Genomic DNA, 144,179 nt, shown 5'->3' with positions numbered 1-144,179 from the left:
TTTTACTCCCGCTTGATCTAAACGCTTGCGTCTCTCCGTCTATAGCAGAAAAATCTATCACCAGTGTTACTGAATGAGAGTGAGTACAGCTATGCAGCCTCGACTCTTTCTCTGCTGCTTCCAGCCACTTCTATTCTCGGTGTGAGTGGCAGGTAGGAACAAAAGAGTACAAAATTTTGCTCAACTTCGATGTCTATTTTTGCACAGATTTGTTGATATTTCGAACGTTTAGTACCGTTATTACTGAATGCTACATTCTCGTTGACAATAAACATTGTACCGGCACTGTCACCCGGTATATCTCGTAGGCATAATTACCCCGCGGTGTCGCTTATTTCCGGCTCGCCGTGCGGGGTACCACATCCGGCGATATGCACGTGAGGTGATTATATGGACGCTGTACACGGCGTCCGCTCGCGCAGCTGATACCGCCCTGTATCAGCCCCGTACTGTTCCCGTCTGTCGCAGAGGTGCAGGAGGTAGTGCCCGAATATAGCGCGAGGTACACCTGAGGCGACAAGTCACATGTCGTACGTCTTACTGCCCGGCGCAGTGCGGCATCTCGACGTGGCGTGAAGTCAACAAGTCGTTGAAAATTCCCTGTAGAAATACTGAGCCGTGCTGCCTCTACAGGCGCCGATAACTGCCGAAGTGTTGGCTGGTGCAGGATTTTGTGCATAAACTGAGCTCTCGATTATGTCCCATAAATGTTCGATGGGATTCACGTCGGTCGAATCGTTCGCTCGAATTTTCCAGAATGTTCTTCAAACCAATCGCGAACAGTTGTGGGCCGGTGACATGCCGTATTGCCATCCACAAAAAATTCCATCTTTGTTTGGGAAAATGACAACCATGAATGGCTGCACATGGTCTCCAAGTACCGAAACATAATCGCTTGCAGTCAATGGTCGATTAAATTGGACCATAGGACCCAGTCCATTCCACGTAAACACGGCCCACACCATTATTAAGTCACCACCAGCTTGCACAGAGCCTTGTCGACAACTTGGATCCATGCCTTCGTTTGATCTGCGCCACACTAGAACCCTACCATCAGCTCTTACCAACTGAAATCGAAATTCATCTGGCCAGGCCATCGTTTTCTAGTCGTCTGGGGTCCAACCGATATGGTCACGATCGCAGGAGAGGCTCTGCAGGCAATGTCGTGCTGTTAAGCCGGCCGGGGTGGCCGAGCGGTTCTAGGCACTACAGTCTGGAACCGCGCGACCGCTACGGTCGCAGGTTCGAATCCTGCCTCGGGCATGGATGTGTGTGATGTCCTTAGGTTAGTTCGCTTTAAGTAGTTCTAAGTTCTAGGGGACTGATGACCTCAGAAGTTAAGTCCCATAGTACTCAGAGCCATATGAACCATTTCGTACTGTTAGCACAGACATTCGCGTCGCTCATCTTCTGCCGTAGCCCATTAACGCCAAATTTCGCCGCAATGTCCTAAGGGATACGTTCGTAGTACGTCCCACTTTGATTTCTGCAGTTATCTCGCATAGTGTTGCTTGTCTGTTAGCAATGACAACTCTACGCAAGCTTCGCTGCTCTCGGTCGTTAAGTGAAGGCCGTCAGCCACTACGTTATCCGTGGTGAGAAGTAATGCCTGAAAATTGGAATTCTCGACACACTCTTGACTCTGTAAATCTCGTAAAATTGAACTCTCTTAACTATTTTCAAAATGGAATGACCCATGCGTCTAGCTCCAAGCACCATTTCGCGTTCAGAATCTTTAATTCCTGTTGTTCGTCCATAATCACGTCAGAAACCTTTACACACAAGTCACTTGAGTATAAACGACCTCGCCGCCTGGGCACTGCCCTTTTATACCTTATGTACACGATACTACCGCCATCTGTATACGTGCATATCGCTATCTCGTGACTTTTCTCACCACAGCGTAAGGCGTCTGAAGCAGGCGACCACAACCCTATAGCCTTCCGCACACGGAGCGGCTCAAAAGCACCTCGTTGCCGACGTGAGTTGGTAACAGGTCGGCAACGAATCGCTTCCTGTGTAGTTAAATAGGGCTGCGCACACTGCGCGACTACACAGCGACTCCCATGTCAATCGCTTGCAACGCGTTGCCAACCGGTTTAATCGGAAGATGAATCACCAGCTTGCGATCATTATCTTTGTGCAGCAAGTCGACATACATCCCATTTTATACAGCTACAAGCTCCCAGGTTACTTCAGGAGAGATTTGTCGGAGAAAGCAGGGCGTGAAGTGAGAAAAGAATTACATATTACATGTGTAGCGTACTGTACACCTACTGTTTAAAATGAAATCACCGGTACGTCAATGGAAGCAAATGTACAAAAAATTGTAAATCATATCGACAGCATTCTTTTGGCGTGACCAGCAGCTTCGTCATTCCGTAAAATTACGCTGTAAAGTCTTCGATAGGTGTAAACACAACGGTGTTCACATATAAATGATTTAACGAGCAAATACGACCATCACCATATTTCCGTGTATGTAAATCTCAGGATATCTCGGTCTCCAAAATAAAAGTAACGCTATGTTGTGGCGCAAGAAACTAAATGTGCCAGATCGCTGTAGCTCTGTTAAGAAGTTCCATAAAAAGCTATAAATTTCGAATGTCGTCTGTTATGGCTCCTTAGTTGCTACACACAGCCTGCAGTTTATATTTCGTTGGATGTGCAGATGAATACAGAATATTCTTCGTTTCCTTATTCGTGTGTAATAATAATAATAATATCAACAACAATAGGAAACCACGTCTTCCGCTGACCTCGAATCTGTCCTCGACGTGCAGAGCGCACACCATACGATGCTCGGGACGACAAACAATAATCCCCATGCTCGTTCACGCTCGCACAGGGAGGCAACTACAGTTTCTCACTCCAGAGTTGCCCCGCGTGCGGAACAGCATCGTTTGCAAGTCGGCAATCAGTTGCCGGTGTAGGTCGCCTGCCCGTTGCGTTTCTTTCCAGTCGCTCCGCTTGCGGACAGCCTACATTGCTGTAGGGATAGGCAAAAACCGACCAGTTAACACTCTGCCGTCCGGCGACACCACAGTTGTGTCGTGCGCGAAATAGCGATTAAAGGCCGGCGACACCACAGTGGTGTCGTGTGCATCGTATCGCGCAGTGGCCGGCGACAGCATTTAAGTATCTTTCGCGTTCTGCTGGTGTTTTCTTTAGGTGACAATAAGTTACACACGTCAACAAGTTTTTTTGTTTTTGTAAGTGCTTCTGCCCTTTCATCATGACACACGAAAGAGACGATACGATTATTTACGACGAATGCGCAGAGCAAAACTTGGAGGTTGCCACTACATCGCGTACATCTCATCATGATCCGGATGACAGACTTTCCGGTCACATAAAGCAACACCAACTCATAGGCCTACGTATTTCCGAAACGATAAACGAAAACGATGGAACTGCCATGTATGTTCCAAAAATAAAAAAAACAACAAAGTTAATGTGCAAGTATTGTGGAGTTGCATTACATCTTGGAGATTGTTTTGCTGCATATCCTACGAAAGAGAAATACTAAGTACGAAAGACAATGCAAATACACAAATATATGAAACAAATTTTGTATTTATTTACGTATGTATATCTTCCAAATTTCATGAAAGTAAGGGAACAGGGTTGAGAACTTATGAAAACTAAGGTTGAGATTAGTAAAACGTAACAGTTTATAATCTCTTGATAATGTCAAGAACGGCCGGCGACAAGCCAAGGAATCCGAATTAGCGCTGCCAGCGCCAAGCGGCAAAGTGTTAAAAGCGATACCGGATTTTAGTTCTCAATAACCGGTATTTTTCGGTATTTGTGTGGTCTCGGTTATAGCACGAGTTTTTTATATTTCACTGATAACCGACTAAATAAATACCGAAATAACAATTAGCCGTTGGAACCGTGTTAAAATTTTTCGTTTTACATTAACTTTTTTTAAAAAAGGGTCAAATTTGATTCTTAAATTTGCATTGGTTTAAAATACTGCATTATTATGGAAAACTGGAAAAGCGATCAGTGCTATTTTAATAACAATGTCGACAGAAACGAGTAACGAACACATGGCATTAGAATTGGCACAGCATTGTTGAGACAGTAATGTCCCTACTGCCGCGTGTCGTGGCTTAAGGTACGCGGCGTACGTGAAGTGTGCACAGGACTTGGTCCCCATCTGGTCTAAACAGTACTTCCTCGCTCTCGTCGCCGGACATCCGTTGTATTGTAGAATAGCATCAACCCTATTCTTGAAATATTTTTACTAAGTGACTTAGCGATGACGTACATTGCTGGGTGCACGAATCGCAAAACGTCATTTTTTCGGATGAATTCAGGTTCTGTTTACAGCATCATGATGGTCGCATCCGTGTTTGGCGACATCGCGGTGAACGCACATTGGAAGCGTGTATTCGTCATCGCCATACTGGCTATCACCCGGCGTGATGGTATGGGGTGCCATTGGTTACACGTCTCGGTCACCTCTTGTTCACATTGACGGCACTTTGAACAGTGGACGTTACATTTCAGATGTGTTACGACCCGTGGCTCTACCCTTCATTCGATCCCTGCGAAACCCTACATTTCAGCAGGATAATGCACGACCGCATGTTGCAGGTTCTCTACGGGCCTTTCTGTATACAGAAAATATTCGACTGCTGCCCTGGCCAGCACATTCTCCAGATCTCTCACCATCTCTATGAAGTAATAAAAGAGGAAGGAAATTACGGCAACAATAATAAATTAACAACTTAACAACAGTTTATTCGTAGTATATAATAAGAATATAAAAGAGCTGACTTGCTGCCTCAGTCTAATACGCCTTTATCTGCTTGTAGCCCTTGCGAACGTACAAATCTACAAGCAAAACAGAATTCTTCAATCTCAGTGACCACCCTTCAGTTGTGTCTATTAGTAATGCCCGAACAGTGGCATTACAAGCCGATTTTTGAGCAGACTTTTCAAAAATTAGAATCAGTTGAAAAATACTGGTGATTTTTGTGGTGTTCAACCGCTCATGACCTTTCGAGAAAAGCAGCGAACAGTGGACGGGTTAATTTTTCTTTTGTTTGCCTATTTAATTTAACATTTTGAAAAGAGTGTCTTGAAACTGAGAGTCGAAATTTTTCAATCTTTGTTCGATTTCTACATTTAATACAGATAATAATACACTACCGGCCATTAAAATTGCTACACCACGAAGATGACGTGCTACAGACGCGAAATTTAACCGACAGGAAGAAGATAGGCAAATGATTAGCTTTGCAGAGCATTCACACAAGGTTGGCACCGGTGGCGACACCTACAACGTGCTGACTTGAGGAAAGTTTCCAACCGACTTCTCATACACAAACAGCAGTTGACCGGCGTTGCCTGGTGAAACGCTGTTGTGATGCCTCGCGTAAAGAGGAGAAATGCGTACCATGACGTTTCCGACTTTGATAAAGGTCGGATTGTAGCCTGTCGCGATTGCGGTTTATCGTATCGCGACTTTGCTGCTCACGTTGGTGGAGATCCAATGACTGTTAGCAGAATATGAAATCGGTGGGTTCAGGAGGGTAATACGGAACGCCGTGCTAGATCCCAACGGCCTCGTATCACTAGCAGTCGAAATGACAGGCATTTCATCCGCATGGCCGTATCGGATCGTGCAGCCATGTATCGATCCCTGAGTCAACAGGTGGGGATGTTTGTAAGACAACAAACATCTGCACGAACAGTTCGACTATCAGCTCGGAGACCATGGCTGCGGTTACCCTTGACGCTGCACCACAGACAGGAGCGCATGCAATGGTGTACTCAACAACGAACCTGGGTGCACGAATCGCAAAACGTCATTTTTTCGGATGAATTCAGGTTCTGTTTACAGCATCATGATGGTCGCATCCGTGTTTGACGACATCGCGGTGAACGCACATTGGAAGCGTGTATTCGTCATCGCCATACTGGCATATCACCTGGCGTGATGGTATGGAGTGCAATTGGTTACACGTCTCGGTCACCTCTTGTTCGCATTGACGGCACTTTGAACAGTGGACGTTACATTTCAGATGTGTTACGACCCGTGGCTCCACCCTTCATCGATCCCTGCGAAACCCTACATTTCAGCAGGATAATGCACGACCGCATGTTGCAGGTTCTCTACGGGCCTTTCTGTATACAGAAAATATTCGACTGCTGCCCTGGCCAGCACATTCTCCAGATCTCTGACCAATTGAAAACATCTGGTCAATGGTGGACGAGCAAATGGCTCGTCACAATACACCAGTCACCACTCTTGATGAACTGTGATATCGTGTTGAAGCTGTATGGGCAGCTGTACCCGTACACGCCATCCAAGCTCTGTTTGACTCAATGCCCAGGCGTATCAAGGGCGTTATTACGGCCAGAGGTGGTTGTTCTGGGTACTGATTTCTCAGGATCTATGCACCCAAATTGCGTGAAAATGTAATCACATGTCAGTTCTAGTATAATATATTTGTTCAATGAATACCCGTTTATCAACTGCATTTCTTCTTGGTGTAGCAGTTTTAATGGCCAGTAGTGTAGGAGTAAACACCAGAAAACCGGTTATTTCAACTACAATCGCCATCCCATCGTTACTTCCTATGTAATGGCTTCCGAGATCTGAAAAAATTAGATTTTCAATATTTCGTCTAATTATCGACTAAATTTAAAAATTTTAAATGCTGTCATAATCTACTCATTAAGAGGTATAATGTTACGTTAAAAGTTTGATGCAGTAAGACAAGTACTAAAGTTAGAAATTACGTGTTTGTCTTGCGGAAGCGTCATTTACGGTTCGCAAATTACCAGAAATGTACTCGTCCAATATTTGAGAATGAGAGCACTTAACGACTTTCAACAAATTTTACACACAATTTCAAATCTTTACGAAACTTTATCTCGCCGACATTAACCACAAAATGATGAAAGAAATTCGTTTATCGCTTACCACATTTTTCGCTGTTCGTACAGTAAAATTTCAGCATCGAGCATGACGTCTTAATTTCTTACTTCTTTACTGCCGACTCTATCGGCAACGTAGTTTGCAGAAAATGTCCACATATACGCCACTGAATGTACCTGCCAAATTAATCATTGTACGACACACAGTGCATGATATATGACGTCATGAACATTGAGATGCGTGAATAACTTGCTTTTGCTAAAATGTAGCGCAAATTACCCAGCATATAATCGTCCACTGTTTGAGCACTTAACGACTTCCAGTAAACTTTAAGCATTTTCCTGGTTACATGCTTAACGCCAACTATTCAACACATTTACTCATTTGTGAAGTAATCATACGTTTGAAGCTGTTTTAGATGTGGGAGTTCGATACTTTAAAGAATCGAGGGATTACTGCTATACCCGTGACGACTAAATACATATGGATACTGTTATCGCTAAATTGTAGCGGTAAATGTAGTTAAAAAATGGCTCTGAGCACCGTGGGACTTAACATCTGACGTCATCAGTCCCCTAGAACTTAGAACTATTTAAACCTAACTAACCTAAGGACACCACACACATCCATGCCCGAGGCAGGATTCGAACCTGCAACCGTAGCGGTCGCACGGTTCCAGACAAGCGCCTAGAACCGCTCGGCCACACAGGCCGGCAAATGTAGTTGATTCCTGAGGGCTATAGCCGCCGATTTATGACACCCACGCCGTTTTTTCTATGAAACTACATATGTTTCCCATGTCCTTGGAAACAGCTTTCGATGAAGACTTCCAGGACATAACGTACGTGTAACTTGCGGAGATGTAAACGGGATAACGTGTAACTCGTGTGCGGTTCGTATGTTCGGTGTTGTGACTGCCACATCGACTGCACAGAACGTTGACCTCTAGTACTGATAAATGCTGTTAGGCGATTCCGGACAGATACCACCCCATGGCTGAGTTTCATCCGCGTTTTATCTCAGCACATGCCCGTGTGGTACCTGTTTTATTTATGTTTGCGGTGTTTCCTTGTAGGCTTCTTGTGTCAACTTTCCTAACGGATAACGGTCCAGAGGCGCTCAGTCTGGTACAAAATATTGCACAGAAACGCTGCATCACTTTCCAGTTTTGATAGACACCATTCGGAGAACAGCAAGTGATTTTGAATATGGTTACCAAGAAGCTGTTGACTGAGCGTAATGTGGAAAGGATGAAATGCGCTGGAATTTAATATCCGCAGGAGCGTCCTATGGCTGATCCCTCTTGCACATTCAACTTGTGTCGTAATGACGTGCGGATTGTATGTTACCGCTGCTAAAATGTTAGTTGCGTTTCCCTCATCGTTTACTGTTCTTTTCCGTTGTCGTATTTTATGGTTCACATTTATAGTTTATTGATTATTTTTTCCCCCACGCTGAACGTCTATTCTCTCGTCGGTAGAACTTTCTTGCGTGACAAAATACGTGAAATTGAAACTGCTAATAACTACGCAACTAACGATGCGTAAACTATGATTGACACCACAACGGATAGATAATACATGTACGTGTTTGTCGGATAGTACCTGATCTGCCTGTGCCGTCATTCTAAATGCGTAGGCGCATGAGCGTCATTGTTACCAACTAGCTTAGTTAAAATCTACAGATTGGTGAAGCGTGGGTCATTGATTTGGACGTCGCTGTGAAGAGCCTGCGGGGCACTGCTAGGACCCCAAGAGGGAAAGTAGAAATATTCGTCAGAATACAACTGCAAATCGGCACTAAACGGAAAACTGTAAAGTAATGGAAGATGTCGTTTCATACGACTCGTAAACATGCTCGGAATTATAGGAAATGCAAGTCAGAGGACAGCTCGCTTCGAAAGGAACCCAGAAACCCTCAAAAGTCCAGTGCTGCGCGATTGTGGGAGCTACGGCAGCCTTGAAATGGGAATGAAAATACTTGTGATTTATCTATTCTGTAACCATTATACTACTCACGTCATTGTAAACATTGTCTTAAAGAGATTGACGATGAAATTAGATCTTAATACCAAACACTTGTAGTGATTTTATGCCGACGTTTTGAAGAAACATGTACTGTACGGCCTCGAATTGCGCACACTGACATTTTTGTAATGTTTGTAACGACGGATCTGGAGGTCTTGGCACGATCAAAATACATCCGTACCGCTAGTCTTAACATTTGGGCGACATTCGGCATAAAAGAAAACCTCACGCGCTTCTTCGACTGTCGTACACAGTGTCAAAGTGTGACTAGCCGAACGGGCAAAAATATTTGGTATATGTGAGTGTGAAACGTTAATCCCTCTTATCTCGGACTCGAGATCGACCAGGTAAACTCGGAGACCATACCTGAGTCACGGGTTTTCTACATTTGGCTCAACGGGACAGACCTCTGTGGTAGTGCCGACGGCGGGACAGTGATTTGTTATCTCGTTACTCTTTCGTCGAATTATACACATGTTATGTCTTGGAATCCTTCTTAGAGTGCCACAGAAAACTCCATTTGAAAAAGAAATCAAAAAATTCGGAGCCGTATTTCATAGCAGTAAACGTTCAGATATTACACTACTGGCCATTAAAATTGCTACACCAAGAAGAAATGCAGATGATAACCGGGTATCCATTGGACAAATATATTATACTAGAACTGAAATGTGATTACATTTTCACGAAATTTGGGTGCATAGATCCTGAGAAATCAATACCCAGAACAACCACCTCTGGCCGTAATAACGGCCTTGATGCGCCTGGGCATTGAGTCAAACAGAGCTTGGATGACGTGTACAGGTAAAGCTGCCCATGCAGCTTCAACACGATACCACAGTTCATCAAGAGTAATGACTGGCGTATTGTGACGAGCCAGCTGCTCGGCCACCATTGACCAGACGTTTTCAATTGGTGAGAGATCTGGAGAATGTGCTGGCCACGGCAGCAGTCGAACATTTTCCGTATACAGAAAGGCCCGTACAGGACATGCAACATGCGGTCGTGTATTATCCTGCTGAAATGTTGGGTTTCGCAGGGATCGAATGAAGGGTAGAGCCACGGGTTGTAACACATCTGAAATGTAACGTCCAGTGTTCAAAGTGCCGTCAGTGCGAACAAGAGGTGACCGAGACGTGTAACCAATGGCACCCCATACCATCACGCCGGGTGATACGCCAGTATGGCGATGACGAATACACGCTTCCAATGTGCGTTCACCGCGATGTCGTCAAACACGGATGCGACCATCATGATGCTGTAAACAGAACCTGAATTCATCCGAAAAAATGACGTTTTGCCATTCGTGCACCTAGGTTCGTCGTTGAGTACACCATCACAGGCGCTCCTGTCTGTGATGCAGCGTCAAGGGTAACCGCAGCCATGGTCTCCGAGCTGATAGTCCATGCTGCTGCAAACGTCTCCATCTGTTGACTCAGCAATCGAGACGTGGCTGCACGATCCGTTACAGCCATGCGGATAAGATGCCTGTCATCTCGACTGGTAGTGATCCGAGGCCATTGGGATCCAGCACGACGTTCCGTATTACCCTCCTGAACCCACCGATATCATATTCTGGTAACAGTCATTGGATCTCGACCAACGCGAGCAGCAATGTCGCGATACGATTAACCGCAATCGCGATAGGCTATAATCCGACCTTTATCAAACTCGGAAACGTGATGGTACGCATTTCTCCTCCTTACACGAGGCATCGTAACAACGTTTTACCAGGCAACGCCGGTCAACTGCTGTTTGTGTATGAGAAATTCGGTTGGAAACTTTCCTCATGTCAGCGCGTTGTAGGTGTCGCCACCGGTGCCAACCTTGTGTGAATGCTCTGAAAAGCTTATCATTTGCATATCACAGCATTTTCTTCCTGTCGGTTAAATTTCACATCTGTAGCAGGCCATCTTCGTGGTGTAGCAATTTTAATGGCCGGTAGTGTACTTAAACCTAACTAACCTAAGGACATGACACACATCCATGCCCGAGGCAGGATTCGAACCTGCGACTGTAGCAGCAGCGTGCTTCCGGACTGAAGGGCCTACAGCCGCTCGGCCACATAGGCCGGCTACTGCCTGTCCCATTCCATACGAGAACAGAGTGAGGGCAAAAATATTTGGTGTATGTGTGTGTGAAACGTTAATCCCTCTTATCTCGGGCTCGAGATCCCTACGACGGAGGTAAGAAAAATATTGCACGGCGTTCGTGGAATACCGGCTCTCTGAATGTACGCAGTAAGATCAAGCGAGGACAGCGCCGCCTCTTTTCCGAACATTCCCGTTTAAGGTCCTTTGACGTTCGCGGTAATTACCTGTGGCGATCCCACCGCCGTCTCTGAATTCCTTTGACGTCATCCGTATGGTCCATCTAAAAAGTGTCCGAACATTACACGGAAGGAAGCAAGGTAGACTAGGGTTTAGTGTTCCAAATGTCACACTAGTACTCCAGTATAACTCTTGACGCGAAGGAAAGTGAGCTTCGCCAAAAATAAAGTACAGTAGCCCCTGCGTACTGGATCAACGACTCGCAGCTACAATCCGTAATGTACAATATTTGGAAGCGAGTGTATGTAGACGTATGATGTGCAAGGACGAAATAGAACGAACTGTACGTGAAGGAACTGGCAGGCTGTGGTTCGCTGGTAAAATACTGCGAAGCTGCAGTTTGTCCGTAAAGGAGACTGCATATGGCACATACCTGAATACTGTTCGAGTTTATGGGACTCATATCACGTCTGACTGAAGTCGGAGACGAGCACTTACAGAGAAAGGCAGTGCGAATGATCACAGGATTCTCCGATTAGACAGAGAGAGCGTGACAGAAATGTTGAAAAATCTCTGCACCAGCGGGCATTCGGAGACAGTTGTCGTATATTGCGAGAGGACCCGCTTAGAAAGTCACAGGAGCTGTCATTCGGAGCATAAAACACTAACTTTCTTCATTCCTCTAAGTAGCTGGCCTGGAAAGGTCATGCAGATAAAATCAGGCACGTAACGCGTCTCGCATGGGCAGTGGTTCATTCCACGCTCCAACCGTAACTGGGGCAGGGAGAACCCTTTATACACGGCTCAATGAAAAGTACCCTCTGCCACGCTGCTTCCACTGATTCACAGAGTAGAGACGTAGAAAACATCGCACTAAAGACTTTATGCGATTCCCTTCACTGATGCACTTTTTTCTATTGCGCCTTCCTATAATCCTCCTGTCAAATATTTGTCTTAGATTCTCCTTTCATTAAGCGAATTTCACGTGATAGTTCTTTTTAATTTCGTTCCATAAAGTCACTCCCAAGGAATTTATGTTGTGTGTCGGGCCCATGACATCTGCCGCAAATTCATAGGGAGCAAGGACGAGACGCCGTCGGGTTCTCCCTTTAGTCTGTGGGCATCATCTTGCTTCGATTCACACTTGAAAACAACTTCACTATGTGAAAATACTGTCTGAAATAAGTTTTCCCTTCCCTTTCAATCGTCCGGCGACGGCACGTTCCTTTTAGAAACAGCGATCACTCCTGGAATGTTGCTGGGGCCATTTGAGTAATCGTTTGTTGATATTCTAAATGCAGTTCTACATCTACATCGATACTCTGCAATCCACCTTACTGTGCGTGGCGGAGTGTACCTCGTACCACAACTAGTCATTTCCTTTCCCGTCCCGTTCGCAAATAGAACGAGGAACAAACGACCCTTTTTATGCCTCCGTATGAGCCCTAATTTCTCGTATCTTACCTTCGACGTCCTTACGCGCGATGTATGTTGGAGGCAAGTGCAGTCGGCTTCAAATGCCGGTCTTCTAAATTTTCTCAATAATGTTTCTCGAAAAGACTGTCGCCTTCCCTCCAGTGATTTGCATTTGAGCTCCCAAAGCATCTCCGTAACGCCTGCGTGTTGTTCCAACCTACGACTAACAAATCTAGTAGCTCGCCTCTGAATTTCTTCGATGTCGTTCAACAATCCGACCTGTTACGGATCCCAAACACTCGAGCAGTACTGAACAATGGGTCGCAATAGTGTCCTATATACGGCCTCTTTTACAGATGAACAACACTTTCTCCCAAAAAAACCTAGGTTCACCATTCACCTTTCCTACCACACTCCTCACATGCTCGTTCCATTTCACGTCGCTTTGCAACGTTGCGCCCAGATATTAAAACGACGTGACTGTGCCAAGCTCCGTCACTACTAATGCTGTATCCAAACGTTGTGTGTTTGTTTCTCCTACTCATCCTCATTAACTTACATTTTTCTGCATTTAATGCTAGCTACCATTCATCACACCAAATACGAATTTTGTTTAAGTCGTTTTGTATCCTCCAACGGTCACTCAAGGGCGCCACCTTACTGTACACCACAGTATCATCAGCAAACGACTGCAGACTGCTGCCCACCCAGTCCGCAAATCATTTATGTATATACACTCCTGGAAATGGAAAAAAGAACACATTGACACCGGTGTGTCAGACCCACCATACTTGCTCCGAACACTGCGAGAGGGCTGTACAAGCAATGATCACACGCACGGCACAGCGGACACACCAGGAACCGCGGAGTTGGCCGTCAAATGGCGCTAGCTGCGCAGCATTTGTGCACCGCCGCCGTCAGTGTCAGCCAGTTTGCCGTGGCATACGGAGCTCCATCGCAGTCTTTAACACTGGTAGCATGTCGCGACAGCGTGGACGTGAACCGTATGTGCAGCTGACGGACTTTGAGCGAGGGCGTATAGTGGGCATGCGGGAGGCCGGGTGGACGTACCGCCGAATTGCTCAACACGTGGGGCGTGAGGTCTCCACAGTACATCGATGTTGTCGCCAGTGGTCGGCAGGAGGTGCACGTGCCCGTCGACCTGGGACCGGACCGCAGCGACGCACGGATGCACGCCAAGACCGTAGGATCCTACGCAGTGCCGTAGGGGACCGCACCGCCACTTCCCAGCAAATTAGGGACACTGTTGCTCCTGGGGTATCGGCGAGGACCATTCGCAACCGTCTCCATGAAGCTGGGCTACGGTCCCGCACACCGTTAGGCCGTCTTCCGCTCACGCCCCAACATCGTGCAGCCCGCCTCCAGTGGTGTCGCGACAGGCGTGAATGGAGGGACGAATGGAGACGTGTCGTCTTCAGTGATGAGAGTCGCTTCTGCCTTGGTGCCAATGATGGTCGTATGCGTGTTTGGCGCCGTGCAGGTGAGCGCCACAATCAGGACTGCATACGACCGAGGCACACAGGGCCAACACCCGGCATCATGGTGTGGGGAGCGATCTCCTACACTGGCCGTACACCACTGGTGATCGTCGAGGGGACACTGAATAGTGCACGGTACATCCAAACCGTCATCGAACCCATCGTTCTACCATTCCTAGACCGGCAAGGGAACTTGCTGTTCCAACAGGACAATGCACGTCCGCATGTATCCCGTGCCACCCAATGTGCTCTAGAAGGTGTAAGTCAACTACCCTGGCTAGCAAGATCTCCGGATCTGTCCCCCATTGAGCATGTTTGGGACTGGATGAAGCGTCGTCTCACGCGGTCTGCACGTCCAGCACGAACGCTGGTCCAACTGAGGCGCCAGGTGGAAATGGCATGGCAAGCCGTTCCACAGGACTACATCCAGCATCTCTACGATCGTCTCCATGGGAGAATAGCAGCCTGCATTGCTGCGAAAGGTGGATATACACTGTACTAGTGCCGACATTGTGCATGCTCTGTTGCCTGTGTCTATGTGCCTGTGGTTCTGTCAGTGTGATCATGTGATGTATCTGACCCCAGGAATGTGTCAATAAAGTTTCCCCTTCCTGGGACAATGAATTCACGGTGTTCTTATTTCAATTTCCAGGAGTGTAGAAAACAACAGTGGTCCTATCACAATAACCTGGGGCGCTCTTGATGAACACTCGTCGTCTAGGACAACGTACTGGGTTCTTGTATAACTTATGAGGCACTCACATACCTGTGAACCTATTTTATATGATCGTACCTTCGTTAGCAGCCTGCAATGGGGTACCATGTCAAATGCTTCCCGGAAATCTAGAAACATGGAATCTACCTGTTGTCCTTCTTCCATAGTTCTCAGTATATCATGTAAGAAAAGGGCAAGCTGAGTTTCAGGTGAGCGATGCTTTCTAAAACCACGCTGATTCGTGGACATAAGCTTCTCGGTGTCAAGAAAATTTATTACATTCGAGCTCAGCATATGTTCGAGGATTCTGCAGCAAACCAACGTTAAGGATATTGGTCTGCAATTTTGCAGGTCCGTTCTTTTTCGCTTCTTACACACAGGAGACATTTGCGCTTTTTTCCAGTCGCTTGGGACTTTGCACTGGGCGAGAGATTCACGATAAATGCAAGCTAAGTAATGTCCCAATGCCATAGAGTACTCTATGAAAAACCGAACTGGGATTCCATCCATCCCTGTCGATTTATTTGTTTACAAACTCATTCAGTTGTTCCTCTATGCTAGGGACGCTTATTACTATGTCGTCCACACGGGAAGGCTGACTGTTAACATTCCTGGAATCTCTAAATACCTTCTCCCAATTAAATTTCACATGGTCCTGTTCCGAATCCAATGCCACTTTCCTTGATGTTGATCTCGTCCTCACAGAAGGCCATCAAAGCGTTTCCATACACACTAAAGCCTACCAACAACCAACAGTACTTACATTTTGACAGTTGCCATCCTTTCGATGTCAAACGTTCCCTCCCACACAGCCTTGGCATCCGAGGTAAAAGTATTTGTTCGGAGGCAGAGTCTTTACAGCAGTACGCCACCATTCTCACCTCTGCCTTCACTGCAAGTAACTACCCTACCAGCTTAGCTAAAAAGCAGATTTCCTGAGCCATCATATCCAATCCTGGTACTGCTGATCCCTCCACAAAGCAGCTTCAGAGCACACCATTGGTGACTCAGAATTATCCTAGTCTGGAATGTGTTAGTCAGCTACTTTGACAGGGCCACGAGTTCCTAAAATCATGCCCTGAAATGAGATCCATTCTGTCTGAAATTTTACACACCACACCTAGAATAGTTTTCCATCACTCTCCCAATCTCCACAACATTCTTCTCAGACCTTATGATCCTTCTGCACCCATCTCCCAACGCTATAGCTCCTACCCCTGTGAACGTCCTAGCTGCAAGACTTGCCCTGTGCACCCTCCTACCACCAGCTATAACAGCCCTATAAACAGCAAAACATATACTATCAGAGGGAGAACCACCTGCAAAACTACACATCATACACCAGCTATTATGCAAACATTGTTCGGCTTTCTACATTGCCATTACTACCACCAAATTATCAATTAGGATGAATGGTCATAGGCAGAGAGTGTATACTGGCAACTCGCAATATCCTATTGCAAAGCATGCTCTACAACACGACATTCGTGACCTTGGCGCCTGTTTCACCACACGTGCCACTTGGATTCTTCCCCCAGACACCCGTTTCTCAGAACTCCGCAGCTGGGAACTAGTGCTACAACATGTCCTCAGTTCTCGCCACCCACCTGGGGTTAATTTACGTTAATTTCTTCTGTCTCAGATTTTCAGCACTGTAAATACTCTTTGCTTCACTCCGCTTTAGTGTTCTACATCATTCACTGTCTTTCCCATTTATTTTTCACCTCCCCTCCCACCCCTACTACGCACTTAGCTTTTCACTCTTGATTAACTCATGCATGATGTTTAAGCAGTAATCTCTGTCTGCATATTATCCTGTCTTCCACCTTTAAGCTCTCAGGTTTTCAAGTCTCATCCAGTGCAGTCACCAACAATCAATCTTTCCTCCTCATACTGTTTGGTAAGTCTCCCCTGACCCGGGGTTCTGGGTGATTCTCCCAAAATCTACCCTTTTTCCTAGACCTCCCTAGTCCTTTCCCTTCACCCCTGTTCCTTCCCCTTCAATTCTTCTGCCAGGAGGAGGAGCCACTGATTCCAAAAGCTTGTAAAAGTTAAACCCTTTTGTGTGTGTGTTCTATGAGCCAAGTATTCCAGGATTCTTTAGTACAGGATCATTATCCTATACTTATGAAGATCAGGTGTGAATATAGTCACTACCAGTATACAAACCCCACTGCCACTAGGAATGTTAAGAAAGTACACTGGGAACATTATCAAGGAATTATAATGTGACAAATAAAAGATAATTACAATATTCCAAAGGAAATTTAAGGATATGGAAAGTTCATCTCATTGATCAAATGAGCAGTATCCCTCCCCTAAGAAGCAGCAATAAAGACAAATGACTGGCAGTTGTATGGTAGAATGTAGACTGCTCCAGGGCCCTAGCAAGGAGAATGTTAGCTCTTTCATTATACATATACTTGATTCAATTTGCATCGCACTAAAACAAATTATTGTCTCAGAAGCACATATATCTATTAGAAATTAAATTAAAATGAAGCCTTTATACTCGTTTAAGTTTGGAGACTGGTTATGTCAAACTCTCTATTAAGACCTGAACAAATCAGTACTACAGTGACAAAAAACATTGATTATTCAAAACTGCTCACCGAGCTGATATGCAGCACCTTAGGTGACCTGACCACTCATGATATTTGTGTTCCTCGTGCATTTTTACTGAACTATTTAAACCCAAAGTGTCTCCATCTTCGGAGCACATACTTGGATACAAGTATCAAAGATATAATCACTGCAAACTCATTCACATTCCACCCACTGGATGGGATCACTGAGGAGGATTCAGGAGGGTGTAGTGTCTGATGTAGTGGAGGTTGCAAAGGCTGCCAGGGGGGATTTCGTTCTTCACTCTGTGCTTTCACTGATCGATGGTGCAGTGACGTGAATCTGGTCTTCCTCCAGGTTTGTCTGTGCTTCGCTACTGGGTTCAACTTAAATCTCTGTTCCTTATGTTACCTACCTCGTAGATGCAGCAAATACTGAGCAGGTCATGCTGGTGCCCGCAACCGCACTTGGTGTCGAATGCTCTCGACAGCCTCACACCACTGGGACTGTACCAACTTCTGAGTTTCAGTTCACTTCCCTCTGGCCCCTATAATGATCCAAGGTATGCAGGAAACAAAATTTACGATACCACCTTCTTTTCAGTAACACTTTAAATAAACTTCAGCTACAAATTATGTGATTCATACTTTTCAAAACTTCACATTACACATTGATACACCTGATAAAATTTCCCATCTCTTGAAATTGATACACAACATAACAATAATTTTGCACATTTCTGTGAATTAATCTTGCAATGAAATGACTACCCCTAGCAGCATACAGGTGTTGATATAAATCAACGGGGACAGTTGAAAATGTGTGCCCCGAATGGGACTCGAACCCGGGATCTCCTGCTTACATGGCAGATGCTCTATCCATATGAACCACTGAGGACACGGAGAACAGTGCGACTGCAGGGACTTATCTCTGGCACGCCTCCCATGAGTCCCAGATTTCCACCTTATTGTCCCGAACTATATTCATAGTGCCCCTGCCCATTATACTCATTACTGGTGGCTTTTTGCCGATTCCTGTAAGAATTCGGGCACTGTTTGTGCATCCGCACAGAAGAAGAAGATGGTCAAATGGCCGGTGAGACTTAACTCACTCTCTCTCTCTCTCTCTCTCTCTCTCTCTCTCTCTCTCTCTCTCTCTATCATGTATTAAGAATATTAGTTATCCTATTGATTCTACTTTATTTGATTACCAAAAAGGCCTCATATTTCATATATTTAACAACAGAATAGTTCTTGTATACAAGGAACCGGAAACAGATATAATTTCTCAAAAATAGAAAAGCAAATATTGATTGTCTTAAGCATGCGGTGTAGCTACAATTCTTAAAATTTATATAAAGTGAACTGAGTTACTAAATTTATCCTTGAATTTTTCTAAAATTCAAAAAATGTAGCTTTGCTTAAATTTATCACTACTGAAACATAGGAAACGGAAATATAGTGTAATTTGAATCATCACATTTTCTGTAACATTCTAGAAAAAATTGTTCTAAGGCATCAAGTGCATTTTTTTTCCCCATCGCTATAGAGTCAACCATCACAGTTACACAGTGTCTTTCTTAATGGTTGATTTTTACATTACAAGTTAATAGAAGCAACAACAAAAAAAGTTTTAAAGGTGTGCAAGAGGAAAAGTTGGATTCAATACTGTGAATCAATATAAAAAGATACCAGTATGAGATGTTTTAGAAATGGGAAATCAAATATAAAATTCTTTGAGAAACAACCTTCTTGGACAGAATTGCACCAGCTTCAGCCTGTATCAAAGATGTTTACTTTCATGACGGTGAAGCACATCATGAATTATGTACCCCTTTCAAAGAACCAGAATTGATTAATGCTGTATAAAATTCACCCAATGCAGAACAAGGTATTGACAGAATACATGATCCTAAACTTGCTTTCTGAGGCACTTGCTGTGTTATAAAGGTTGCAGAATGAAATATGGATGTGTAGTCCACAACCTCAGGAATGGACGATGCAAATTTTAATACCTTTTCTTATAGCAAACAAAGATACTCTAAATCTACCGTCTTACAGACCAATAGCAACATCTTCATGTTTATCAAAGATGCTCAAAAGAACGGTTAAAAACATATTAAAATCCTGGATGGAGACAAATAATGTTTTTCCAAAGACTCAAATTGCATTTCAAAAAGGAAAGTTTGTTCTTGACAACATAGGAATTTTTGCATCTGGCATCGGCAGCCACAGACAGAGGTCATGTGTGTGTGTATGAGCTGCATCTGCATGAATGTATATGTGTATGTTGTTTATGTCAGAAGAAGGCCTTCTGACTGAAATCTTACATGTTTGGTAGTCTTTTGTTGTGCCTGTCTGTGACTCAAGATCTCCACTATGTGGTGAGTAGCAATCTATCCTTTTCATAATACTGAATTTTGACAAGTGTTATCAGTGGACATTAGTGAACAAATTTTTCCTGTTTTTGGTATTCTCTGATGTAGATGGGGCTTATGACAGTTGGAAAATTGCAATACTGGTAAGAGAACTTGTTTCAGCTGGTTTACTTCTGTAACTAATCTGTGGAATTAAATCTTTGCTCTCAGGGACAAGAATCCATGTTAAGTACAACTGTAAAGTCTCAGGCCTCAGATAACCAAGAACTATCTCCCTCAGAGAGCCATACTGAGCTGTCTCCTGTACATTGTGTGCTCACGAGACATTGAAAACGCTTCTTGCCAAGAGTATCTACCCTACAATCCACTGATGATCTTTTCCTGTATTCAATCACTTATTCTGCAGAAACAGCAAAAGAAATTATGGGTTATGACATATTAAACCTTAGAATTTGGTTGAAAGAGAATGCCCTGGAGATAACACCAGGAAAATCATCAACAGTTATTTTTACGTGAAGAAGAGTTCCAGATTGTCCAAATAGTATGAGGGTTGATGGAATAAATATCCCATTCAGGAGTCAATATAAGTTTCTAGGCATGAAAATTGACACAGGATTAAAATGGAGGCCTCACATAAATGATATTTCTTCTAAGACAGAGCTGTGTGGCTGGCAGATCTTGGGGTCCGACCCAAAAATACTCCTGGACTTGTATAGGATCCTTGTGAGCTAAGTCTTGGTTTATGGATGTATATTTTATCACAATGGGGCAGGAATTTCGATACAGGATCCATACGATACACACCTACAAATGCTCTCCTTGCTGAGGCAGGTGAGCCACCACTGAGTATCAGAAGGGAAAAATTTTTAACTAAATTCATTTTGGAGTGAGTCACACAGACAGAACATCCTGTTTGCCTACATTCAAAGATGATGTATACACATGGATCCAAGACCACTGACAGCGATAAATAGATGTGCAATACAGAACCCTGCAGAAAATTATTGAGGCCTGTATTTTCTACCTAAGAAGGCAAGCATCTATTGTACGGAAGTCACTGCAGTTAGGAAAACAGTAAAATAAGTCAGATCTTGCACACAAAGCAGTATAGTGATATTAACTGAGTCCCTAAGTGTACCGAAGAGCATTAAAAAACCAACATGGAACAAAAGTGTACCGCCTATAACTACAGACATTATTAAAGAAGTCATCAGAAATAAGCAAGCAGGAATAGTAACAAAATTCTTATGGCTACCTGGACATGGTGGCATCTTTCCTAATGAAATAGTAGAGATCTTAGTGAAGTGAGCAATAAACGTTGGTAAAATCCTAAATGATAAAGAGTCCTTATCAAGAAATTCTGGGCTTAATTCATGAAAAAGTGAGAAACAGCTGACAGATGCAATGCAATTTGACCAAGATATCGAAAGTATTACAATATGTGGTCAGCTGCAACCTAAAACAGCATTATCCTGTTGGTTTACTGATTCGAGTAGGAGCAGATGACTCATAACACTGATTACATGCTTGCTCTTAAATCATGGCAATCTCCCAACCCATCTTGTCCAAATAGAATTGAAGGACTCTCCAGTATGCAATTTATACAATATATTATGTGAATCATTTAGTGTTATCATGTACCAGATACAAGACACAACAAGAATCCTTTATCAGTGCATTGGTTAATTCAGAGGTTCCTCTTCCAGTGTTGGATACAGTGTTGTTGTCAACCCAAAACAGTGTATTACCAATAGTATTACATGTGATGTCCAACTACTTAAATATGTGTGATCTAGCTATCTAGAGACACTGTGAACACAATGTGCAGATTTTTGTATGTTATGTTTTCTTTTTTTTTGTTATTATTATGGTATAACCACTCTAGGAGTAGTTTATAGTGGTGACATGCATCAATCATTTATTCATACCTTTTTTATATATAAACATCAACAATCACCTTGGAAACAGGCAATAGACTAAGATGTTTGCCACACAGATGAAAGGGTACACACTTCCAAACATTTTCTGAACTTTCAACACACAGAGAACAACCTTACTGATTCATGACAACGAACTTCCAAAATATGCCTCCACAACATCTCCACCCCAGAGGGCTAAAACTCACTTTCTGCACCATACAAGAGGCAATGACTGATCCTCAATTTTGCAAGCTGCTCACAGCTTCATGAGACTATTTTCCCACACAGATGCTTCGGCCAGTCAGTCCCCACAGCAGAAAATAGACACTGTGAATGGCTACTTTCTGCTAACACTCATAGTACTACTATGAAGTGCTGCTGTCAGCTGACACTTTAAAGTTTGCTTCCCAAAGGTTACTGGGAAACACCAGTCACTCTGCATGAGACACACTCATTTTGGCAGACCATCCAATCAGGCGTGCTGCCGAGAAGCCAGCCCTTTATCTCCAGACTGGAGAACAGGCATAGCCCCACGGACACTTGGAAGCCAAAATTGTCACTCACAATAATGACAGCTGCAGCCCAGAAATGATCCATTACCTAACCACCCCCCCCCCCCCCCCCCCCACCACCCAGTTTGTAGTGAGAAATGACATTACTTCTAACTTGATTAATGAAATTCTAGGAGCTGAAAAATTCACATAACATGAAGGAACAATGGCTAGTGGGTGTTGCTTACAGAGGCCACACACATACCTCTCAGTTACTGTTTGAGAATTGAACTTGACATAACAGTTCTACAGGGTGGTCCATTGATAGTGACCGGGCCAAATACCACAAGAAATAAGCATCAAACGAAAAAACTACAAAGAACGAAACTTGTCTAGCTTGCAGGGGGAAACCAGATGGCGCTATGGTTGGCCCGCTAGATGGCGCTGCCATAGGTCAAATAGATATCAACTGGGTTTTTTTGAAATAGGAAGCCCCATTTTTTATTACATATTTGTATAGTACGTGAAGAAATATGAATGTTTTAGTTGGACCACTTTTTTCACTTTGTGATAGATGGCGCTGTAATAGCCACAAATGTATAAGTATGTGGTATCACGTAACATTCTGCCAGTGCGGACGGTATTTGCTTCATGATACATGATACATGAAATGGATTGTTTACCAATTGCGGAAAAGGTCGATATTGTGTTGATGTATGGCTATTGTGATCAAAATGCCAAACGGGCATCTGCTATGTATGCTGCTCGGTATCCTGGACGACATCATCCAAGTGTCCGGACCGTACACAGGATAGTTACATTATTTAAGGAAACAGGAAGTGTTCAGCCACATGTGAAACATCAACCATGACCTGCAACAAATGATGATGCCCAAGTAGGTGTCTTAGCTGCTGTCGCAGCTAATCCGCACATTAGTAGCAGACAAATTGCACGAGAATCAGGAATCTCAAAAACTTCGGTGTTGAGAATGCTACATCAACATCGATTGCACCTGTACCATATTTCTACGCACCAGGAATTGCATGGCGACGACTTTAAACGTCGTGTACAATTCTGCCACTGGGCACAAGAGAAATTGCGGGACGATGACAGATTTTTTGCACGCGTTCTATTTAGCAACGAAGTGTCATTCACCAACAGTGGTAACGTAAACCGGCATAATATGCCCTATTGGGCAACGGAAAATGCACGATGGCTACAACAAGTGGAACATCAGTGACCTTGGCGGGTTAATGTATGGTGCAGCATTATTGGAGGAAGGATAATTGGCCCCCATTTTATAGCTGGCAATCTAAATGGTGCAATGTATGCTGATTTCCTACGTAATGTTCTACCGATGTTACTACAACATGTTTCACTGCATGATAGAATGGCGATGTACTTCCAACATGATGGGTGTCCGGCACATAGCTCGCGTGCGGTTGAAGCGATATTGAATATCATATTTCATGAGAGGTGGACTGATCGTCGAAGCACGTTCACCAGATGTGACGTCCCCGGATTTCTTTCTGTGGGGAAAGTTGAAGGATATTTGCTATCGTGATCCACCAGCAATGCCTGACAACATGTGTCAGCGCACTGTCAATGCATGTGCGAACATTACGGAAGGCGAACCACTCAACTATTGAATGAATGTGATATTTACAGGTAATCAGGCTGTAACAGCATGCATTCTCAGAAATGATAAGTTCACAAAAGTATATGTATCACATTGGAACAACCGAAATAAAATGTTCAAACATACCTACGTTCTGTATTTTAATTTAAAAAACCTACCTGTTACCAACTGTTTGTCTAAAATTGTGAGCCATATGTTTGTGACTATTATAACGCCATCTATTACGAAGTGAAAAAAGTGGTCCAACTAAAACATTCATATTTCTTTATGTACTGCACGAATATGTAATAAAAAAATGGGGGGGTTCCTATTTTAAAAAAACACAATTGATATCCGTTTGACCTATGGCAGCGCCATCTAGCGGGCCAACCATAGTGCCATCAAGTTTCGTTCTTTGTAGTTTTTTCGTTCGACGCTTATTTCGTGAGATATTTGGCCCGGTCATGATCAATGGACCACCCTGTATATAACACAAAACAGTGTTTCCAATACCTGATCATATTCAAAAATTAAATAACGACAAGATACTTGAAAAAGTAACAATTGAAGTATTCTTTTGTTGTACATTTCCTCCAGTGCTCCACTCTGATAGGAAAAACGATCTGGAAACCTTTCTGGATCATACAATCTGATCTCAATAATTAACTTTCCCAAATGGGTGGACAAAGACAGTAGGACAATAGCTGATAATGTTTTCTTTAATGAAGCTCAAAACAAGAAAATAACTCCGTACCCACTAAAAAATGCCAACTCTGATCATGATGCTCAGTTAGAATAAATAAGATAGTGCCCTGCTGTATTGATACTCCTTACAGATATCACTTAGAATAAGTAATTACTACAGAACAAATGGTTTTAAGAGTAGTTTACATGAGATGACCTGGGATGAAATTTACAATGAACCAAATGCCAGCATACAATTTATTATTTTGCAACAGCTTTCTACATAAGCTCATCAGAAAGGACATTAAACAGCCATATAAAAGAAAAACCTGGATTGCTAGATGGATTAAAGTATCACATGAAAGGAAAGGGAAAATGTATCTGTTTGCAAGAACAACTAAAGATCCTGCACTAATTGCACATTACAAAAATTACTCAAAATTACGAAGAAAAGTTATTAAAAAATCAAAGCACATGCACATTATGTCAGAAATCAGTCAGCAATTCCACCAACAAACTTAAGGCTATATGGAATGTAGTAAGACAAAAGACAGGACAACTGGTTACAGAACAGGATAACAAGACTTCTGAATTAAATGGAAGGGCTACAAATCAATATTCACAAGTAGTTAACAGGTTAATAATCATTTCTTAAACACAGTAGAAAATATAGGTACAAACAGTTCAAGAGAAAAGTCACAGCAGTATGTAAAAAGAACACCTCTCACAAAATTCAACCATATCAATGTGTAACTTTCTTCTCCTTCTGAAATTAAGAAAATTATAAATTCTCTGCAAAATAAACGCTCATCTAGATTTGATGGTGTTTCCAACAGATTACCAAAGATTCATTCCCATATATGCCCTGATGTATCTGAAGTATGTAATGCATCAACAATCCTAGGTATTTTCCCAGAGAGACTGAAATGTACCACTGTTAACCGTCTATAAGAAAGGTAATCGGAGAGTTGGCAATAACAATTAACCTGTTTCACTACTGACATCACTTTCCAAAATTTTTGAGAAGTTAATATATTATTGGACAGTACTTCACCTGTGTCTGGTACCAGACACTGATCAGGAAGAAGCTGCCAAAGGAAGATCAGAGAACAGTGGAAGAAGAATGGGGAGATTTTAAGAGGGCTCTAGTTGAGGCAGCTGAGACTGTGTGCGGAAGAACTAGCACAAAGAGGAGAAGTAAGGAAACCCCATGGTGGAACAACATATGTAAAGAGGCAGTACTTTGAAAGAACAAAGCCTTCAGAGAATGGTTCCAGACCCGAACAGAGGAAGCTAGGGTAAAATATAAGGAAAGCAAGAAAGCGGCACAGACCATAGTAAGGGCGGAGAAGAAGAAGTGGATGGAAAAATGGACAAGAATGTTAGAAGAGGACAGTGAAGGGAACAAAAAAGTACTTTACACCATGGTAAAAAATAAGAGGAACGACAGAAGCGAGTGCCTGAGGATCATGGATAATAATGGAAGAGTTGTGGAGGAAATGCATGAGCTCAAAAAGATTTGGAAGGAGTACTTTGAAGATCTGTTGAATGCCGCCAAGCGGGTAACTAACAGCGATGGAGAGCCTAAGGCAGCAGACGATTATAATAGTGGGGAAATTGATGATCTAACTTGGAATGAAGTGGAAGAAGCCATAAAGAGGATGAAAGGGGGCAAGGCACCAGGTTGGGACGAAGTAACAGTGGATATGATATGAGCAGCAGGAGAAGTAGGAACCCAGTGGCTATACAGAGTGCTGAGGGTGGTGTGGAAGGAGAACAGAATTCCTGAGGATTGGAAGAAAGGAATTATAGTCCCGATCTTCAAGAAAGGGGATAAAAGGAGATGTGAGAACTACAGAGGAATCACCCTGCTATGCCACCGTGGAAAAATCTATGAAAAGATCCTGGAGAAGAGAATAAGAAGCAGTATTGAAAGTAGACTGCAAGAGGAGCAGTATGGTTTCAGACCGGGAAGATCAACAACGGACCTCATATTTGCGGTAAGGCAACTGCAGGAAAGGCACTATGAGTACGGGAAGGACTTAATCATGGCCTTTTTAGATATTGAGAAAGCGTATGACAGTGTCTGTAGGGACAAGCTCTGGGATGTGCTGAACGCAAAAGGGATAGATCAAGAGATAACACGAAAAGTCAGAAAAATGTATGAGGGAAGTGAGAGTTGTGTGAAAGTGGGGAGGGAACGTACTGCATGGTTCAAGCTGGAAAATGGGCTGCAACAGGGAAGTGCACTTTCGCCTTTATTGTTTATTATTGTTATGGATGAAATCCTACAGCAAGTATCAGATGCAATTGGAGATCATAAAATGAAAGCAGTGCTTTTTGCCGATGACCTGATGGTATGGGGAAATTGCGAAAAGGAGGTGCAAGAGCAGTTAGATGTATGGGAGGCAACGGCAGCACAATATGGAATGCATTTCTCTGCAAAGAAAAGTGAAATAATTGTCACAACAAGGAAGAAGAATAGGCCAAATGTGGATATAACTTGTGGAGGGGAAAAACTACAAATGGTAGAGAACTTCAAGTACCTGGGAAGCATGATTGAAAGTAAGGGGGGAAACGCAATGGAAATAAATGAAAGGTGCAGAAAAGCAGGGCAGTTCTACAAATGCATTAGGGGGCTTATTTGGAGCAAGGAGGTGCCACAGAAATCCAAGGGAATTATATACTGAACCTACTTTGTCCCCATATTGGCATACGGAAGTGAGACATGGGTAATGCACAAAAGCGACAAAAGTAGAATACAGGCTAGTGAAATGAAGTTCCAGAGGAGCAGGTTGAGTGTAACAAGATGAGACAAATTGTGAAATGTGTATGTGAGGGAAAGACTAAAGGAGGAACCAGTACAGGACAGGATAGAAAAATCAAGACTGCAGTGGTATGGACACATGAAGAGAATGGATGAGGGAAGAATTCCAAAGAGGATGTTTGATCTGCAACTGGAGGGGAAGAGGCCCAGAGGAAGACCAAGAGATAGATGGGTGAAGGGAGTGAAGGAATGTGTGACAAGAAGAGGAGAGAACTGGACAAAGGTGGAAGAGGGGGAATGGTGGAAAGACAGAACACGATGGAGAGGCTTGTGTTCCCGACAGACCCAGCCAGTGGCTGGAAACTGTCCAAGATGATGATGATGATGACTTCACCTGTGCAGTAATAATATCCTCAGTAAATCACAGTTTGCATTTCAGAAGAGTTGCTCTACAGAGAATGCCATTTACATGTTCATTTACATGTTCATTTTAGAAGTATTAAACTACAAAATAGCACTGGTTGGTATTTGGCATTTGATTACAGCAATCAAAATAAACTGATGTTTTATGTGACTGATGGTAAAATCAAGCAATGGATAATGTCATGTCTATTTAAAAGAATGCATAAAGTTGTACCTCAAAATTCAACCAATGTAGTCATGTACATTATTCTTACTGGGGAGAAATCAAATGTGGGATTCCCCAAGGCTTGATCTTAAGTTTGTTGTTGTTCCTCATATATGTAAGCAATCTTCCCTGTAATATACAACAAGCAGAATTAGTTTTTTTTCAGATGACCCTAGTATTGCAATCAATCCAGGCATACATACATCACTAGAAGAAATGGTAAACAACATTCTTAAAAGTATCATTGACTGATTATCTGTAAATGGTCTCTCTGTCAATTTAAGAAGGCGCAACATATTCAGAAGCACATCAGGAGGCACTGCACCAATGATAAATGAAACATGATGAGGAAACAATAAACAGGATGGCAACTTCAAAATTTGTAAGTGTCCATACAGATGTGAATTTAAACTGGAAAACACAAATTTTGCAACTCCTAAAACAAATTAGTCCAGCCATATTTGCACTTCAAATTGTTGTAAATCGTGGGGAGGGACAAACTACTAAGCTGACATATTTTCATTCAACAATGTCATGTGCCATTATGTTCTGGAGTAACTTTTCTTTAACAAAGAATGTCTTTATTCCTCAAAAACATGTTGAATGAACAATATTTGGTGCTCACCCATGATCATCTTGTAGACATATGTTTAAGGAGTTCCGTATTTTGACTACTGCTTCACAGTACATTTATTCCTATAAGAAATTTGTAGGAAATAATCCACTGCAGTTCAAAAGGAACAACAATTTACATAATTACAGAACCAGAAGAAAAAAATAACATTCATTACTTCACACCATGCGAAAAGTGGGTGCCCAGTGCTGCAACCAAAGTTTTTGAACACTTATCCAATGATATAAAATGTCTCTCAGGCAGCAATGTAAAATTTGGAAACAAACTCAAAAAGTTTTCCTTAATAACTCCTCCTATTCCACAGAAGAATTTATATTTCTGTAATGTGTAAAAAGTGGTGGGTAGGAATTACTAACTCATGTCAGTATACAATAGACTGATCTCCGTACTATGCAGCCTATTTAATTAATATCATAATAATACTTCTTCATGATAAAATGAGGATTAGTTTATTGTATATACTGTAATTTTTCAAACCTTTAGGGAGTGGGTCTCATCTACAATGCTCTGTGTCCTTTCAAAATATTTTATGCATCTTTTGCACTTCTAGCACATCAGGGGCCATAATTATAACGTACGTACTGTATTGTCGATATTGAATAAATTACCGGAATCACTCTTCAACAAACAATATTTAGAAGCCTTCTTCCAGCACTCACAAACAACAATCAACACACATAGAGAGCATCTCACACATAGAGAGCATCTCTGTTGGCAACCCTGTTCTTTGCTTCTCCAGTTGCACATCAGATGTCCAGAGTGTAGGCATTGTTAAATTGTTGTTTTGTGTGGTCCTTTGTGTTTTGAGTCCAAAATGAGTGATGTAAGAAAAAATATTTTAGTGACTATAGTTCAGAAACTATGTGCCATAATGTGACTGGATTCTGGGATAGCAGCCAAAACTATTGCTTTGGAGTTAGGGATAGTACAGAAGTACTTTTGAAGATGGGGGGAAAAAAAAAATTAATCGAGCAGAAATTGAAAGGTGATGCACTTTGCAAGCCAGTCGAAGTAGAATAAAAATACGGAAGACAATGTTGAAAGGTAAGCATAAAGCAGTTGAGGAAGCTTTATTTTAGTGGCATGAACACTTAAGAGGAAAAGGTTCACCTGTTACTGGGCTGATATTGCAGGAAAAAGCTTGTAACTTCAGTGGTAAATACAAGGGTAAGGTTCAAAATTCACTGCCAGTGATGGATGGTTGGACAGGTGGAAAAAAACAATTCAGTATTCCTCAGACTACCATTAGCGGAGAGGCTTTATCCAGTGAGAAAGAGACTGTGTCATTGTTTAAAGATGATCTTTAGAAGCTACTGAAAAGGAGGAAATTTCTGGCAACAATTGCACAGTTGTGATGAGAGCTCCCTACAAAACTTCTTGCTACAAAAAGGGAAGCTGCGGCACTCAGATACAAGAAAAGTAATGAACTAGTTAAAACATTGGCTTGCATTAATGCAACTGACAACCACAAGCTTAGGTGCACATTAATAGGTAATTCGCAGAAGCCTAGAGCTTTCACATGGCTCAAAAATCAGAAAGCAATGCCCTTACATTACCCTCATCGAAAGCAAGCATGGATGAATTCAGAAATGAATTTGTACCAGCTGTAGAGAAATATTTGAAAGACAACAATTTACTGAGGAAAGCGCTGCCATTTCTCGATAACATGTCTTCGCATCCTGCCAGTGACGAATTCATAGATGGAGATGCCAAAGCATTATTTTTAACACCTAATGTGACTGTTCTTTGCCTGCCAATGGACTAAGACATTCTTGAAATGCTAAAGAAAAAGTATCACCGCTATCTTCTCAGTTCGTTGAGATCACCCATTGATAACTGTTGTGGACTGACAAGACAGCCAGTCCACAGTGACGGGTAACCGAAAGGCACGCTATAAGCTCATGCAGGCTGGCGTGAGAGGTCTGAAACAGGATACGTAATGAATGCTATAAAGAAAAGTACGTAGCTGCTGGAATACTTACCTTTAATCCACAATTGGTGAACATTGGTCTTGTTACTGTACATGCTTCATTAGATACATAGCAAGGATAAATGGCGCCTTGCTAGGTCGTAGCAATTGACTTAGCTGAAGGCTATGCTAACTATCGTCTCGGCAAATGAGAGCGTAATTCTCAGTGAACCATGACTAGCAATGTCGGCTGTACAACTGGGGCGAGTGCCAGGATGTCTCTCTAGACCTGCTGTGTGGCGGCGCTCGGTCTGCAATTACTGACAGTGGCGACACGCGGGTCCGTTGTATACTAGCGGACCGCGGCCGATTTAAAAGGCTACCACCTAGCAAGTGTGGTGTCTGGCGGTGACACCACAATAACAATGAAGACAACCATTCTGAAGAGGACTGACTTGGTATATGTCATACGGTGGTTGGTCAAAGTGTGGGAAGAGATTCTGAACATGTCATTTGTAAGGTATTGGGGAATTCTTGTAGGTCATGAACGTGAACATTTTGACTTTGAAACCAAAGTCAATGATGGAAACAACAATATTGTTTCGTTGCTCAAAAATGTATGGATGTTGATCAGATGACACAACAGAATGGATGGAAAATAATGAAGTTGATGAATTAACTGACAACAATATTGAGGACATAGTGATACAGAGGGAAGTAACGTAAGAGTAGGAGGCAAACTTAGATGCCAGGAGAAATTTCATCCCACATTCATAAGGGTTCAAGACAATTTAGGCAGTGCTGCAGTACATTAGCCAATGGTCTTGCTGCAGTGGTAGCACTGGTTCCTGTCAGATAACCAAAATTTAGCACTGTCAGGTTTGGCTAGCACTTGGATGGATGACCGTCTGGGATTGCCAAGCAATATTGGCAAGTGGGATGCACTCAGCCCTTGTGAGGCTAATTGATGAGCTTCTTGAATGAGAAGTGGCAGCTCTGGTCACGAAAACTGACAACAGCTGAGAGAAGCATGTGCTGACCACGTGCTCCTCCGCATGCGCATACAGTGACGCCTATTGGGTGAGGGTGACATTGTGGTCGGTCAGTAACCTTGGGCCTTCCGAGGACTGTTTGTATTGCAATACATTAGTGAGCAGGAGGAAGCAATGCCTGCTGGTCTCATCTGTTTGCGTGGAGAGATATTGTAGCACAAAAGAGGGCTTAAGGTGTGAAAGAGTCATCTACCAAAGTCTTTTTTAAAACCTTAAAACCTGTAAGTTTCAACTTTTTTGTTAGGCCTAGTTTTTCACATTTATGTAAACATATGTTCATACTTTAAAATGCAGTGTTTTATGTTTCTTCTACTAATTTTTAACAGATGCTGTAAGAACCTAATAAATACTTATAACTAGCATGTATTATAATGTTTGAAAATGTTAATAAAATTGGGTTTTGCTGTAGAAAGAAGTGTTTTGAATGGTACAGTTTGGGTCGTGAAAAAGAATTTACAGAACTCTGGCCTATCTGGCTTTTTTTTCTATCCAGCTTGATCTTCCATCACATTAGGCCAACTAGCCAAAAGTCTACTGCATTATTATTATTATTTTATTTTTTTAATGCAACACGCTGATAAATTGTCAACATGTAGCCATACTTACAAATTAATTTGTGGTCTGTATGTAAAATGATTCATTTCACATCATTACAATTTATTGTGCAAATTATCCAAGTAACATGGAACTAACTAACTAATTGTAGTTCTTCAAAATTGTTTGCTAATAGCCCAATGTCACCGGCAAGTCTCAAGTTGCTAAGGCTCTTCCCATTGATTACAGTTACTTGTTCTTCCCAGTTCCATTTTGACATTGCCATTTTCAGGACAGCAGAGAATAGCTTGAGAGAGATGGGGCCACCTCATTTCACTCCTCTCTGAATAGTAACCACTTGAGTTGTTCCCTGACACTAACAAAAGCTGTAAAAGTTTCATATACATGGTACAGGATTTTAAACTAGGCCACTTCTGACCTTTGCTCAGCTAAGGCTTGCATGACAGCAGGATTGCTAACTGAATCAAAAGCCTTTTCAAAAGCAAGCAGGGTTAAATTAATTAAAATTTTTATTAAGAAAGTGACCAATGCAACCACAAATCCTACGATGTAGGGATGAGCCAAAGACGTCACTAAGGTATTGAATTAGAATAATGAACAATTTGTTGCTGTATCATTTCAATATGGGAAATTAAAGAGAAAAATTGTGGCAGAACTTATTACACTGAGCAAGCGGTGTTTACAGACGCTAAAAGTAGAACCACAGTAAATGGTTCATGTTTTATTAAATGTGCTGCTTGTAGATCTCTTAATAGGGAGAAATTGTCACGTGTTGTAGCGGTTCTGCCTGCTTTATTTGTTTCTTTGTTCGTTGTCCTCAGTGTCTAAGTACTGCGTTGCTACACTGCCCAAAAAATGGGTCGTGGATTCCGACACTGACTTCTGTAAATAATGTAGCTGACAGGTACACAGCTGGGATTCACATTACTTTAATTTCACTTTTCACAACCACCTAATAATACAAAGTTATATGGCCAGTGCACTATTGTTTAACTTTTGATAAGCCTCGTTATTAGTTTGCAGGCCAACCTTCAAATACTGCTACAATAGTTTCCTGCTGAACATCTACAAGCAGTAAAACCTAACCACAAAGTTCACAGTTCTTGAAGAATAATCAGGTACATATGGAGCAGACAGTATCATTGTTTTTACACACGGCCTAATTGTTTAATACTTATTCCACGGTTAAGTTGAGCATTGTTGTTGTTCTAATCTCGTCTGAAACATGGCCATAGACAGATTGTTTCGTGACCAAAAATTGGTCCCTTATACATCCTCACAATAATAGATACTGGAACTACACACTGTTCGAACTAAAATTTACAGAAATTACAATTAAAACTTAACTCATTTGATTAACTGAATATCTCAAAAAATTGGTCCTTTTTAACAGTTTCTTCTACTGCAAGAGTTAACCCGAATTATTTGTTTAAATTATGAAATTAATGAATATAAGTACGCAAACAATACTTTTGACAAAACTGATAATTACTTTGGAATTAATTAAGGGCTGGCTTTGCCAACATGTTTTCAAATAGAGCTAAATAGACGCTTTAAGAATACAATTAGATGTTCCTCCAAATGTTTATAGTTAGTACGGAATTTATATTTGTTTATATTTCAACAACAGAATTTAAATTAAATAACAGTTACTGATTTCACCCTATAACATAAGATACTAACTAGTATTAGTCAAAATAAATTAGAACATCAATTACATACATAAAACTAAGCACAAAAGTAGATCTGGTATTATATTGTTTAAAACTGAGGGCCACCCTTTCTCTTATATGAAAATGCAGATTATACTCACATATGCTAATGGTAATTAGTTAAAAGTGAAAAAACGAATTTAAGTAGGTAGATGGCAAAACAAGAGGGGAAGAAAAAATATCCCAGTTTGCTTTGTTACAATGCCAAAGAAACTTTAGGTGTACCTTGAGGGAGTATTATATGGCAGTTACTGTTCATGATATACATTACATAAGTGGCCAGGTGCATAGCTCACAAGCTCTGTTAGGCTGTTCCTGGTTGGCATTGTGGCACACAGGGAAGTTGCAACACCAGAAAATTGTAATGAAATACGCTAAGACTTGCAGAGAATTGATATACGCTGCAGGTGTCTGCCAGTTGACCCTCAACATACGAAATTTTAATGTACTGCACATAAGTATGCAGAAATACCTATTACTGTTCGATAATAAAATCAGTGATCAATTACTGGAGACAGACAGAATCATAAAATATCTAGAGGTACAAGCCTGGAGTGATTTACAGTGGGATATCACACAAAAGTAGATGTAAGACTGCCAGATGCCAAAATGTGATTCATTGAACGAATTCAAACAAAATTTATTTCAGCCACAAAGGCAGTAGATTATAAAAACCCTATTATATAAGTACTAGAGTACTCTTCACAGTTCTGGAACCATTGCCATGTAAAATCAATTCAGAAGAGCCAAAGAAGAGCAGTAAATTTTCTCACAACTTCATTTAATAAGTGGTAGTTTCACATAGATATTCATCAAAGTCTAATGGCAGACACTACAAGAGAGACATTGTGCATCATGGAGAGGTTTACTGCTAAAACTACAAGAAGGAGTGTTTTGAAAAATATGAAGCAACATACTACCACCTCCCACATACATCTCCTGAAATGACCAGTCACAGAAATGAGGCCTCATATGGACAGTTACCATGTCATTCTTTCTCAACTCTTTTGTAAAATATAACAGAAAAAAGGGGGAAAATGATAGTGACACACGACATACCCTGCACAACACACCATAATGTAACTTTTGGTAGGGAGAAGGGGGTGAGGGGTGAAGATATACATTCAGATGTATATCTAAGTACCATGCTATCAGATTAGCCACTTGCCAATGACAAGAAGACAACTAAATAGATACCTGGGCTTACACACTGACAATATGCTGAACTTTCAAGTACAAACAGAAGTTGTCTCTAAAAGGGAACATATACTCATAATCCAGAAGTGACAATTGCACACTGAAACTTTCAATTGACTTTTTATGTCATGTAAACATATCATACACCATCTGAAATGTTACCATGAACTATGGACAGAGTACAGAGAGAGAACTGTGAAGACTGCGCAAGCTCTCCAACAAGCACAAAGAGCAATCTTATTCCACCAATAAAGTTACTCAAGTGGAGGTGTTGTATGTATTAGTTGTGCTTCTGGATATACTTTACAGTCTTGGGAAAATGGATCAGTATTCACATTAAAAGGATGATAGTGTGGCAGGAAAAGAAATACTGAATTCCAGAGCTAAATCTAAGTACGAAATAGAGGGCGGCACTAATCAGGAAAAGGCAGGAAATTTGGGACAGGCCAGGGCAGAAGCCAGGAGGAAAACCTATCAGTCAGAATAAAGAAACCTTGAAAATTAGTCAATTTAGTGTAATAATCTACAACCTACCAGGGCCAAATATTGAGGGAGGCTGCATCAAGAGGACACAAATATTTGCAGTTTCAGTGTACTTGGTACCCCCAAATCACATTGTTTAAGAATGTGCCAACAGGGAAGACATAACACAACAAGGAGATACCTACTGAGAAATAAAACAGTTTATGAGAAATAATCGGGCTGTGAATGTTGGCAGAACAACATTACTACTGTATTCCACAGAGTTGCATTGTCTGTTATACATTAAAGCTTGATCAGGTGCACTGTTTTCTACAACATGAGTGGGAGCATGATGGACTTTGTGCACATGTTAAGTTGTCTTTATGTTACAAAGGTAAACATGTATGAGCAAAATCACAGTTTAATCTTAATTTAATTCAATACCAATAAAATAAACTTACTTCATATGAGTTACAGCACCGTTTAATAACACTAATAAAACAAACTTTCAATACATCTCTCTGCTACTGTGTACAAGTGTTACCCCCCGAATAATGACCTGCTCCAAGCATTAAACAGTGCAGTTGCATCAGATCCCAGTCAAATGCTTACTTGTTTACTGATTATCTTGTAGACACCTGCCTCATTGTGAAATTGTGCCACTAGCTCAGGATCTGGATCATTTCTTGCATGGAAAAGAAATTTTTTCTAGCGTTGCTTGCTGTTTATTTTATATTACTGCTGTTCTCTTGGATGTATGACAATACAATTGCTGAAGCAATAATGAAGGAATAGGTAAATGATCACAACTGTAACCGATAAATAGGACAGTACAAGACAATGTTATTTGTGGTTGGCGCACTTCATACATGGGCACACCAGCTTGATGGTTAAACAAAGGGTACTCACAGGCCTATATGTCATTGTTACATAGTGTCATTACGTACCTTAGAAACAACTATCCCTGAAACACATTAATTCTGAAGACACTCATTAAGGACACAATTTTTCATGGAATTACCAGTCCAAAACATCAGTGGCAACAAATGATCATGCAATTGGAGCTGCTATGTGTAGATGACAGATAATATTGCCGTAATATGTATGTGCAGACACAAACACTGTGACATTAGGGTACAAGGATTATTCAATAAGTTTCTGTGTTAGAAGGCAGATTTTGTAACAAATGGAAGTTGATGTTACCAATGTGTGCAACCATGTGTTAGATGACACTAAAATAAAAATGACACTGACTCATAGGTTACTTCCAATTGTGTTACATTGTTTTCTCTGAAATGGAAACAGTGTAGTATTGTTTAATTATTTGCTCTTTGTTTTGGGATGTGAAAATGTATGATGAGATAAAAGCTAAAAGAGATCCTATTTATGGTGACCCTTCACCATCAATGACAGCAGTTAGATACTGGTTCAACAAATTTAAAAACAGTCAAAAATCCAACTTAGATGAGGGTCACCTAAAACTGCTCAGCATATGTGGGAACCAGAGAAGTCGTGGTCAAAATCCATGACATGACCCACTCTGATCATCAAACAACAGTGGGCAAAGCAGCAGATGCCATACGTGAGTTGATGGAACGGTAATCAATATTTCACATAAGTTGACAATACAAAAATTGTCAGTCCGATGGGAGCCATGAATGCTGATGGCAAACAACAAATGCATGAGGCTTGTAACTTTGAATCTGTTTTTACAGTGACTTATGTGAGCTCTGAAGGACTTTCTGAATCATGTTGGCTATGTTGATGACATCTAGGTTCACAATTACACCTCAGAAACGGAGCAACAATCAAAACAATGGAGAGCTTCTGTTCCAAAGTAGGCAAAGATAATTCCATCAGCCCGTACTGTTGTAGTGTAGAATTTTTTGAATGCAAATAGCATCATCCTAAAAAATTAATTTTTGGATAGGTTCCACCTTGAGCAAACACAATTATTTTTTTATCCCTTTTACCAAGACATGTTTCACTGAAGTTACAGCATCATCAATGAGCTTTCATTTACTTTCTATTAAATAACAGGAAACATTGCTTTTTTTTATACCCGTAGATACAGATTTCAGTTTTTAAGTAAAGTATTCACAAACTTGAAATCAGAATTTTTTTATATGTTGTTAATGCCTACTATGGTTTCTGTAGCTGGTTTTCTTTTGGAGTTTGTCATCGGCAACCACAGAGAATTTAAGATAGAAAACTTATTTACACTGAAAATTACATTTGGGTATTTAATACAAAAAAATTATTTACATAAAATATTACATTTGGGAATGAGTACCTGTGTTATGTTGTGGTTATTATTTTACTTTATGTAAAAGAAAGACTCTCTCTCTCTCTCTGTGTGTGTGTGTGTGTTTTTTTTTTTTTTTTTTTTTTTTGGGGGGGGGGGGGGGAGGGGCTGGGAGCAGGGAAGTGCATGCTCTTGCAATACGTTTACACTTACTTTCACAGGTTTCCACATTCGTCTTCATACTTGTAAACTTCTTAGAGAAAGAAAATATGATTACACCCAGATTTTGGACTCTTTAGATGAAGGAACTGAAGAAAAAACAGTCCTACTTGCAGACAAAGAAACTGCTTTACACACTGCTGCAGCATACCTTTATTTTCCCAACCTCGCTTCCTGGGCCCAAAAATAAAGAAATGGCTTGAAGGTAAAACGTTTTACTCACACGATGTGGTCATCTTTGAGATACAGGTATATTAAGAAGGCTCGAAAATTAAAAGCTTTATCCCTAAAAGGAGACTATGCTGAAAAACAAAATGATTGGTCAATTGAAAAAACTATTATTTTATAACTAAAGGACGTACTTAGCATATGGCCACTGCACTATACCTACCTGGCTCCAAGATTCAGCAAATGGCTTTTCATCAACAGAAGTGTAGGTTATGTGATCCATACAGCCCCCACTACCACCTACTCCAGCCCTGTCACAGGCACCTCCTACCCCATCAAAGGCAGGGCAACTTGTGAATGCAGCCACATGGTCTACAGACTAAGCTTCTATCTTTTGCCTCTTTACATGGGCACGGCAATGACAAGTTGTCTGTTCACATGAATGACCCCTGCCATACTATGGTCAAGAGACAGCTGGACCACCCAGCTGCTGAACATGCTGCTGAGCGTGATGTACTTCACTTCAATTACTACTTCACATACTGCACCATCTTGATTCTTCCAACCAACACCACCTTTTCTGAATTGCATCAGGTGGGAGCTCTCCCTAAAACATTTCCTCCATTCCTGTAACCCCTGGCTTCAGCCTCCACTAGCCCCCGTGCTCCACCTACCTACCCCCACTAATTCACCTACTAGTCTTTTCCACTTCTCTACTTCTCTCCTCCTCCTTCTATCCCCCCCCCCCCCCCCCCCCTTCCCCAGAACCCAGAACAGCCTCCAGATCCCACACCCAGCTGCCCATTCTGTCCCCATCACATCCTATAGACACCACAGCTTCCTCCCCCACCCCTATCCTGGTTTCCCTCCCACTGATTTTACTAGCACCACCCATACCAGCATACAGTGTGTGTGTGTGTGTGTGTGTTACTGTGTGCATGTTTTCTGTTTCAGACAATGGATTTTTTTTGCCCAAAAGCTTAAATCTTTAGCAGTCTTTTTCATTGTGTCTATCTGCAACTCAACACCTTCTCTATGTGGAAAGTAGCACCCTATCCTTTACACACTGCTGTTATTCCGTACTGAGCTTTCCATTGCTTTATGTATATAGGAATAATTTTTTACCAAAGGTAACTAATTTCAGGAAACAAATTCCAGCTACATGATTAAGCTATTATTCAGTTTTGTGTTGTGGTTAGTTCACCTGTAAGTATTTCAAAGTCTGCCAGTTCACTCAAACTACCAAATCAACAGAGCTCTATTCCTGCATAGCAAAGTAATTGTTATTCCTGATATTGATACTTGCAAACAGGAAAGGTACACATGAATTTTAATCAATTAAATTAAAATTTTCCAAATCCACTAGCATGCTGCAAACAGTATGTTCTAGTGACATTCTGTTTACAAAGACACTTCATTCCACTCATTATCTCAAATTTATTCCACTTCATGGTGTCAAACATTGCTATTAATGAAAAGGAAAAGATATAAAAATAAAACAACAAACTCCAATTTTAGTAAACCAACATTGTAATTGGGTATAAAACTTAAAAATTGCACAATTTATTAACTGGCCTTTGAATGAACTGAACACATATTAACACAAATTCTTTTTCTCGGCTGGTTTTCGAGTAATAGTGGTCTGTAACTTATTAATGCTCAAACTAAATAAACAATGACTGTAAAAAAAGAGAAATTGCACTACTGACAATCACATTATAGGCACTTAATATACACAACCATGTCACAACCAGCAGCTACAATGCCAACATGATGCACAATTCAGTAATAATGATAATAAGAAAACAACAACAATAGAAATGTATGGATATGAATAAAAACTTGTTACGCAAGCAGCAAGTTATTGTCATTGTTTACAGGTGGGAAACACTTTGCAATAATTAGTGCAGAAACATATCTCAACTGACAGCATCTAACAGAAAACAACTGCCTCGTGGTAGGAGGAGGATTACGCAGTCATCTGCCAGGCATTTCCCAACAACAACAAAACAATCAGTCATTCTCTGAAAGCGTACACAGTGCTATTCAGTAGTGCTGTACAATTAGCACATTATGCTATTAAAGCTCAGATACAGAAGTTACTGCATATTATGCATGTCTGTGAGTATCAATACGTGAACATAGCAAACAAAATAAAATCTAAAAATCTTGTGATAATAAAATCTAAAAATCTTGTGATATCTAACACCACAAAAAATTAACTCAGAAAGCTGCCATTAATTTCCATTTACAGCTATGATTAGAATATTGTAGGAGATTAGTCCACAATTTTTAACACTCAAACAAAGCAGTCCCGTATTACAACTACTGAAACCATCTCACATGTGAAGTGAAAATCTGTACTTTTGGTACCAATATCTCTTACATGAGGTAGTTCACAATTCAGCTAACCGCTGGCAAGTTAAGCATTTAAGCAAACAGTACTAATGCCTTAATTCTTGTAAAATACAATGTTTTTGCACAATATTCGGAACTTGAGTACTTATATGGCACCTGTAAACACAAATAAATAAATAAACTAGTAAAAAATAAAAAACAGTAAACACATGCAGTACTTTCATTTACCTATGGAAATTTTACACATTTCAATGCTTCCATTAACCCTGAGTTCATTCTGCAGACAGAATGGTTTGTGATTATTAACACCAAAACTCAGACAATAATGTTTTATCCCATCCTTTTTTTGTTTACAACAGATGCGCACAAAAAATATTTATTTATCCCTTCCATACAGACACTGTTACAACTTTTACAGTTAAAAATGTTAATAAATTTCAAGGGACAAATGAAAACGACAATTTTCATGTAATAGTGCCACAGTTTTGGACTCGTGCAAACAACATTTTTTCCCTTTTGCTATGAAGGTAATTTAATACATTTAACAGTAAGGAATATTTTTTTCCAGGAAGGCCTCTGTAACTATTGTCCACAACTGTTGAAGTTCATTTTGAGATTAATGGGCAAGCAGCAGTTGACTAAAATGTAACATTTTCATAAATAATGAGACAGTTAGAATTTTTCCTATCCATGTACTCTTCATTCATTCTTGTATAATGTAAAATGTCTTCCTGATATTTGACAAGTGTTTATCTGCAATTATTCATATGGTAACAGAGACAAACTTTCAGGAGCCCTTCTCAAGTGAATGTGTTTTCATGAAGCACTCACACTCACGTCATTTGCAATTGTTAGTAACATCTATTGTGGCAATGCATTTCAAGGTCACTTAGTGTGTAAAATGCTGCTCATCATTTTCTCTCTGACACACACACACACACACACATTACAATGCAAGGTGTTAATCAAAAGAGGTCTCTGATTTGCTATTCCAACTCAGAGAAGTTTACAGGTATATACATTCATACCACTCTGAGTAATAAAACAGGCTATGTACATTATTCAACTACAATAAACAGGGTATTATAAAGTTTACTTCCAAAATTTTGTTTCACCATGAGGCTGAAGAACCTCTCCTGTCAAATATATCACAACATGAAGACATGCCACATCCCCCAACTGTGATTTTGTACGGACAGCAGAACACTGAATGAAACACAATATTACAATCTGTTTCAAAGATAAATAGCTGCACAACAGTGTTTCCTGGAGGTACATATGACTTTCTGTTTTTAATTATACAAACTATTCTCAGCAACAGAGCTGTTAGATACAAAGAATAGCCACAAATCCTAATGTTCTCTTATATGTAATGTACATGGAAATAATGCATGTGGCAAAGTTCTGTACTGGCCTCACAAAACATAAAAAAGAAAGCTTTGGAGAGATGCTTTTCATCTGAATTTTGCTAATGCATGCCAAGAATTGGTATGAATATTTTTAATAAAAACATGGTCCAATATGAACCATTAAAATCCAAACCAGCTCTTTTCCTTCAAACAAATACCAGCTATTACGTAATAATAATAATAATAATAATAATGACAACAAAAACAAAAATGTATGATCTTTCCAAGCAGGAGATTATGTTTAAATATTATCGGAGAAAACATAAGTTCTCTTTGCATTGATATTTGGTACTGTGATATGGATTTACATTAAACCTGCTGCATCATGCTGGCAGCTGAATCAGTCATCAGTAATTACAACACTAGAAAAACTGAAAAGCAGGAATTCTAAGAAATCATAATCACTGCAAAGTTGGTTAGTAGAACTAAATCTTTTTAAAAAAAAAAAAAAAAAAAAAAAAAAACCAACATTTATAATAAAGAAAATAATGCCCTTAACTGACAGGAGGAAATTCATAGCCAAGAGGCTATCTAGATCACACCATGTTATTCCAAAGGCAGGAAAAAAAAGGGGGAAGAAATATGTAAAAAGGACTGACAGTTGACAGATGGAGACTACAGCAAATGGTTGAAGTCAGGATAACAGTTCTGAAGATTATGTGCTGAGAACATACTCAAATTGTGGCAAAAGGAAAATATGAATAGCAGTTTGCGCCAGTACGGTACAGTGTGTGTTTGCAAACCAAAAATTACTCTTGCCTAATATGAATTCTGCTTGTCGCTACATATTCTGACAGACCAGTTGTGCTTATAACCCTGTCAAAGAATGGGCATATCCAACACTGTAGTTATACTGTAGATTGCATATTCGATGCCTCACACACATTTGGTTTTGAGGTTGTAGCCAAGGACAATCACTGAACTTGCAGGATACGATTTGCACACAAAGCATTTACTGAGAAAGGAGGCGTAGCAAATAAAAATACTGAAGGTCTACTGATACAGTATGGCAAGAATATTATTACATCGAGAGGCTCACTGGAAGTTGCTTTGTGGATTATTACATCTCCTCAAGTGGACAGTCATTCTAAGCTGTGCCAATGTCTGTAGGAGCGAGTGAATATGCTGCCTCACTTTTTACCAAAATTGCCCATTACAATTACATTTAAATATTTTTAATTACATTTAAACATTGTTGTTAATCTATCAGTCCTCAGTTGCTACTAATAATATATTAATGATTTTTAGGTTTTATGTCTGTGTGTAACAGAATAAATGCAGCTATATATTTCCAGATGAGTTTCACCCTAATTTATTGCAACGTCTTCTGTAACAGTATATGTTGTTAGAGCTTTACATGTGTCTTCACTGTTTTGTAAATGAAGTTGTTCATCTGCTTATGTGCATACACGTGCACATGCATGCACGTGTGTGTACACAATCCCCCCCTCCCCTCCTCCTTCCTTCTCTCTCTCTCTCTCTCTCTCTCTCTCTCATGTTCTTTTTTTCTACAGATCCCACTTGCCTTCCTTATACAATAATTCCCTAAACAAGGTGGAAACGTGTGTGGGCAAAGTTGTGTGGCGCACTGACAAGAGTTCATTCATAGTGTTGCAAGCTGAAAAACAGCTTACCAGCAGAACAGCAAGGACACATGCAGAACAACACTACATAACACATACTGCCATTGAAGATGTGTCACTAAATTAGTGTGAAACTCATTTGGCAAAATGAACACTGCCCAGTTCCATCCCGAATCCTTTAGCAAACAGGCCACTCTCTATCTCTCCCCCATCTACACTGATCTTTTCCTGAAAATGTGAAGACAGTCCAAAACTATATTTACTGCAATCTTTCTGTGAGTCTTATCATTCCCTCTTTCACGAGTTTTCCCATTCACCTTTATAGTAATGTTATATTGTAACAGTTCCACTGTGTTGCATTATTACTATAAATTTACATATATGTGCTTTCAAAATAGAAACTATTTATAATTAAAAAAAGAAAATTATTTTTACTACAATACTGTAATTTGGGAACACTTAAATATGTTAAGAGTTAATTTAATTTGTTATCTTTGCAGTGACAAAATGGCAACTTTATGATGTGATCAATCACTGCATTTAGTAAGATTCAGAGAGATCGGAGAAAACCACAGAGAGGGTTTCTAGTGGTAAAACGTACTGGCATTTGCCACAATTATCTTAAGTAGTACACCTCTATTATCAACTGCATGACAAAATCATGGTGGAACCATACAGTTTATTAAAAGTTAAATTCTGTGTCAGAGTATTCCTTGACACACAAGCAACAAAAGTATCAATTATCTCCATGCACATTTCACTGGACAATACATGAGATTCCTGTTGGAAGGGATATTATGAATGTCACTTTCCAGTGCTTGATTTGTGACGGTATGTGCCGGTACACTATACAAGTATCTCTGATGGATGGAAGAAGTCATTAAAATAAGGTTTTAAGGCATTTAAATAAAAATAAAAAAAGACCCCCCTCCCCAGAATCTCACAGTATCGGAACCTCTTTTCTTACAAATCAAACACTGTCATTTTTTATGTTTGTCAAGGAGCTGCAACAGTTGACCTATCCTTAAGAGCATTCTTGCACCTTTTCTTAAAATTTAGCATTCTTATTATGGACACATCCCCCTTCCAAAGCGAAAACATTCATATTATGGTGTCACAAAACTCCATAAAACTGTGCAAATGTTCATACGTATTTGCCTACCTACCGGTAAGTCTCTTAACCATTCCATCTCTCAAGGAAAAAATTTCAAATCAACGAATGCCACTGACTACTTTTGTTTACCAACAACTGATACCTTATTCTACATAAACTGTCAATAAATAAGTAGGGCTTTCATCCTCAATTATTGCAACAGAACAATTTCAATATAAAATGTAACAGGAACCTTAAATATTTGTGTTGTAACTACAAGATAACAAATTATGTCTCACAAAACTGTGAAACAATATTAAAAAACTTTACATATGTGTACTGAACACACTATTAAAATCACAATTGTGTGTTTCAAATTAGTTAGGAAAGACCAAATTTAACATGCCTTTTATTTGATTTAACAGATCTGAAGAAATTCAAACAGGTTGTCATTGCAAAGACTATTGCAACAATAGACTGTAATAAAAAAAATGTTAGGATTTTAAAACAGATAGTCAAACTCAATTACTTACACATCATCACTACTATTAATTAATAGAGGGGGAGGGGCAGGTAAAATAAGAGTGACATATCAACTATGCCTCTCACTTAGAATTAAAATATTTTCTCCAATTTATAAATTTTATCCACCTGCACCACAGAAGGAAATAATGATATTACTTAATACACTTCATATTATTAAGGTAAAAAGTTATAAACTGAAGAAAGGGATGAACTACTACACCATATTGCCATCGTCAACACTACAAGCCAGAAGTACGCACTGATTCGGTGCCTAGTACTGCATGCGGTTTTTCCTGAGTATGGGGATGGTGTCTGCGAGGGTAGTTAGTTGAATGGTAATTTAGTTTACCATGTTAAATGTTTGCACTACAGCTTACTGTACTGGCCTAAAAAGTCATAACTCTACAATGACAAAAACTCATGTGTTTACTTGGTTTAAGTAGACCAGGATGGGGCAGCAGAAGTAGAATTTATTTTGCTTTATACTAAAATATAGGAATGAGTACTGTGCATGCCAGAAAAAATTAAAGCAGTCCTCAACCTGGGAGTTAGTTTCAGTACTGCAGTGCCTTCCTGGACAAGGTTCTATTGGAGGTGGTATGTCCTTGCCATCTTCCTATTGGAAAAACAATCCATCTTGCCATTTATAAGGGAGTTAAATTTAAAGTGGAGTTCAAATGACAGTACTCTCACCATTTTCATAAAAAAAACAATTAAAGAGAAAAGTTCTCTCTCAAATTCACATCAAGAACTACTAGCTAAATGCCAACCTCATAATCCCATGCATAATTTGGCACAGCTGTCAGATGTTACCACAACTGACAAGTGACATAAGAGGACTGGGGTTAAATGGCACCAACTGCTACATACAGTGCTTGTCACCAGCAATAAAATGAAGTCAGAACATAAAACAAGAGCATATCAGTTTCAAAATATACCAATGTCACTAATAAGGGATAAAGTCCCTCTCACCAGAGTTGAATTTAAAATTTCAGGTAGAGAAGTAAACTGTCTGTTTACTTGTACAACAAGATGATACTTGCAAATTGCATGAAAGAGACAAGTTACTTCCCATAGCACATCTACAATAGGCTGAAGAGAGGCAAAACCAAAAAGTCACCATACAGATCCACCTAAATATGATGTTGCTGTTCGAAAGTAGAAAGTAGTAAGCAAAAAGCAGATTTAACACCTCCTGAAGTTTGATAGGGCAATCTTCCAGAAAAACAGAAATTCTGAAGCAGCAGTAAACGCTTAAAACAATACATTTACATTTTGTGAACAATCAACCTCAACTTGAATGATACTTGGTACAAACATATAAAATACTTAACACATTTCACTAGTTGTAAACCTCACAAAGAGCTGAAATTAGAAGTTTTAGCTGTTGCAAATATTGAAGTTTTTGTAACAGTATACCCGCCATCACTAGTGCTCATTACACAAGCAGCAAAAAAAGAACATACAATAACATTCTAGGCAGTCTTCAGTACATTTCAATTAAAAACTACATTGCACTTATTGTAATGGGTGGCAAGATACAAGCAAAGTCACAAATTAATATCACAGTTATGGTTTGTAAATGTTCATGACATTCAGTTGCATTAATAGTGAATCTTAAATGTGTAATAATCTATTTAGCACTATTCCCTCATCTGGAAGTTAGCTATTCAGTTATTCCCTCCTTACGAACTTAGTGATTGGTTCCGCCATACTGCAATGAACCACTAAGCGGCAAGGGCAGATTTTCTGTTGTTTAAAGTTAGCAGGGTGGAGACCAGATGATGTAAGTACTTCAAAAATCCTCAAAATATCCAAAATACTAGAGGGGAGATTTAAATGTCTTCAATATCAACATCTAATACATATTCCAAATTCAACTGCAAACTTTGCACACAAATATATAAAAGCACAGATTTTGCTTCATAATGCAATCAAAAATCTGTGGGCCACTAATAGCTAAACAGAAAGAACACAGGCAAATTTTAACAAGTACAAGAATTATATACAAAACATAAAAAAATTGTATGAGGACAGGCACATAAGTAGCAGAGATGTTTGTATATTTTTGTGGGAGTGCACATGTGAAAAAGAGAGGAGTACGGGAGAGGTGGTACACATTGTTATAAGCACATTAGTTACACTTTCTGCAACAGAAACTGAAATTTGAAAGCTGAATAACAATTTTTGTGTCTATTTATGAGCTTGTCATCCACCCGACACATCTTTTGAACGTACAATAGTGGTTGTCCTCATACCATTTTTTCCCTGTCATCCACATTGTTCATTATCTTATCAACATAAAATACAGTTACGCACAAGACAGTAATAAAATGTGGATAAAATATTAATCTTATGCATATCATCTGGTATCAATCTTAATTATAAATATTAATGGCTATTGTTGGTACTCTATTGTAGTACCCTTTCACTGAGTTTACTGAAACATTCTTAAAGGTTAAAAAAGGAAAGAGATCATAGTGTTCTCACATAATATGAGTGACTATTAAATTATTGGTTTGATCAGACATACATGAATTCTGAGATTCTTCCTCTCTATTTTCTGTCCACCAATGTATGCATGCAGAAGACTTAAAATACTGAAAGGTAAGTACTCCTTCCATCTCCTCCCACAAGTGATTTAATGTATGAAAAATGACTGTACACAGTAATTACAAGCACAGATCTAACTATAAACAAATTAGACTGCAGCTACAAGCAATTATTCCCGTGAAAAACATAAATGACTTCTGTTTTCAATTTAAATTCCTTTTTCTTTACTAGCAGGCATTTGGTAATTGTTATATGTGTGGGAATGAAGTGCAGATGCATAAACAATGAACTTATGAAAATACACACGCATTTAGTGTTGTAGATTTCATAGAACAACAAAAAGACAGCAATTCAGTTTTTACACTTGACTTCTGTTTGTTTAATTAATTTGCCCATACAGCTGCATTCTTTGAAAATTTTCAGACTCACATGCAGTCAATTCAGTACACGTAAACCCCATCCTCGGGCACCGCTCTGTTAGTTGGTTGTCGACTGTGACATTTAAGTACCTCAAGACTGGTACCTCTGAGTCAAAAAAATTCTTCAAGGAACACGGGTGGTCAGGCGAATTGAAAGAACGAAGGAAAGAAGGAAGGTGTGGGTTTAACATCCCATCAGTCACAAGGTCTTTAAAAAGAGCCCAGATTGAGAAAAGATCAGGAAGGAAATTGGTTGTGCCCCATCAAAGCAACCATACCAGCATTCACTTTAAGCAGGTTAGGGAACCACAGGAAACCTAAACTGGATGGCCAGGCAGGTATTCAAACTGCTGCACTTCCGAATACGAGTCCAGCCTTTTAGCACTGGCCTGGGCGCCTTGCCTGATGCAAGCAAACTGAGTAAACAGGAGACATACTAATTTAGTTAGAAGTATGATTTTCATAAACTGCATATCAAAACTGTTGCTAGGTTAGCACTTTTTCAATTTTCTTTGTCCTTTGTGGATGCCCACCACATTCTGCAATGTACACAGCAGATCAGTCTGTCACTAAAGCAAATACACAGCAAATTTTGCAGCAGCACAAAATGTGAATTTAAATAGTAGCTGGTATTTCACAAATTACTACTGCAACTAATGAAGTGATGTATTACTATCAGTTATCAATGCAACTGCTAATCTCTCTTATATGGGGCAAAATGATCTCTTGTGCATCTGTACACATTCAAGTAATGACACGTTATAAAACGTATAATAAATTACTTCATATGGTCACTTTTCATTTTAAACAAATGTGTGTGAAGATGAAGGAGTAGATAGGTGATTAGTCACAGTAGGTGTATGTGTTGGGCTTTGTGTGGTGGTAGGGTTATGGAGGAGAAGGAAGGGAGGCAGAGGGCGAGAAGAAAGAAAGAGAAAGAGAAAGAGAGAGAGAGAGAGAGAGAGAGAGAGAGAGAGAGTGAGAGAAAAAGAGAGAGAGAGAGAGAGAGAGAGAGAGAGAGAGAGAGAGAGAGAGAGAGAGAGAGAGTGAGAGAGTGAGAGAGTGAGAGAGAGAGAGAGAGAGATTTTGAAGTCTAACCTATACTTGTGTAGCTCATCTAGTTTTTTACAACCACAATATCCTCTACATTCATGTATGCAAATAAATCCATCAAATTGACTTTATGCAGAATCTTCTGATGCATTAGATAAGCACTTTTCATTGAAAAATAAAGAAATTAAAAATAGCTGTACAGTTCCTTGACACATGTCTTTGTTTCTCAAAGTACTCCTACAGCTGTAATGTCTATAATGGCACACAACACTGGAGCAGATCGCCTAGGCAGTTATTGTTACAGCAGTAATATACTGAGCAACCATAAAATTTCTTAGAGTTTATTATTCTGTATTTGTTTATTTTTATAAAAAATGTGTACTGCGACAAAGGAAGAACAAGATATGCTCCCCAGTTCCAGAAAACAAAGAAATACCAAGGCATAAAGCTGAAACATACCAAATATTGTACTGATGATAATAATCAGGCATATAATTATTTTTCTCTCATAACAGTTCTAACAATCACAGAGGCACATAAGAGGAAATGAACTGTGGTCAGAGTGCCACAGAACAATATAAGAGAGGAGAAAAATGGCACAAATTATGAGGGGTTTTACATAATTATTTTTGCTCGCACACTGAGACCACAGTCTCGACTGACTATACAGTTACGGAGAGGCTCCACAGAGCCCCACCAAAGATACCAGTCTCCTCCTCCCCGCGAGCTGATAACTGTTAGCCCCCGCTACAGCAAACGGTCCCAATCAAAAGTGTCCGCCACATCTGAGTCCGAGTCCTGCTGCTGTGAATACTGGCACCTGAACATGAGCTGATCTGCCTCTGCACCCTGCTGATGATCCAGATGCTGTTGTTGATTCTCTTGTTGCTGCTGTTGATGGTGTTGGTGGTCCTGCTGCTGCTGCTGCTGGTGCTGCTGCTGTTGTTGTTGCTGTTGCACGTAATCATAGTCGAGGCCTGCAGTTACCTGGGTACCAGTATAGCAGCCACTGGCCTCAAGCGTAGTGGGAGTCGCACCATAACGCACATACAAGTCATTGGAGGCAGAGGGTGGTGCCGATGGTGCTGCAGGATAAGAGCAGGACTCGTCCAGGTACTGGTACTCCGAGAGCAGCCCTGTCAGCACGGCCGACAACTCCGCTGCATCTGCCAGCTCCAGGGCACTCTCACCCTCTGCAAATGCCGAGTTGCTGCTGCCTGTGGGCAAAGAGTCCAGCATCGAGGAACCATTTGCTACTCGTGATTACTTCTGAGAAGTCAGCTTTCACTAATGAAGTCTTCTAAAGTTACTAGCCATGGAAAGAATTCTCTTGAAGTAATGAGCAGGGAGCCAATTGATAAGTCACTCTAAGATGGTGCTACCACTTGGCTAATTAATTAATTAATCAATTTTTTATTTACATGTCAAGTTCTGTAGGACCAAATTGAGAAGCATATCTCCAAGGTCATGGAACGTGTCAATACATAAAATTACAACATAAAAGTAATAACAGATAAAAATAATATGTTTATGAACCCAAAAAAAGTGAAGCCATAAGTTTAAGTAAACGCAAACAACAATGAAACAAGAATCAGCTTAATTTTCCAAGGAACTCCACGAGGAAACTCTTCAGTTTTGATTTGAAAGTGTGTGGATTACTGCTGAGATTTTTTAATTCTAGTGGTAGCTTACTGAAAATGGATGCAGCAGTATACTGCACAGCTTTCTGCACAAGAGTTAAGGAAGTCTGATCCAAATGCATGTCTGATTTCTGATGAGTATTAACTGAGTGAAAGCTGCTTATTCTTGGGAATAAGCTAATATTGTTAATGAGAAATGACAGTAAGGAATATATATATTGAGAGGCCAATGTAAAAATATGCAGATTCCTAAACAGTGATTGACAAGAGGTTCGTGAACTTACACCACAAAAATATCCTTTTAGAATGGGAAGAGTTACCCCAAAATATAATATCATATGACAGAAGTGAATGAAAATAAGCAAAGTAGACTAATTTTTGTGTCGAACGATCACTCACTTCAGATACTGTTTGAATAGTAAAAATGGCAGCATCTAGTCTTTGAACAAGATCCTGAACGAGGGCTTTCCACGACAGTTTACTATCTATCTGAATGCCTACAAATTTGAACTGTTCAGTTTCACTAATCATATGCCCATTCTGTGAAATTAAAAAGTCAGGTTTTGTTGAATTGTGTGTTAGAAATGGTAAAAACTGAGTCCTATGTGATTTAGCATTAGTTTATTTTCTACAAGCCTGAACAGTATTTTATCAGATGTGACAATCATTTTTACAACATTCTTCCAGAGACAAAGAGGAGAAATCTAAAAAAGGTATACAGAATATATCAGGACACTGAATATGTTGTGACTAATGAAAATTCCCCCCCATGAACCATGGACCTTGCTGTTGGTGGGGAGGCTTGCGTGCCTCAGCGATACAGATAGCCATACCGTAGGTGCAACCACAACGGAGGGGTATCTGTTGAGAGGCCAGACAAACGTGTGGTTCCTGAAGAGGGGCAGCAGCCTTTTCAGTAGTTGCAAGGGCAACAGTCTGGATGATTGACTGATCTGGCCTTGTAACAATAACCAAAACGGCCTTGCTGTGCTGGTACTGCGAACGGCTGAAAGCAAGGGGAAACTACAGCCGTAATTTTTCCCGAGGGCATGCAGCTTTACTGTATGATTACATGATGATGGCGTCCTCTTGGGTAAAATATTCCGGAGGTAAAATAGTCCCCCATTCGGATCTCCGGGCGGGGACTACTCAAGAGGATGTCGTTATCAGGAGAAAGAAAACTGGCATTCTACGGATCGGAGCGTGGAATGTCAGATCCCTTAATCGGGCAGGTAGGTTAGAAAATTTAAAAAGGGAAATGGATAGGTTGAAGTTAGATATAGTGGGAATTAGTGAAGTTCGGTGGCAGGAGGAACAAGACTTCTGGTCAGGTGACTACAGGGTTATAAACACAAAATCAAATAGGGGTAATGCAGGAGTAGGTTTAATAATGAATAGGAAAATAGGAATGCGGGTAAGCTACTACAAACAGCATAGTGAACGCATTATTGTGGCCAAGATAGATACGAAGCCCACACCTACTACAGTAGTACAAGTTTACATGCCAACTAGCTCTGCAGATGACGAAGAAATTGAAGAAATGTATGATGAAATAAAAGAAATTATTCAGATTGTGAAGGGAGACGAAAATTTAATAGTCATGGGTGACTGGAATTCGAGTGTAGGAAAAGGGAGAGAAGGAAACGTAGTAGGTGAATATGGATTGGGGGACAGAAATGAAAGAGGAAGCTGCCTGGTAGAATTTTGCACAGAGCACAACATAATCATAACTAACACTTGGTTTAAGAATCATGAAAGAAGGTTGTATACATGGAAGAACCCTGGAGATACTAAATGGTATCAGATAGATTATATAATGGTAAGACAGAGATTTAGGAACCAGGTTTTAAATTGTAAGACATTTCCAGGGGCAGATGTGGACTCTGACCACAATCTATTGGTTATGACCTGTAGATTAAAACTGAAGAAACTGCAAAAAGGTGGGAATTTAAGGAGATGGGAATTGGATAAACTAAAAGAACCAGAGGTTGTACAGAGATTCAGGGAGAGCATAAGGGAGCAATTGACAGGAATTGGGGAAATAAATAAAGTAGAAGAAGAATGGGTAGCTTTGAGGGATGAAGTAGTGAAGGCAGCAGAGGATCAAGTAGGTAAAAAGACGAGGGCTAGTAGAAATCCTTGGGTAACAGAAGAAATACTGAATTTAATTGATGAAAGGAGAAAATATAAAAATGCAGTAAGTGAAACAGGCAAAAAGGAATACAAACGTCTCAAAAATGATATCGACAGGAAGTGCAAAATGGCTAAGCAGGGATGGCTAGAGGACAAATGTAAGGATGTAGAGGCCTATCTCACTAGGGGTAAGATAGATACCGCCTACAGGAAAATTAAAGAGACCTTTGGAGATAAGAGAACGACTTGTGTGAATATCAAGAGCTCAGATGGAAAACCAGTTCTAAGCAAAGAAGGGAAAGCAGAAAGGTGGAAGGAGTATATAGAGGGTCTATACAAGGGCGATGTACTTGAGGACAATATTATGGAAATGGAAGAGGATGTAGATGAAGTTGAAATGGGAGATACGATACTGCGTGAAGAGTTTGACAGAGCACTGAAAGACCTGAGTCGAAACAAGGCCCCCGGAGTAGACAATATTCCATTGGAACTACTGACGGCCGTGGGAGAGCCAGTCCTGACAAAACTCTACCATCTGGTGAGCAAGATGTATGAAACAGGCGAAATACCCTCAGACTTCAAGAAGAATATAATAATTCCAATCCCAAAGAAAGCAGGTGTTGACAGATGTGAAAATTACCGAACTATCAGCTTAATAAGTCACAGCTGCAAAATACTAACACGAATTCTTTACAGACGAATGGAAAAAGTAGTAGAAGCCAACCTCGGAGAAGATCAGTTTGGATTCCGTAGAAACACTGGAACACGTGAGGCAATACTGACCTTACGACTTATCTTAGAAGAAAGATTAAGGAAAGGCAAACCTACGTTTCTAGCATTTGTAGACTTAGAGAAAGCTTTTGACAATGTTGACTGGAATACTCTCTTTCAAATTCTGAAGGTGGCAGGGGTAAAATACAGGGAGCGAAAGGCTATTTACAATTTGTACAGAAACCAGATGGCAGTTATAAGAGTGGAGGGGCATGGAAGGGAAGCAGTGGTTGGGAAGGGAGTAAGACAGGGTTGTAGCCTGTCCCCGATGTTGTTCAATCTGTATATTGAGCAAGCAGTAAAGGAAACAAAAGAAAAATTCGGAGTGGGTATTAAAATTCATGGAGAAGAAATAAAAACTTTGAGGTTCACCGATGACATTGTAATTCTGTCAGAGACAGCAAAGGACTTGGAAGAGCAGTTGAATGGAATGGACAGTGTCTTGAAAGGAGGGTATAAGATGAACATCAACAAAAGCAAAACAAGGATAATGGAATGTAGTCTAATTAAGTCGGGTGATGCTGAGGGAATTAGATTAGGAAATGAGGCACTTAAAGTAGTAAAGGAGTTTTGCTATTTGGGGAGCAAAATAACTGATGATGGTCGAAGTAGAGAGGATATAAAATGTAGGCTGGCAATGGCGAGGAAAGCGTTTCTGAAGAAGAGAAATTTGTTAACATCCAGTATTGATTTAAGTGTCAGGAAGTCATTTCTGAAAGTATTCGTATGGAGTGTAGCCATGTATGGAAGTGAAACATGGACGATAAATAGTTTGGACAAGAAGAGAATAGAAGCTTTCGAAATGTGGTGCTACAGAAGAATGCTGAAGATTAGATGGGTAGATCACATAACTAATGAGGAAGTATTGAATAGGATTGGGGAGAAGAGAAGTTTGTGGCACAACTTGACCAGAAGAAGGGATCGGTTGGTAGGACATGTTCTGAGGCATCAAGGGATCACCAATTTAGTATTGGAGGGCAGCGTGGAGGGTAAAAATCGTAGGGGGAGACCAAGAGATGAATACACTAAGCAGATTCAGAAGGATGTAGGTTGCAGTAAGTACTGGGAGATGAAAAAGCTTGCACAGGATAGAGTAGCATGGAGAGCTGCATCAAACCAGTCTCAGGACTGAAGACCACAACAACAACAACAACAATGAAAATTCGTGTTAAACTGGGACTCAAGTGCAGGTTTCCGGCTTTTCAAGAACAGTCACCCTTACAATTAGGCTATACGAGCACACATTTGAGGCTGACTGATGTTTCCAAAGGTTTTCTCCCAGAGCATATGTGGGGTGTACGATGCATAACTTTTGCCAAAAGAGTGTAATAGTTTCTTCTCTAAGACTTTTCTACTAATTATTTTTGTGAACTGGTGTCTTCTGATCCTTCTGCCTGAGCCAGAGCAGAATGGGAAGCAGGAATCCAAGTCTGTACTGCCAGTGGTGCTGTTATGCTCTCCACTTAACATCTCAAATGATTCAATCACAAGAGCTTTCCCTGTAGTGTCCCTGGGAGATTACTCATTATCTCTGATCCTGATCACCAACTGTGACATATGTCTTCTGCTCGAGTCGCCTTCAGTGAGATTGGACTCATCCTAAATCCTGACACCTTCAATTCTTATGTATTCACTGACCATCCACAATTTACTTCAAATTGACTTAAGTTCTTAACACTTCCTCCTGCTATGTAGGGCCCTTGTATACCAATAACAATAAACAATTTTTGAGCCAAATTTGGATCCTTATACACCTATCATGACATCTCTTTCCTCATTCGGTCATTCTGTACTTATTGTTAGAAGTACGATCCTGTAACCTTTTAGCCTATTTGTGACTGCTAAAAGTCTTGACCAACAGTATATTCATGTGGAATGAGCAAAATGTAGCTTTGTCAGTAAAATTCTTCAAAGTATGTGATCACATTGTCAGATCACATTGTCAATGTGTAAAATTCTTCAACATTTTGGCCACTGTTGCAAATGGCCTTCCTGAGGGTGTTTTTGCAAATTGCTGAATGAGAAAAACTTAAGTTCTTATGAAAATGTTTCACTGTACAAAATTAAACTAAATGAAATTTTCTACAAAAAAGGTTACATTCATTTATTTCTATAGGACTAATAATTTCCGCATTATCAGGATTCAAAAATCGCAGATTGTTAAAAGCGTATTGTTCTGAAAAATTATAAAATTAACACTTCTTTAATTAAGTGGGTTAAAAGCAAATTTTAAATCTGTCAACCACATCTATGAGCAGTAGAGCCATATTCAGGGATAAATTGTGTTGCAGGAGTGCAACAAGGTGCAGGGGGTCAGTGTGGGTTTGAAGTGCAAGGGAATGTAGGTCATTGGATTGTGTTCATGCACTTCCCTCCTTCGTAGGTCTGCAGACTGTAGGTCAAGCAGGACATTCCCCACTCTATCAACTCCACTACATCACAATAAGCAACTACAGAGTGTTTCACAAAATTATACCGACCCTCCAGAGCACACCTCAGCAATCACTGGCGATGTAGTGCACAGGCGTGCCGAGGACTATTTATTTTGCACAAAATGCGTTAACACTACACTGACTGCAGGTACAAGTTACTGATAACACTGACACAGAATCTATGTACAAGGTGTGAGAGAAAAGTAATGGGACGGACAACACTGCAAGCGATCTGGCAACGCTGTGTTGTTCTGCTTGCATAGACCACTGCATTCATCCCTGCCAGGCGCTCGGACCGAGTTTCAGCTCTGTACAGCAATCATTTGATTTTTGAAAGCACCGTCACAGAAGTTGTGTGTTATCAAATTGGAACAGCGGAATTTAGAACAAAGTTATGCCATCAAGTTTTGTGTTAAACTTGAGGAGTCTGCAAGTGTGGCATCTGAAAAGTTGAAACAGGCCTATGGGGAACATTTCCTATCAAAGGTAGAAATTTTTCACTGTCACAAATCTTTTTGGAAGGCCAAGAACATGCTGAAGATGAACCTCACTCAGAGAGACCTTCGACCTCAAAAACTGACAAAAACATCGAACGTGTGCTTGATCTTGCAAGGTCATAACCGACGTTTAACAATAAGGACCGTGGATGACCTGTTATACTTAAATATTTTCATAGTACTCTCAAATTTTGTCTGAAGTTTAGCACACAAAAAAGGTTTGTGCCATAATGGTGCTGAAAAACCTCACAACTGAACAGAAGGGCAATCAAAGAAATGTGTGCGTTGATCTTCTTGAGAGGATTGCCGATGACCACAAATACGATCACAGGTGATGAATACAAGATCTTTTAGTACAATCCTGAGACAAAGCAGCGAAGTGAGGAGTGGCACACTGAGACACATCCTCAACCGAAAAAAGGTAGAATGAGCAAATTGAAGATCGAAATGGTGCCAATTTGCTTTCTCGGCAGTAGGAGTATCATGCACATAGAATTTGTTCCTGCAGGGCAAACTATCAACCAAGGGTCTTACAAAGATGTGCTCAAAAGGTTCAGGCAAAGGGTGAATCGAGAGAGACGAGAACATTCAAAATAATGTGACCGACATGTTAAAGGACTCACCAGTTTAAGCCTTTCCAGCACTGCTGCAAGACTGGGAACAACAACTCCACCAGTTTATAGATGTTAAAGGGGACAATATTGTAGTTTGAAAAAAATAAAAACTTTGGTACACAAAAAAATCACATACCTCATCTGTATTTGCCTACTGTTCTACCCCCCACCCCCCACCATGAGCACTGCTTGCTTTTCCATTTTACAGATACGTTATACCTCCCCAACATTTCCTGTTCAGTTCTCTTATTGTGAGTACACAAAATAACTCCACAGAGATCATTTTTATATAGTGGAGTTATTTTCAGTTTATTAAGTGATAACTTATTTGCAGTTGTTAAGTGAGCTACTGTGTTAAAATGCTTAACAGCTGTAAGTGTTAACTGTCAACCACACTATCTTTCTCCAAATGTAACATACTATCAATATGTCTTAGACAATGTCAATTTCACTGGTTTTGCACTCACTGTCTGGAATACCTTTCACAGCATGCGGGGTATCAATTGCATCACCCCTGCCTAATGCCTCCCAATAGCTGAAGAGGGCCAGAGCATTACACTGTTGCCCTCTACAACAGCAATAGGTCACCTAAGTGTTATAGGACTTTAGATATTTTAACATAAGTCAAGTAATGCATTACAGCAGGCTACTGTTCTACACTCGAAATTGATCAGTCCCATTCCATCAGACACATTCACGCTGAAACCTCATCACTGAGTGCCATTACACCCCCCACCTCAACTGCCTCAGACATGTTCACACCTACCTCGGAAGATATACTATGGATCTGCCAGGAATTTTTATACTATGGATGTTTGGGAACTGTCTCCACTTGGTGCAGTGCCAGCAATTCCTGAATGGAAGAGATTTATGAAGTCTAACAGAAAAACAATTAATGGCAAAAGAAGTGCAGTAACTTTTTGGTCATTCATTATTCACCACCACAATTACACAGTTTTACAATGTGCTGTCAACATGAAACAGCAACAGAGTGCCACATTTACCAATCCAATGCCTTTCCCACCAACACTACATAAATTATTGACATCACATGTACAAATTACAGACAAAGGAATGTATTTTGCTTAATAACTCCTAACAAATGCAAATAAATATTCACTTAATAAACTGAAAATAGCTCCACTATGCAAATATGAGCTCAGTGAAGTTATTTTGTCTAAAAAAAAAAAAAAGGACATGAAATGCTGAGGAGGTACAGTCTGTAAACTGGAAAGTACTCATGGTGGGAGAAGTTGTCTTTCCCAGAAGGTATTGTTCTTCTGGGAAAGACAACTTATCCCATGATGAGTACTTTCCAGTACAGGATGACTAAAAATCAATTTCTCATCTAGCAGTCAGAAGAGAATGCAGAGATTTACATGGAGTCCACCCATATGCATTACTTGCATTAGTGTTATTACTAACTCATATCTGCATTCCACGTAGTGCTAATATATTCTGCATAAAATAAACGTTAAATAGGTATGCATATGCAATGCATCCCTAGTAATTCATAACGCATGCCATGGAGGGCCCGTATGACTTTGTGAAACACCCCATAGTTGCTTCTTGTGACACAGTGGGGTAGGCAGAGTGGAGAACTGCCTGCTCCATCTTCACCTTGCAGACCTACGAATGAGGGAAGCACACGGGCACAATCCAGCGAACAACCTTCCATTGTGCTTCTGTCCCACACCATCTTCCCCCTCCACCCTGTTACACCCCTGGAACACAATTTGTCTTAATATGGCTCTACTGCACTTAGATGTGCTACACACATCTAATATTAGTTCTTAAACCGCTTCCTTTAAAGATAAACATTAATTTTATAATGTTAGAACAACATTTTTAATAATCTGTGATTTTTCCATCCCCTGAAAGTAGAAACTATTAGTCCTAGAGAAAAAATGAATACGTCATTTTCTGTAGAAAATTTCATTAATTTAATTATGTAATGCAAAACTTTTCATTTAGTTTAATTTTGTACTGGGAAAAGCTTTTGTTAGAAGCCGCGGCTTTCGAGTTAGCTGAGAATAATATAACAAAGTGACCTATAAACCCACCCCCACCCAAACACACACAGTCCAAGTCAGGATTTTTTAGTTGTGTTGTTCATGACACTCCTTCCCAGCACTGTCCAATGATTTGCGACCATGTGATTTTTCCTCCCTAATCGACTTTTTTTGGTCTTTGCTGACTGGGTTAGCAGGTTGAGACCAAAAAGGGTTAAGGTTAGACCCAGGGGAAAGGCACATTTAACAAAAGTACTTTAAATGTTCAAGGAAGTATTGATAGTAAGTGTGTTGTGAATTAGGTAAGTATGGAAGCATTAGAGCAACTATGGGGGCAAACTGCAGCTCTTCTGTTGGAGAAGCAACCTCTGAGGAAAAATTTGAATCAGGCAGCTGCAGAAATATCAGTGTTTCATGGGAATAAAAGATGCAAATACAGCTACTATTTCAACTTCACAATATCAAGTTGTTTCACCACCTGTGGTAATGTCAGTTAAGTTGGAGGTAGAGTTTCATTGAGCAAGTTTATTCAGTCTTTTCCAGAATGGTTGAATAAAATGTGCACAAATCCCTAAAGAATATCAGATGTGTGCAGCATTTCATATGTGCACACAGTTGAGCAAGTTCAAATTGTATTGATGAAGAGACTTCCAAACAAAAAAAGGTTCAGTTTCAATCATGATAAGTAATCTACTTTGAGGAAAGACCATGCCACGGATTTTGACGTATTTATAGATAGAATCCAAATTCAAGAAAGAAGAATAGCAATCAGTCACAAAAAATTTGAATTTTATTGCAGATCGATTTCAACTACAGAACAGTCATCATCGGTGCATAAAATACCTAGTATGATCACAGTGACATAAAGTTCAAGCACATGTAGACCATAATTTACAGAAATACATGCAGCACCCATTACAGTGAAACCGAAGTGGCCGAAGTCTAATACAAAGTTGAATCTGTTTCTGTTGCAATTTTGTATTAGGCCTCAACCACTTTGGTTCCACTAGCTGTATATTTGAGGGAAACATTCCATGTGGGAAAAATACATCTAAAAACAAAGATGATGTTACTTACCAAACGAAAGCGCTGGCAGGTCGATAGACACACAAACAAACACAAACATACACACAAAATTCAAGCTTTCGCAACCAACGGTTGCTTCATCAGGAAAGAGGAAAGGAGAGGGAAAGACGAAAGGATGTGGGTTTTAAGGGAGAGGGTAAGGAGTCACTCCAATCCCGGGAGCAGAAAGACTTACCTTAGGGGAAAAAAGGACAGGTATACACTCGCACACACACCCATATCCATACACAGACACAAGCAGACATTTGTAAAGGCAAAGAGTTTGGGCAGAGATGTCAGTCGAGGTGGAAGTACAGAGGCAAAGATGTTGAAAGACAGGTGAGGTATGAGCGGCGGCAACTTGAAATTAGCGGAGGTTGAGGCCTGGCGGATAACGAGAAGAGAGGATATACTGAAGGGCAAGTTCCCATCTCCGGAGTTCTGACAGATTGGTGTTAGTGGGAAGTATCCAGATAACCCGGACGGTGTAACACTGTGCCAAGATGTGCTGGCCGTGCACCAAGGCATGTTTAGCCACAGGGTAATCCTCATTACCAACAAACACTGTCTGCCTGTGTCCATTCATGCGAATGGACAGTTTGTTGCTGGTCATTCCCACACAGAAAGCTTCACAGTGTAGGCAGGTCAGTTGGTAAATCACGTGGGTGCTTTCACACGTGGCTCTGCCTTTGATTGTGTACACCTTCCGGGTTACAGGACTGGAGTAGGTGGTGGTGGGAGGGTGCATGGGACAGGTTTTACACCGGGGGCGGTTACAAGGGTAGGAGCCAGAGGGTAGGGAAGATGGTTTGGGGATTTCATAGGGATGAACTAAGAGGTTACGAAGGTTAGGTGGACGGCGGAAAGACACTCTTGGTGGAGTGGGGAGGATTTCATGAAGGATGGATCTCATTTCAGGGCAGGATTTGAGGAAGTCGTATCTCTGCTGGAGAGCCACATTCAGAGTCTGATCCAGTCCCGGAAAGTATCCTGTCACAAGTGGGGCACTTTTGTGGTTCTTCTGTGGGAGGTTCTGGGTTTGAGGGGATGAGGAAGTGGCTCTGGTTATTGCAACAAACTGTCCATTCGCATGAATGGACACAGGCAGACAGTGTTTGCTGGTAATGAGGATCACCCTGTGGCTAAAAATGCCTTGGTGCACGGCCAGCACATCTTGGCACAGTGTTACACCGTCCGGGTTATCTGGATACTTCCCACTAACACCAATCTGTCAGAACTCCAGAGATGGGAACTTGCCCTTCAGTATATCCTCTCTTCTCGTTATCCGCCAGGCCTCAACCTCCGCTAATTTCAAGTTGCCGCCGCTCATACCTCACCTGTCTTTCAACATCTTTGCCTCTGTACTTCCACCTCGACTGACATCTCTGCCCAAACTCTTTGCCTTTACAAATGTCTGCTTGTGTCTGTGTATGGATATGGGTGTGTGTGCGAGTGTATACCTGTCCTTTTTTCCCCCTAAGGTAAGTCTTTCCGCTCCCGGGATTGGAATGACTCCTTACCCTCTCCCTTAAAACCCACATCCTTTCGTCTTTCCCTCTCCTTCCCTCTTTCCTGATGAAGCAATTGTTGGCTGCGAAAGCTTGAATTCTGTGTGTATGTTTGTGTTTGTTTGTGAGTCTATCGACCCGCCAGTGCTTTCGTTTGGTAAGTCACATCATCTTTGTTTTTAGATATATTTTTCCCACGTGGAATGTTTCCCTCTATTATATGAGGGTTGGAACTTTAATAGTGGCAACTATTTATTTACAGCTTGTACAAAATAGCTATGTGTTTCTAAGTTTTACTGACCTTCAAAGCAGTCTCCAGCATTGTGTATAACCTGTTGCCAGCAATATGGAAGTTGTAGTATACTCATAGCAGTGCCAGTTGTGTTCACAATTCAAGTGGCGCAGTCTATTGTGTGACGAATTTGTAGCAGTTCTGAAGTGAATGACGTGAAGTGTTTCCTTCAGTTTAGAAATCAAGTTGAACTCATGAGGACTTAAGTCAGGGGAGTGCAGTAAGTAGTGTAGCACTTAGCAGCCCCATCAGTCAAACAAATCAGTAACAGTTTGGACTGTACGTGCTTGAGCAGTCCTGCAAAATGATGGTCAGGTCCTGCAGAAAGTGTCATCACTTCTGTCTCTATGCTGTTCATTTTTGGAACACAACCTACGACCAGCTTAGAGACAGAAGTGATGACACTTTCTGCAGAAGCTGACCATCATTTTGCACAGGACAATGCTGAAGCACGTACAGTCCAAGCTGTTACTGATTTTTTTTGACTGATGGGGCTGCGAAGTGCTATACGACTTACTGCACTCCCCTGACTTAAGCCCTCTTGAGTTCAATTCGATTTCTAAACTGTAGGAAATGCTTCACAGCATTCACTTCAGAACTGCTACAAATTCGTCAGGTAATAGACCGCACCGCTCGAACTGTCAATACAGCTGGCATTGTTAAGAGTATCCTACGACTTCCACATTGCTGGCAACGGGGTATACACAATGCTGGTGACTACTTTCATGGTCAGTAAAACTTTGAAACACGTATCTATTTTGTACAAGCTGTAAATAAATAGCTGCCACTATTAAATTCCAACCCTCGTATTTCTGTATTTAAATTGTGGTCCACATGTGCCTGAACTTTATGTCAATGTGACCACACTAGATATTTTATCCCTTGACGATGACTATTCTACAGCTGAAACTGATCTGCAATAAAATTCAGTTAGGTCACGACTGATCGCTGTTCTTCCTCCCTGAAACTTTGACGGTCACTGCGCAAAGGGATCTCATGTACTCTGACATAAATAAAATCTAAGTTGTTTCTTGCCACAGCTTTTGACAGAATACTGAGAACAGAACAATACACATTCTACTTCACCAGGAGGTGGCTAACAATATTGACATTTAGGGAATTGGTCCTAGAACAAGTGGTGAGATCAGTTCATGGTGCTAAGTGCCTTACATCAAACATTAGACTGAGGGAAGAGGGAAACTAGGTAGTGACAACTGTGAGCCACACATCTGACAAGTGCCATGTAACTGAAGCCGGGTGTGGCCATTGCTATAGACCAGTACACCACGCATACTAGTGCTAGGAACCATATTACATGCACTGCAGGAAATGAGCCATACAAAACAGCCATGCCCTAAGCCTCAATAAGAGCAGACAGAAATTCAGCAAGGGGTAGAAGCAGAAATTGGGGAAATGCAACATAGCTGCCTCGCAGAGCTCCCATTAAACACCATTACACCAGTGAGAAGCATGGGATTAGAAACAACTGTTTAGGATGTGAGACAATATACAATTTATGCTCGTGGGAGCTTAATCTGAAAACTGGGAAAGCAGTATTTGCGGCTGCAGCCCGACTAGTGGCTCAGGAAACCTGTTTCTTTTTTTTTTTTTTTTTACTCCTGGGGAGTGATTTCCTGGAACGCATTCACATCTTGGTCTAGTTTCAATAGTTTACAGTTATTTGGCAGCAACAGTACTGACAGGCATGTGAGAAGGCTGAAAAAGGATTGGTCCAATCACTCTCAAAAGACTGACCCACTTTAAGGTATAAGTCAAGTGTTCCCAAGCTATATGCAGTGGAATGAGATGAGTTTTGTGGGTGCAGGTCAAATCTAGCGTCAATAATTTTGGCAGACCAGATGTCACCATACCTGAGGAGAACAGATTTAGCAAGTGTACAAGAGTGCCAATAAAATAAGTTGTGAAATAGGGAGCAAAGAAAAAGGATGAATGGGAAAAAATTATGAGATAGAAAAATATACGCAAATATCAGAAGTTAAAAGAAAAGTTTATGCAGCTGCCTGCATAGGATGGAAATAACTGTATCTAATACTTGAAGGATTTAGTTCAGTTTTTGAGGGACAGCAAGATTTTATGCTTCTAATTTAATGAATCATATCTCCACGGGCTACAAAGGGCTGATAAGCTGAAAACTGAACAGATTCCCTATCATTTTCAAACTTGTTGTTGAACAAAGCACTCAGAAGCATTTGGATGCCGGTAAATTTAGTCCTCAGTTTTGCCTACTGTCATACTCCTGTAACAGACGCAAGATGGAGAAAATCTGTATCAAATATGTTTTAACACAAGATGTTTGAACAAAGGCCCGTCATGAATAGATGAGACATTGGATCATTTAAACAACTCCCAGTATTTCAGAAGTTTAGACGTCAACCGATTTATCAGCAGCTACTCATCTCCTATGATGACCATGAAAAGATGGAATACCTAATTATGAGAATTTGAGGATGTCCTCAGGGTTATATAAGGCACCAGCAACAATCCAACAATCTACAAATTTATTTATTATAAGATTTAGACTTTCTATGAAATCTTCAACCTAGTCCACTGTTAACTGAGAATTTCCTTCCTCTTGTTATGTGAAAGAATTACTATCTTTTTTGGATTTGACAACTGTTGCCATCACTTTGTACCAGAATATATCACTACTGTCAAACATCTCATGAAATTACTAAGGAAGAGAGTGTTATTTAGGCTACAAGGACTCTGAGTGTGTAACACTCTTGTTACAGTTGAAAGATGTTTAAAGTTAATCAGCTGTTTTGGTACACACTGAGGAATGATTTGTACTCTTCTGTGATGCCAGTCATTACGCAACCGGGTAAGTTGACGGTCAAGTTCATGGAGAATTTAAGCCCCCTATTCAGTACACATAGGCAGTTAAACAAAGCTGAACTCTCTTACAACACAACAGAGAAAGTACTTTTAGCTTTGTATATAGAGCAAATTATTTCAAACGTTATTTGTATAGAAAAAGTTTACCGCTCCAACAGATCATTATGCATTAATGCTATTTCAAGCCTCAAGGACCTTAGTAGTAGGTCACTACATGGGAATTTAAGTAAATAAGACTACTCAGTAAGACATGAGCTAAGAAACCCCTACCACAATACTGATGCCTCGAGTTGGAAAGTTTGGTATATAGACGTATATGATGTCCTGATTTTTGAACTTCAGATAGCTCAGCAAGGGGATTAACAATGCAAGCAAATTCTAAGCACCATTTGGATTTGTTGTCATTAATAAAGTCCTCTGTCACAAAAAGGTCCATAGCAATAGTGTGTTCATCCCTACATTAGTGTAACTGAGCTACGACAGGTCAGGAATGATAAGGAATGCACTGAGACTGGACAAACTGGCCAATGGTCGTCAACAGTGGATCACCACATGTGGATAGAAAGACATGCAACAAGAGAAGGATGGTCAATGGAGATGGCTGAGTAGAATAAGTCCCATCAAGTACCCATAGAACAAAACCTAAGAAGTAGCCAAAATGTGAGACCAAACCAATGATGATTAAAAAGAACAATGCAAGAGAGCAGTGAATACACAACTGAGGCAGAGCCGCAATGCACCAAGCTTTATAGGGCTGTGGTGAGCTTCAATTGACTGGTGAGATGGGTGTGCATCTAAACCTCGGCCTCTATGGCTGAGTCCACAAAAATCACTGCTGGTGGTCTGGAGCACAAGTTATATCCTCGCAGTTGGGGGACTGGCAAAGTCGGGCTTTCCTACTCCGACTGAGTCACAGACGGCAGCGCAATGAGGAGGCACGGGCAGAGCTGACTGCTATGATGGTACTGAAAACCCTTGGAGTGTTAGCTGTAGCAAGGTACCACCCGTGGTGGGTAGCCACCACCAACAAGTCTTTCGCTCCGTATGTGCTTTCCCACACAGTTGTGCCCAGAGAATAATGCCCCGCATGGTGGGTCCACTGTTCCTGGGACTAGGAGACGGAGGAGAGTACGCGGCTGTTGCCCACAGTCGTGGATGGGAGTGGTCCTGTATGTGCTTACTCAGGGACATTGTGAGCATAGCCATTGTGGTGATACTTCCCATGGCTTTTAACATTTGCTTTTTAAACACCTGCAACATATGCTCTGCTCCGCCAGTCGAGGACACGTACAATGGCAGACTAAATAGGTGTCTGATGCCATCTGAAACACAGAATTGTTCGATAGTCGTTGCTGTAAGTTGAGGCACACTGTCCGACACAATGGTTCGGGGAAGCCCTTCGACGGAGAGAATTTGGACGAGTGGATTAACTGTGACGTCTGTGGTCTGTGTGGTGGAAACCACCTTGCCACATATGGGTATTTAGAGTAAGCATCCACGAAAATTAGTGACAGAGCCCAGAAAGGGGTCCACAAAGTCCAAATGAATGTATTCCCAGGGGTCAAGGGGTGAAAGAATGAGCTGGAGCGATTCGATGCCGGGAGTGAGTGGAACATCTGTGCACCACGGCTTCCACAACTTCATTCAGCTTCAGCCAGCAGGTGTGTATCTGTGACATTCCCAAGTGCCTGTAACGGAGGATTTCTAAAACTTGAGGTTTCTGGCAGTCAGGATAATGACACAGTGAGCACCTGCCAGTGTGCGGCAGGAGAACATTAATGACGACTGACTGACAGTGGGAAATGCGAGCCCAGGCTCACAGCTCAGGATTGGAGTTCTTCAAAAAATATGTGGGCCACTCACTGAACACACCATAAGATAAGAGTTGCAGCACATGTCTGCAGTGATTCGAGCAGTTTTAATGGGAAACCCGTCCAAAGTGTGGTGTCATTTCACATCTATGCGGAGACAGGAAATTTCCTGCCGGCCAAAGCCCCATGCAGACTTTTGTATTGGGATCCAGATGGACCATCTCATCTCGAATTAAAAAGTGAAGTCTCATCAGCAAATCATTCCTTGTAAACTGGTCACCTACAAGTGATATGACCAGCACAGTTGCTTGTGATCTTGATGAAATTCGGGTTGTGATGTGACCACATGGAATCATTGTGAGTAATAGTTTGAAAGCAACATAGAAATCTCTCAAAAGTGAGAGGGAAGCCAGTATTTTCAGTAAAAAAAAAAAAAGTCTCCAGGGAAGCCTAAGAAAGGAAGAGCAATTGTTGGAGAGTATCATGGGAGACCTGAAAGGCAGTGAAATGCCGTTTCAGCCATGGTAAATAAGTGTCTGAATTGTCTTTGGGAACACTGAAAGGCAGAAATGCATGTGGGCGGCTTTCCACCTGGGCAGTGTCACCATTTGTACTGGGTTGGTACCTTGAATCTGCAGTCGATCCTTCAAAACCTGAATGTCCTGATGATGCAACTCAGTTCGCTTCTGCTGCAGCTGTTGTAATAACTGTTGCTGCAAGAGAAGCTGTTGCTACTGTTGTTCCATGAGCTGCACGAACTTTGTGTCCGTAGGACACGGTGAACATCTTACCTTGCTGCCAATTATTTTAACAGAGCTTCGACAGAGGGTCAGAAACCGCTAAGAATGTGCCGAGACTGGACCAACCGGCCAAGGATCATCAGCAGCAGATTGGCGCGTGTGGACAGAAAGACAGTCAATGAGAGGAGGATGGAGAAAGAAATCAGAGATCAAACAAACAATGAATAAATAGAACAATACAAAAGAGCAGCAAATTCACAACTGAAGTGAGCTTTATAGGGCTGTGGTGAATATTAATTGGGTGGTGAGATGCGTGTGGCCTTGAGGGGCGTCGAAGCCAGCTCTACAGATGGTGACACTAGTGCCTGTAGTTTTAACAATCTCACCTACTGGCCAAGATCAAGTTCCCAGTCTTTCAGCAGGCTCTGACAGTCAGTGGGCTGGGATACCTGACACATCCCTTAGAGAAAGAATTTTACAAAAGCCAGATGTCACTAAACCATCTGAATTGTTTACCTTTGTTATAGTTAGCCTATTTCCTATTACAGCACAAATTAATAAATATGCCTTGTTGATTATTGACCAATTTCACCAATCTTCACTGTGGTTATTCTGGCAGATACGACAATACAATAAAAGAAATGGTCATCCAATTTCGCCACTTGGAAGCCCTGTTCAGGGAAATAATTTTTTATCATGTCTATCCACACAGATGTGCAGATTATTAAAAATCAAGAAGTTTTGAACTACACCTTTTCGTTCAAAAAGTAATACCAATGAGGAGTGTATTCATAATTCTACTTTCAAAACGTAGCCCATTATATAAAACAGAATTAGCAGTACACCCACTACTGGAAAAGAGACCATGCTGGATATGCTCCCATTGTGTCTTTAGGTTACAATGGAGGTAGCAGCAGGGACATACAGGCTAAAAACTGGAAATCCTTAGGATATCCAGAATCCCAAACAAATATATAAAAATGTACAGACTTTCAGCAACTGTTTTCACACAACAGTGATGTGTTGACAGATTGGCGGCATAATGTATCAGATGTGAACTTTGAAGTATATACTTGCAGTTACTTTTTTAAACTTATTACATTTAATATATGTTACTGTAATTTTTTCAGTAACTTAAATAAATCTCATCCTTGGTGTCAATACCAGTTATGTAATTGATGGGAGTATTTTGATTTCTAACAAACAATAAAATGAGACAAAAATGAACGTACAGTTGTTGATAATAAGCTTTCAGAAAACAACATTGAATTTTGCCATAAATTAAAAGATTTTTCCTGTTCCTAGCAACTGATCACTGAGGACAGACCGGCCTACCAAAAGGCCATTTCAATCCAGAAGTTGGGCAAGGCTGTTCTATTTGAGAGTTGGCTAAAACTTGGAGGTACAGACTCAGTGCAAAACTGAATATGCGTAGAGAAGTAGTTAGGCAAGAACAAAAGTACATTATTTATTGCTATGAAAAACTACAGTCTGAAATCAAATATTCTTGGATAGAACCAAATATTAAAAAGTCCTAAACCTGTGTTGTTGTCATCAGAAATTTGAAATAAAGGCCTGGATAAAGGCCTTCAACAGGCCGCTCCACACATTACGGTCATCCACCATACACATCTATGCTGCTCCAGTATCTTTCCTAGTGTTGCCTACACACTGTTCATTAAAACATTATCTCTGTCTGCTCCAACTCAATCACAACAGTACACTGAACTGACAGTTCTGCAGTCTCTCTGGGACCTCTTCCATTTTTCCACTACTTTTGATTCTAAATTCTTCACTATGCTCATAAAGTCTGGTGAAAGTTGTAATGCTGATGTACATATTGACCATTATACTAATGTAGGGCAAAGCTAACTTACTCTCTTGTTTCTCAAAGACTGTTAGCACTGATTTTGGTCAAGATATTTTTCTCGGACACTATGAATCAAAAACAAAATGGTTAGTTTATTTGCGCTCCCTTCTATGTGCTAAAATAATATTTAAAACTTGCAAAGGGTGCATTGAGTGATGCCCATTCTATCATTTAGTGATTATCTTGTTCATTACAGGGAGTAGGCTACAATGTCTATAGGTTTTTTTTTTTTTTTTTTTTTTTTTTTTTTTTTTTTTTTTTTTTTTTTTTTTTTTAAAAAAATCTTGTGGGTCCCCCTTTTTATAAAAGTGAATTATAACAGAAATGTTCCAGTTCTGTAAAGCTCCTTTCCTAGGTAGACATTTGTTACTTAATTTTCGGTATTTCTTTTGTACATTTCCTCTCAATTTATCTACTTTAATAGAAACACTGATATATTGTGGTGCCTTTCCTAAATTGGTCCTTCAAATAGCTTTGTATATGTTTTCCAGTATTACTTCCAGAATGTCACTGTTTTCATCATCTATCTATGTTTGTGATTCATCTGTTAAATTAAATAATCACTGAACAAAATTTTCAAATACTTCCAAGACTTTCCCTTTAGATGCTGTGCAATCTGCCATCTTAGCTGATGAAATGCCAATGGTTTCGCCTCATCAAATACACCCATTCTCATCAAAACACCAAAGCTAAGCAATGTCAAGCTCGGCCAGTACTTGGATGGATAACCGCCTGTGTACACCACATGCTGTCAGCAGCTTTCCCTTTGTCTTTATGGCAAAATGGAAGAGGGGTGGTGGCATAAAGTTCCCGACCATCAGACTTTGCGCCAATGCCGTGGCTTATATTATTAAGGTCAGCGGCTCCCTTGGTGCAGAGTGAGCTGTGTGCCGGCACTGGTTTACACCCCCCTTCCTGCTCTCATCATCACACTACACACACACACACATTCCAGTCATGTACACTTATCAGATAGACTTAACCTTTTTGCTGCTAAAGATGTGCTTTCTGCGTTCCGTGCTGAGGGCAATGTTTTTTATGGCTGTACTATTCACCTAATTGAAAATTGAGAGCAAAATGATATCTCATTTTGTTCTTTGAGTTATTGAGTTTTATATCTGAGTAAGGTTGCATGAGACGCACCCATTCACGTCCTTGCCCATCTCGAATCAGGAGGTCATAACAATTGTCATATTTCATAAACTATTTAAGATACCAAAACAATGTTTTTGTGAATGATAGCGCACAATGAAGCACATATTCTGTATGATAAATGCTTGAAACATTTTTGTTCACTGATAGACGAAAGTAACATATCTGCAGCAGTGAGAGTGCAGCTGCTCAGGATGCGTACAAATGTCCATAGCACTATAGGAAAAACTACACGGCACGCGTATACACTTCCACAGCGCTGGGGAAATGGCACAGGAGGATATGTATATGTGTCCACAACAGCGAAAGGTTTAAACACACAACCCTCACACTTTGCAATGGAAAGGTAAAGTACAAGAGTGTGCAAAAGACAGAAAAACCTTTCCAATTAGGAAGCTGAACCTGCCCTTCTGGGTCTCTCAGCCAACAATGTCACATGACTTTACTTTTTACTGATGAAATGTGATCCCTCCCCAAATTAATTTTCTGTTCTGTTTTCTTCATACAGCATTGTCATTGTTGCTGACTGTTTCTCTTACCAAATTTTCACTGTAGCTTTCACACCCTCTCACAGACATTTATGAATAGTTTTATGTAACTGAACATATTCTATAACATTGCTATTAGTATTTACTTGTAACTCTCATTTTCTATTTAAGAGTTGCTTTGATCCATTTTGCTTTCTTCATTTTGCAGACAACTTTGTTAAATAATTGCCCCCTTTCTCATATTTCTTGGTATAATCTTCACTTTCTATGATGCAAAAATCGGTTGCATTCATTCATCTGGTACACCTCGCTCTTCTCAAAAAGTCATGTTCTTTTTGAAACGCAAGAGAACTGCTGATAATTATTATTGCAGGAAACAATAATTGGTCATTCCCCCTTTCCTCACCCAACAGACTGCCTCCCTACCCCTCACCCCTAAAACCAGAGGAAACCTCTTTAACTCAACAATCTCATCAATTCAGGGCTCACTACAAAGCTGTTTTTCTGAACATGGTGTTTGATGCCATTTAAGGCAGAGTCTCACACTTACTCTGAATGGAGAGAAAGTGCAGGAACTTCAAATAGGTGGACTGAGCTCGTTACCTTCTGTTTCTGGCAGAAGGTTTGAGACATATGGATACAGAAATCTTTAGAATTTTTTATCTTTATATGCTTCAGAAGAATTATAAATGCAGAGAAGAGAGAAATGCCTAAAAACCCCTGGTACCATTGGAACATACATGTAAATTAATTACAGCGAATTCTGTGAAGATTTAGCTCAAAAAAAAAAAAAAAAAAAAAAAAAAAAAAAAAAAAAAAAAAAAAAAAAAAGAATACCTGCTAGCTTCTGGAGTTATTCTGTGACAAGCGAGAGTAACACACACACACACACCTATGGCCCTCACACGGTGCCGGCTAAACTAGGAGTGGCAATGCTATTTTTCGGGTGGTGGACAACACGTTGTGGTGGGGGTTAGTGTCGGGTAGGGTAGGTAGAGGGAGAGGAAGGCAGGAAGTAGGAGGCAGGAAGAGGGACTGGGGATGGATGGCTAGCATCTCAAAGGGAAGTGACTGGTTTGCCTGCTAGGAATGCGGGAGGAATTGTAGTGCCCACTGGGAAGCAGCACACGCTGAAGGTGAAGTGACGTGAACTGGGAGTGGATAACCAGATGGATGAAGGGGAAACTATTCAGTGGAGGGTGCAGGGACAGTGAGTTACCTGAGACTGAGGCCAGAACAATTAGAGGAGCAGGAGATGTGCTGTAAGGATAACTCCCATAGCCAAAGTTCAGAGAAGCTGGTGGTGGAGGGAAGGATCCAGGTGGCTCGAGCTGTAAAGCAGTCACTGAAACTGAGCATGTTGTACTCAGGTGCATGTTTCATCGCTCATTGATCTCAACAATAGTTTGGCGGTGGGCATTAAGCCTGGTGGACAGCTGGTTGGTAGTCATACGACATAGAAAGATGTATAGTGTCTGCAGCAGAGCTGAAATATGACGAGGCTGCTTTCACAGTGGCTCAGCCTCTGATGTGGTAGGATGGCCTGTGACAGGACTGGAGTGGGAGGTGCTGTGTGGGTGGACTGGGCAGGTCTTGCACCTTGGTCTACCACAGGGATATGATTCCTGTCGCAAGAGATTGGCAGCAGGAGTGGCGTAAGGGTGGACTAGGATCTTGTGTAGCTGGGTGGGTAACAGAACACCTCTTTAGAGGGGGGTAGGAAGGATTTTGGATAGACTGTCACTCAAAATGGTAGAATGAGAGATAATCAAAGACCCAGTGAACAATATGGGTCAGTTGCTCCAGTCCAGATGATATTGTGTGATGAGGGGCATGCTCCTTTGTAGCTGATTCTTGGTGGTGGTGGGAGGGTTGAGGTGTGAGAGAATGTAGCATGGGAAAATTGTTTGTGGGCAAGGTTTGGGGGTATTGCCTGCATGTGAAGGCCTTTGTGAGGTCTTCAGCATACAGGGCAATGGAATTCTTATCACTGCAGATATGTTGTCTATGGGTGGCTAGGCTGTATGGCAGGAAGCTTTTGGTGTGGAAGGGAAGACAGCTTTTGGAATGGAGGTACTGTTGGTGGTTAGTGGGTTTAATGAAGACGGAGGTGTGGATGGAGCCACAGAGAGGTAGAGATCAACGACCTGGAAGGTAGCACGTTGCTCCACAACCTCTACACCTTTTCTCCCACCTGTTTCACCAGGTCCTCCTCTACCCAATGCACCATTTTCCTGGACTTGACCTCTTCCTCTCTGATAGCTCCATTCATACAACTGTCCACATTAAACCCACTAACCTCCAACAGTACCTGCCTTTCAACAGCTGCCATCCCTTTCACACCAAAAAATCTCTTGCCAGGGCTTCAGTTATCTCTCATTCTGCCCTGAATTGAGAGATAACCCACCCAAGACCCTTCCACCCCTCCTAAATTGTTGTTCTAATAGCCACAAAAACCTACACAACAATTTATATCATCCGCATTCCACTCTTACTCCCAAGCCCTTGCAACACAGGTTATATTTCTGTTGGAGAGCAAGGTGCAAGACATGCCAAATCAACCCACCCAGCACCTCCTACTCCAGTTCTGTCACAGCCTTATTCTATCCCATCAGAGGCCGGGCCACTGTGAAAGCAGCCATATCATACATCAACTCTGCTGCAAACATTGCACAGCTTTTCATGTTGGTATGACTACCCACCAGATGGCCACCTGGATGAATGTCCACCATCAAATTATTGTGAGGAATAAGGTAGACCACCCAGCAGCACAACATGCTCACTTTCAACGGCTGCTTCCCAACCCAAGCCATCTGGATCCTTCCCTCCACCACCAGCTTCCCTGAATTACGCAGATGGAAGTTAGCCTTACAACACAATCTCTGCTTCCAGGATCGTCTTGGCCCCTATCTCAGGTAATCCACTGTCCTCACATCCTCCACCCAACAGTTTCACCTTCCTCCACCCTGTCACCCTCTCCCAATTCAGCCCCACATCACCTTCAGTTAGTGCTGGTTCCCACAGGTGACTACAATTGTGCCAGACAGCCCATATACCCACCTTCTCTCCCTCACTCTTTCCTAGCAGGCAAATCAGTCGCCTCTCTCTGAGATGGTAGCCACCCTCCACCACTTCCTCTCCCCTCCTTGTGCCCCATCTGACACTATCCCCACCACAACCAGTCCGCCTGCTGAAAAATAGCATTGGCACTCTTAGTCCAGCCAGCACCATGTCAGCAGATAGGTGTGTGTGTGTGTGTGTGTGTGTGTGTGTGTGTGTGTGTGTGTGTGTGAGCACGCCCGCGCAGGCACGAATGCCTGTTTTACTCTAGTCTGTCAAAGGCGAACTCCAAAAGTTATCAAATTTTCTTGTACCTATCGACAACTCAATGCTTCTGCTTTTTGGTGAGTGTTCTCCTTTAATCCAGAAGTACTTACATACTAATACCATTAGTTATGTTATGTAGCATAGGGAAAAAATATTCCACTGAAAGGCAGAAAATCAGGCTCAGACATGGTAATTGGATGTCTCTATAGGCCTCCTGGCTCAGCAGCTGTTGTGGCTGAGCACCTGAAGGATAATCTGGAAAATATTTCGAGTATATTTCCCCACCATGTTAAAGTTCTGGGTGGAGATTTTAATTTGCCGGATATAGACTGGGAGACTCAAACGTTCTTAACGGGTGGCAGGGACAAAGAATCTAGTGAAATTTTTTAAAGTGCTTTATCTGAAAACTACCTTGAGCAGTTAAACAGAGAACCGACTCGTGGCGATAACATATTAGACCTTCTGGTGACAAACAGACCCGAACTATTTGAAACAGTTAACGCAGAACAGGGAATCAGCGATCATAAAGCGGTTACTGCATCGATGATTTCAGCCGTAAATAGAAATATTAAAAAAGGTAGGAAGATATTTCTGTTTAGGAAAAGTGACAAAAAGCAGATTTCAGAGTACCAGATGGCTCAACACAAAAGTTTTGTCTCAAGTACAGATAATGTTGAGGATCAGTGGACAAAGTTCAAAACCATCGTACAATATGCGTTAGATGAGTATGTGCCAAGCAAGATCGTAAGAGATGGAAAAGAGCCACCGTGGTACAACAACTGAGTTAGAAAACTGCTGCAAAGGGAACTTCACAGCAAACATAAACATAGCCAAAGCCTTGCAGACAAACGAAAATTACGCGAAGCGAAATGTAGTGTGAGGAGGGCTATGCGAGAGGCGTTCAATGAATTCGAAAGTAAAGTTCTATGCACTGACTTGGCAGAAAATCCTAAGAAATTTTGGTCTTGTGTCAAAGTGGTAGGTGAATCAAAACAAAATGTCCAGACACTCTGTGACCAAAATGGTACTGAAACAGAGGATGACAGACTCAAGGCCGAAATACTAAATGTCTTTTTCCAAAGCTGTTTCACAGAGGAAGACTGCACTGTAGTTCCTTCTCTAGATTGTTGCACAAATGACAAAATGGTAGATATCGAAATAAATGACAGAGATATAGAGAAACAATTAAAATCGCTCAAAAGAAGAAAGGCCACTGGACCTGATGGGATACCAGTTTGATTTTACACAGAGTATGCGAAGGAACTTGCCCCCCTTCTTTCAGCGGTGTACCGTAGGTCTCTTGAAGAGTGTAGCGTTCCAAAGGATTGGAAAAAGGCACAGGTCATCCCCGTTTTCAAGAAGGGACGTCAAACAGATGTGCAGAACTATAGACCTATATCTCTAACGTCGATCAGTTGTAGAATTTTGGAACACATATTATGTTCGAGTATAATAACTTTTCTGGAGACTAGAAATCTACTCTGTAGGAATCAGCAGGGGTTTCGAAATGACGATTGTGTGAAACCCAGCTCGTGCTATTCGTCCATGAGACTCAGAGGGCCATAGACACAGGTTCCCAGGTAGATGCCGTGTTTCTTGACTTCCGCAAGGCATTCAATGCAGTTCCCCACAGTCGTTTAATGAACAAAGTAAGAAACAGTCAAAATATAAATGCAGCAGCCCATTACAAACAGTATTGTAAGGTGCTTAAAAAAGTTATTAGGAAGGCAAAAAGTATGTGGTATGCAGATAGAATAGCTAAGTCTCAGGATAAAATTAAAACCATATGGTCAGTCGTAAAGGAAGTGGCTGGTCTGCAGAGACAGGTCGAGAATATAGAATCAGTGCGTAGTGGGGATGTCCGTGTTACTGATAAGTCGCAAATATGTACAGTACTTAATAATCACTTTCTGAATATAGCAGGTGAAGTAAATAGAAACCTAGTCCCAACAGGGAATCATATAGCGCTCTTAGAAAAAAGTGTTACGAGACTGTTACCTGAAATGCTCCTCCATGATACTGACAAGAGGGAGATTGAGTTAATAATTAAATCACTGAAGACCAAGAACTCTCATGGATATGATGGGGTATCTAGCAGAATACTGAAGTATTGTTCCACGTATGTTAGCTCAGTACTTAGCCATATCTGTAACTTTTCCTTTAGGAGTGGTCGGTTTCCTGACCGATTAAAGTACTCGGTAGTGAAGCCACTTTATAAAAAGGGAGACAGGGATAATGTTGACAATTATAGACCTATTTCTATGCCATCGGTGTTTGATAAAGTTATCGAGAGGGTTGTATATACAAGGTTACTGCAGCATTTAAATTCACATAATTTGCTGTCAAATGTACAGTTTGGTTTTAGAAATGGCTTAACAACTGAAAATACTATAGTCTCTTTTCTCTGTGAGGTTTTGGACGGATTAAATAAAAGGTTGCGAACGTTAGGTGTTTTCTTTGATTTAACGAAGGCTTTTGACTGTGTTGACCACAAAATATTACTGCAGAAGTTGGAACATTATGGAGTAAGGGGAGTAGCTTACAATTGGTTCGCCTCCTACTTTAAGAACAGAAAGCAGAAGGTAATCCTCCGCAATATTGAGTGGTAATGATGTTCAGTCCCAATGGGGCACTGTTAAATGGGGCGTTCCCCAAGGGTCGGTGCTGGGGCCACTGCTGTTTCTTATTTATGTAAATGATATGCCTTCTAGTATTACAGGTGATTCAAAAATATTTCTGTTTGCTGATGACACCACCTTGGTAGTGAAGGATCTTGTGTGTAATATTGAAACATTATCAAATAATGTAGTTCATGATATAAGTTCGTGGCTTGTGGAAAATAATTTGATACTAAATCACAGTAAGACTCAGTTTTTACAGTTTCTAACCCACAACTCAACAAGAACTGACATTTTAATCAGACAGAATGGGCATGTTATAAGCGAGACGGAACAGTTAAAGTTCCTAGGCGTACGGATAGATAGTAAGCTGTTGTGGAAAGCCCATGTTCAGGATCTTGTTCAGAAACTAAATGCCGCTTTATTTACCATTAGAACAGTATCTGAAATAAGTGACATTTCAACACGAAAAGTAGTATACTTCGCATATTTTCATACGCTTATGTCATATGGTATTATTTTTTGGGGTAATTCTTCTGATTCAAAAAGGGTATTTTTGGCTCAAAAACGGGCTGTTCGAGCTATGTATGGTGTAAGTTCGAAAACCTCTTGTCAACCCCTATTCAATTGTCTGGGAATTTTGAAATTGCCCTCACAGTATGTATTTTCTTTAATGTCGTTTGTTGTTAGCAATATTAGCTTATTCCCAAGAGTTAGCAGCTTTCACTCAGTTAATACTAGGCAGAAATCAAATCTGCATGTGGAATGCACTTCCTTGACTCTTGTGCAGAAAGGAGTGCAGTATTCTGCTGCATCCATTTTCAATAAGCTACCACAAGAACTCAAAAATCTTAGCAGTAGCCCAAACACTTTTAAGTCTAAACTGAAGAGTTTCCTCATGTCTCACTCCTTCTATTCTGTCGAGGAGCTCCTGGAAGAGCTAAAAAATTAAGCAAATTCCAGTGTTACATTCTTGATTTTCTTTATTTAAACTAACGACTTGTCGCCTGAATATGTTTCTTATATTTCATTTTATCTGTTTCTACAATCGTGTTATAATTTCATGTATTGACTCGTTCCATGATCATGGAGACTTCTCCTAAATGTGGTCCAACGGAACAATAAATAAAAAAGCATATGGACTATCAGACCAATTGTGTGATTGGATTGAAGAGTTACTAGATAACAGAACACAGCATGTCATTCCCAATGGATAGAAGTCTTCCGAAGAAAGAGTGATTTCAGGTGTGCTGCAGGGGTGTGTCTTAGGACCGTTGCTATTCACAATATGCATAAATGACCTTGTGGATGACATCGGAAGTTCACTGAGGCTTTTTGTGGATGATGCTGTGGTATATCGAGAGGTTGTAACAGTGGAAAATTGTACTGAAATGCAGGAGGATCTGCAGCGAATTGACGCATGGTGCAGGGAATGGCAATTGAATCTCAATGTAGACAAGTGTAATGTGCTGTGAATACATAGAAAAAAAGATCTCTTATCATTTAGCTACAATATAGCAGGTCAGCAACTGGAAGCAGTTAATTCCATAAATTATCTGGGAGTACGCATGAGAAGTGATTTAAAATAGAATGATCATATAAAGTTGATCGTCAGTAAAGCAGATGCCAGACTGAGATTCATTGGAAAAATCCTAAGGAAATGCAATCCGAAAACAAAGGAAGTAGGTTACAGTACGCTTGTTCGCCCACTGCTTGAATACTGCTCAGCAGTGTGGGATCCGTACCAGATAGGGTTGATAGAAGAGATAGAGAAGATCCAATGGAGAGCAGCGCGCTTCGTTACAGGATCATTTAAGAATCGCGAAAGCGTTACGGAGATGATAGATAAACTCCAGTGGAAGACTCTGCAGGAGAGACGCCCAGTAGCTCAGTATGGGCTTTTGTTGAAGTTTCGGGAACATACCTTCACCTAGGAGTCAAGCAGTATATTGCTCCCTCCTATGTATATCTCGCGAAGAGATCATGAGGATAAAATCAGAGAGATTAGAGCCCACACAGAGGCATACCGACAATCCTTCTTTCCACGAACAATGCGGGACTGGAATAGAAGGGAGAACCGATAGAGGTACTCAAGGAACCCTCCGCCACACACCGTCAGGTGGCTTGCGGAGTATGGATGTAGATGTAGATGTAGGAAGCCAAAAAATTAAGGACACAGTATAATTACTCAAGTATAAGAAAACACTGAATATAAGATGAACATACCCCCTCCTATTTGTTAAGAGGATCCTTGAGAAAATTTTACTTTTAACATATTCTGACTAATCAGAATTACAAACTGTTTTACTGATTTATGTACCTGTTTATAAAAGTTAACATTATACCAATTCCTAACTTAAGACCATTTACTGATTGTCTACATTTTGATAGAACAAGGAGAAATAATGTAAACAATAAGATTGGTTCACTTTAATTGTTATCATAATTTCACTTTTTTCCTTACTTTCTAAGCCAGTTGTCTGTAGTATCACTATCATCAATCATGATCATTGACACCGCCGCAGCCACCACCAATATCATCACCACCACTGCCACTGGTATCATTGCCTGGGATGATAGTTTAATCTAACCAATGAGAAGTAAGAAAAAAGGTAATGCATGAGGATCATTCCAAAAGAACAAAACATTTTTTCCTACAAAAATTTTTATTTGATATAGTTAAATGAAACTGTGTTTTACACACAATTTGATACCCAAGCTACTAGGTCTACAACTTTTCTTCCACCTTCTTTTCTGGAAGTTCGGAGCTTTATTGTAAAAACTTACAAAAAAATTATGATTCATAGTATTGCCCATCGCTGGGCACTACATTCTCCCATCTTTTGGATAGCATACGAATCCCATGGCGGAAGAACTGGGCATCTTTTGTGTTGATCCACGAATCAATTCAATTTTGCTCTTGTTCATATGATCGGTAGTGTTGGCCAGCCACACTGTATGACGCTGATCGAAAAAAGTGGTAGTCAGAGGGAACAACGTATGGAGAATACAGCAGGAGTGATAGGACTTCTCATTTCAACGTTTCCATGTATATTTTGATGGGTTTTGCGACATGGGGTCGAGCACTAACCTGCTGCAAAATTACCTTTATGTGTCTCTCGCTGTATTGTGGCCATTTGTGTTTCAGTGCTGGGCTCGAATGCATCAGTTGCTTTCAATAACGATGTCCTGTGACTGTCTTCGTCTGTTTCTGTAGCTACGAAAACGTAGTGTCTTCCACTGCCACGCCGGACTTCAACATCAAAATCACCGTTCTTAAGGCATTGAAAACATTCTCTGTACGTTCTTCCACTAACAGTTACCTCACCATTTGTCTTACCCAACATTTTAAGAGCCACAGCCGCATATTTCTTCATGTTAAAGCAGAAAATTAAAACTTCCTACAAATGGCGAGAAATGGGTACTTAAGTTGATGTACTTAATCGAGAATAACCTTATGATGCAATCACAAATCAACTAATATTTTTATGGCATTATGTTTACAGATGCCTAAGCTTATTGTATTACATCTATGACCAACCACCCAAACCCCACTTGCCGCTACTGCTGTCTATTGCAAAACGGCGGAAGCAAAGTTGAAGACCTAATATTTTTCTACCTAGTCACCATTCAAGTTTAGGTACTTGTCATACCATTTTACCAGCTTTTCTATGCCTTCTGCATACTCTATTGTCACCAGGTTGTTGAACTACCGATTAACGGCTTCTTTAAGTTCATCATCACTTCCAGAGTGTTGTCCACTCAAGAAATCTTTCAATTTGAAGAAGTGATAATCACTTGTAGCTAAGTCCAGACTGAATGGTGGATGCTAAAACATTTCCTACTGAAACTGATGAAGCAAGTCCTATGTCACTCCCACTACCTGCGGACATGCATTATCGTGAAGAAGCATGACTCCACCGGTTAGCATTCCACGCCACTTGTTTTTAATGGGGTGGCGAAGTTGTTGAAGTAGCTGACAGCAGGCCAATGCACTTATGGTCTCACCTCCATGTAGTCAATCAGCGTGACACTCTTACGATTCCAAAACACTGTAACCATAACCTATCTGATGCTCACAATTTGTTTTGCTTTTTATTTTCAGTTTAGTTGGGTATTATGAATAATGCCATTTCACTGACTGATGCTTTTTTTCTAGTGTGAAATGTGATAGCGAAATCTCGTCACCAGTGACAATACGATTCAAAAATTCAAACATTCTTTACTTTCTGAATGACCCTCCCATTTTTACACACGAGCTGGAATGAAATTTATAATCTTGCTTGTCATAAATATTCGCCTGTTTCTTCCAAATATGTTGCGACTCCAATGATTGTGGTTGCACCTAAGAACATGGCTGTCTTTTCCGAATGAATAACGGATTTCGCATCTACATTGATGTGAGAATATGACAACATTACTTTGTCCTTTGCCTCCAAATATGTCGTATGCCCACTGCTCTCCCACTGGCTGCATAGAACCACAATGTAGATGCATTTGTGAACACTTCTTAATTGTGAATTGGTCTGACATTCCATGTGACTATGTGTTATGTGTATATTACCTACATTTAAATTGGCTGTTGCCTAAGCAAGCACTGCTAGTTCAGCTTTAATAGGTCTGGCTTGAAAATGGGCTTTGTAGTTCGATACTAGTGTCTGGAGGGTTATGTGCCTAGTAAGTGGATAAAGGATGGGAAAGATCCACCATGATTTAATAATGAAATTCAACAGATGCTGGGGAAGCAGAAGCTGTTGCAATCTCAGTTCAACAGCAAATGCACAAATTACGACAAGTGAAGGTTAGCAGGGATCTGTAGGTCAGTGGAAAGATCTATTCGTGAAGCATACAATAACTACCACTGTCACACCTTATCAGAAGATCTGGCAGAGAACCCAAGAAAATTCTTGTCTTGCGTAAAATCGCTAAGCAGGTCTAACTAAGGCTTCAATTCATCCCCTTGTCGATCAGTCTGGTGTGGCAGTTAAAGAAATCATTCACACAGAAGAATTGTACAAATATACCATCATTTGACAATCAGATAGACTTATATATGGATAACATCGTAAGGTGCATATCTAGCATAGAGAAGCAATTGAAAGATTTGAAAGCAAGTAATTCACTAGATCTGGATGGAATCCCACTTCGATTTTACAAAGAGTACCCTATGGCAATGGCCCACTACTTAGCTTGCATTTATTGTGAATCTCTCGCCCAGCACAAAGTCCCAAGCAACTGGAAAAAAGCTCAAATGACTCCAATATATAAGAAGGGTAAAAGAATGGACCCGCAAAATTACAGACCAATATCCCTAACTGCTTTTGCTGCAGAATCCTCGAACATATTCTCAGTTCGAATATAATAAACTTTCTTGAGACTGAGAAGCTTATATCCACAAACCAGGGTGGTTTTAGAAAGCATTGCTCGTGCAAAACTCAGCTTGTCATTTTCTCACGTACACTACAAACTATGGATGAAGGGCAACAGGCAGATTCCATATGTCTAGATTTCCGGAAAGCGTTTGATATGGTGGCCCACTGCAGGCTGTTAAAAAAAAATATGAGCATACAGAATAAGTTCATAGATATGTGAGTGGCTCAAAGACTTTTTAAGTAACAGACCCCAGTATGCTGTCCTTGATGGCGAGTGTTGGTCAGAGACAAGGATATTGTATGGAGTGCCCCAGAGAAGTGTGATAGGACCGCTGTTGTTCTCTACACACGTAAATGATATGGCGGACATGGTGGGCAGCTATCTGTGGTTGTTTGCTGATGATGCTGTGGTGTACAGTAATATGACAAGTTGAATGACTGTAGGAAGGTACACAATGATTCAGACAAAATTTCCAGTTTGTGTGATGAATGGCAGCTAGCCCTAGATGTGGAAAAATGCAAGTTAATGCACAAGATGAAATCTCTAATGTTCCAATACAGTATTTGTTGTGTCCTGTTTGATGCAGCCCAGTCATTTAAATACCTGGGCGTAACGTTGCAAAGCAATATGAGAGGGAACAAGCACATAAGAACAGTGGTAGGGAAGGTGAATGGTCAAATTTGGTTTATTGGGAGAATTTTTGGAAAGAGTGGTTCCTTGTACAGGAGACCACATATAGGACACTGGTGCAACCTATTCTTGAGAACTGCTCAAGTGTTTGGGATCCATATCAGATCAGACTGAAGGAAGACATCGAAGCAATTAGACTGAAGGAAGACATCAAAGCAATTCAGAGGTGGGCTGCTAGATTTGTTATTGATGTAGATGTAGCACCAGCATAATTAAACACAACCATGAACAAATTACAATACAGAATTTATGCTACACACTTGCTCTTAAACCAAACTCCTATCTGTTTCAGTGATGTCTTTCATCAAATGAATGTCACCACTGCCTTCACATCACTTCCTTCAAACAATGTCAGCATCTGACGCACTCAGAACCACCTACAATAGTACAGGTGACAATAGGAGAGTATGCCCTCGTTATTTAACCACATCCGCTAACCAGCTCCGCGTCATCAGTTAGCCCTTGCTTTACAAATTCCACAACACCGAAAAATAACTAACAACCTTCAATCCCATGTGGCATATCCTATCACCGACAAGAAGACAGCAGAAGTGTGTACAGCAGCAGCTACAGTTACTGTTACATACCAGAGAGGTCTGCAGAGTAGCCATGAATGGCAGTGGCATCTGCTACCTGCCAACCAGGTAGGGATGGCGTGGACGACACGGTTGGGCCGACAGCGCCAGCTGTGTACACGCAGTTGCTCAGGTCACTGCCCCCGCTCCCATTGCTGCCACACTCTGGGCTATACGGCACTGCTGCCTGTAATGTATATACACAGGAACACTGCTTATGGGTAAATTTCCATTGGGCAGCCACTGATGACAGAGATAATACAGTAACAGCACAGAAACATATCCACAAAATCCAGCAGCTCTAAAAAAATTCTGAAAATATATAACTATACTTATATATAACAATATGTAATATAAGACATGTGACCAGTGTCAGCAGCAAATTGGGTTTCTGTCCTAAAAGATGGACATAAAATTTCTAACTCATCTGTCACTCTCTCTTTATATAATCCAGAAAACTCACTAAAAGAAGTGTCCATCTGTAGCAGCTAAACATATTGATTATGGTGGGTTAAAAAGCTGTCAATAGCTATTTGTTCTCAGAAATCACCTAAAAGAAATTAAAGCTATTCTTAATCCCAAGGTTGGCTTGAACACTGCAGAACAAGATTTACCTATTCAATTACAGATGAGTCTACAGTTTAACATACACTCTGAAACACAGTGTAACTCATCATTTTTCACACAACAAGCATGCCAGAGGTGATGAGTGAAAGACAAAAATCCCAGAACTGAGTGGCAATCAAACCATGGATCTTTGGAATTGCAGTCTGGCACTTATGCATCGAGCCACACAGAATTCTACTATCTACCTCTGAATGTCAGCCACACACTAACTTCTCTGAAATCTGGCCTCAAGTACATATATCTATTTCATACCAAACATTCACTTCCCACTCCACTTATTAAATTGACAGCTTTGGCTCACTATGAATTCTTGCTGCATCCTTTGTAGTCTTTTCATTGTTACATCTTGGAATGATCAAATCTAACCTTCCTTACCTTATCCAGATAAAAGCCCCTCCAGTCAGTACAACTAGAAGGCCAGCCACCTGCAGAAGTCTTACCCCACCTAACAATAATCTCTGTGAACAGTGCTTTTTCCACTGTTGTTGTGAACTGATGCACACACTCAGTTGAAGGCCAACACAACTTGTACCTGGCTCCACCCATGATCCCACTGACGTATGTCAAATCCCCCTCCCTTGTGGTACATCGCTCGTCTCATCTCCATTTATAAACTTGAGCACTGTGGATGTCCAACAGTGGCTGGCACTGCAGAAATGACAAATCCTTGTAAACTAGTGCATTCACTTCACATGTAGAGCCAATTAACTTCAATCGCAGCTACCAAGCATTTCAATCTCAGAGTATACCCAATTCCCATTCTGCTTTAACCCACAATGTAGACTGTGCCTCTCTTTCTATTAGTTTCCTATTTCGTATTACCTCAGTAAACTCTGGCATTTCTTATGTAGGTGAACAGCTGATAACTCCATGGTTCCTCCACAGTCAGCTTTGAGTACGTCTTTACATGAGTGATTACATACACAAATCTGCAGTTCAAAGGTGCATAACCACAATGTAGAGTGACTGGTGACATCTGTATACGCTAAATCTTCTAAAATTAGCTGTCATTCTTTCCACGTCCCAAATTTTACAGTTAGAATATAGCACTTTCCTATATGCTGGCCTCAGTCTCTGCAACTGCTCTATTCACAATAAAGCACAGATCATCTACAGTATCTACAGTTCAACATCTTTCTTACAATACTGAACTTTTCAGACATTATTTTTGCTCCAATGAACAATTTCTGCCCCTCTCTCAAAGTACAATCTCAATGAGTGCTTTACCGAGCATTGTACTACAAACAAATCCTTTAGTACTGTGATATCCTTCAGATATCTGTTAATCAACCAAAGCAGATCTTTGAACATGTTCCTCAATAACACCTAAAACATTTTTCTCCAATCTGTTACTGTCAGATAATAAAGAGTGAGATGGCACCATAACAAATGGGCCAATGAAGACAGGCTATCACAGGTTCCCAGCAGTAGATGATGCTAAAGTTGCAGGCGACAGAGGAATACACCACACTGTGAGGTCCGGTAAATACACAGACAGGGCCTGTTTATGATCACTGCCACCAAGACAGTCATGTTGGCCTTCCCCAGAGACTATGGGTCTGGTTACGTATTCTGCAGACATGAGATATCAACATCATTTATTTAGATTTATTTAGTGTTACTGAGGGAGCAGTATCTTCCCCCCACCCTGCTTTCTTTTAGATTTATTTGTATTAAATTTATCTGGCATTACGCTGTTTAGTGACGGTTAATACAGTAAACGTGTCTACTGTTTGCTTGCCATGTTCCAAATCCCCGAAGTTTCTCCTTCTTGATGAGAGCTATGGAACATGATGGATGGAAGAGTGGATGAATGAATGAATGAACAACTATTGAACTTATTCTTGAAGATGGCTCAGAGCCATTTGTGGAAACAGGAAAATTAGGGCCAAAACATTACACAGATGACTCCTATGCACATTATGACAACTATTCTAGCCAAATGATGACACACTTCCATCGAGACCTTTCCAAGATGGCATACCTGGATACTCGGCACAGTCACAAAGATACAGAGATCCAGTACATTGGAGATCTATGTGTTTTTCACTGTAATCCCCCCCCCCTTTCCCAGTGCCCTTTTTCCCTCCTTCCTTGTGGATATTAATAACACAAACCACAAAATGTTTCTTATATTTCTTTGCTGCTCAGGTGTTCATTCTTAACTGAAATATTAGTTACTAGTCGGTCAGGATTTGTAAGACCGTCATTAACTAATCAAGTAACTTGAGAAGGGCAACAATAAAACTATGATGAGATGTATGACCAGTTACTGAAAGTCTTATGAAGTCTAACTGACTAGTAAATAATATATAAAAACAAAGATGAGGTGACTTACCGAACGAAAGCGCTGGCAGGTCGATAGACACACAAACAAACACAAACATACACACAAAATTCAAGCTTTCGCAACAAACTGTTGCCTCATCAGGAAAGAGGGAAGGAGAGGGAAAGACGGAAGGAAGTGGGTTTTAAGGGTGAGGGTAAGGAGTCATTCCAATCCCGGGAGCGGAAAGACTTACCTTAGGGGGAAAAAAGGACAGGTATACACTCGCACACACACACATATCCATCCACACATACAGACACAAGCAGACATATTTCAATGTCTGCTTTTGTCTGCTTTTAAACCGAAGTTTAACGAGTTCCTTCTAGCACTCATGTGGATGACGTCACACTTTTCGTTATTTAGGGTCAACTGTCACTTTTCGCACCATTCAGATATCTTTTCTAAATCGTTTTGCAATATGTTTTGATCTTCTGATGACTTTATTAGTCGATAAACGACAGCGTCATCTGCAAACAAGCGTAGACGGCTGCTTGGATTGTCTCCAAAATCGTTAATATAGATAAGGAACAGCAAAGGGCCTACTACCTTGGGGAACACCTGAAATCATTTCTGTTTTACTCGATAACTTTCCGTCAATTACTATGAACTGTGACCTCTCTGACAGGAAATCACAGATCCAGTCACATAACTAAGACGATATTCCATAAGCACGCAATTTCACTACGAGCCGCTAGTGTGGTACAGTGTTAAAAGCCTTCCGGAAATCCAGAAATACGGAATCGATCTGAAATCCCTTGTCAATAGCACTCAACATTTCATGTGAATAAAGAGCTAGTTGTGTTTCACAGGATCGATGTTTTCTAAATCCATCTTGGCTGTGTGTCAATAGACCGTTTTGTTCAAGGTAATTCATAATGTTCGAACACAATATATGTTCTAAAATCCTGCTGCATATTGATGTTAAGGATATGGGCCTGTAATTTAGTGGATTACTCTTACTACCTTTCTTGAATATTGGTGTAGCCTGTGCAACTTTCCAGTCTTTGCGTACGGATCTTTCATTGAGCAAACGGTTCTATATGATTGTTAAGTATGGAGCTAATGCATCAGCATACTCCTAAAGGAACCTAATTGGTATACAGTCTGGACCAGAAGACTTGCTTTTATTAAGCTATTTAAGTTGCTTCACTACTCCGAGGATATTTACTTCTACATTACTCATGTTGGCAGTTGTTCTCGATTCGAATTCTGGAATGTTTACTTCGTCTTCTTCTGTGAAGGCATTTCGGAAGGCTGATTTGGCAGCACTGTCTTCGATAGTACCTCCACTGCTATCGTGCAGAGAAGGCATTGATTGTTTCTTGCTGCTAACATACTTCACATACGACCAGAATCTCTTTGGATTTTCTGCCAGGTTTCAAGACAAAGTTTTTTGTGGAAACTGTTATAGGCATCTCGCATTGAAGTCCGCGCTAAATTTCGAGCTTCTGTAAAAGCTCGCCAATCTTGGGGATTTTGCGTCTGTTTAAATTTGGCATATTTGTTTTGTTGTTTCTGCAACAGTGTTCTAACTTATTTTGTGTACCAACGAGGATCAGTTCTGTCGTTTGTTAATTTATTTGGTATAAATCTCTCTGTTGCTGCTGATACTATTTCTTTGAATCCAAGCCACATCTGGTCTACACTTACATTATTAATTTGGAATGAGTGGAGACAGTCTCTTAGGAAGGCGTCAAGTGAATTTTCATCTGCTTTTTTGAACAGGTATTTTTTCACTTATTTTTTGAGGATTTAGGGATTACAATATTCAATCTCGCTACGACAACTCTGTGTTCACTAATCCCTGAATCGGTTTTGATGCTCTTAATTAACTCAGGATTATTTGTTGCTAAGAGGTCAAGTGTGTTTTCACAATGGTTTATTATTCACGTGGGCTCATGAACTAACTGCTCAAAATAATTTTCAGAAAATGCGTTTAGCACAATTTCGGATGATATTTTATGTGTACCTCTGGAATTAAACATGTATTTTCGCCAGCATATCAAGGATAAATCAAAGTCACCACCAACTGTTATTGTGTGAATCGGGTAGGTGTTTGAAACCAAACTCAAGTTTTCTTTGAACCTTTCAGCGACTGTATCATCTGAATTGGGAGGTCGGTAAAAGGATCCAATTGTTATTTTATTGCAGTTGCCAACAATGACCTCTGCCCACACTAACTCACAGGAAGTATCTACTTCAATTTCGCGACAAGATAAACTACTTCTGACAGCAACAAACATGCCACTGCCAACCATGTTTAGCCTATCCTATCGGAACACCATTAGGTTCTTCGCAAAAATTTCGGCTGAGCTTATATCCGGCTTTAGCCAGCTTTCAGTGCCTATAATGATTTGAGCATCAGTGCTTTCTATTGGCGCTTGGAGCTCTGGTACTTTCCCGACACAGATAAGACAATTTACAACTGTTATACCAATGGTTGTCTTCTTCCAGATTCCAACATATGACAACCAGATGGTGACTTCCTCTTGACACCCTTTTGCCAAATTGGGGAACCCACATGAAACAAAATAGCGAAAGTCACACCAATACCCCACATAACTTGTATTCCCTCACGTAACACAATTAGAGCTCTAATATTGGATCTGTTTATCACATACTCCTCCTCTTTTTTATCTCTTCACTATATTTTTACTTACCTAACTATTTACGCTAACTGCTCCTCCAAGTTGTCAGTTCTCCCATTGGCATTTCAAATTATTATCTTTCATGTCCTTAAACATTTAAATAAGTAATCTTTGCAACATGAAGGTAGATTCCTCGCTCTCCGGGTTTTATTATGAACACCATGACTTTTGCCCAAGTACAATGTTCACATTTGCCAACAAATTTTACAATGTTCATTTATTGAATATTCTAATATCACATAAATAATAAAACTGAGAATTTGCTTAGTAAGAATCTCTGATATCAATACTTTCCAAAGAGTAGTGTGCACAAGTTTTAAATCACAGTCCACCATGTCTTCTTCTGGCTTAAGTGTACATTTTAAAAGGAATTATCTGCCATTATTCATGATTGTTACTGTCTTGTACTCTTGGCTGGTACTGACACTGATGGATGCTTACGTACAACATAGGCATACTGATCCCATATTGTATTGTATCATGATAATTTAACAAATAATCTCATAATGTCAATTTACATTCAACTGCAGAATTCTTATTGGGATCAACACTGTTATTAATATACACGTTAAAGTCTTTACAGAAATTACGAATTCCATTGGTGAAGTGAGACTTGGCAGATCTTAGTTATCGTGAGAAAAGACGAAAAGATTTCGGTGTGAAATATTAGTATTATATTAATCTGTCAACCAGACTGTCACTTACATGGTTTACAGAACCTGCGGGATATAAATCGAGATCCGATTCAGAGATTAAAATTAACAATTCACTAGTATTTGTATCAACATATATGCAGTCACTATTCTTTTTGATTTTTGCTTCTTTTACATTCAACACAATACAAATCATTGTAAATATACAATATAACTTTATATTATAATCTTTACCTTAACTGCCTGAGTGCTTTTCTTCTTCTTGGTGAAAGATTCCTCTCGGCTAGAAGAATAATCAATACGCCAGTAGCTACCTTTCCCTGGATCGTCCTTTGAGCGAGCTACTTTTGTGAAACATTTGTTCAGTGACAGGTTGTGACGTATTGAATTCTGAAAACACAGTAAATCTCCCTGACGTCTCAAATCATATACCATTTAGTGTGAGAATACATATACAAAACAAAACCGTCAAGGTGGATGTCTTAAAGAAACATATCAGACTTACATAAAAGAAAAATATAATGACTTAGCATTGAATAGCTATCACAGATATTAATTCACTTAACTGACCTTCCACCCTGTACCTGCATCTCGATAGTATGGAAACTGCTGTATGATGAACTGATAAATCTCAGAAAGAGTCATTTTCCCTTTGGGAGCATTGCTGATTGCAAGGTGAATCAACTTCGCATAGCTGTGGAAGAAACAGTCATTGTGTAAATTTGATGTTAAGACACCTTTCATTAAAGCAAAGCAAAAATATCACTTCCAACAGTTCAAATTATTAAGCACATCCATTAAAAATACAATTGTGGCTGTAAATTAAATGAGAAACAAATCCTCATGGCATATGCATTACTGGATCACTTCTCTTCGCACACAAGATATCGTTACTGTGCAACCACAATTATCTACACCCCCCATCTCCCAATCTGAAAGCCTGGCCCTCCAGTAACTTGAAAAGTTCTTCAGGAACCACTGCTTAGGCCATTATTATACTATCAAATTTCTCAGTCAAAGATTTGATCAAAGATATGATGAAATATTCATCAAATTTATCTGACAAAGATCTTTGACACGGCACTAAACAGGGATATCACACTGTCAACATTTTTTTCATCAAAGTTCAAGATGTCTGACAACAACAACTTGTTATTAACCACAGCCGTTGCATGTACCACAATTGCACTGTGTGCACATGTAGAAGAGAAGTGGGGGGAAAACATACCTGGGTGAAGCCGTGGGTTTTACAACAAGACAATAAAAGCATTCAATGAAACTTGTTACGTGAGCTTGTAATGGAGGATGTCAAGTTGTACATAAATTATTTAAGAATGGATGAGCATACATTTCAGTATTTACTCAGTGAAGTGTATCCTCATATCACAAAGCACAATACTCACTTAAGAACTGCTATATCTGCAGAAGACAGGCTCACTGTAACACTCAGATTCCTTGCTACAGGAGAGGGTTAGGTTAAGTTAGGTCTCCAATCTTCTTAATCTATTTTTGTATTCAGGGTGCCTCAGATTGTAAAGCACCTCATCAGCTTCATACATCTCTATTAATTTTGTATTTGTTGGTACACACCAACTGTATTTACCGGCCATGTTTATAAACACACTACAGATGACAGAACGTTGCAATGATGCTAGCACTCCCCGTGGTAACATGTCACATTGCAGTGAACAGAAGACAAGCGACTTTTATGATCAAATCTACAGCAAGGCCCTAGATTTGATCAAATTTATTTGACGACAGACAAGATTTGACAATGTGCCCTATTGCACCATCCAACTTCTTTGACAAAAATATTTGACATATCAACTTTGACAAAGAAATTTGGTAGTGTAATACCGGCCTTAACAATATCTGTCCTATCCTCAACAATCTCCTCCAACCCCCCCCCCCCCCCCCCCCCGCCACACTCAAACCCCTCACAGAATGTAGACCCTGCCTTGCTGACCTTTTCCAACTGTCATGTTCCTGCAAACTCCCTCCCAATATTGTGTAAAATCCAGAATCCACATAAACCCAAAACACTGTTTCAAGTTACTCACAAAAAGCCTAAATCTCAGAGAAGTTTAGATCCTATATAAAGTCCTCACATTCAGCCCCACACAAAGAATTAATCATACTGGTCTCATCAAAGACCTACTCTCTTCCTCTCAAACCTTCAGGGGAAACAGTTGTTTGCCACCACTCCTCTCCAACCTAACCCAGTCAAAACCCAGCACTACACCATTGTTCTTGCAGGTCATACCTCTGCCCAACCGCTATTGTCCCCCACCCCCACCTAACCATGCAGTGATTCCTTACCTTCAGCTTGGCTTTGCCCTCCTTTCCTATATCCCTTCTTAAAAGCACAAACCTCTCTATAAAAGCATGAGTAGCCACCTACAACCTTAAAACAGAACCAAATCTGATTCTCTCCCCTGTAGGCAACAGCTTCGCCTCTGTTGTGATGAACAGCAGTGACTGCCTGACAGTAGGTGCCCACCAACTACCTGATAGCTCAACCTGCAAACCCTGTGATACCATCCCAAAAGTCCAACCTACAGTTCTGATTCAGATCCCTTGGCTCATCTCAGAACCTCTCCCCCACACCCATCTTCCTCCTCATCTCAATTACTGTCTCCACACTTGCCTCCTACATGCCTTCCAAAATAGATAAACTTAACCATGTTAGATGCATCATTGTAATTGGTTGTTGTTCTCCTCCAGAAAAAGTCTCAGCTCTTGTTGACCAATATTTAAAACCCAAAAAATGCATCCTAACTTCCCACATCAAGAATTCAAACCACTTTCTTCATCACCTCTCAACCATCCCCATCTCAATGCCACCTAGATCCCTGCTTGTCACTACTGCTGCCATCTAGCTATACACCAACATACTTTATGCACATGATGAATGGCAGACTGTGTGTGTGTGTGTGTGTGTGTGTGTGTGTGTGTGTGTGTGTGTGTGTGTGTGTGTGTGTGTGTGATGTATTTTATTGTTTATTTTTATTTTGGGCTAATCAGTATTGGACCACATGCCCATCTTCATTATAAACCTGTAAAATCACACCCTTACCCATATATACTTCTCATTTATCTATACATACTTCTAATTTGAAGGCAAGATAAAAAAAAAAGTCCACAGCACAATCATGGGCTTCTGCATGGCACCCTTATAAGCCAACCTAATCACCTAGAAAACACCTTCCTTCTAGCAACGTAACAATCCCAAATCTCTCATGTGGTTCTGGTTCATTGGTGATATATCTATGATCTGGATCCAAATCTCAACACAGGGTTGTAATGGGACATCCTACCCTAACAAAACTTTTCCTCAATAGTAGTAGTCGATACCAGTATTATTTTTCGAATTTTGGACAGGTTAATATTATCTCAGATGAAAACTTTCACATAATTTTATACACAGTATGCTATATTTCAAGTTAAAATTTATGAAAAGGAGCTATTTTATGAAATATTTTAGTTTCAATGTTATAATCAATAAGTATTAGTTCTGAATGTGCATTAAAATTTCTATTATTAATTACACATTCCTGTACTGTTTACTATGTTTACTACTGGATTCATTTATGAAACAATAATCAAAATTAATAATGTTATGAAAACTTGTAGGAATTCATTTAGAAGAATATTGTAAACCCTTTGGAATATTGTTATTTCCGCAGAGTGTGGGAGTCGTAAGCTTGCCTCTGATGTAATCGGATGTATTTTTGTATAATAGGCGCAAACAATGTAATTTTGGCTTTGTTAATGAAAAAATCAAAATACTGTATGATATACTGAAATGTGAGAAAATCAGTGGAAAATATATTTACGTCTACCTTGCCAGACACTGACCTCCATCTCCCTAATGGCTCCATAAAACATGTGCCTGTATCGAACTCACTGACAGCCAACAGTTATCTGTGTTCTAATAGCTGCCATCCCTTCCACACTAAAAAGCCTCTCTCATATAGTCCAGCCACCTGTGGATGGACAACCCTCTGCCCTGTATTCTGAAGGTCTTACTGAAACCTTTAAAGACAAGCATTACCCTCCAAATCTAGTCCGCATAAGATTTTCTGAGCCTTATCCACAGAAGCCTCTAATTCTCTGACTATCTCCAGCAACCAACTGCAGAGAAGCACCCTCCTCTCTACTCCCTCAGCACCCTGGACCAAAACAATTTAACCTTATCCTTCACTAGGCCTCTGATGGCTTATCATCGTCCCCAGAAATGAGGAGCATTCTTCCATAGCCCCTTCAACCCCACCCAAAGTGTTACTCCGCTGCAAAAACAATCTACGAAAGCTCCTAGTCCTCCATTATGACACACTTACTCCCAATCCCTTGCCACATGGGTCATGCCTCTGTGCAGGGCGTAGGTGCAAGTCCTGTGCAGTACACCCATCCAGCACATCCTATTCCCTTCCTGTCACAAGCTTATTCTGTCCAATCACAGGCAGGACCACCTGTGGTAGCAGACATATCATATGCTAGCTCTGATGGAATTTCTGTGCAGTCTATTAATTTAAGCATCACCACTAATCTGCTGTCCAACCAAATGAATGAACATTGCCAGCTGTGGCCAAGGGCAGTCCGCCATTCTTCGTTCTACTCTCCACTGCCTTTCTCCCCTTGCAGACTCTGGTGGAAGTATTTTATGCAGAGTTCAGAGAGAATTTGTCATCTTATTAAATCCTGTAATCTGAACGGTGATTACATAGGGAAGTATTACAAAAGTTTAGTTTTAAGATATTCTAGTACACTTTCTGTAGCTACCTTTTCTTTCTGAGCCCAACGAAGATTTCTTTCCAGGTAGATCTCACACTATTTCACTAGGGACTTATTGCAGGTATAATTCGGTTCAAACTATTTAATGATAAGATCACTCTGTTTCTACAGGCTGCAGATCGCTGCCTTACCTGAGAGGTGGCTTGCCATCCTTAGCTCTCGTGATGCCGGGAGGTGTGCACACCGTCCCCTCCACCCCATCTTCGGCAGCCCCATCGGCCTCTGTGCCGCCGCCCCCCACGGGAGGCGGAGTGGTGGGGCCAGTGCCTGCAGCGGCAGCCGCGCTCAACCGCGGCAGCCAGTCCACGGCGGTCAGGCTCCGGTCCAGGCCGGCCATCAGCCCCGCCGTCTCGCAGCCTGTCCACAGCAGCCCGTGTGCCGAAGCTGCACCTGTGCCCACATTCGGACTCCAACACACTCCTGCCACCTGTAACATGTCGTGACATAGTTGCAGGAATGGAGGTTCTCAAGGAATTAAAAGAATAATAATAATAACAATATTATTATTATTATTATTATTATTTTTACACTAAACCCTCACTGATCAGGCACTCGGTAGTCTGGTCTCTCTCCGTAATCTGGTCCACATCTAAAATAGCACACAACAATGAATTATTGTGCACAGCACTGTTGTTACTGAATTGCAATGTTAAACAATGCATTACGTATTTGAAATTGTGGCATTCTATACAGTGCAGCTTCATGTCTCTAAAAGGAAACATATTATGCTAGACTTCAAGCAGAAACTTGAAAATTTAGGTAAGTTGAACTGAGGTTCTCTGCAGAAAGCCACTGCTGCAGAGTACAATGATGGAAAAGCCACTATTTAAGACATTAAAAAGAAAGAAGGCTTTATTTGACAGTACACAACCAAATGAATAGGGAGTTGGGAAAACAGATGGTTTCGTCAAAGAGGGAGAATGAAGAACTGTACGTAGCTATTTATAGATGGTTCATACAACAACGCAGTAAAGTAATTCCAGTTATTGGCCTGATGGTAAAGGAAAAAGCAGTTGCAGTTTACAAACAACCTGTTGGTAATAATTTGTCTGCGGCAAGTGAGGGCTGGCTATCAAACTGCAAAAAACGACATTGTTTCCAGTAGCTGAAAGTCATCAGGGAAAGTTGCTCAGTTAACAAAAAAGATGCAGAGGGGTTTGCAAAGAAGATATGGAAGATAATAGAGGAAGAAGATTTAAATGCTGATGCCTTGTACAATGCTTATGAAACCAGACTCTTTTACAGGATGTTTCCCTGAAAAACATTACCTGCCAAGAATGAGAAGGACGCTCATGGGTACAAGCAACAGAAACAGTGCATAACATTAATGGTGTGTCTACATCTACATCTACATTTATACTCCGCAAGCCACCCAAAGGTGTGTGGCGGAGGGCATTTTACGTGCCACTGTCATTACCTCCCTTTCCTGTTCCAGTCGCGTATGGTTCGCGGGAAGAACGACTGTCTGAAAGCCTCCGTGCGCGCTCTAATCTCTCTAATTTTACATTCGTGATCTCCTCGGGAGGTATAAGTAGGGGGAAGCAATATATTCGATACCTCATCCAGAAACGCACCCTCTCGAAACCTGGCGAGCAATCTACACCGCGATGCAGAGCGCCTCTCTTGCAGAGTCTGCCACTTGAGTTTATTAAACATCTCCGTAACGCTATCACGGTTACCAAATAACCCTGTGACGAAACGCGCCGCTCTTCTTTGGATCTTCTCTATCTCCTCCGTCAAACCGATCTGGTACGGATCCCACACTGATGAGCAATACTCAAGTATAGGTCGAACGAGAGTTTTGTAAGCCACCTCCTTTGTTGATGGACTACATTTTCTAAGCACTCTCCCAATGAATCTCAACCTGGTACCCGCCTTACCAACAATTAATTTTATATGATCATTCCACTTCAAATCATTCCGCACGCATACTCCCAGATATTTTACACAAGTAACTGCTACCAGTGTTTGTTCTGCTATCATATAATCATACAATAAAGGATCCTTCTTTCTATGTATTCGCAATACATTACATTTGTCTATGTTAAGGGACAGTTGCCACTCCCTGCACCAAGTGCCTATCCGCTGCAGATCTTCCTGCATTTCGCTACAATTTTCTAATGCTGCAACTTCTCTGTATACTACAGCATCATCCGCGAAAAGCCGCATGGAACTTCCGACACTTGCAACACAGTGACATAAACACATTGCCAGTGCAATATTTCACTCAGAAGACAATGTGGGTGAACAGAAAAAATATTCTCTTGGTGGTTCCACAAAATATTTGTAGCAGCTGTGAGAAAAGAGCTGCAGAAGAAAAAGCTTCCACTGAAAGCTGTTCTTGTTATTGACAATGCCCCAAAAGTGGAGAGCACTTCCATAATAAAGAGCTGGAGACAAGTGTGGTCATTCACAAATGCAGGGTTGAATCCACTACTGAACAACAGCGATGAGCCAGTCAGTTCGGAAGCATCCACTGCTTATATTTTGTACACTGATATGTTCCACAAGCTTCCAGGAGGAGGAGAAGGACGAGAAATTGACAAAGATTTTGCTAAGTGGTTGAAAGAGGAAAATGGTGAGATAAACCAAACCTTAAAAGATGAAGAAATAATCAAAAGTGTGCAGGAAAGTATTGATGAAAGTGATGAAGAAGAGCACATCGGAGGTGAGAGCATGAAGATTTCTCACACTGCTGCTGCTAAAGCTGCAAGCTTCTTCCTGGAGTATATTATGCAACAACCAAATACATGCAGTACAATCTAATGCTTGTGAAGCAGTTGTGTGTGATAAAGCATACAATCATTGTGTATCATCATTGTGATAAATAAAAATTTGGACATGTTTCATAGTGAATGTTACAGTACTATTACACTCAAATAATGGAAAATCCAGTACTACTATATAATTAAGTATAAACTGAAGAACAACATTTTTTTTGAAAATTAATGTATTTTTGGATTTAAAAAGCCACAGGCCCTATGTTTTTTACAATTGTATCTTTAGATTTAATAAAATATATCCCCAATATATTTAAAGCTGTATTTTGAACTAATAAAGTATATCCGCTATGTTATTAACATAAATTTCATACCCTTTCAATAATACAGCACTTCTACTAATCCAGCACCCATGTGTTCCAGGAATGGCCAGATTAGTGAGAGTTTAGTGTATTACCATATGGCATTAGTTTAGTGTATTACCATACAGCATTACAAAACATATACATACATAACATATTGGCATGTCAATCTTTGAATTTGACAACCAGATGGCAATTCTCGGTGTTATTCATGAAAATCTTTTATGAGACTTCTTTTAAAATCAGAGAGTGAGCAGTTCTCCACAGATTGTCTTATTGAGTGAGCCTTGTTCACATGCGGCACTTTCACAACTTCTTCAAGATGTGGTCACATCTCTCTTGTCCGATTTGGAAGCAGCAGAGTCTCGACCAATCGCAACAGAGAACACCATACCCTGCAGCCTTCATCATTGGGTTTTGAATTAGGTGTGCGGTCTGGGGTGGATGTTCATTCTAGAATTCTTTCTACACAAAGAGTATTAACATGGAAACACTTTTTTGATTTCCAGATACATAACTCTATTTAGCAAGAACCTCAAATCATTCACAACGAATTTCTCACGAAAAAGATCTGAAGATGGGTGCCCTGACTTCTATCTGCAACCAAAAAGGAGTAATATGTAATAAGTTCCTTTCAATTTTTAGAGGACTGTTAGTGGAATGAAGCCATTGTTCCAAGGGCATGACACAAAAGTATTTTACTTTCAAAATCTTTTTAAAAAAGGGAATCAATGGAATGATATGAATCTGGTGCCAGACTTCAAAGAAGGGAAACGATCTCTTTCTCTGATAAGAGAATCATACAGTTATATTCCGAATTACAAGAAAATTATCTTTTTAGAAGTCAATTACGAAAATGATAACAATGCTGATTTTTATTTTCTAGTATGCAGCAACTGGATCAGAATTGAGATGTTGTCTGAGGAATGAAGTACCTTGACATGGATGGTACCTGGTGACAGAATGACAAGTAAACATACCCACATACCAGAAGCAACAATGAATGAGAGACCGTAGCATGGGCACAAACGCGCGCGTGCGCCCACCCACACACACACACACACACACACACACACACACACACACACACCACCGCCACTGCACTAGAGGGCTTGCTTGCTTATGTCACAACTCAGTGACGCTCACCCCAGTCAGCAGTCACCACCTGAGACGACAGCATCGTTTCTCTACAGAGCCAGCAGTGCATAAATTGTATTATACAGAACTTTGCATAAAAGTTTATGGTCAGTTGCACTCTGTTAGAAGACTAGTATCTTGTTCTGTATCAAGTGACACATTCACAGTGAGTGACAGTATTGAATACTCATGACATTCCTGTGGACATGGATTGTAACAAAGTTAAAAGTACTCCATCTTTTTCATGTTATTATACATTGATCTAATATTTTATATGCTGAGGTACACTCTCAGCCCCCTCAAAGAGTAAAGCAAAGAACACACGACTGTACCTACAAATTATTTCATTTGGTATGACAAATAGTGTCGAGACTGGTCATTTCTATAGACTTTCCTTGCCTGCTTACAAAGTTGATATGTGCACCTCATTCCCATGCTCTGTCCGTACTGAGTTTCTCTCGTATATTTTGATATTTTTGTGTCTCATATAAGGCATTTAACCATGTCTGAGCCACCACAGAAAATGTCTCTAAACAAAGTTGTTCCATTTCTGATGCAGCAGATTGAACAAATGCTGCTCAGTGACCGACAGATGATAGTTACTATTGCAGTAAGCAGCACCACCGCCAGTTGCTATTTCTGACTTTCACCCATTCGATAGTAACTGAAAAGATTGGTCAGAATGTCAGGCACAGATGGAGGTCCATTTCGGTGCATACATCATCACAATTATGGTATGCAATGCATGTTTTCATAGCCGAAGTGTACCGCGGTTTAGCTCCTCTGGCCACTTCTCGCCCATGCAGCACTCTGGTGGTCACGCCAACAGAGGGCACTGATTACTTACTGTAGTCTGTTTTCATTCTTTTGGCTTATTTCTTTATTTATTTTATCATTTTTATATTATACCATGAACTCCGTATCGTCGTTATCAGGAGAAAGAAAACTGGCGTTCTACGGATCGGAGCGTGGAATGTCAGATCCCTTAATCGGGCAGGTAGGTTAGAAAATTTAAAAAGGGAAATGGATAGGTTAAAGTTAGATATAGTGGGAATTAGTGAAGTTCGGTGGCAGGAGGAACAAGACTTTTGGTCAGGTGATTACAGGGTTATAAATACAAAATCAAATAGGGGTAATGCAGGAGTAGGTTTAATAATGAATAAAAAAATAGGAGTGCGGGTTAGCTACTACAAACAGCATAGTGAACGCATTATTGTGGCCAAGATAGACACAAAGCCCATGCCTACTACAGTAGTACAAGTTTATATGCCAACTAGCTCTGCAGATGATGAAGAAATTGATGAAATGTATGACGAGATAAAAGAAATTATTCAGGTAGTGAAGGGAGACGAAAATTTAATAGTCATGGGTGACTGGAATTCGTCAGTAGGAAAAGGGAGAGAAGGAAACATAGTAGGTGAATATGGATTGGGGGGAAGAAATGAAAGAGGAAGCCGCCTTGTAGAATTTTGCACAGAGCATAACTTAATCATAGCTAACACTTGGTTCAAGAATCATAAAAGAAGGTTGTATACCTGGAAGAATCCTGGAGATAGTAAAAGGTATCAGATAGATTATATAATGGTAAGACAGAGATTTAGGAACCAGGTTTTAAACTGTAAGACATTTCCAGGGGCAGATGTGGATTCTGACCACAATATATTGGTTATGAACTGCAGATTGAAACTGAAGAAACTGCAAAAAGGTGGGAATTTAAGGAGATGGGACCTGGATAAACTGAAAGAACCAGAGGTTGTAGAGAGTTTCAGGGAGAGCATAAGGGAACAATTGACAGGAATGGGGGAAAGAAACACAGTAGAAGAAGAATGGGTAGGTCTGAGGGATGAAGTAGTGAAGGCAGCAGAGGATCAAGTAGGCAAAAAGACGAGGGCTAATAGAAATCCTTGGGTAACAGAAGAAATATTGAATTTAATTGATGAAAGGAGAAAACATAAGGCAAAATGGAATACAAACGTCTCAAAAATGAGATCGACAGGAAGTGCAAAATCGCTAAGCAGGGATGGCTAGAGGACAAATGTAAGGATGTAGAGGCTTGTCTCATTAGAGGTAAGATAGATACTGCCTACAGGAAAATTAAAGAGACCTTTGGAGAGAAGAGAACCACTTGTATGAATATCAAGAGCTCAGATGGCAATCCAGTTCTAAGCAAAGAAGGGAAGGCAGAAAGGTGGAAGGAGTATATAGAGGGTTTATACAAGGGCGATGTACTTGAGGACAATATTATGGAAATGGAAGAGGATGTAGATGAAGATGAAATGGGAGATAAGATACTGCGTGAAGAGTTTGACAGAGCACTGAAAGACCTGAGTCGAAACAAGGCCCCCGGAGTAGACAACATTCCATTAGAACTACTGATGGCCTTGGGAGAGCCAGTCCTGACAAAACTCTACCATCTGGTGAGCAAGATGTATGAGACAGACGAAATACCCACAGACTTCAAGAAGAATATAATAATTCCAATCCCAAAGAAAGCAGGTGTTGACAGATGTGAAAATTACCGAACTATCAGTTTAATAAGTCACAGCTGCAAAATACTAACGCGAATTCTTTACAGACGAATGGAAAAACTAGTAGAAGCGGACCTCGGGGAAGATCAGTTTGGATTCCGTAGAAATGTTGGAACACGTGAGGCAATACTAACCTTACGACTTATCTTAGAAGAAAGATTAAGAAAAGGCAAACCTACGTTTCTAGCATTTGTAGACTTAGAGAAAGCTTTTGACAACGTTAACTGGAATACTCTCTTTCAAATTCTGAAGGTGGCAGGGGTAAAATACAGGGAGCGAAAGGCTATTTACAATTTGTACAGAAACCAGATGGCAGTTATAAGAGTCGACGGGCATGAAAGGGAAGCAGTGGTTGGGAAAGGAGTGAGACAGGGTTGTAGCCTCTCCCCGATGTTATTCAATCTGTATATTGAGCAAGCAGTAAAGGAAACAAAAGAAAAATTCGGAGTAGGTATTAAAATTCATGGAGAAGAAGTAAAAACTTTGAGGTTTGCCGATGACATTGTAATTCTGTCAGAGACAGCAAAGGATTTGGAAGAGCAGTTGAACGGAATGGACAGTGTCTTGAAAGGAGGATATAAGATGAACATCAACAAAAGCAAAACGAGGATAATGGAATGTAGTCAAATTAAATCGGGTGATGCTGAGGGGATTAGATTAGGTAATGAGACACTTAAAGTAGTAAAGGAGTTTTGCTATTTAGGGAGTACAATAACGGATGATGGTCGATGTAGAGAGGATATAAAATGTAGACTGGCAATGGCAAGGAAATCGTTTCTGAAGAAGAGAAATTTGCTAACATCGAGTATAGATTTAATTGTCAGGAAGTCGTTTCTGAAAGTATTTGTATGGAGTGTAGCCATGTATGGAAGTGAAACATGGACGATAACCAGTTTGGACAAGAAGAGAATAGAAGCTTTCGAAATGTGGTGCTACAGAAGAATGCTGAAGATAAGGTGGGTAGATCACGTAACTAATGAGGAGGTATTGAATAGGATTGGGGAGAAGAGAAGTTTGTGGCACAACTTGACTAGAAGAAGGGATCGGTTGGTAGGACATGTTTTGAGGCATCAAGGAATCACAAATTTAGCACTGGAGGGCAGCGTGGAGGGTAAAAATCATAGAGGGAGACCAAGAGATGAATACACTAAGCAGATTCAGAAGGATGTAGGTTGCAGTAGGTACTGGGAGATGAAGAAGCTTGCACAGGATAGAGTAGCATGGAGAGCTGCATCAAACCAGTCTCAGGACTGAAGACCACAACAACAACAAACAATGAACTCCGTAAGCTCATTCTTAGGTATGTCATTACATTTTTATCTAAAATTCAGCACAAGAGCATATCCAAATTATTGTCACTTAAATATTTCCTTTTTAAGAATTTAACTTTGATCATGCTTTTAATTTGTTGCATCTTATTACTGCAATGACTTATATATCTGGTAAATCCACTACAGACTTTAATGACTCTATTCTTCGTTTTATTCCATATTGTACAATAATGTAATTGAACAATACGTGTACGCCTGCAGTTGCAACATTTAACAAGATGACAAAAATTTTGTGGCTACTGTAACCAGTTTGTTGTGAACAGTAGAGTTGTTAACAAGATGACTCTAGTATAGACCATATTTTATACATATGTGACAATGCTAGGCTGATTTTGTGATTTTCTTTTGACAATGCCACTATTGCTATATTAGGACTTGGTCTGAAAACAGGTATGCCTCGTCATATATAAAGTGCATAATTTTCATATGTATGTCGGTAATACTTTTCATTATGATGTATTTTATTGTTTTTGAGCTGTACACAATCCACTAGTTATACTTGTGTTTTTCCTATATTTTGCTGCAGATCTGAAGGTGGTCCTTGCTGACCGAAACCAGTAGTCAGTAGTCTGTGCCATTAGAGTCGGCACAAGTGAAAGCTCGCATTTACGCATTGCAGAAATCTTCTACTGTAGTACGCAGACAGCACAGCAAACTTTTTGTTCAACTAACAGTGACTTAAAAGACAGTTAAATTTCAGTTAGGTATGGGTTCTTCTGTTCTCCTTATCAATAAGGACACATATTTAAGGATCAGTAGCCCATAACATCAAATCCTGTTTCTGTTCTGTCTGCATATAACAGACCTGGAATACCATTACTTGGCATGTGTTGTTTGCCAGCAACTTTTCATGAAATTATGAAATGTGTTTCATTTCATGTACTCAGTTCTTGGAGCAGTGCAAACATTTTTCGTGTAGTCTGGTTTGATTTGTTCAACCTGCGAATTTAAGATGAAGTGTTAGAAATCAGTGTTTCAGTGGAGAGATGAGATTAGTGTTTAACATCCTGGGGAGAATGAGGTCATTACAGATGGAACATTAGCTCAGGTAAGGAAAGGATGGGAAAGGAAATCGCACGTGCCCTTTCAAAGGAACCATCGTGGCATCTGTCTGAAAAGATTTAGGAAAATCACAGAAAACCTAAATCAGGATGGTCAATTGAGGGTTTGAACTGTTGTCCTCCCAAATACAGGTCCAGCGTGCTAACACTGTGCCACCTCTCTTGGCAGTGTTCCAGTGCCTCACACTATTGTTTCTGACTTGTGTAATAAGTACAGTGAATTGTTTGAATGAGATTTAGGAAGGGCTAATTATTTTGAAGCACACATTACCAATGCAGACATTGGGCAGCCGCGATTTTTTCGCACTCAGCCAGTCCCCCGTGCAATACGTGAGCAATTTGCTCACAAACTGCAAAGATGGGAAGACACAAAGTTGTCCAGCCCCTTTCTGCAAGTCAATGGGCATCGCCTTAGGTCATTTTCAAAAAGTCATCAGGAGGTTTACGTCTTTGTGTTGCTTTTAAAGCCACAGTAAACCCACAAACTGTCATGGATTTGTTTCCTCTCCCATGACCAGAGGAATGAATTAAAGGACAGTTTAGGACACCATAGATTATTTTCTAAGACTGACGTACAGTAAGCATATTCCCAGTTAGCACTGGACAAGCAGTACAAGCAATATTTTGTGGTCAACACTCACTTGAGTTTGTTCGAGTTTCAGAGACTAACATTTAGAAGTGCTTCAGTTCCTGCTATTTTTCAACAGTTCCTGGAACAATTAACAGTAATGTCCCTTGCAGCACAAACTATTTGGACAACACTGTCGTCACGTGTCATATGCTTGCTGAACATTTGGTAAATTTAGACTGCATGTTTCAAGTTCTTTCTGTAGCTGGCTTAAAGTGCAACAAGGACAAATGCTCCTTTGTCCAAAAGTTATTAAAGATCTGGCAGTGCCCCCTAACATTTAGGAGCTCCTAGCTGGCATGAGGAAGCTCACTTATTATATTGAATTCATTGCAAATGCTGCACAAATTGCTGTTATGCTGGACAGGCTGCACCGGAAAGATATTCCCTTTGTGCATCCCAAGAATGTCAGGACACATTTCAGCTAATTTGATTCATTTTGATCCAGCTAAGCCTGTTGTGTTGGCTATGTATGCATTTTCTAAAGGGACTGGAGTGCTCCTCTCCCATAGAATTGGTTCTTCTGACAGATCTATTGCTTTTACCTCAAAAACTCTAAACAAAGTGCAGCATGATTACATTCCACTAGAAAAAGAGGTGCTCACCATTATCTATGGTGTTACCAAGTTCCATTGCACAGTAGGTAGTTCTATTTGCTTACAGATCATGGCTTTGTTCAATCCTTCCAGGCCTGTCCTACTGTGGACAGTGCAAAAATTGCAATGTTGGGCTCCGACATTGTCTAATTACCAGTAAGAGTTGTTGGTACTTCTCTTATTTATGCAGCCACAATATTTCAATGAACCAACTGGGTGAGTATAGAGATGCACACTATCGCCGGAACTGAGTTTCCAACAGAATTAGCAGTTCCTTGGTACACCATGGCTGGTCCAAGCACATGCATGGGTAGCAGTGCTGCTGCGCTCAAACCCACATGAAGTAGTAGCACACTGGTGGAAGACATGGGCAAAATGATACATCATTAACAGAACACTAATTAAAAGAATCCGCTGCTGGTAGTGAAGACTGTTGTTGTTTAATATCAGATAAAATATCTCTCATTAAGACAGCATTCTGCTGCTGTGTATTTCTCCGGCTGGAGCAAACACATTTCACGATGGTGTTCTACACATCAGTCCTGAATAGTATGGATAGTGTGGCCAATATAATCCATCCCATAATTACACAGAATTTTTTATACTTTGTGTTTCCTCAGTCACAGTCATCCTTTGCTGACCCAAGAAGAGCCCTAGGCTTAGACGGTGGCATAAATATACTTCTGATGTCATACCTTCTTAAAATTCTTGAAATACTCACAGCAAAAGGTAAAAATGCAACCATTTACAAGTATCCTGTGCAGGTTTCCCTGGCGGTCTGAACTGAAGAGAATGACATATTTGATGAATATTATAAACATTCAGCTTAAAAACTATGGTCCAATTTCTGAACTGAACTTCATATGTCACAAATGGCATAGGTTCTGTTCAGCAAAGTCTGCATGACCCTATGTACTGGTGTGATGGATGACGGCTGGTCACATGAAGATAACGATCAGTACATGAAGGTTTACGATATACACTATGCCCAAAGTCCCATTGTCACTTCAGTGAATCAAAACGTCACGGAAAGGAAGTCTGACACCCTTCTCAACTTGCACTGTAAATTTGACATTAGGATGAAGACAATTTAAATGGTCTGAAAAAAAGGATTCAAAGCATCAATCCCATGAGGTCAAACTATGGAAGTGTCATCAACATACCTCCAGTCTTTGTTGGCTGGAAGCATAAGTAAATCCTAATTTTTTCTAACAGACTAGATAGCTGCACTTCCACAAGATAAAATATTGCTCCGTGGGGGTAGTGCTCGATGAAGCTTGCGGGAGATCCGAGCCCCATTTCCTCCACCTGGTCTCATGGAAGTGGGGCATGACTAGTTTAGCAGCACAAATAAAAACAGCAACAGGAGTAAGTTTCAGTGTGGGACCAAAATTTAAACCCTTCTCTGACACTAATAATATAGTTTCATCCAGTTCCTTTTTAGTGGGATTAACACACTCTGTCGACAGGTATCATCATCAGATATAGCAGACTGGACACAAAGTCGATAAAACTTAAGATGACCATTTACCGACAGCACTGCTTTGCGCTGAGTGTGTGACGTGGCTGACAACCGAGACGAAATCACCAACTGAAAATAATCTAAATCTTTGTATATAAAATCCAGTTGTCTACTGTTGCTTTACAGTTAATTCCTTTAGCTGGATCTATATCTCTCATAGCTCTTCTGCTTCCCTTGTGGGGATGTGAACCTTGAAGAAATGTTTTGTGTGTAAGTGACCGTCTGCATACTGCCTGTAACTTTTCCAAACCCCCAGCTGCTCAAAGCTGTTCCTTTTCTCCTTTGTGCTTCATTACATGTGCACTTATGTACCCAAGTGTTTGTAATGGTGATGCAAATAACATCGTAAAAGTTGGTGGTTGCACGACCTTATATTCTTTTGCTTTTTGCAGACAGTTAGACAAACATTCACTATCTAACAGTCAATCATTGACAAATGAAGTGACTGTGTTGTTCAAAAGAATTCCTTGGATACCAGTGAGTATGTTGCCCCTATTTCGATTGTACAAGACGTGTGATTTTTCCTACACCTCAGTCCGGGGGCCTGAAGATGCCATAGTGTTGTGCTGAAACTGGTAGCAAAAATAAAATGAAATTGGCCATACAGAAGGCTGAGGGTGTTCTTGATTGACATTTCACAGATTTGAGATGTGGTAGGTGCCATCTGTTTTTCCAAATCTCTTTTGAAGTGTCTGTGATCATTATTTTTCTTCAATTAATTATTTGAAATAATTTTTTTTAATTTTTATATCCTTTTCCACATCATTTTAATCACTGTCTTTAATATTTATTTGCGCTCATTTCCTTTATTCTTTTGGATTTGTGGCAGTGATATTTTTCATGTCTGGTGCAAAGTGAGATCAAAAGTGCGCGAGAGTTTTTTTTTGGTCATGTGTTGTTTTTTATCTTTGCCATAAGACTATAGGATCTCCTAGTTTTTGTTACTTCTCTGTTGTTTTTAGTTTCCTTCTCATTGTGAGTTTTCACGAATAAATATTTTTTCGTTAACTCATTATACCGGACGGCTATGCAATTATTTGTTGTAGGCAAGTCACCTCCATAATTGGTGACCTCCGATTAAGCATCTGTGTCAACTTCGCAAGCATTATCTGACTACGGAGTCGTTTTAAACGAAAATAAATGTGTCGTGCACAAGAACCAAGTCACTTTCCTCAGCCATACTGTGACATCAGAAGGTATATTGCCTCTGCCAGAGAAGATCGCGGCGATACAGGCCCTTCCGAAACCGACAAACTACCAAGGATGCAGAGCTACGACAGCTGTTAAACGACCCGTCTACAGGTCTGAAGTTCGAGCAAATTCAGGTGCCTAACTCCAAGCGGAAGCTGTGCTGCGACTTTTCTCAAGGCAGACCAAGACCATTCATTTCAGTAATACTGCGCAAGACGGTATTCGACAGTGTTCACACACTATCGCACCCAGTAGCCAACGCTACAATAAAGCTGCTGACAGACCGCTATGTGTGGCCTTCTATGAAAAGAGACGCGCGCCTTTGGGTACGTTCCTGCATTCCTTGTCAACAGAGTAAAGTAGGACGACATGTGTGTGCTGATATTGGAGATTTTCAAGGTACCTCTGCTAGATTCGCACACGTTCACGTGGACCTGGTTGGACCTCTCCCACAGTCAGAGGGTTACAGATATTTGTTTACGGCCATAGATAGGTGCAACTCCAATAGTCGATATTTCAGCCGAAACTACTGCTAAGACATTTCTGTGTACGTGGGTTGCCCGTTTTGGATGCCCCCTTCATGTCATAACTGACCAAGGACGTCAGTTCGAATCTATGTTGTTCCTCGAGCTACCCAAAATGTGCGGTTTCCAACGCCACCACAACTGCCTATCACCCTGCCAGTAATGGTATGGTCGAACGATGGCACAGAACACTCAAAGCAGCATTGATGTGTCATCAAGAGAGATGGACGCAAGCATTACCATTAGTGTTGTTAGGCCTGTGGACAGCTCATAAACCCGATATTGGTGCATCAGTTGCCGAGATGGTTTACGGCGAGCCGCTACGGATTCCTGCAGATTATTTAGTACCAACCTTACTACCTGGATCAGAGGGCCTCACACACTTGGTGCAGCAGTTAAAACATCACTGCACAAATATACGTTGCCCGCCACCTTCTCGCCATGGTAACCGTAAGGTGTTTGTACACAAAGACTTGTACAATTGCTCTCACGTAATGTTGCGAACAGACTCAGTCAAATCGCCTTTACAACCACCATATACGGGCCCATTTCAGGTGCTGAGTAGAAATAAGCATACTGTGGACATAATGTACAATGGTGTTCCGACAAAGGTATCAATTGAATGTGTCAAGCCAGCATGGGTTTTACCCTCTCCGACCTCTGACACCACGCCTGTGCATCAACACATGATGGACGCAGAGCATACCAAAACACCGCTCAGTACATCGTCTGAGACAGGTGAATCACCACCACAAACAACGTCACCGCCCCCGAGATACCCGACGCACACCACAGCTCCACGTTGAATAAAATTCAAGTATCAAGATATCCCTAGGGCTCCGCACTTTAAGGGGGGGGGGGGGGCTGTGTGGCAGTGATATTTTTCATGTCTGGTGCAAAGTGAGATCAAAAGTGCGCGAGAGTTTTTTTTGGTCATGTGTTGTTTTTTATCTTTGCCGTAAGACTATAGGATCTCCTAGTTTCTGTTACTTCTCTGTTGTTTTTAGTTTCCTGCTCATTGTGAGTTTTCACGAATAAATATTTTTTCGTTAACTCATTATACCGGATGGCTATGCAATTATTTGTTGTAGGCAAGTCGTCTACAGATTCTTTATCCACGACATCTTAATTATTTTTATTTGCCCACTGTAATACCCATACATTTAAAAAAATACAGATCTACTTGGTTTTTTTTAAGACAAAAACAATCTACAGTATTTATATTCACTGTGCATAATTTTCACTGTAAGACATACATTTTTTGGGGTGGTAACCCTCATACAAATATTTAATAGATAAATACTTCTTGCACTACAGACAAGATAAGATAAATGATAACAGTGCTTTACTTAAAAAATCTATCATGGTACACACGAGAAAGTTTCTCAGCACTCTAAAGAGAATAAAACAATGTGTGACCAGGTCTTTGATGGCCATTTTTCATGACTATATTACAATCAACAAAAATTTGCTACATCCCACTGTACGACAATTTTGCCACCACACACCACTTCATAAATGTAATTATGAGAAAACTAAATGCAAAGGTGCCTGCTTCAATATTGAAAAGGAAATCCAGTTGCCCCCATGATGGCAAGTGAAACAGACAACAAATGTATGTGCACAAATATTGCAATCACAAAGTCTTTAATATTGGTTGGTTGGTTTGGAGGAGGGGACCAAACAGCAAGATCATCGGTTCCATAGTATTTGGAAAGGATGGGGACGGAAGTCTGCCATGCCCCTTCAAAAGAACCATCACGGCATTTGTCTGATGTAATATAGGGAAATCACGAAAAACGTGAATCAGGATGGGCAGACGTGGGTTTGAACCATCATCCTGCAGTAGTAATAGTACAAATGGTGGTGGTACATCAGCTGATAAAATTTTAGGACATATAACAAATTGTTAGACTACATCTCTTTGAAGTCTTAAGTTTTGTCTGACACTAAACATGAATGAGAGCAAACCCAGAGACTCCTGCAAACCCATCTTCAGAAAGTTGGAAATCCTTACACCGCCTTGCCTCTACATTCTTGAGACTCTAAAATTTTTCAGAAAACACATAGTGCCAAATGACCCCAGAGTTGTAAAAAATAATGAAATACATGAACACAACATCAGGAAAAATGCAAACCTGCATGTTATACGTACAAACACTCAACTGTGTAAAAAGGGAGTTTTCCACATGGGCCTCCAACTGTTCAACAATCTTCCCACTAGTATTAAGTCCATTGAAGACAACATGAAATTTAGCAAAGCCGTGAAGTCATATTTGTTGTGTCACTGTTTTTACTCTGTAAATGAACATTTAGAACAGTAATCTCGCTGTTTGTGTTAAATTGAAAACATTGAGCAATATAATACATTAGGATACTATAGGCCTACGTTAATATATGTTAACAATGTTAAATGATATTTTCCGACATCTGCAACACACTGTGTACCATCAGATCACATGGAATAAATAAATAAGAATCACATCACTCAAAATGATATAGGTATTGAAAATGGAAAGCTATACTGTCACCTGAATCCTATGTTAAGAAATATCTGCCCCATAACAAGATGAGAAAGTTGGCTGGAAGTATTCTACCAATGTGTTGACATCCATGTCTTAATCAAGCTACCACCATCCAATCTAAGAAAGACTTGATGAAGCTGGTTGGATTAAGCTATTTATCTTCATCAGTAGCAATAGTTGTATAGCTGTGATTGCACTCAGGCCAACATTTCCATTGGTACACAGTTCGCTTTATTTATTTATGCTGCTGTTATTTTGATATTACTGCTGTCAATACCAATTTATTTATTTATCTAATGACTGTTTGTCTAATGCTCAATACACTAGTTTTACTATTTCCTGTCGTTGTCATCACAGTTGTAAATTTAAATTCAGCATATGCTTATCAATTAAACTATTACACCAAGTCACTTGCAAAAAATTTATACACCGAAACCGACAGACCACAGACTATCTTGATCATCCTATTGTAAACAGAGGATGTAAACAAACAATAGGTGCAGTACATTATTTACCAAACCAGGGCAGATGAAAGGTTCGAAATCTACGCTGAAGCCCTGGTTCGCCTCCCATACAAACGAAAATGCAGTTCCTCTTCCACCTGATTCATTAATGCTGCAGATACAGCTTGCGAAACTATGAGGACGTGCTTCACTGGCCGACTATAATAAATCGCCTCATCTAAGATGAGAACAACGTTAGTATCCTGATTTATTGCTATTTTACTTTAACAGCATGTAAACTATATACCCAAAAGTATTAATTAGAAATTAACCTAAGCAAGTTTGCAATTCAAAAAACTTCTTTTGGTTTCACTGGCGTTCAAAAGTAATACCCTCCAATTATCACGTGAGCCACGGGAAATGTATGTACCACACAATTAAATAATAAATAACGAAAGTTTGGTTATCATAAGACTTTCACCGAACTTTCAAATATATTTAGGAATTAAATTAAAAGAAACGTAACCTAAAAAAGAACGAATATTGCTGTTCACTTATTTAACAAAATGATTTTATCGTTACTCACCTCATACTATCTCAAAAATACAAACAACGAATCCAAAATATAATACGTTAGCGTTTCTGAAAATTTTTACACTGACAGCTAATTTCGCACGACACTTATTCCCTTGTGTAATAACTACGCTGCCGACTAAAGCCACCTAGTGGTCCGAATTTTAACTATAAGTAAGTAGGTACGGCAGGATGGAGGATCGAATAAACTTTTAGAGTCGTCTGCTGCGCAGTGTGTTGACGTGAAACAATGCGAGTTTGTCAACAACATTCGGTTTGACGTTGAATGTGATGGTGGTCATGAGTTTCATTAAGGAAAGAATGACGCTACTTCATTTAGAGATACAGATAAGACAAGGAATTTAGAAAGTACTGTTCGTGAAAAATGACAAACTCCCTTGAGATTTTCGTGAACAACCCAAATAGACGCAAATTGTACAAAATTGTGTTTTAGTCGTTGATCGACAGACGTAAATGGTTGTTCTTGTATTTGTATTTCAAGGGAGGTTAAAACATTGTATGATCCGCACACGGAATTTATTCGACTTGTACCAGTAGTTATGCCTTAGCTTATATTCTAACATGAACGAAGCTGAAATTAACACAAACAGTTGCCAAAAATCCAGCACGGAAAATTTAATGGAGCCGCTGATGGATCACAGGAGAGCAAGATACCCGTTTTGCATTGTGTGGACGCCACTGCCTTTACTAACGTAAGTTTAGGGATACATTCAAACATGAGAATGCACGTCTCGTAATTATTGACTAATTTTTTTTTCTTTTCCGTAGATGGATTTTTCCATTTATAGGGCATATGGGAATTGCCATGTCTTCAGGTGTGATAAGAGATTTTGCAGGACCCTATTTTGTATCAGAAGACAACATGGCATTCGGGAAGCCAACCAAATACTGGCGTCTCAGACCAGAACTAGCGGCAGGAGGAACAAGTGGCTGGGATCGCGCCGTGATAGACGCCTCTGAAGAATACAAGTCAAGAATGGTGAGGAACTGCTGACATGTAGAAACAGAATCGCGACATATGATATATGCTTCAGATATACACATTTAACTGTGGTACCTCTAAATCAGTAATGTGCAAACCACTCGGAAGAACGTATAGCACAGTGTACTTGCAGTCATATCACACATTAGGGTTTTGTGTGGTGCCATTTGCATAAGGAGTGCAAGTAGACTGATTGTTTCACTGCCTCTGTGCATAAAGTCATTAGTGTAATCTAGTCTTTGTGGTCCATAAAGGAGCTATACCAACGGGGTTGCAGTGTATTGTTAGGTTCCTCATGTAATACTGATTGTTGAAACCGTGTAAGTAGAATTTTGTGGGATGGCTGGTGTGTATCATCACAAGCCTGGAAATTAAAGGTTTTTAAAATATTTCTATGATGATCATCCATGGGTCAAACGAACTTGTCAGTTCTTGCTGCCCTTCTTTGTAAAGGCCTGTGTTCAGTACCCTGTGTTAGTCGTATTTGATATGGATCCCACTCACTTGAGCAACATTCTAGGATATGTTGCGTGAGTGTTTTGTGAGCAGTCTTCTTTGTGGATTGATTGCACTTTTTCAGTACCCTACCAATGAACCAAAGTCAGTAAGTCATTGATATTTTACTTATTTTGTGAAATGCACAATTATTTTTATTCCTGAACATTTCAAGCGAGTTGTCAAACTTTGCATTACATTGAGATTGTTTCAAGATATGACAGTATTTGTGCAGCTTTTTTTTCAGCCTGTGGATAGCTGCATCATTTACAAAAAAATCCTTAGGCTGAGCAGTACCCAAAAATAGATTGCACCAGGGTCCTATATGCAGTCTCCTTTACAGGTGAACCACTCTTTCCTAAAATTGTCCCAATAAACCAAAATCAACCATTCGCCTTCCCTACCACAGTTCTCACATGCTCGTTCCATCTCATATCGCTTTTAACATTACACCCAGATATTCAAACGATGTATCAAGCGAAATACTAGTAGTACTGTATCTGAACATTACAGGTTTGATCTTCCAACTCATCCACATTAACTTACATTTTTCCGAATATAGGGCTAGCTGCTATTCATCACACCAACTGGGAAATTTTGTCTAAATCGTCTTGTATCTTCCTACAGTCGATCAACTTCGACGTCTTGCCATTTACCATGGCATCAGCAGCAAAAAGCTGCAGATAGCTTCCCACTCTGTTCCTCAAATCATTTATTTACATAGAGAACAGTAGCAGTCCTATCACAGTTCCCTGCGGTGCTCCTGACAATGTCTCTGATGAACACTCACTGTCGAGGGCAATATAATGGGTTCTATTATTTATAACCCCCAGGGGGTCCACAACTCTTTTGGGGATACGTGCATGGAGAACACGGGACCCTGAGCTACTGCAGCTCTCTTTCCTACCCAGACTGCATACCTTCCTTTTCCACATCCCTCCCTATCCCCCATTCTTCCCTAACCCCTCCCCCCAACTCTTCCCTTCCCCTTCTCCCTCTCTTTGGGAGTATGTTTCGTGCCCTCTCTTTGTCCTTATCTTTTCCTTGGATCTTCTCTTTACCCTCTTCTCCACTGCAGCATTTGAGACCTCTCTTCTTTCCTTTTCTTTGTTGCTCCCTTTCTATTTCTTTCCTCCCTGTGCATGTCTGAAGGCCGACACTCGTAGCCGGGGTAATGCGGAATTCCCCGCCCCAGGTAGACAAGTAGGCTAGAACACGTATGTACGCCCTGGTAAAGGCCGGACCCAGAGAGTAGTGATTACCCTAGCCGGTACCTTCCAAAAGTGCTGATTGGTCCCTCCAATCATTTCTCGGGAGGTGTGACCTGAGGTGTGGACAATCACCTAAGGCGGGAGTGACTTCAGAGAGGGGCCCCCACGAGGAAGGAGCGCGCGATCGGAGACACCGGTAATCATGGGGGATACTTTTGCAATGCGTTTCTTCTACTCCTACAACTTCTGCCCACAAGAGAAAGCTAAATGAGTCTCAGCCACGAACAATTTTTCCATCAGTGCCAAAGTTCCTAGTTGTTTCTCGATCTGACGAAGGTCAAGAGTTCTCCACAATCAACCCTTTCATTATTCAGAAAGGCGTCAACACAATTGCAGGTCCTGTAAAGTCTTGCTCCCAATTACAAAATGGCACCTTGTTGTTAGAAACAGTCAGTGCCCTCCAGACACAAAAATTGCTGCAAACTACACTGCTACAAATCTTCCCTGTCTGGGTGGAGGTACTTTAAACTCATCATGCAGGGATAGTTTATACACGCTCGCTTGACGGATTATCGAATGAGGACATTCCACACTGCCTGTCTGACGAGGGCAAAACGGCTGTACATCGAGTCATGAAAAGTGTTGACAAGGACTTGATACCGACCCGTACTCTCTTCTTGACATTTGATAGAGTTCAACTTCCTGCGAACATTAAAGCTGGATATGGGATCATTTCAGTTCGCCCTTACATCCCCAACCCTACGTGTTGCTATCAGCGTCAGTGGTTTAAACATACCAGCCTGTCGTGTTCCAATCCGGCCAAATGCGTTACATGTGGCAGGGATGCCCATGAGGGTGATTGTCCACCTCCATCCACTCATTGCATCAACTGTATGGGAAACCATGGTGCTTCTTCTAGAGATTGCTCTATTTTCAAAGATGCATGAATTATTCAGGAAATCCGAGTTAAGGATAAGGCGTCCACAATTGCTGCTCGTAAGTTATTCACCAGTAGAAAGCCCACTGTACTCCCAGCAGGTAAATATAGCACTGTCCTTGCATCTCGTCAGCCTACTAAGGAGGTAGCCACACAGACTTGCGATTTCACCATTAGCGCTATGATCATCAGATCGGCAAGCCCAAAGATCGCCTGTTCATCCTCGCCACTATTGCCTGCTCACTCTCAGGCTCATCCTTCATCGGCTCCTGCTAAGTCCCGGGCCCCAAGATTGGATGCCCAGACTTCCAAAAAAGAGCCTAGTCGCAAAGATTTTTTACATACCCTGACCTCCCAACTGTCAATTCTTCCCTCTTCTCACCACCATGCTTCCAAGAAGCCTCAAAAGAAACAAAGTTCCTCTCTTTCTCCGCCATCTTGTTTGCCTCAGCACTGGGGAACCTACATTTTTGTCTGCCTCCATGTCAAACTTCTCTCATTTGAACCTTTCGGTCGGTACTGTTCATCTACCTCAGCACTTTGAATGGTTCGCTCTTGCTGATACACATTCATTTGACCATTTTACAAGTGTCCTTCGATTGCAGCTACAACTGCCACCTATGTGCCCAAGATGCTGGAAGTTTTCCCAAGCTGATTGGACACTTTTCTCCTCTCTAGCGACATTCGATGACCATCACGTTCCTAGCATCGACGATCTGATCACTCATGTTACGGAAGTTATTCTTACAGCTGCGGAATGTTCAATACCTCGTACCTCACCTTTGCCCCGGCACCCCCTGCAGTTCTTTAGTGGAACGAGACGTGCCGTGATGCAATACGCAACCAGAGACGTGCTTTTCGTGTTTTCTGCCACCATCCTACAATGGCCAATTGTATCTGCTATAAGCAATTACGTACACGCAACAGCAAGAAGGCAAGCTGGGACTTCTTTACCAGCTCCTTCAGTTCGTTCTTTTCCTCATCTATAGTTTGGAGTCGAATGTGACGGTTATCTGGCATGTCCCCGATCTCTGGGCTCACTGTCACGCATGATACCTTAGTGGACCATGTTGCAATTTATAACGCATTGGGTCAACATTTTGCTGAGATTTCAAGCTCTTCAAATTAACTGCCAGCCTTTCTTCCGAAGAAACAAGCAGTGGAAGTGCGAACTCTTGCTTTCTCCTCTCAAAATTGCAAAAGCTATAATACTGTTTTCTCTGTGTGGGAACTCCAACACACACTCTCATCATCTCACTCTTCCTCCCCAGGACTGGATGGCATCCACGTCCAGATGTTGCTGCATTTATCATACCATAGTCTGTGTTACCTCCTTCACCTTTATAATCGAATTTGGACCGACAGTACCTTTCCCAGAAGATTGTGGGAAGCTATTGTCATTCCTGTTCCAAAACCTGGGAAGGACAAACATCTCCCATCTAGCTTATCGCCCCATATCTGTCACGAGTAGTGTATGTAAGGTTTTGGAGCATATGATGAATTGCCATTTAGGCTGGTGGCAGGAGTCCCAAAACCTTTTAACACCTGCCCAATGCAGTTTCCGAAAGCATTGTTCTGCAGTTGACCATCTTGTTGCACTCTCCACTTACATCATGAACAATTTTCTCGGGGAACACCAAATAGTAGCAACATTTTTTGATTGGGAGAGGGCATATGATATGTGTTGGAGGACAGGTATCCTCAGCACACTGTTCTCTTGGGGCTTTCGAGGTTGGCTACCCCTTTTCATTTGCGAATTTATGACAAAGTGCACATTTAAGGTGTGGCTGACCACTACTGTCTCCTGTACCTTCTCCCAAGAAAACGGGATGCCCCAGGGCTCCATGCTAAGTGTTGTACTGTTTGCCATTGCCATAAATCCAATTATGGATTGTCTCCTTCCCAGTGTCGTGGACTCCCTCTTTGTCAATGATTTTGCAATCTACTACAGTTCTCAATGGACCAGCCTTCTTGAACAATGTCTTCGAGGGTGTCTCAATCGCCTCCACTCATGGAGCACCAAAACTGGCTTCCACTTTTCTCCCATTAAGACCATCTGTGTAAATTTTTGGCATCATACAGTGTTTCCTCTGCCTTCTCTACATCTAGGCCCTGTCAACCTTCCATTTGCGGATGTTGCCAAATTCTTGGGCCTTATGTTTGACAGAAAACTGCGGTGGTCTTCCCACATTTCAAATATTTCGGCTCGCTGTCTACGATCCCACAGCACCCTCCATGTTCTAAGTGGTACCTCCTGGGGAGCAGACCGAGTGGTCCTCCTTTGCCTGTATCACACCTTAGTGCACTCGAAATGAACTATGGACGCATAGTTTACTCCTCTGCATGGCAGTCTATTCTTTAGTGCCTTGACTCTGTCCACCACCATGGATTACGTTTAGCATCTGGAGCTTTTTACATTAGCTCCGTGGAGAGCCTGTACACTGAGACAGCTGAACCTCTGCTGTACATTCGGCAAGCTGTCCTACTGAGTCATTACACTAGTCATCTGTCTTCCATGCCTGCTCATCTGACCCATGCCCTTGTTTTCAATGCTTTCTTGGATTTAGGGTTTACAGGCCGCCCTTCCTCTCTATTACCACCGGGAGTCTGCTTCCATCAACTGCTACATTCTTTTGCCTTCCACTTTCCTAAAACTTTCTTGACAAATGGGGGCACAGTGCCACCTTGGCTTCATCCCTGTACCTGCCTGCTCCGTAACCTTTGTCAGCTTCCCAAGGATAGTACCCCCACTAAAGTTTATTGTCACCAGGAAGAGCTAATTTTAACTAAACTCCGGATAGGGCACTGTCTTTTTAGCTGTCGACATCTTTTAAGTGGCGATCCTCCTCCGTTTTGACCCCATTGCTCTCAACCGTGGGCAGTGAGACACCTTTTACTTCAGTGCCCATATTTTACTCCACTATGCACGCGGTTACAGTTGTTGCCTGATATTTCTTCCCTTTTAGCATATGACATGCACTCAGCCAATCACATCCCTGAGTTTATCAGTGTCAGTGAGATGATGTTGGTTATTTGAACCTTTTCTTGGGGGCGTGGGGGGGGGGGGGGAGGAGAGACAACAATCTCCCCCCCCCCCCCCCCCCCCCCCCAGTAGTTTTTTACGATTTCCTTCTGTTTTTAGTTTCCCTCCTTGAGTTTTGCTCCCATTGCCCCTGATTTAACATTCAAGTTTTTACCCTTCCCTAAGCCACACAATGGGCGCTTATGACCATAGCAGTTTTGCACCCTAAAACCATTAAAAAAAAACCACTCACATATCTGTGAACTTATTCCATATCCTCGTATCTTCATTAACAGCCTGCAATGAGGCACTGTGTCAAATGCTTTCCAGAAATCTAAAAATATGGCATCTGCCTGTGAGAAGAGGGCAAGTTGAGTTTTGCACAACCGATGCATTCTAAAAGCGTGCTGATTCGTGGACATAAGCTTCTCAAGGTTCACAGGAGAGCTTCTGCAAAGTTTGGAAGGTAGGAGGCGAGGTACTGGCCGAATTAAAGCTGTGAGGACGGGGTGTGACTGGTGCTAGGGTAGCTTAGTTGGTAGAGCACTTGCCCGTGAAAGCCTAAAGGTACCGAGTTTAAGTCTCGGTCCAGCACACAGTTTTAATCTGCCACAAAGTTTCGTATCAGCGCACACTCCGCTGCAGAGTGAAAATCTCATTCTGGAAACATCCCCCAGGCTGTGGCTAAGCCATGTCTCGGCGGTGTCCTTTCTTTCAGGAGTGCTAGTTCTGCAAGGTTTGCAGGACAGCTTCTGTAAAGTTTGGAAGGTAGGAGGCGAGGTACTGGCAGAATTGAAGCTGTGAGGATGGGGCGTGACTGGTGCTAGGGTAGCTCAGTTGGTAGAGCACTTGCCCGCGAAAGGCGAAGGTCCTGAGTTCGAGTTTCGGTCCGACACAGAGTTTTCATCTGCCAGGAAGTTTATATCAGTGCACTCTCCGCTGCAGAGTGAAAATCTCATTCTAGTCTCACATGTTTCGGCCTTTATGTGATAATCCCCTGTAGGGTTTGACTTCCATTTTTCAAAATTTTCCTGATGAGTGAGCCAACTGGGGAAGGGTGCCTTACATGGTCCATAGCATCCATCAGGCACTGAGACCTCTCGCATCCTTCATTGACATGGATCTGCACTTCCGCTCATTTTAAAGCTGTTGAGTGAGGTCACCCTCATGGGTGCATTTTCCTCCATCCTCTGTGCAGTATCGCTTTCTGCATTGTCAACGATAATGGACTTCTTAGCTCTTTTGCACCTGATACCCAGCGTGGTAGCCAGTCTGTTGTGGTGGGGCCGCCATATACCCAGTTCGTTGTAGCCCCCCGACCACACAGGGATCGTTCTGCTGATGCCTGCGCCGTTAACTCCCCACGTATGCCAAGGAGAAGATGCTGGTCACCCTGGGGCATCGGGACTCCCAGCAATGACCGTCCTGCCAGGTGGCCTTTGCTGCGGCTGGGTGGCATCCATGGGGAGGGCCCCTGGTCAGAGTGGGTGGCGTCAGGGCAGACAACACACATCATGAAGCATAGTACGTCATCTCTTGCTGGTGGTCAAACAGAAGCAGTCTACTTCTAACTTCAATGCTAAGAAATATGACCCCAAATCGTTCCCTCCCTGGCCACACCATGGGAGGAATGCCAGGCTAAGGAAGGGAGTGGAGCTTACTCACCCCGGTACCTCGTATGTATGAGTATTGATGGGGAATCTTTCTTGTCAACGAAACCTCAGTTTTTTGTGGAGCATTTAGAGGACAAGTTTGGTGAGATGGAAGGCTTGTCCAAAATGCAGGCAGCGTCGGTCTTGATCAAAACAGCGTCCTCTGCCCAGTCACAGGCACTACTCGCCTCTGACAAGCTGGGGGATGTTTCTGTTTACATCATGCCTCGTAAAACCTTAAATATGGTCCAGGGACCTTCTTTTGCAGTCTGATGATGAGCTGCACACCAATTAAGAGCGCCGAGGTGTCCATTTCATCTGGCGCATCCACTGGGGTCTTCATCTTGGCGTTCAAGGGTGAGACATTACCCCCCCTCCCATCTGTCTCAACTGCGCAGTACACTGTTCACCTTGCTTGCCAGACTGCAGGATTCTACAGAAAGAAAGAAAAATAATGGAATACAATGCCCTAGACCGACTGACCTACATTGAGGCAAAGAGAAAATATGAGAGGCTACATCCTGTGCATATGACGTCCATCTATGCCACCGCTATGACAACAGTTCTACCATCTTGCATTCTGCTGCATACAGTTGGCTCTCAGAGCTGTCATACTCCACCTGCTCCCTTGCTGCTAGGTGGCACTTCCCTCCCTGTTGCTACTGCACAACCTACTTCAGGAGCACACCCCACCCCCCACCTTCCCTCCAACCATCGGGGATGTCAGTCCCCACTTCTCAGCTTGGAGAAGTGGAAGTCTTCTTTGGCTCCTCTTGCCAGGAGGGGATACCTTGGGCCACTCCCTTCCCAGTTTCCTACCAGTGGCAAAACTGACACCTGCCAGTGGCTGAAGCAACCACAGGTCACATGTAGCTGGTCGTAGGGCTTCACGATCCTCCTCAGTCCCTGAGACTGAATCAGTGAAGCCCTCCCAGCTGGACAAACCTAAGGAGCAGGTGCCCCTGAGGCATAGACTACCTCATTGAGTGTTTCATGCCTTCCCAGTCTCACGATCACATAATCCTCCAGTGGAATTGCGGCGGTTTTTTCCACCACCTGGCTGAACTATAGCAAATGTTAGCTTTACACATGCTTTCTGCATTGCCCTCCAAGAAACCTGGTTCCTGGCAATGCAGACCCCTGCCCTCCGCAGCTATAAGGGATATTAACAGGAACTGTAGCGACTATAATAGAGTGTCAGGTGGAGTTTGCGTCTATGTCCTGAACTCAGTATGTAGTGAACCTGTGCCCCCTTCAAACCCCTATTGAAGCTGTGGCTGTCAGGATAAGGACAACACAGGAAATAACTGTCTGCAGTGTATATCTTCCTCCAGATGGTGCAGTACCCTTGAATGTATTGGCTGCACTGATTGATCAACTCCCTAAATCTTTCCTATCTTTGAGAGATTTTAACGTGCAAAACTCCTTGTGGGGTGCACCGTGCTTACTGGCCAAGGTAGGGAGGTCAAAAATTTACTGTCAGAACTCTACCTCTGCCTCTTAAATACAGACTCCCCCACACATTTCAGTGTGGCACATGTCACATATTCAGCCATTGATCTCTGTTTGCTGTCCTATCCTCTGGAGAGCATATGGCAACCGGTGTGGTAGTGACCAGTTCCCCATCTTCCTGTCACTCTCCCGGCTGCCTACCCAGATATGCTTTAAAGAAGGCAGACTGGGAAGCCTTCACCTCTGCTGTCACCTCTGAATCTCCCCCACATGGTGCCATCAATGCTGTCGTTGATCAGGTCACTACAACGATCGTTTCTGCGGTGGAAATCGTGATCCCTCGTTCTTTAGGGTGCCCCTGGTGAAAGACGGTCCCTTGGTGGTCACCGGAAGTTGCTGTGGCAATTAAAGAGCGTTGACGAGCTCTACAGTGACATAAGTGGCACCATTCCGTAGAGCACCTAATAGTCTTTAAGTGGCTCTGTGCCCATGTTCGGTAGCTTATAAAACGGCGGAAACAGGAGTGTTAGAAGAGGTACGTGTCGACCATTGGGTGCCATACATCACCTTCTCAAGTCGGGACAAAGCTCAGACGTGCTTTTGGGTACCAGACCCCAACAGGTATCCCTGGCATTAACATCAATGGTGCATTACCTACAGATGCAAATGCGATTAGCGAGCACTTTGCTGAGCACTATGATAGAGCCTCTGTGTCAGAGAACTACCCCCACCCCACCACCCCCCAGCCTTTCGCACCCTCAAACGGCAGATGGAAAGAAAAGTCCTTTCATTCACTACACGCCACAGTGAACCCTATAATGTCCTATTTACAGAATGGGAGCTCCTCAGCGCCCTTGCACATTGCCCCGGAACAGCTCCTGGGCTGGATCGGATCCACAGTCAGATGATAAAACTTCTCTCATCTGACTACAAGTGACATCTCCTTGTCATCCTCAACCGGACCTGGTGCGATGGTGTCTTTCCATAACAATGGCGGGAGAGCACCATCATTCCGGTGCCAAAACCCAGTCATAACCCGCTTGATGTGGATAGCTACCGGCCCATCAGCCTCATCAACATTCTCTGTAAGCTGCTGGAACGTATGGCATGTCGGACGTTGGGTTGGGTCCTGGAGTCATGTGGCCTATTGGCTCCATGTCAGGGCGGCTTCTGTCAGGGTCAATCTACCACTGATAATCTTGTGCCCCTTGAGTTTGCCGTCCAAACAGCCTTTTCCAGACACCAACATCTGGTTGCCATATTTTTTGACTTATGTAAAGCATATGACACGACCTGGCAACATCATATCCTTGCCACATTGTATGAGTGGGGTCTCCATAGCCCGCATCTGATGTTTATTCAATACTTCCTGTTGCTCCATGCTTTCCATGTTCAAGTTGGTGCCTCCCATAGCTCCCCATGTATTCAGGAGAATGGTGTTCCGTACGGTTCCTTATTGAGTGATATCTATTTATAGTGACCATCAACGGCCTAGCAGCAGCTGTAGGGTCATCAGTCTCCCCTTATCTGTATGTGGATGACTTCTGCATTTCATATTGCTACTCCAGTACTGGTGTTGCTGAGTGGCGCCTACAGGGAGCCATTCACAAGGTGCAGTCGTGGGCTCTAGCACAATTTTCAGCTGCCAATTCGTGTGTCATGCACTTCTGTTGGCGTCGTACCGTTCATCCGGAACCTGAACTTTATCTTAAAGATGATCCACTCACTGTAGTGGACACATATTAATTCTTTTGTTATTGTTGTGGTCTTCAGTCCTGAGACTGGTTTGATGCAGCTCTCCATGCTACTCTATCCTGTGCAAGCTTTTTCATCTCCCAGTACCTACTGCAACCTACATCCTTCTGAATCTGCTTAGTGTATTCATCTCTTGGTCTCCCTCTACGATTTTTATCCTCCACGCTGCCCTCCAATACTAAATTGGTGATCCCTTGATGCCTCAGAACATGTCCTACCAACCGATCCCTTCTTCTGGTCAAGTTGTGCCACAAACTTCTCTTCTCCCCAATCCTATTCAATACTTCCTCATTAGTTATGTGATCTACCCATCTAATCTTCAGCATTCTTCTGTAGCACCACATTTCGAAAGCTTCTATTCTCTTCTTGTCCAAACTATTTATCGTCCACGTTTCACTTCCATACATGGCTACACTCCATACAAATACTTTCAGAAATGACTTCCTGACACTTAAATCTATACTCGATGTTAACAAATTTCTCTTCTTCAGAAACGCTTTCCTTGCCATTGCCAGTCTACATTTTATATCCTCTCTACTTCGACCATCATCAGTTATTTTGCTCCCCAAATAGCAAAACTCCTTTACTACTTTAAGTGTCTCATTTCCTAATCTAATTCCCTCAGCATCACCCGACTTAATTAGACTACATTCCATTATCCTTGTTTTGCTTTTGTTGATGTTCATCTTATATCCTCCTTTCAAAACACTGTCCATTCCATTCAACTGCTCTTCCAAGTCCTTTGCTGTCTCTGACAGAATTACAATGTCATCGGCGAACCTCAAAGTTTTTATTTCTTCTCCATGAATTTTAATACCTGCTCCGAATTTTTCTTTTGTTTCCTTTACTGCTTGCTCAATATACGGATTGAACAACATCGGGGAGAGGCTACAACCCTGTCTTACTCCCTTCCCAACCACTGCTTCCCTTTCATGTCCCTCGACTCTTATAACTGCCATCTGGTTTCTGTACAAATTGTAAATAACCTTTCGCTCCCTGTATTTTACCCCTGCCACCTTTAGAATTTGAAAGAGAGTATTCCAGTCAGCATTGTCAAAAGCTTTCTCTAAGTCTACAAATGCTAGAAATGTAGGTTTGCCTTTCCTTAATCTTTCTTCTAAGATAAGTCGTAAGGTCAGTATTGCCTCACGTGTTCCAGTGTTTCTATGGAATCCAAACTGATCTTCCCCGAGGTTGGCTTCTACTAGTTTTTCCATTCGTCTGTAAAGAATTCACGTTAGTATTTTGCAGCTGTGACTTATTAAACTGATAGTTCGGTAATTTTCACATCTGTCAACACCTGCTTTCTTTGGGATTGGAATTATTATATTCTTCTTGAAGTCTGAGGGTATTTCGCCTGTTTCATACATCTTGCTCACCAGATGGTAGAGTTTTGTCAGGACTGGCTCTCCCAAGGCCGTCAGTAGTTCCAATGGAATGTTGTCTACTCCGGGGGCCTTGTTTCGACTCAGGTCTTTCAGTGCTCTGTCAAACTCTTCACGCAGTATCATATCTCCCATTTCATCTTCATCTACATCCTCTTCTATTTCCATAATATTGTCCTCAAGTACATCGCCCTTGTATAGACCCTCTATATACTCCTTCCACCTTTCTGCTTTCCCTTCTTTGCTTAGAACTGGGTTTCCATCTGAGCTCTTGATATTCATACAAGTCGTTCTCTTATCTCCAAAGGTCTCTTTAATTTTCCTGTAGGCAGTATCTATCTTACCCCTAGTGAGATAAGCCTCTACATCCTTACATTTGTCCTCTAGCCATCCCTGCTTAGCCATTTTGCACTTCCTGTCGATCTCATTTTTGAGACGTTTGTATTCCTTTTTGCCTGCTTCATTTACTGCATTTTTGTATTTTCTCCTTTCATCAATTAAATTCAATATTTCTTCTGTTACCCAAGGATTTCTACTAGCCCTCGTCTTTTTACCTACTTGATCCTCTGCTGCCTTCGCTACTTCATCCCTCAAAGCTACCCATTCTTCTTCTACTGTATTTCTTTCCCCCATTCCTGTCAATTGTTCCCTTATGCTCTCCCTGAAACTCTGTACAACCTCTGGTTCTTTCAGTTTATCCAGGTCCCATCTCCTTAAATTCCCACCTTTTTGCAGTTTCTTCAGTTTTAATCTACAGGTCATAACCAATAGATTGTGGTCAGAGTCCACATCTGCCCCTGGAAATGTCTTACAATTTAAAACCTGGTTCCTAAATCTCTGTCTTACCATTATATAATCTATCTGATACCTTTTAGTATCTCCAGGGTTCTTCCATGTATACAACCTTCTTTCATGATTCTTAAACCAAGTGTTAGCTATGATTATGTTGTGCTCTGTGCAAAATTCTACCAGGCGGCTTCCTCTTTCATTTCTTAGCCCCAATCCATATTCACCTACTACGTTTCCTTCTCTCCCTTTTCCTACTACCGAATTCCAGTCACCCATGACTATTAAATTTTCGTCTCCTTCACAATCTGAATAATTTCTTTTATTTCATCGTACATTTCTTCAATTTCTTCGTCATCTGCAGAGCTAGTTGACATATAAACTTGTACTACTGTAGTAGGTGTGGGCTTCGTATCTATCTTGGCCACAATAATGCATTCACTATGCTGTTTGTAGTAGCTTACCCGCATTCCTATTTTCCTATTCATTATTAAACCTCTGCGGGGCACTTTTAACTTTCCCAGCACCCTACCTTCAGTGTTGAGTGACAGTGCCTCAACAGCAGCTTTAGTTTTATGTTTTATTCGTGAGGGTGGGTTTTGTCATTTGATCTGAATCTTAGTGCATGTCCTTTCTGTGCCCTCCACCCTAGGGCTTTTATGGTGGAGGTTTTAATGTGTTGCAGAGTGGCTGGCTTCTCCTTTTTTATTCTCATGGTCAGCCAGCCATGGTAATCCACTTTCTTGTTTTTAATATCCTCTGTCTGTTTCTTGCATCTCTCTGTGGTCTTCTTGTCCTGTTTTGTCCATTGTAGTGTTTGTTGTACTTCTGTTGTTCTTCTGGTTCTTCCTTTCTCCTGTTATTGTGCTATACATCTTCTTTATTTTCTTCTTTCCCTTGGCTAATTGTTCTACTGGGAACAAGGGACCAATGACCTCGCAGTTTGGTCCCTTTCCTCCCCTTTTAAACAAACCAAACAACTCTGAGTGCAGCTGGTGTCCAGTGCCTGCACTGCACACTTCCCACATATGCCACGGAGTATGTGCCTGTCATGACTAGGGCAAGGGGTCTCCCAGCTATGGATTACTTGCTAGGTAACCATTGCTGACGTTAGGTAGCACTCCTGGGGAGAGCACCTATTTAGAGTGGATGGCACCGTGGCACATGAAGTGACAAACTTTCTCCCATTGGTGGCCACACAACCCCAGCAGTCTCTACGAATGGAAAGGCCTCATATGGTGCAAAGAAATAAAATCCCAACACATTCCCTTCCCTTTTGGAGGAACGTAGGACTAGACAAGGGGAAAATTATTCTCCCCCAATACCTGGTCTGTACCAGGACTGACAGGGACACCTTCTTGGCTACAAAGCTTTTATTTTTTGTCAAAGGCACTGAAGACAAACACAGGGAAGTTGCAGCCATCTTTGAGATGAAAAGCAGTTCCCTCCTGATTAAAATGTCATTTCCTGCCCAGCCACAGGCACTGCTCTCTTGTGAAAAGTAGGATGACATTTCTGTCACTGTGTCTTCCCAGAAGAATCTCAGTATGGTCCAGAGTGTCATCTTTCACCGTGATCTTCTTTTGCAATCTGATGATGGCTGCGGGCCAACTTAGAGCAACAGGATGTGCACTTCATCTGCCTTGTCCACAGGGGACCAAGAGAAAACAGAGTTGCTACCAGGGGCTTCATCTTGGCTTTCAAGGGTGATACATTGCATGAGTAGGTCAAGTTGATGGTCTACCTGTGTGACATGAAATCTTACGCTTCTCCTCCTATAAGATGCTTTAAGTGTGTGAAGTTCAAACATATGTCTTCCCATTGCACCACTACCCCTGTCTGCAGGGATTGTGCACATCCATTGCATGTAAATGTTACTTGTGCCCCTCCTCCCATCTGTGTAAACGGCAGCAAGCTCTATTCCCCCTGCTCATTAAATTGCTCAATTTTTAACCTTGAGAAGAAAATCCAGAAGTACAAGACCCTGGACAATTTCACATGTCAAGAGGCCAGAAAAAGTTATGAACATCTTAATCCCACACAAATGACACAATTTTACGCTACAGCCTCAATGTCTCACCTTCTTTGTTGATGGTGCTTTCCACTTTTGCGCCTCTCACAGTGGGCTCTGAGCCATCCGCTAATTGCTGACCCCCCCCCCTTCCTCCCCCCCTCCCCCCCCCCCCAACAGCTGGGGGCCCTTCTAGTGCTCCCACTGCAGCCAATTAGGGAGCATTGGCTTCCCACTTGCCAGGGATACCGCCCCCCATCTCCCAGCTAGAGGCACCTCATCCTCCTCTGGCTTCATTAGCTAGGAAGAAGTCCCTCGGGACTCTCCCTTTCATGGTCTCTGCTGGTCCACAGCCAGACACCAGCTGGGAGCTGAAGGAACCACAGGCTGCTGGCTTTCGGACTTCTCACTCTTTCCCTGTCCCTGAAACCACTTCTGGGAAACCTTCCCAGTCCTCGTCTTGTAAGGAGAGGAAGGACAAAAGGAAGACCTCTAAGATGAAGGAAACTATGGTGACCCCCACACCACTGAACTATGCATGTGTTCCTTCTGTGGCCAAGGTGGAGATCCCGGTGGCCTCAAAGGCACCAAAAATCTCCAGGCAGTGTGCCACGGAACCTATATCATTGGATCCCCTGATATCTGAACTAGTGGCAGTACATGACCCTGGGTCATAACCTGCTCCCCACCCACTTGGTCACTTCGTGCCCCCACAGTGTTCAGACAGTTTGATCCTCCAATGTATTTACAATGGATTTTTCCACAACCTGGCTGAGCTACAGCAGCTTTTAAGCACTTGCTGTGTATTCTGTTTTGCCGTCTAGGAATTGTGGTTTCCAGCAACTTGGGCCCTTGGCCTTTGTGGCTACAGTGGTTATTTTAAGAATCATACTGACTATGAGAGGGTCTCAGGTGGAGTTGGGTTGTATGTTCTGGACTCTGTATAAAGTGACCTTGTGCTTCTTGATAAATTTTTGTAGGCTGTGGCAATTCAGGTAAGGGCACATCATGATTTCACCACCTGTAATGTTTATCTTCCTTCCGATGATGTTGTGTCCGAGGATGTACTATCTGCATTACTCTCTCAGCTCCCCCCACTTTTCCTAGTCTTGGACAACTTCAACACCCACAGCCCTTTGTGGAGTGGAACAATGATCACTGGCCATGGTAAAGATATCAAAACTCTACTGGCACATCTCAATCTTTGCCCCCGAAACTCTGGTGCATCCAGACTTCAGTGTGGCACACAAAACTTATTTGGCCATTGGTTTTTTCTTTACAGCCTTGGTCTTCTACCATCTATCCACTGGAGAGTCCACGACGATCTCATCAATGCTCCCTTGTATGCCCACCCTGATGGATTCAGAATGCTGACTGGGATGGGTTCACCTCTGCTGTTGTTCTTAGCTCCGCAAACCAAGGCAGTATTCATGCGCCTGTACAGCAGACAACAGCAGCGATTCTTTTGGCAACCTACCAAGTCATCCCCTCTTCCTCGGGATCCCCCCGTCGGAAGATGGTACCCTGATGGGCACCAGAGATCACTAAGGCCATTAGAGATTGTATGTGGGCTGTCCAATGCCATAAGTGGCATCCTCCACTGGAGTAACTCATTGCCTTTAAATGGCTCCATGCCTGAATCCACTATCTCATAAAGTGATGAAAGCAAAAATCCTGGGAACAATATGTTTCCACTATCAGATCACGAACTCCTACATCACAGGTATGGGCAAAGAACAGATGCCTGTATGGCTTCCAGCCCCTGCAGGTGTACCAAGTATTTCTGTAAATGATGCCATTTATACTGATTCAGATGCTGCCGCTGAATATTTTGCTGAGCATTATCCTTATGCATCTGCCGTCTGAGAACTACCACCCCCTCTTTCGACTCATAAAACAGTGGGTGGAGTGAATGCACTTATCTTTTACTGCCCACCACCTGAAGCCATATAATACTCCATTCAGTGAATGGAAACTCTCCAGTGCCTTAGCCCCTCATCAGCTCCTCGAGTCTGGGGGCCATTTGGCTGCATCCCAGGGTGGTTTTTGCTAAGGCCGCCCCACTGCTGATAATCTGGTTCACCTGGAGTCTGGTACACAGGTGGCCTTTGCACATTGTCAGCACTTCATCACTGTCTTTTTGAACCTACAGAAGGCCTATGACATGACATGGCATCACCACATTGTTACTTCATTATGTGAGTGGGGTCTCGGGGTCCACTCCCGACTTTTGTCAAGAACCTCTTGTAGCAATGTGTGTTCTGGGTTCAAATGGATGATTCACTCAGTGCCCCCCATATCCAAGAGAACGAGGTCTGGCAGGGCTCTGTACTGAGTGTTCACTTCTTTTTAGTGACCATCAATGCTCTAGCAGCAGACGTGCGGCCTTTGGTATCATCCTCGTTATATGCTTACGATTTTTGCTTTCATTATTGCTCCTGTATTGTGAGTGCTAGTTAGCATTACCAACGGGGTGCCATATGAAAGGCACAGTCATGGGCTCTCACCCATGGCTTTTGGTTTTCAACCACCAAGACTCGCGGATTTCTGTCACTATCGACTGCCCACTTACATCCAGAGCTTTACTTAGACAATCAATTACTTTTTGTAGTTGAGATGCACCGCTTTTTTTGGGACTAGTCTTTGATTCCCAGATGACATGGTTTCCCATCTTCACCAGCTTGAACCGAGTGAGGTGGGGCAGTGGTTAGCACATTGGACTTACATTCGAGAGGACGACCATTCAAACCCGCATCCGGCCATCCAGATTTAGATTTTCTGTGATTTCTCTAAATTTCTCCTGGCAAATGCTGGGATGGTTTCTTTGTAAAGGGCACGGCCGACTTCCCTCCCCATCCTTGACACAATCCAAGCTTGTGCTCCATCTCTAATAACCTCAATGTCGATGGGACAGTAAAGCCAATCTTCCTTTTTGCCAATTTAAATGAAAGTGTTGGTGACACCTCAATACACTTCACTGCCTCAGTAACACTATCTGGGGTGCAGATCACTCTACCAATTTGCTGCTCTACAAAGCCCCTATTCTGTCCTGTCTTGATAATGGGAGTCTTACGTATGGTTCAGCGTCACCTTTTGCATTTAGGATACTGGACCCCATTCATCATTGTGGGGTCCAAATTGTGACAAGAGCCTTCTGAGCTAGTCCTGTGAACAGTCTATTAGCCATGCTGGAGTCATTCCATTACCTATCAGACACCAACAGCAGCTGCTGAATTACGCTATATGCATTCATAGCTTCCCTGAACGTCCCAACTACCATGTCCTTTTCCCTGAAAAGGAGCTCCACTTCCCACAACGGTGACCCAGAACTGGATTTACAATTGCTGCACACCTACAGTCTCTCTGTTTGGAACTGCGTCTTCCTCCACTGACGCCTCTGTTCAGTGAGACAACACATCTGCCCTCATGGCTTGTGCCCTGGCCTTGGATTTGTCTTGAAGTATCCTTTGGCCACAATTTTTTGCCACCTGTTCTTGAGATGTATCCAGGTTCAGAAATGGTATTCACCGATGACTCAACAGTCGACGGACGAACAGGTTTTGCATACACACATGCACAGTGCAGTGAACTCTACTCTCTGCCAAATGGCTGCAGTGTTTTCACTGCTGAATTGATGGCCATTAAACTACCCCTTAAACATGATGATTCTTGCACTGGCAAGAGTATCCTAATCTGTAGTGACTCCCTTAGCAGCCTTCAGGCTGTGGACCAATGCTACTCTCTTCACCCACTGGTAAAGCTATCCAGGATCTTGTCTATAACCTCCATCAAGCTGGATGGCCAGTCATTTTCGTTTGGACTCCCAGTCATGTTGGAATTTCAGGAAATGAACATGCTTGCTAGTTGGCCAAGCTGGCTACCGGGATACCAATTTTGGAAATGGGATCCCAGAAATGGGCCTTCGGTTGTTTATACGCTGTCAATTGCAGGAAGTCGGGAACTCAGAGTGGTCTGCCCTGATCTCCTCAAACAAACTGAGGACAATTAAGGAGACCATGATCACGTGGCAGTCTTCCTGCATGCTTCTCACAGGGAGTCCATCATCCTCTGTTGACTCCACATTGGCTGCACTTGGCTGATACATGGTCACATTCTCCGATGTGATGATACCCCTTACAGCTGATGTGGAACCTGCCGGATGGTGTCCCACTTACTCATAGACTGTCCTAATTTGACTGCTTTGAGGCGACATCTTAATCTTCCTGACACGCTACCTCTGGTGGTAGCAGATGACACCAAAGCAGACATTTTGCCTGTGAAAGTGGTCTCTAGTCGTCCCTGTAAGGTAGAGCTTTTTGGCCTCACTGACTGCCTGAAGGGTTGGTGGAGCACCTCTCTCCTGCTCCCCCTCAGTGGCCCAACCTGCCCTCTTTCCTTTTCACCTTTTTATTTTTTTCATTCCTTGGTTTTTAATGCTTTGTCTTGACTGATATTTTGATGACTTGTCTGTGTTATCAGTTTTCTGGGCTTTTATCTCTGTTGTTTTATTATTATTATTATTATTATTATTATTGTGTTAGCTACACTTAGGCTTTCCAGGATTTGCCTTTCATCTCCTTCCTCTGACAACCACTCCTGGTTTGCCACTGATGACCTTGCAGTTTAGTCCCTTTCACCCCTAACAACCAACCAACCAACCAACCAAAAATCACTAAAATGTGCAGCAGCAGCAACAACAAAGCACGTCTTCTGCTGCCTTTCAACTAACAACAAATTATCTTAATATGGTCCTTTCAGGAAATTGTGATCTGTGTTGAAGAGTACTGAAAGCTGCTTTTGTTTCTGTGTAGGAACACAATTTTATTACAGCATACATAATAGCTAAAGCCTCCTTTTCTATTTGGTAATAATTAGTTTGAGTTGGTGTTAAGGTACTGGAGGAATACACAATAGATTGTTTAGAAGTGCCCGGGTTCCTGCGAAATAACACAGGCCCCGTGGTGCATCGGGCAGCATCAGTCACCAGTACGTGCTGTTTTCAAAGTGTAAAGATTGGTTAAATGCCCTGATTCATTGTAGTGACCATACAAAGTGCATGACCTTTTTATGTAATTTATTCAATGAATATATGAATTCTGCTGTCAGAGTGATAAATTTAGAACAATAGCTTATTTTACCAAGAGAAGACAGCAGCTCTTTTAAATTCCATGGTTGTGGCAGGTTTCCATCACTGAAAAATGTTGCATCATTGGCTTGATGCCTTCTGTCAAAAGCATATGGCCCAAATATTCTACTTCTGTCTGGAAAATTTTTGATAGTTACAAATTGCATTTGAAACCTTCATATTGCATTTTGATGAAGAGAAACCTGAGGTTTTTAGAGGTGTTCCAGCTGTGAAGCACCTGTTATGATTATATCGTTGAGATAATTTGCACAGGAAGGAATTTCCCCAGCTGCTGTAAGTATCGGTGAAAAATCATCTACATCTAAGCTCTGCAAACCACTGTGAGGTGCATGGAATGGGATACATCCCATTGTACCAGTTATTAGGGTTTCTTCCTGTTCCATTCACGAGTGGGGTGCGGGAAGAACTATTGTTTGAATGCCTCTGTGCATGCAGTAATTATTCTAATCTTATCCTCATGATTCCTATGTGAGCGATATGTAAGGGGTTGTAGTATATCTATAGAGTAATCATTTAAAGCCTGTTCTTGAAACTTTATTAATAGTCTTTCTTGGAATAGTTTACGTCTATCTTCAAGAGTCTTCCAGTTCAATTCCTTCAGTATTTATGTGACAGTCTCCCATGGAGTAAACAAACCTGTATTTGTTCAGAATCCCCTGTTAGTCCTATTTGGTACAGGTCCCACACACTTGAGCAATATTCTAGGATGGGCCACACAAGTGATTTGTAAGCAATCTCCTTTGTAGACTGACAGCACTTTCACTGTAATCTATGAATAAATCAAAGTCTACCACCTGACTTACCTATGACTGAACCTACGTGATCATTCCATTTCATATCCCTACAAAGTGTTACACCCAGGTATTTGTATGAGTTGGCTGATTCCATTTGTGGAAAATCCTGGGTGGAATAATGACAGTATTACAAAAAGGATAAATTGCTACTCACCATATAGTGGGATGTCAAGTCACAGACAGGCACAACAAAAATATTGCTAAACAAGTAAGCTTTCGGCACAAGGCCTTCTTCAGAATTTGACAACATAACAGTCTTTTTGTTGTGCCTGTCTGCAATTCAACATCTCCATTATTTGCTAAGTTTCTCATTGAGATACGACACTGATGATTTTTTATTTAATTTACTGAACATAATCATGTTAAAACAAGTCCATAGTTTTTGAGTCTTTTATGTCAGCATTTTAAATCTCTCTCTCTCTCTCTCTCTCTCTCTCTCTCTCTCTCTCTCTCAAAGTCTCTCTCATAGGATGGGAAAATAGTGGGGGGAACAGAGCAGTCATTACTCTGATTCTCATGGTAGGTCAGTATTATTAGAAATTCAATCACGTCACCTGTTTTTCACCATTCAAATAGTCTGTTGCTATTCAAAATCTCACCAAATGTGTTCTGTTATGCAGTTCTAATGGCAAAAACTATCAAAGCTGTTGACACGTGTTCCAAAATTTGTGATTTGTACAGACTGAAAGTGATGAGTGAAGGTGCTGTGCACCTGAAATGTTCTCATAAAATCCGTAAATTACTATAGTTTTAGAATATTATACAAATCATTGTTTTGGGTTTCTCATTATGGTCTGTTGAGTGAATGCTTTATTACAAGGACATCCCCTGTCCTTACAAGGCAGCCATAATACATTATGTGGATGTTTTAAAATAGTCTTGTATATTTTACCACTTGCAGTTTCAGTGATCTGTTGACTGCAGTTACAGGTTGTATCTTTTTTTGCAGCACAATCTTTGTTGTGATAATTGTCATTCACATGTCGCTATGGCATTAAACCTGATGAAGTATGATGGTAGTGAAAAATGGAATATGGTCAAACTAGCTTTCTATATTCTTTTTAAAGGTCATTATGTAAGGTGAGTGTACCTCATTTAAGGTTTTTGGCTAACTAATGACTGAAAAAAATGTAGTCTAAATCATATACATTTCAGTTTTGCAGCTTTGTTGAAGACATGGGCACCCTTCATCATCATTGTTACTGTCGTTAGCGTGGTATATGTTTTTACGAGGAATCTGTGAACTCTATTTGCATGAGCCAGACAGATGTGGACAGAAGCTTTATGAAGAAAATGCACATGTTGCTGCATGTTTCTTGAGACAAAAACCTGTGCAATCTGAATGGGTCTTCCTGACTTAAGTGTGCATATTTTGTATGTAAGTGACTGAAGAAAACATTCTAGAAGATTTAATGTGACATGATTGTGGAAAAGAAATGTGTGAAATATATTAAGTGATAAAAAACTAATTTCCCTATTGTATTCACATTTTCACAAACTGACCAAACGATATAGTGGAAAAGGAGATGATGTTAAAAGTTTTGAAATATTACTGCAAATATTTTATTTCACTGTTCAGAACTGAAAGAACAGCATCATTATAGTTTCTGTACTTTTCTGTATTTTAATATTATATCAGTATCAGTATCATGATCATTAGGAAAAGAACTCTTTCTTAAGTGAAAAAGAATGAATAAATTTTCCATGCCACAGCGTTTTCCACACATGAGTAATGTAAACTGTAAGAAATGTGAACCAGATGGTTTAGTACTTAGTTCCCTCCAAGTTGAAAACTTCATCAGTGATCCTTTGTCTCTCAATACTTTTTGGCCCCGAATTTTTCTTGTTGAATAAAAATTCTCCTGTTTGACTTTCCTATTAGCAGAAAGACACTCACACATGTCTGTCTGTCTTTCAGCATGGCACATCATCAACCCCCTCTGCGTGTCACATCAACCTCCCATCCCTCTCCCCCCTCCCCCCCCCCCCCCCCTCCACACACACACACACACACACACACACACACACACACACCGACACACACACTTTTTCTCCCCATTCACCCATCTGAGCTTAAGAGATAAAAGTAATAAATGTGGAGGAAACTATTACTGAAATAATTTTCTCATTTATTGATTGAGTGTGTTGACCGTAATCCGTTTGTCTTCTAGCTAATAGTTGTTTATCATGACTATTTTCATGTTTTCTGTGTTTTTAAAAATATACTTAATACGTGTTTACAAAAAGAAACAGCATATGTGTAATAAAATATGACTAATATTAAACTGTCTTTTTCTTTGTAAGATAATTAGCTGGTAGCTGCTTCCCTTCTGTCTTGTGATTCGTATGTATACATATCGACTAATATAAACATGTGAGATTTGGCAACATGTGTATATGATATTAAAATACTTGGTGGTTTACTGCTGTGTTGGAATCAAATACTAGAGTAATAATGTTTCGGAGATGTGGCACTGGCCATACTCAGGGCACATACTGATTTTGCTCAAACTGCACGTCTACTGGTGTGCCTCCCTTGTCAGAGGTACAGTGGTAAGACACCGGGCGTGCATTCGGGAGGATGGCAAATTGTGTCCCTGAGTCATTTAAGGCAAATTCAGGGACGGCTTCTTTGAAAAAGGCACGGGCAATTTCATTCCTGTATCCAAGGTTGTACTTGGTTTTTAATGACCTCGTTGTTGAAGGCACAATAAATCCACATCTTCCACCCTTCAATTCCTTTGTGTGGAAGTCTATAGAGTACCAGTTGACTAATTAGGATATAAATTCACCCATAAAACAGCTATCACAAACCAGTGTTGAGACATCAAATCCCACCATCATGTGGTACAGAAGTTGCTTTATCCTGCACACAATAATATCCCAAGCCCAACGGGCATTCCATGTGGGCGTGACAAGTAAGCAACTGTCTATTCACATGAATGGCCACCATCAAACTGTGGCAAACTGCAGCTTTGACCATCCAGTTGGTGAACGTGCTGCACAGCAAAACACAAATGACTTCGACAGCTGCTTCACAATGTGGGCCATTCAGACAGTCCCTTCCACCACTAGTTTCCCTGAACTCTGCAGATGGGAACTGTCTCTCAAGCACATCCTGTGTTCTCACAGTCCCCTTGGGCTAAACCTCCACTAAACTGTTCCCACAGCCTCACCTTCCCTTTTGCCTTCTCTTTGCCCACACCAGTCCTCCTCCACCCAGGCAGTGCACTGCCTGCTCCCACTACTCTTCGTGCCCCCCCCCGGTGGTCATTCTATCTTCCTCTCTCTCTCCCTCCCTCCCTTCTCCTCTCCCCCTTTTCAACCCCTCTCTCTTCTCTGTCCTCTCTCTCTCTCTCTCTCTCTCTCTCTCTCTCTCTCTCTCTCTCTCTCTCTCTCTCCATCTTCACCTTCACCTTTCTTTCTTCATCGTCACCTTTCTCTCCTTTCCCCCTACCCTTTTTTCCCCTTCAGTTCCTCATGCCCCTCGCTCTTCCTACTTCTCTTTTTTTGCTGTACTCTTTTTGTCTTGTTTTGTGGCTGAGAAGTCATCTGTCCAAAGACCTAGCTCTTTACTGCTTGTAATGTCCCCACAGAAAATACCCTCTACCATGCACCAATTAATCATTTTCAATCAAACCATGCACATTCATTCACTTTGGAAAAGTTATCTGATATGATTTTCTCGTAATATATGCGGCGACAGCTCGATGACGCCAAAGTATTTTCTAGTGCGTTTATTCTTTGAAATAACAGAGATGCATATATGCATTCTCCTTGGTTGTTAGAGTGGTAACTAGGAAAGCTTCTGGAGTATCTGTTGAGGGATTGACGTGTTTCTGAGAGATACATATTCTGCTTTTCTTCTCGCTAAAGCGAGCCAATTAACATTTGTGCCACTAGCGGTTTGTTTGAAGAGAAAGGGACTGTAAACGGAAAATAATTAAGGCGTGGAATCACCGGAGATCTGGACATGTAATGGAGATGGATTTAATACACAATTTCCTCCATAAATAAGGTTTGTGACTTTTTTGTTCTGGAGTGAATGAACAAATGAGTTTTTTCTGAATCATTTGATGATCACGGTGGCCCTGTAATTAGTGGGGAAGTTTCAGCTGTGTCGAAGAGAGCCTGCAATCACTGAGACTGTGTTAAATCATCCAAAAAGGCTTCGTACACATCTGGAATTCGCAATCTTTCGTAAAAGGAACAAATTGTCCAAACGATTGATTCTCCCGACTGACTGCAGTGTTTAACCGTAATAATAAATGTAAAAATCTCTTACAGCAAGCCAGCCGCTGATTGCCAAGATGAAGGTCTCCACCGAAGATCCTATTTGGCTGATTTCACGTAATGAAATATTATATTAAAAACTGTACATAGATAAAGGAGAGAAAGAGAGAGAGTGAATGAAAATAGAGATAATACTAATAATCCTCCATTAGTCTAATTTTTCGCCTGTCTTATCACGGATCAGCGAAAAACAGGGAGGGCCTTACTTTACTGTAGAGATTTATGTGTGAAGGTGAAGTGATCTTAAAGGCATCAGATACACGTCTATACAGACAAGACATTACACAGAGATAGCGGCTAGCTGCATTCATCATCTATTCTTAGATGAAGAGACGGCAACTTATTACCCGAACATTTAAAAATGTTAAACGCTGACCCCACCCCACCTCCATCAGCTCAGGCAACAGCTTTTGTAGGTGTCCTGTGGCCCCAGGATAGCGCATGTGGGTGTCTGTGTGGTTATGTGTGTGCTGTTGCTAGAAAAAGAGCTAGTGCTTGAAAGCTAGTGTAAATGCTGTTTTCTGCTGTGTCTTTCTGTGCTCCATGGATCGATCCATTGTTGGTGTCTGGTTGCCTTTTCTTTATTTTATGTCATTCTTGAAATGACTCAAATCGATTGGCATTCTTCTCCCTCCTGGAACCTTCCTTTTGACTGACTTCTCTCCCCTCATCCTCCCAACATGTGGGACCAACTCTCGACATAAAGTAACGCCACCACTGGGAGCATTTCATTTGCTCCATCTTTTTCCATGCTGGACTTTGCAGCTCTATGTTTTTCTTATCCATCGCCTCTGTTGTAGGTATGGATGGACAAGGATATTTTGTAGGTTGGGTGATTGGCAGAACGCTACTGTGGGGGATGGGGGTAGGATTTTGGGTAAGATATCCCTTGTCTCAGGGCATGATGAGAGGTAGTTGGGCCCCTGGCAGAGAATGTGGTTGAGCTTTTCAAGGCCAGCATAATTCTGGGTGATTAGAGGAGTGCTGATCGGTGGCTGGTTAACAGCTTCACTGATGTCAGAGCAGCAGATGGAACAGTAGATTTTTTATGGATGAGTTGGATAGGAAATATTCTATCAGTAAAAGCTCTGGTAAGGTCATCAGCAACTCCTGCTTACCACTGCAGATGCGGTGTCCTCTGAGGGCAAAGCTGTAAGGACAAGACCTTGCGACATGGAAAAAGATGACAGCTGCCAAAGTGGAGGTAATGTTAGTGTTCGGTGGGATCGATATAGACAGACATATTTATGGAACCACCTCAGAGGTGGTGATTGACTTCTTAGAAGATGGCTTGATGAGTTGAGAAGGGCGAGCAGAAGCCAGTTTGGGAACAGGCATTGACGTTATGGTGGAAAGAGCAAAGGTCATCCTTGTCATGAATCCTGATTGTGAAAATGCCATCGGTGGATCTGAACCAGACAAAAAGTTTTAGGTGTGGAGTGGATAGGAAGAATTCCTCTAGGTGGCCCATAGAAGAGTTGGCATAGGATGGTGCCATACAAGTACTCATGGCAGTACCACAGATTTGTTTGGTAATTTGGTCTTCGAAAGTGAAGTAATTGTGAGTCAGGATGTTGCTGTCTAGGAGGATTAGGAAAGAGGTGGTGGGTTTGTTATAAAGAGAACACTGGTAAAAGTAGTGCTCCATGGCCACAAGGCTATATGCATTAGGGATGTTGATGTACAAGGAAGTCACAACCACATGAGCAACAGAGAGTCTGGTGGTAATGGAAAAGCAAGCTTTTGTTTGAAAAAAAAAAAAAAAAATCATCTCAGCAGGGTGACGTTAATCTGTGCCAACTAGAGCTACAAATTTTAATATTGGTAATTTTAGGTTTGTAGTTTTTAATCAGTGTGAAATGTATTGAGTAGAGCATAAAATCAAACTTAAATACCATTTGCTTTTCAGGATGTGTTTAGTATTCTGGAGAATGTTTTTTCCTTTTTGCAAACCAGTTACAGTCTACAATGTCCTTGAACACAATACAAATTCCCTTTGCTCCTCATCTGCAGTCAGTAGTCTACAAAACTCTTGCATTAATCAAACAATGGAAAATCCAGGATGGAATGTAACAATATTATGAGAAGGAAAGTTGCTAATCATAATATTGTTACAAAATCTTGCATTAGTTTAATATACCTTTCAATAGAGTAAGTAACAGCTAATAAGAATAAGAATCTTTATTAGCCGTTCAGTATTTTCTTATACAATGGGCTTCATCAATAATTTTAATTACAGTATAAAGATGGTTATATCCTCATAAAAATGTATATATAAATCATATGAATATTGTGTAGTACTATAGCACACATTTGTAATTTTATATATTGTTAATTTTACAATAAAAAAGAAACATTATACAGATTTATATTAAGCGGGGAGTATTCATGTTGATGACACTATGTCATTATCATATACATGTTGATAACACTATGTAATTATCCTAAGCTACTGATACAAATTTAGAGCACTTGAAATAGGTCTATTATGCCTATATGTTGAATATTGTTTTTCCAAATTTAGGTCCTACTACAGGCAGAGGTACCTTTCTCTATGTTAAAACAGCAAATCTGCCATATTACAATCTTTATATTCATCAACTGAGTAAAATGCTTTACCTTTGAGCCATTGACCCAATGTTGTCTTAAATTTATTTTTAGATACTGTTTGTACAATTTTAGGGAGCATATTAAACAGTTCAAGGCCTACATATTTATAACTATTATGTATCTTGGACAATCTAGAGTATGGCAGATCAATTGTGTGGTTTCGTCTTGTATTGTGGGTGTGGACAGATGACCTAAGGGGATATTGAGCTTTGTTTTCTTTTACGTGTAATAAGCAATAATAGATGTACAAACAAGGAACTGTCATGATGTTAAGTTTTTATGAAATGTTCCCTGCATGTATCCGTAGGAGATAAACCCACCATACATCGAAGAGCTTTTTTTTGCCATCTGAAAATTGATATTGAATTGGGAGAATTTCCCCAGAGCAGAACACCATATGAAAGATGGGGGTGGATATAAGCAAAATATGAATGCAGCAGTAAGTTTTGGATGACATTACTCCTAAGCTTATAAAGTAGGAACATAGTACATGCAAGTTTAGGACAGACTTATGTGATATGTTTATCCCAGCTAAGTTTCTGGTCAATCATCATTCCTAACGGTTTAACGGACTTATTTTCTTTGTTTGATACCTTCAAATTAAAGAATATTTCCTCAGTTTTTGTTAAATATGAATAGGGAGTTTGCACTAAACCAGTGAACTGATTTTTCAAATATTGTATTATTTTTTTCTCGTACAGATTCAAGAGTCTGTCCTGAATTGATAAAAGTTGTATTGTCCGCATAGAGGACTGTTTTACAGGGTAAATACTGTGGCATATCATTAACATACACTACAAACAGGAAGGGCCCAAGTATGGAGCCCTGTGGCACACCTCTTTTTATTGTTTGTGGGTTTGACAGCTGCCCATTTACACTAATAAATTGTACTCTGTTGCTTAAGTAGGATTCTAATAATTTCAGAGTGTCCTCTTCCGTGCCATAGTGTCTTAATTTCATGATCAAAGTACTACGAGATGCCGTGTCAAATGCTTTACTTAGGTCTGAGAGAGTAGCACAAGAGATTAATTTATTTTCAAAGCCATCATATATATCACTAACAATATTTTCAACCACTTTAACTGTGGATAGTTTAGACCTAAATCCATACTGTGAGTTACTTAACAAGTTATTCCTCTCAAAATAGTGATTCATTTGTTGGTGAACACAGTCTTCGATTATTTTAGATATTATTGGGATTAATGAGATAGGGTGATAATTACTTGGATTTGATTTATCTCCTTTCTTAAATATAGGAATAGTTACTGCTATTTTCAAACAGTCGGGAAAAATGCCTTGCTGTAATATACGGTTAATGAGAGTGGTTAGAGGGGACAGAAGATCACTTGATATCTTCTTTATGACAAAGTTTGACAGACCATAGAAGTCCTCTGCTCTGGAACTACTTAGTTTGCCTATTGCTTTGCTAACATCATTTGCAGTTACTGTTGCCCAGCAGAATTTATGGACTACATACTTATTTGAACCTAAAAAAGTCTTAGCATCAAGCATGGCGTTGGGGGCAGACAAATCTTGTTGTAAACTGAAGTTAACAAAGTGTGAGTGTAAGATATCTGGGGCTATGGGTATAGCTAGTTGAGTTGTTGGTCTATTTATTTCACTTTTAATTACTTCCCAGACAGCTTTACAGCTGTTTCTGGATTTAAGAATATAGTTATCATTCGACCTACGTTTTGCCAAACTTATTTCAGATCTATAAATTTTTCTTATTCTAATGTACATCTCTTTGTACTCGCTGCTGTTATGAGATCTGTCCTTAAACATAAAAAGCATAATCCTGATGCTGTTGAGGTATGGTGTAAACCAATTATTTAGTCTCTGTGGTTTATGAGCTTGGTTATTATTCTGTCTTTTTACTAATCTGGGACAACACTCATCAAATATTCTTGCAATTTCCTCTATAAATAATTTGCTTGTGTTATTCACACACATATCTTTGTATAAGATGTCATTCCATTTAACTGACTTTAATCTAGTTCTAAACTCTCTTATGTTGCATTCGTTCATAGGTCTAACAGTTTTATGTTGTTCATCTGGAATGCTGACTGGAACTGTAATCCATAGGCCATCATGGTCAGCTAGGCCTAACTTGACTACTCCAATTTCAACATTATTTTCATGGATATTACTTATTATATTATCTAAGCATGCATTATATCTTGTAGGCTTATCATTTAGACAATAGCAATCAAAAGCTCTTAGGCTATCCAAGAATTCCAATATGATATCCATATTAATATCACCAAAAATTAATATTCTTTGGTATTTATATTTAGGCTTAGTTAGTAAGACTAACAGTTTTTTTAACAAATTCGTATTCTTAGAAGATGGTGTGCGATATACAGATGCAACAATAATATTATGTTTAGGTATATGTACAACTGCAGCCTCAAAGGTGGTGTCTATACACAGGTCTGTGACATCAATAGTAAAGTACTGTAGATTTAGTCCATTCTTAATATATATTGCAACACCCCCATGTCCTATTGTTGATCTGCAGTAACTACTAGCTAAGGAGTAACCAAATGGAATATTGAGGTCAATTCCTGATGAATATAGCCAGTGCTCATTTACACTAAGTATACCACAATTGGAAGTTTCTAACCAGTACTGCAATTCTTCCAACTTCTTTCTTAAAGACTGTATATTAATATGTGAGAACGGAAGACTATTTTTGCTAACCCTGGGCAGTAAAGATGGGGGTTCAGATTGTCTTCTTAAGGGCACTTCTATACAGCTGATATCTTGAGTTGTTTGTAAGTCTACTGCTGGTAGCCAGGCCCCATTTTGACAACGTTCAGATACATCTAGTTTCCTGTGCTCAGAGTGAATGGTTTGAAGATTATTTTGATCCTGCTGGAGCATATCTGTTAATATTTTGCCAGACAGACCAGCAGGCTTTACAGGTTTCCCTGGTCCAGCGGTATTACTGTAAAGGTGGCCATTTCTTCACTCACAGTTTTGGTGATCAGTTTTGAGATTAATCTTCTTCCTTGGTTGTTGAGGTGGAATCCTTGTCATGTATAGCACTCCCTGTCAAACTCAATAGCTTTAATGACTGCGGTATTTTTGAATTTTGAACACAGGTGATATAGCCATTTGTTTACTTCCAATACCTCGCGATTTATGTAGGATCGTTTTGCAAGATCATATCTAAATGGAACATTGACAACAAACACTTTTTTCAATGTGATACTTGGTAATGTGCTTCTTAAACCTTTTATTAAGTTTGCGCTGTTGTTTTTCGCTATGTCATTTGTTCCAGTCATAATTACGATGACATCAGCTTCAGAATCCTTTTTGTTAGTGTTTTGCAAGACATCCTTGGCTTCTGCTGAAGGATACACATACCCCAGACACTCGAGATTTATGTTTTCATTAAGGTAACTTGAAACATTACGACCTTGGCTGTCACTCAATAAGGTAATTTTACAGGTCTTACGTACTAAATTTTGACCATCACACTGTTTCACTCCTGTCTGAATTTCTTTTTTATATTTATTAGCACTATTATGTTTCACTGCATATGTTTCCTGTTCACTGCTTCGTTCATGAAACTTGCTAACATTCACACTGCAGCTACTTATGCTGATTTTGGCACTATGCCGTTTTGCTGCGAATGTTTCTTGTTCATCACTTCGTTTATAAAACTTACTTACGTTCACTCTACATGTTTTTACACTGTCTTCTGCCTGGCAGAGATGCGAATATTTGTTTACGTCGGCGAACCTTACTCTTCTTGGTGGTTTATTTACTACTGCTAAGCTATTATTATGGCAAACTGTTTCACAGAGCGGAGTTTCCTTTATAGTACAGGTTACCTTTGATATCTGCGATTCGTTATTTACTACTTCTGAAGTCCCACATGCTCTCAGAGTGAGTCATAGCTGCTGATTTTCTTTCTTCAGGTATACAATTTCTTTATGTAGG

At 41.1% G+C, this 144,179-nt stretch overlaps 3 protein-coding genes across 3 annotated transcripts; 2 read left to right on the top strand and 1 right to left on the bottom strand.

Moving 5' to 3' along the window:
* Positions 1–49,420: 49,420 nt before the first annotated feature.
* Positions 49,421–111,825, bottom strand: LOC124605491 (forkhead box protein J3-like). The gene is made up of 6 exons (XM_047137215.1): positions 111,690–111,825; positions 94,667–94,962; positions 90,312–90,435; positions 89,976–90,131; positions 83,497–83,671; positions 49,421–50,237 (listed from the first exon to the last, which is right to left on the bottom strand). Exons 2-6 carry the CDS (start codon positions 94,870–94,872, stop codon positions 49,768–49,770), a joined length of 1,131 nt encoding a protein of 376 aa, XP_046993171.1. The 5' UTR covers positions 94,873–94,962; positions 111,690–111,825; the 3' UTR covers positions 49,421–49,767.
* Positions 108,438–108,941, top strand: LOC124606456. Its single transcript, XM_047138438.1, has one exon. It carries the CDS (start codon positions 108,438–108,440, stop codon positions 108,939–108,941), a length of 504 nt encoding a protein of 167 aa, XP_046994394.1.
* Positions 111,826–111,843: 18 nt separating the features above from the next.
* LOC124607276 (transmembrane protein 222) lies at positions 111,844–134,794 on the top strand. The gene is made up of 4 exons (XM_047139555.1): positions 111,844–112,389; positions 112,466–112,676; positions 134,275–134,405; positions 134,481–134,794. The coding sequence occupies exons 1-4, from the start codon at positions 112,259–112,261 to the stop codon at positions 134,566–134,568; spliced, it is 561 nt and encodes a 186-aa protein (XP_046995511.1). The 5' UTR covers positions 111,844–112,258; the 3' UTR covers positions 134,569–134,794.
* Positions 134,795–144,179: the final 9,385 nt, after the last annotated feature.

The sequence above is a fragment of the Schistocerca americana genome, chromosome 3 (genome assembly GCF_021461395.2).
Source record: "Schistocerca americana isolate TAMUIC-IGC-003095 chromosome 3, iqSchAmer2.1, whole genome shotgun sequence".
In the NCBI taxonomy this organism is placed as follows: domain Eukaryota; kingdom Metazoa; phylum Arthropoda; class Insecta; order Orthoptera; family Acrididae; genus Schistocerca; species Schistocerca americana.
This window is presented reverse-complemented; position numbering and strand designations above follow the sequence as displayed.

Coding starts and splice junctions, on each gene's coding strand:
- LOC124607276 (XM_047139555.1), top strand. CDS start 112,259: ATGAACGAAGCTGAAATTAACACAAACAGTTGCCAAAAATCCAGCACG. Junction 112,390..112,465: donor ACGCCACTGCCTTTACTAAC/GTAAGTTTAGGG, acceptor TCTTTTCCGTAG/ATGGATTTTTCCATTTATAG. Junction 112,677..134,274: donor AAGAATACAAGTCAAGAATG/GTGAGGAACTGC, acceptor CTTTTTTTGCAG/CACAATCTTTGTTGTGATAA.
- LOC124605491 (XM_047137215.1), bottom strand. CDS start 94,872: ATGGCCGGCCTGGACCGGAGCCTGACCGCCGTGGACTGGCTGCCGCGG. Junction 90,436..94,666: donor GATGGCAAGCCACCTCTCAG/GTAAGGCAGCGA, acceptor TTTCTTCCACAG/CTATGCGAAGTTGATTCACC. Junction 83,672..89,975: donor AAAGCACTCAGGCAGTTAAG/GTAAAGATTATA, acceptor TATACATTACAG/GCAGCAGTGCCGTATAGCCC.
- LOC124606456 (XM_047138438.1), top strand. CDS start 108,438: ATGGTTTACGGCGAGCCGCTACGGATTCCTGCAGATTATTTAGTACCA.